This window comes from Staurois parvus, unplaced genomic scaffold (assembly GCF_062004578.1).
Source record: "Staurois parvus isolate SC_StPar_1 unplaced genomic scaffold, SC_StPar_1.0 ptg001457l, whole genome shotgun sequence".
Lineage (NCBI taxonomy): Eukaryota > Metazoa > Chordata > Amphibia > Anura > Ranidae > Staurois > Staurois parvus.
The window spans coordinates 454,239-598,417 of record NW_028319253.1 but is presented as its reverse complement, the minus strand read 5'-3'; the positions used below and the strand labels follow the sequence as shown (position 1 = coordinate 598,417).

General features: G+C 48.0%; 1 protein-coding gene across 1 annotated transcript; it reads left to right on the top strand.

Moving 5' to 3' along the window:
* Positions 1-38,786: 38,786 nt before the first annotated feature.
* On the top strand, positions 38,787-101,371 carry LOC149435878 (interferon-induced very large GTPase 1-like). The gene is made up of 3 exons (XM_089662341.1): positions 38,787-38,858; positions 75,212-75,522; positions 95,798-101,371. Exons 2-3 carry the CDS (start codon positions 75,231-75,233, stop codon positions 100,444-100,446), a joined length of 4,941 nt encoding a protein of 1,646 aa, XP_089518467.1. The 5' UTR covers positions 38,787-38,858; positions 75,212-75,230; the 3' UTR covers positions 100,447-101,371.
* Positions 101,372-144,179: the final 42,808 nt, after the last annotated feature.

Sequence of the window (144,179 nt, the reverse complement as noted above, 5' to 3'; positions counted from 1 at the left end):
GCATGGCGGAACCTATGGAAGGCCGCTAATCTGCCAGCAACCTATGACAAAATGGAAAACCGCAGGAGTGTGAGGACATTTCAAAGTGGCACATGGCAGAGTGGAAGCAATGGGAGGCCGTAAAGGGACCCAGGTCACACTGTGGGCTCAGCAGCAGCGTGACCAGGCGGTACGGGGGCCCATGGCCGATATGGGGCCTGGCGGAACCTATGGAAGGCCTGTAATCTGCCAGCAACCTATGTCAAAATGGAAAAGCACAGGAGTGTGAGGAGACCTCAAAGTGGCACATGGCAGAGTGGAAGCAATGGGAGGCCGTAAAGGGACCCAGGTCACACTGTGGGCTCAGCAGCAGCGTGACCAGGCGGTACGGGGGCCCATGGCCGATATGGGGCCTGGCGGAACCTATGGAAGGCCTGTAATCTGCCAGCAACCTATGTCAAAATGGAAAAGCACAGGAGTGTGAGGAGACCTCAAAGTGGCACATGGCAGAGTGGAAGCAATGGGAGGCCGTACAGGGACCCAGGTCACACTGTGGGACCAGCAGCAGCGTGACCAGGAGGTACGGGGGCCCATGGCCGATATGGGGCCTGGCGGCACCTATGGAAGGCCGCTAATCTGCCAGCAACCTATGACAAAATGGACAACCGCAGGAGTGTAAGGAGACCTCAAAGTGGCACATGGCAGAGTGGAAGCAATGGGAGGCCGTACAGGGACCCAGGTCACACTGTGGGACCAGCAGCAGCGTGACCAGGAGGTACGGGGGCCCATGGCCGATATGGGGCCTGGCGGAACCTATGGAAGGCCGCTAATCTGCCAGCAACCTATGACAAAATGGAAAACCGCAGGAGTGTGAGGAGACCTCAAAGTGGCAAATGGCAGAGTGGAAGCAATGGGAGGCCGTACAGGGACCCAGGTCACACTGTGGGACCAGCAGCAGCGTGACCAGGCGGTACGGGGGCCCATGGCCGATATGGGGCCTGGCGGTACCTATGGAAGGCCTGTAATCTGCCAGCAACCTATGACAAAATGGAAAACCGCAGGAGTGTGAGGACATTTCAAAGTGGCACATGGCAGAGTGGAAGCAATGGGAGGCCGTAAAGGGACCCAGGTCACACTGTGAGCTCAGCAGCAGCGTGACCAGGAGGTACGGGGGCCCATGGCCGATATGGGGCCTGGCGGAACCTATGGAAGGCCTGTAATCTGCCAGCAACCTATGTCAAAATGGAAAAGCACAGGAGTGTGAGGAGACCTCAAAGTGGCACATGGCAGAGTGGAAGCAATGGGAGGCCGTACAGGGACCCAGGTCACACTGTGGGACTAGCAGCAGCGTGACCAGGAGGTACGGGGGCCCATGGCCGATATGGGGCCTGGCGGAACCTATGGAAGGCCGCTAATCTGCCAGCAACCTATGACAAAATGGAAAACCGCAGGAGTGTAAGGAGACCTCAAAGTGGCACATGGCAGAGTGGAAGCAATGGGAGGCCGTACAGGGACCCAGGTCACACTGTGGGCCCAGCAGCAGCGTGACCAGGAGGTACGGGGGCCCCTGGCCGATATGGGGCCTGGCGGCACCTATGGAAGGACGCTAATCTGCCAGCAACCTATGACAAAATGGAAAACCGCAGGAGTGTAAGGAGATCTCAAAGTGGCACATGGCAGAGTGGGAGCAATGGGAGGCCGTACAGGGACCCAGGTCACACTGTGGGCTCAGCAGCAGCGTGACCAGGCGGTACGGGGGCCCATGGCCGATATGGGGCCTGGCGGAACCAATGGAAGGCCTGTAATCTGCCAGCAACCTATGTCAAAATGGAAAAGCACAGGAGTGTGAGGAGACCTCAAAGTGGCACATGGCAGAGTGGAAGCAATGGGAGGCCGTACAGGGACCCAGGTCACACTGTGGGACCAGCAGCAGCGTGACCAGGAGGTACGGGGGCCCATGGCCGATATGGGGCCTGGCGGCACCTATGGGAGGCCGCTGATCTGCCAGCAACCTATGACAAAATGGACAACCGCAGGAGTGTGAGGACATTTCAAAGTGGCACATGGCAGAGTGGAAGCAATGGGAGGCCGTACAGGGACCCAGGTCACACTGTGGGCCCAGCAGCAGCGTGACCAGGCGGTACGGGGGCCCATGGCCGATATGGGGCCTGGCGGCACCTATGGAAGGCCGCTAATCTGCCAGCAACCTATGACAAAATGGAAAACCGCAGGAGTGTAAGGAGACCTCAAAGTGGCACATGGCAGAGTGGAAGCAATGGGAGGCCATACAGGGACCCAGGTCACACTGTGGGACCAGCAGCAGCGTGACCAGGAGGTACGGGGGCCCATGGCCGATATGGGGCCTGGCGTAACCTATGGAAGGCCGCTAATCTGCCAGCACCCTATGACAAAATGGAACCCTGGGATGGGGCAGGCAGAACCGCCGTATCTTTATCACGTTTTTCCCAGGCCACCGAATGGCGACGCTGCATATGCTGACGCAACGCTGTAGTCCCAACATGGGCCCCCTGGCCACGCTTGACTTTCTGTACAAATAGTCGACATTAGGCTACGTTTATTTCCTCTGGCGGCTTGACGAAAACTTGCCACACCGCCGAGTAGGAAACTTTGCACCCGCTACTCCTCACTGGCTGACTGCTACTTCCTCCGTGCACACCGGCACCACTACTGGCTGTGGTGGTAGGCTGCAGTGGAGCTGCTGCTCTACTCCGTGGCCGTTTGCCTCCACTGACACAGCTGCGACCCTGCTGCCTCCTGGCAGCAGCAATGGAAGGCATGTAATCTGCCAGCAACCTATGACAAAATGGAAAACCGCAGGAGTGTAAGGAGACCTCAAAGTGGCACATGGCAGAGTGGAAGCAATGGGAGGCCGTACAGGGACCCAGGTCACACTGTGGGACCAGCAGCAGTGTGACCAGGAGGTACGGGGGCCCATGGCCGATTTGGGGCCTGGTGGCACCTATGGAAGGCCTGTAATCTGCCAGCAATCTATGACAAAATGGACAACCGCAGGAGTGTGAGGAGACCTCAAAGTGGCACATGGCAGAGTGGGAGCAATGGGAGGCCGTACAGGGACCCAGGTCACACTGTGGGCTCAGCAGCAGTGTGACCAGGCGGTACGGGGGCCCATTGGCGATTTGGGGCCTGGCAGCACCTATGGGAGGCCTTTAATCTGCCAGCAATCTATGACAAAATGGACAACCGCAGGAGTGTGAGGAGACCTCAAAGTGGCACATGGCAGAGTGGGAGCAATGGGAGGCCGTACAGTGACCCAGGTCACACTGTGGGCTCAGCAGCAGTGTGACCAGGTGGTACGGGGGCCCATTGGCGATTTGGGGCCTGGCAGCACCTATGGGAGGCCTTTAATCTGCCAGCAACCTATGACAAAATGGAAAACCGCAGGAGTGTGAGGAGACCTCAAAGTGGCACATGGCAGAGTGGAAGCAATGGGAGGCCGTACAGGGACCCAGGTCACACTGTGGGCCCAGCAGCAGCGTGACCAGGCGGTACGGGGGCCCATGGCCGATTTGGGGCCTGGCGGCACCTATGGGAGGCCCGTAATCTGCCAGCACCCTATGACAAAATGGAACCCTGGGCTGGGGCAGGCAGAACCGCCGTATCTTTATCACGTTTTTCCATGGCGACGCTGCATATGCTGACGCAACGCTGTAGTCCCAACATGGGCCCCCTGGCCACGCTTGACTTTCTGGCCACATAGTTGACATTAGGCTACGTTTACTTCCTCGGGCGGCTTGACGAAAACTTGCCACACCGCCGAGTAGGAAACTTTGCACCCGCTACTCCTCACTGGCTGACTGCTACTTCCTCCGTGCACACCGGCACCACTACTGGCTGTGGTGGTAGGCTGCAGTGGAGCTGCTGCTCTACTCCGTGGCCGTTTGCCTCCACTGACACAGCTGCGACCCTGCTGCCTCCTGGCAGCAGCAATGGGAGGCCGTACAGGAACCCAGGTCACACTGTGGGCCCAGCAGCAGCGTGACCAGGCGGTACGGGGGCCCATGGCCGATTTGGGGCCTGGCGGCACCTATGGAAGGCCTGTAATCTGCCAGCAACCTATGACAAAATGGAAAACCGCAGGAGTGTAAGGAGACCTCAAAGTGGCACATGGCAGAGTGGAAGCAATGGGAGGCCATACAGGGACCCAGGTCACACTGTGGGACCAGCAGCAGCATGACCAGGAGGTACGGGGGCCCATGGCCGATATGGGGCCTGGCGGCACCTATGGGAGGCCGCTAATCTGCCAGCAACCTATGACAAAATGGACAACCGCAGGAGTGTGAGGAGATTTCAAAGTGGCACATGGCAGAGTGGAAGCAATGGGAGGCTGTACAGGGACCCAGGTCACACTGTGGGACCAGCAGCAGCGTGACCAGGAGGTACGGGGGCCCATGGCCGATATGGGGCCTGGCGTAACCTATGGAAGGCCGCTAATCTGCCAGCAACCTATGACGAAATGGAAAACCGCAGGAGTGTAAGGAGACCTCAAAGTGGCACATGGCAGAGTGGAAGCAATGGGAGGCCGTACAGGGACCCAGGTCACACTGTGGGACCAGCAGCAGCGTGACCAGGAGGTACGGGGGCCCATGGCCGATATGGGGCCTGGCGGCACCAATGGAAGGCATGTAATCTGCCAGCAACCTATGACAAAATGGAAAACCGCAGGAGTGTAAGGAGACCTCAAAGTGGCACATGGCAGAGTGGAAGCAATGGGAGGCCGTACAGGGACCCAGGTCACACTGTGGGACCAGCAGCAGCGTGACCAGGAGGTACGGGGGCCCATGGCCGATTTGGGGCCTGGTGGCACCAATGGAAGGCATGTAATCTGCCAGCAACCTATGACAAAATGGAAAACCGCAGGAGTGTAAGGAGACCTCAAAGTGGCACATGGCAGAGTGGAAGCAATGGGAGGCCGTACAGGGACCCAGGTCACACTGTGGGACCAGCAGCAGCGTGACCAGGAGGTACGGGGGCCCATGGCCGATTTGGGGCCTGGTGGCACCTATGGAAGGCCTGTAATCTGCCAGCAACCTATGACAAAATGGAAAACCGCAGGAGTGTGAGGAGACCTCAAAGTGGCACATGGCAGAGTGGGAGCAATGGGAGGCGGTACAGGGACCCAGGTCACACTGTGGGACCAGCATCAGCGTGAACAGGCGGTACGGGGGCCCATGGCCGATTTGACCTCGTTCATCCCATAGTCCTGCCGACTCACGAATAGCGTGGCCTCCTCAAAGGGCCTGAGCAAGCGCAGGTGTCACGCATGAGCTGACAATGGCTGACATCTAAGTTACACAGGGAGTACCTTTATCCGCTTTTAACATCAGGAAATCTGTGATGGCCTTTCGCTGTTCGTAAAGGCGGTCTAACATATGTAGGGTTGAATTACACCTTGTTGCAACGTCACAGCATGAGGAGTCGGTACGGGGGCCCATGGCAGATTACGTGCCTGGCAGCAGCAATGGGAGGCCCGTAATCTGCCAGCACCCTATGTCAAAAAATTGAACACACCAGCAGTGTGAGGAGACCTCAAAGTGGCACATGGCAGAGTGGAAGCAATGGGAGGCCGTACAGGGACCCAGGTCACACTGTGGGCCCAGCGCAGCGTGACCAGGCGGTACGGGGGCCCATGGCCGATTTGGGGCCTGGCGGCACCTATGGAAGGCCTGTAATCTGCCAGCAACCTATGACAAAATGGACAACCGCAGGAGTGTGAGGAGACCTCAAAGTGGCACATGGCAGAGTGGGAGCAATGGGAGGCCGTACAGGGACCCAGGTCACACTGTGGGCTCAGCAGCAGCGTGACCAGGCGGTACGGGGGCCCATGGCCGATTTGGGGCCTGGCGGCACCTATGGGAGGCCTTTAATCTGCCAGCAACCTATGACAAAATGGACAACCGCAGGAGTGTGAGGAGATTTCAAAGTGGCACATGGCAGAGTGGAAGCAATGGGAGGCCGTACAGGGACCCAGGTCACACTGTGGGACCAGCAGCAGCGTGACCAGGAGGTACGGGGGCCCATGGCCGATATGGGGCCTGGCGGAACCTATGGAAGGCCGCTAATCTGCCAGCAACCTATGACAAAATGGAAAAGCACAGGAGTGTGAGGAGACCTCAAAGTGGCACATGGCAGAGTGGAAGCAATGGGAGGCCGTACAGGGACCCTTGTCACACTGTGGGACCAGCAGCAGCGTGACCAGGTGGTACGGGGGCCCATGGCCGATTTGGGGCCTGGCGGCACCTATGGAAGGCCTGTAATCTGCCAGCAACCTATGACAAAATGGACAACCGCAGGAGTGTGAGGAGACCTCAAAGTGGCACATGGCAGAGTGGGAGCAATGGGAGGCCGTACAGGGACCCAGGTCACACTGTGGGCTCAGCAGCAGCGTGACCAGGCGGTACGGGGGCCCATGGCAGATTTGGGGCCTGGCGGCACCTATGAGAGGCCTTTAATCTGCCAGCAACCTATGACAAAATGGAAAACCGCAGGAGTGTGAGGAGACCTCAAAGTGGCACATGGCAGAGTGGAAGCAATAGGAGGCCGTACAGGGACCCAGGTCACACTGTGGGCCCAGCAGCAGCGTGACCAGGCGGTACGGGGGCCCATGGCCGATTTGGGGCCTGGCGGCACCTATGGAAGGCCTGTAATCTGCCAGCAACCTATGACAAAATGGACAACCGCAGGAGTGTGAGGAGATTTCAAAGTGGCACATGGCAGAGTGGAAGCAATGGGAGGCCGTACAGGGACCCAGGTCACACTGTGGGACCAGCAGCAGCGTGACCAGGAGGTACGGGGGCCCATGGCCGATATGGGGCCTGGCGGCACCTATGGAAGGCCTGTAATCTGCCAGCAATCTATGACAAAATGGACAACCGCAGGAGTGTGAGGAGACCTCAAAGTGGCACATGGCAGAGTGGGAGCAATGGGAGGCCGTACAGGGACCCAGGTCACACTGTGGGCTCAGCAGCAGTGTGACCAGGCGGTACGGGGGCCCATTGGCGATTTGGGGCCTGGCGGCACCTATGGGAGGCCTTTAATCTGCCAGCAACCTATGACAAAATGGAAAACCGCAGGAGTGTGAGGAGACCTCAAAGTGGCACATGGCAGAGTGGAAGCAATGGGAGGCCGTACAGGGACCCAGGTCACACTGTGGGCCCAGCAGCAGCGTGACCAGGCGGTACGGGGGCCCATGGCCGATTTGGGGCCTGGTGGCACCTATGGAAGGCCTGTAATCTGCCAGCAACCTATGACAAAATGGAAAACCGCAGGAGTGTGAGGAGACCTCAAAGTGGCACATGGCAGAGTGGGAGCAATGGGAGGCGGTACAGGGACCCAGGTCACACTGTGGGACCAGCATCAGCGTGACCAGGCGGTACGGGGGCCCATGGCCGATTTGACCTCGTTCATCCCATAGTCCTGCCAACTCACGAATAGCGTGGCCTCCTCAAAGGGCCTGAGCAAGCGCAGGTGTCACGCATGAGCTGACAATGGCTGACATCTAAGTTACACAGGGAGTACCTTTATCCGCTTTTAACATCAGGAAATCTGTGATGGCCTTTCGCTGTTCGTAAAGGCGGTCTAACATATGTAGGGTTGAATTACACCTTGTTGCAACGTCACAGCATGAGGAGTCGGTACGGGGGCCCATGGCAGATTACGTGCCTGGCAGCAGCAATGGGAGGCCCGTAATCTGCCAGCACCCTATGTCAAAAAATTGAACACACCAGCAGTGTGAGGAGACCTCAAAGTGGCACATGGCAGAGTGGAAGCAATGGGAGGCCGTACAGGGACCCAGGTCACACTGTGGGCCCAGCAGCAGCGTGACCAGGAGGTACGGGGGCCCATGGCCGATATGGGGCCTGGCGGAACCTATGGAAGGCCTGTAATCTGCCAGCAACCTATGTCAAAATGGAAAAGCACAGGAGTGTGAGGAGACCTCAAAGTGGCACATGGCAGAGTGGAAGCAATGGGAGGCCGTACAGGGACCCAGGTCACACTGTGGGACCAGCAGCAGCGTGACCAGGAGGTACGGGGGCCCATGGCCGATATGGGGCATGGCGGAACCTATGGAAGGCCGCTAATCTGCCAGCAACCTATGACAAAATGGAAAACCGCAGGAGTGTGAGGACATTTCAAAGTGGCACATGGCAGAGTGGAAGCAATGGGAGGCCGTAAAGGGACCCAGGTCACACTGTGGGCTCAGCAGCAGCGTGACCAGGCGGTACGGGGGCCCATGGCCGATATGGGGCCTGGCGGAACCTATGGAAGGCCTGTAATCTGCCAGCAACCTATGTCAAAATGGAAAAGCACAGGAGTGTGAGGAGACCTCAAAGTGGCACATGGCAGAGTGGAAGCAATGGGAGGCCGTAAAGGGACCCAGGTCACACTGTGGGCTCAGCAGCAGCGTGACCAGGCGGTACGGGGGCCCATGGCCGATATGGGGCCTGGCGGAACCTATGGAAGGCCTGTAATCTGCCAGCAACCTATGTCAAAATGGAAAAGCACAGGAGTGTGAGGAGACCTCAAAGTGGCACATGGCAGAGTGGAAGCAATGGGAGGCCGTACAGGGACCCAGGTCACACTGTGGGACCAGCAGCAGCGTGACCAGGAGGTACGGGGGCCCATGGCCGATATGGGGCCTGGCGGCACCTATGGAAGGCCGCTAATCTGCCAGCAACCTATGACAAAATGGACAACCGCAGGAGTGTAAGGAGACCTCAAAGTGGCACATGGCAGAGTGGAAGCAATGGGAGGCCGTACAGGGACCCAGGTCACACTGTGGGACCAGCAGCAGCGTGACCAGGAGGTACGGGGGCCCATGGCCGATATGGGGCCTGGCGGAACCTATGGAAGGCCGCTAATCTGCCAGCAACCTATGACAAAATGGAAAACCGCAGGAGTGTGAGGAGACCTCAAAGTGGCAAATGGCAGAGTGGAAGCAATGGGAGGCCGTACAGGGACCCAGGTCACACTGTGGGACCAGCAGCAGCGTGACCAGGCGGTACGGGGGCCCATGGCCGATATGGGGCCTGGCGGCACCTATGGAAGGCCTGTAATCTGCCAGCAACCTATGACAAAATGGAAAACCGCAGGAGTGTGAGGACATTTCAAAGTGGCACATGGCAGAGTGGAAGCAATGGGAGGCCGTAAAGGGACCCAGGTCACACTGTGAGCTCAGCAGCAGCGTGACCAGGAGGTACGGGGGCCCATGGCCGATATGGGGCCTGGCGGAACCTATGGAAGGCCTGTAATCTGCCAGCAACCTATGTCAAAATGGAAAAGCACAGGAGTGTGAGGAGACCTCAAAGTGGCACATGGCAGAGTGGAAGCAATGGGAGGCCGTACAGGGACCCAGGTCACACTGTGGGACTAGCAGCAGCGTGACCAGGAGGTACGGGGGCCCATGGCCGATATGGGGCCTGGCGGAACCTATGGAAGGCCGCTAATCTGCCAGCAACCTATGACAAAATGGAAAACCGCAGGAGTGTAAGGAGACCTCAAAGTGGCACATGGCAGAGTGGAAGCAATGGGAGGCCGTACAGGGACCCAGGTCACACTGTGGGCCCAGCAGCAGCGTGACCAGGAGGTACGGGGGCCCCTGGCCGATATGGGGCCTGGCGGCACCTATGGAAGGACGCTAATCTGCCAGCAACCTATGACAAAATGGAAAACCGCAGGAGTGTAAGGAGATCTCAAAGTGGCACATGGCAGAGTGGGAGCAATGGGAGGCCGTACAGGGACCCAGGTCACACTGTGGGCTCAGCAGCAGCGTGACCAGGCGGTACGGGGGCCCATGGCCGATATGGGGCCTGGCGGAACCAATGGAAGGCCTGTAATCTGCCAGCAACCTATGTCAAAATGGAAAAGCACAGGAGTGTGAGGAGACCTCAAAGTGGCACATGGCAGAGTGGAAGCAATGGGAGGCCGTACAGGGACCCAGGTCACACTGTGGGACCAGCAGCAGCGTGACCAGGAGGTACGGGGGCCCATGGCCGATATGGGGCCTGGCGGCACCTATGGGAGGCCGCTGATCTGCCAGCAACCTATGACAAAATGGACAACCGCAGGAGTGTGAGGACATTTCAAAGTGGCACATGGCAGAGTGGAAGCAATGGGAGGCCGTACAGGGACCCAGGTCACACTGTGGGCCCAGCAGCAGCGTGACCAGGCGGTACGGGGGCCCATGGCCGATATGGGGCCTGGCGGCACCTATGGAAGGCCGCTAATCTGCCAGCAACCTATGACAAAATGGAAAACCGCAGGAGTGTAAGGAGACCTCAAAGTGGCACATGGCAGAGTGGAAGCAATGGGAGGCCATACAGGGACCCAGGTCACACTGTGGGACCAGCAGCAGCGTGACCAGGAGGTACGGGGGCCCATGGCCGATATGGGGCCTGGCGTAACCTATGGAAGGCCGCTAATCTGCCAGCACCCTATGACAAAATGGAACCCTGGGATGGGGCAGGCAGAACCGCCGTATCTTTATCACGTTTTTCCCAGGCCACCGAATGGCGACGCTGCATATGCTGACGCAACGCTGTAGTCCCAACATGGGCCCCCTGGCCACGCTTGACTTTCTGTACAAATAGTCGACATTAGGCTACGTTTATTTCCTCTGGCGGCTTGACGAAAACTTGCCACACCGCCGAGTAGGAAACTTTGCACCCGCTACTCCTCACTGGCTGACTGCTACTTCCTCCGTGCACACCGGCACCACTACTGGCTGTGGTGGTAGGCTGCAGTGGAGCTGCTGCTCTACTCCGTGGCCGTTTGCCTCCACTGACACAGCTGCGACCCTGCTGCCTCCTGGCAGCAGCAATGGAAGGCATGTAATCTGCCAGCAACCTATGACAAAATGGAAAACCGCAGGAGTGTAAGGAGACCTCAAAGTGGCACATGGCAGAGTGGAAGCAATGGGAGGCCGTACAGGGACCCAGGTCACACTGTGGGACCAGCAGCAGTGTGACCAGGAGGTACGGGGGCCCATGGCCGATTTGGGGCCTGGTGGCACCTATGGAAGGCCTGTAATCTGCCAGCAATCTATGACAAAATGGACAACCGCAGGAGTGTGAGGAGACCTCAAAGTGGCACATGGCAGAGTGGGAGCAATGGGAGGCCGTACAGGGACCCAGGTCACACTGTGGGCTCAGCAGCAGTGTGACCAGGCGGTACGGGGGCCCATTGGCGATTTGGGGCCTGGCAGCACCTATGGGAGGCCTTTAATCTGCCAGCAATCTATGACAAAATGGACAACCGCAGGAGTGTGAGGAGACCTCAAAGTGGCACATGGCAGAGTGGGAGCAATGGGAGGCCGTACAGTGACCCAGGTCACACTGTGGGCTCAGCAGCAGTGTGACCAGGTGGTACGGGGGCCCATTGGCGATTTGGGGCCTGGCAGCACCTATGGGAGGCCTTTAATCTGCCAGCAACCTATGACAAAATGGAAAACCGCAGGAGTGTGAGGAGACCTCAAAGTGGCACATGGCAGAGTGGAAGCAATGGGAGGCCGTACAGGGACCCAGGTCACACTGTGGGCCCAGCAGCAGCGTGACCAGGCGGTACGGGGGCCCATGGCCGATTTGGGGCCTGGCGGCACCTATGGGAGGCCCGTAATCTGCCAGCACCCTATGACAAAATGGAACCCTGGGCTGGGGCAGGCAGAACCGCCGTATCTTTATCACGTTTTTCCATGGCGACGCTGCATATGCTGACGCAACGCTGTAGTCCCAACATGGGCCCCCTGGCCACGCTTGACTTTCTGGCCACATAGTTGACATTAGGCTACGTTTACTTCCTCGGGCGGCTTGACGAAAACTTGCCACACCGCCGAGTAGGAAACTTTGCACCCGCTACTCCTCACTGGCTGACTGCTACTTCCTCCGTGCACACCGGCACCACTACTGGCTGTGGTGGTAGGCTGCAGTGGAGCTGCTGCTCTACTCCGTGGCCGTTTGCCTCCACTGACACAGCTGCGACCCTGCTGCCTCCTGGCAGCAGCAATGGGAGGCCGTACAGGAACCCAGGTCACACTGTGGGCCCAGCAGCAGCGTGACCAGGCGGTACGGGGGCCCATGGCCGATTTGGGGCCTGGCGGCACCTATGGAAGGCCTGTAATCTGCCAGCAACCTATGACAAAATGGAAAACCGCAGGAGTGTAAGGAGACCTCAAAGTGGCACATGGCAGAGTGGAAGCAATGGGAGGCCATACAGGGACCCAGGTCACACTGTGGGACCAGCAGCAGCATGACCAGGAGGTACGGGGGCCCATGGCCGATATGGGGCCTGGCGGCACCTATGGGAGGCCGCTAATCTGCCAGCAACCTATGACAAAATGGACAACCGCAGGAGTGTGAGGAGATTTCAAAGTGGCACATGGCAGAGTGGAAGCAATGGGAGGCTGTACAGGGACCCAGGTCACACTGTGGGACCAGCAGCAGCGTGACCAGGAGGTACGGGGGCCCATGGCCGATATGGGGCCTGGCGTAACCTATGGAAGGCCGCTAATCTGCCAGCAACCTATGACGAAATGGAAAACCGCAGGAGTGTAAGGAGACCTCAAAGTGGCACATGGCAGAGTGGAAGCAATGGGAGGCCGTACAGGGACCCAGGTCACACTGTGGGACCAGCAGCAGCGTGACCAGGAGGTACGGGGGCCCATGGCCGATATGGGGCCTGGCGGCACCAATGGAAGGCATGTAATCTGCCAGCAACCTATGACAAAATGGAAAACCGCAGGAGTGTAAGGAGACCTCAAAGTGGCACATGGCAGAGTGGAAGCAATGGGAGGCCGTACAGGGACCCAGGTCACACTGTGGGACCAGCAGCAGCGTGACCAGGAGGTACGGGGGCCCATGGCCGATTTGGGGCCTGGTGGCACCTATGGAAGGCCTGTAATCTGCCAGCAACCTATGACAAAATGGAAAACCGCAGGAGTGTGAGGAGACCTCAAAGTGGCACATGGCAGAGTGGGAGCAATGGGAGGCGGTACAGGGACCCAGGTCACACTGTGGGACCAGCATCAGCGTGAGCAGGCGGTACGGGGGCCCATGGCCGATTTGACCTCGTTCATCCCATAGTCCTGCCGACTCACGAATAGCGTGGCCTCCTCAAAGGGCCTGAGCAAGCGCAGGTGTCACGCATGAGCTGACAATGGCTGACATCTAAGTTACACAGGGAGTACCTTTATCCGCTTTTAACATCAGGAAATCTGTGATGGCCTTTCGCTGTTCGTAAAGGCGGTCTAACATATGTAGGGTTGAATTACACCTTGTTGCAACGTCACAGCATGAGGAGTCGGTACGGGGGCCCATGGCAGATTACGTGCCTGGCAGCAGCAATGGGAGGCCCGTAATCTGCCAGCACCCTATGTCAAAAAATTGAACACACCAGCAGTGTGAGGAGACCTCAAAGTGGCACATGGCAGAGTGGAAGCAATGGGAGGCCGTACAGGGACCCAGGTCACACTGTGGGCCCAGCGCAGCGTGACCAGGCGGTACGGGGGCCCATGGCCGATTTGGGGCCTGGCGGCACCTATGGAAGGCCTGTAATCTGCCAGCAACCTATGACAAAATGGACAACCGCAGGAGTGTGAGGAGACCTCAAAGTGGCACATGGCAGAGTGGGAGCAATGGGAGGCCGTAAAGGGACCCAGGTCACACTGTGGGCTCAGCAGCAGCGTGACCAGGCGGTACGGGGGCCCATGGCCGATTTGGGGCCTGGCGGCACCTATGGGAGGCCTTTAATCTGCCAGCAACCTATGACAAAATGGACAACCGCAGGAGTGTGAGGAGATTTCAAAGTGGCACATGGCAGAGTGGAAGCAATGGGAGGCCGTACAGGGACCCAGGTCACACTGTGGGACCAGCAGCAGCGTGACCAGGAGGTACGGGGGCCCATGGCCGATATGGGGCCTGGCGGAACCTATGGAAGGCCGCTAATCTGCCAGCAACCTATGACAAAATGGAAAAGCACAGGAGTGTGAGGAGACCTCAAAGTGGCACATGGCAGAGTGGAAGCAATGGGAGGCCGTACAGGGACCCAGGTCACACTGTGGGACCAGCAGCAGCGTGACCAGGTGGTACGGGGGCCCATGGCCGATTTGGGGCCTGGCGGCACCTATGGAAGGCCTGTAATCTGCCAGCAACCTATGACAAAATGGACAACCGCAGGAGTGTGAGGAGACCTCAAAGTGGCACATGGCAGAGTGGGAGCAATGGGAGGCCGTACAGGGACCCAGGTCACACTGTGGGCTCAGCAGCAGCGTGACCAGGCGGTACGGGGGCCCATGGCAGATTTGGGGCCTGGCGGCACCTATGAGAGGCCTTTAATCTGCCAGCAACCTATGACAAAATGGAAAACCGCAGGAGTGTGAGGAGACCTCAAAGTGGCACATGGCAGAGTGGAAGCAATAGGAGGCCGTACAGGGACCCAGGTCACACTGTGGGCCCAGCAGCAGCGTGACCAGGCGGTACGGGGGCCCATGGCCGATTTGGGGCCTGGCGGCACCTATGGAAGGCCTGTAATCTGCCAGCAACCTATGACAAAATGGACAACCGCAGGAGTGTGAGGAGATTTCAAAGTGGCACATGGCAGAGTGGAAGCAATGGGAGGCCGTACAGGGACCCAGGTCACACTGTGGGACCAGCAGCAGCGTGACCAGGAGGTACGGGGGCCCATGGCCGATATGGGGCCTGGCGGCACCTATGGAAGGCCGCTAATCTGCCAGCAACCTATGACGAAATGGAAAACCGCAGGAGTGTAAGGAGACCTCAAAGTGGCACATGGCAGAGTGGAAGCAATGGGAGGCCGTACAGGGACCCAGGTCACACTGTGGGACCAGCAGCAGCGTGACCAGGCGGTACGGGGGCCCATGGCCGATATGGGGCCTGGCGGCACCAATGGAAGGCATGTAATCTGCCAGCAACCTATGACAAAATGGAAAACCGCAGGAGTGTAAGGAGACCTCAAAGTGGCACATGGCAGAGTGGAAGCAATGGGAGGCCGTACAGGGACCCAGGTCACACTGTGGGACCAGCAGCAGCGTGACCAGGAGGTACGGGGGCCCATGGCCGATTTGGGGCCTGGTGGCACCTATGGAAGGCCTGTAATCTGCCAGCAACCTATGACAAAATGGAAAACCGCAGGAGTGTGAGGAGACCTCAAAGTGGCACATGGCAGAGTGGGAGCAATGGGAGGCGGTACAGGGACCCAGGTCACACTGTGGGACCAGCATCAGCGTGAACAGGCGGTACGGGGGCCCATGGCCGATTTGACCTCGTTCATCCCATAGTCCTGCCGACTCACGAATAGCGTGGCCTCCTCAAAGGGCCTGAGCAAGCGCAGGTGTCACGCATGAGCTGACAATGGCTGACATCTAAGTTACACAGGGAGTACCTTTATCCGCTTTTAACATCAGGAAATCTGTGATGGCCTTTCGCTGTTCGTAAAGGCGGTCTAACATATGTAGGGTTGAATTACACCTTGTTGCAACGTCACAGCATGAGGAGTCGGTACGGGGGCCCATGGCAGATTACGTGCCTGGCAGCAGCAATGGGAGGCCCGTAATCTGCCAGCACCCTATGTCAAAAAATTGAACACACCAGCAGTGTGAGGAGACCTCAAAGTGGCACATGGCAGAGTGGAAGCAATGGGAGGCCGTACAGGGACCCAGGTCACACTGTGGGCCCAGCGCAGCGTGACCAGGCGGTACGGGGGCCCATGGCCGATTTGGGGCCTGGCGGCACCTATGGAAGGCCTGTAATCTGCCAGCAACCTATGACAAAATGGACAACCGCAGGAGTGTGAGGAGACCTCAAAGTGGCACATGGCAGAGTGGGAGCAATGGGAGGCCGTACAGGGACCCAGGTCACACTGTGGGCTCAGCAGCAGCGTGACCAGGCGGTACGGGGGCCCATGGCCGATTTGGGGCCTGGCGGCACCTATGGGAGGCCTTTAATCTGCCAGCAACCTATGACAAAATGGACAACCGCAGGAGTGTGAGGAGATTTCAAAGTGGCACATGGCAGAGTGGAAGCAATGGGAGGCCGTACAGGGACCCAGGTCACACTGTGGGACCAGCAGCAGCGTGACCAGGAGGTACGGGGGCCCATGGCCGATATGGGGCCTGGCGGAACCTATGGAAGGCCGCTAATCTGCCAGCAACCTATGACAAAATGGAAAAGCACAGGAGTGTGAGGAGACCTCAAAGTGGCACATGGCAGAGTGGAAGCAATGGGAGGCCGTACAGGGACCCTTGTCACACTGTGGGACCAGCAGCAGCGTGACCAGGTGGTACGGGGGCCCATGGCCGATTTGGGGCCTGGCGGCACCTATGGAAGGCCTGTAATCTGCCAGCAACCTATGACAAAATGGACAACCGCAGGAGTGTGAGGAGACCTCAAAGTGGCACATGGCAGAGTGGGAGCAATGGGAGGCCGTACAGGGACCCAGGTCACACTGTGGGCTCAGCAGCAGCGTGACCAGGCGGTACGGGGGCCCATGGCAGATTTGGGGCCTGGCGGCACCTATGAGAGGCCTTTAATCTGCCAGCAACCTATGACAAAATGGAAAACCGCAGGAGTGTGAGGAGACCTCAAAGTGGCACATGGCAGAGTGGAAGCAATAGGAGGCCGTACAGGGACCCAGGTCACACTGTGGGCCCAGCAGCAGCGTGACCAGGCGGTACGGGGGCCCATGGCCGATTTGGGGCCTGGCGGCACCTATGGAAGGCCTGTAATCTGCCAGCAACCTATGACAAAATGGACAACCGCAGGAGTGTGAGGAGATTTCAAAGTGGCACATGGCAGAGTGGAAGCAATGGGAGGCCGTACAGGGACCCAGGTCACACTGTGGGACCAGCAGCAGCGTGACCAGGAGGTACGGGGGCCCATGGCCGATATGGGGCCTGGCGGCACCTATGGAAGGCCTGTAATCTGCCAGCAATCTATGACAAAATGGACAACCGCAGGAGTGTGAGGAGACCTCAAAGTGGCACATGGCAGAGTGGGAGCAATGGGAGGCCGTACAGGGACCCAGGTCACACTGTGGGCTCAGCAGCAGTGTGACCAGGCGGTACGGGGGCCCATTGGCGATTTGGGGCCTGGCGGCACCTATGGGAGGCCTTTAATCTGCCAGCAACCTATGACAAAATGGAAAACCGCAGGAGTGTGAGGAGACCTCAAAGTGGCACATGGCAGAGTGGAAGCAATGGGAGGCCGTACAGGGACCCAGGTCACACTGTGGGCCCAGCAGCAGCGTGACCAGGCGGTACGGGGGCCCATGGCCGATTTGGGGCCTGGCGGCACCTATGGGAGGCCCGTAATCTGCCAGCACCCTATGACAAAATGGAACCCTGGGCTGGGGCAGACAGAACCGCCGTATCTTTATCACGTTTTTCCCAGGCCACCGAATGGCGACGCTGCATATGCTGACGCAACGCTGTAGTCCCAACATGGGCCCCCTGGCCACGCTTGACTTTCTGGCCACATAGTCGACATTAGGCTACGTTTACTTCCTCGGGCGGCTTGACGAAAAATTGCCACACCGCAGAGTAGGAAACTTTGCCTCCGCTTCTTCTCACTGGCTGACTGCTACTTCCTCCGTGCACACCGGCACCACTACTGGCCATGGTGGTAGGCTGCAGTGGAGCTGGTGCTCTACTCCGTGGCCGTTTGCCTCCACTGACACTGCTGCGACCCTGCTGCCTCCTGGCAGCAGCAATGGGAGGCCGTACAGGTACCCATGAGACACTCTGGACCTGGCAGCAGCATGAAGAGGCGGTACAGGGGCCCATGGCAGATTACGGGCCTGGCAGCAGCAATGGGAGGCCCGTAATCTGCCAGCACCCTATGTCAAAAAATTCAACACACCAGCAGTGTGAAGAGACCTGAATGTGGCACATGGCAGAATGTGGCGATGGAGACAGCAGCAATGGGAGGCCGTACAGGGACCCATGAGAGACTCTGGACTTGGCAGCAGCATGAGGAGGCGGTATATAGGGGCCCATGGCAGATTAGGGGCCTGGCAGCAGCTATGGGAGGCCCGTAATCTGCCAACACCCTATGTCAAAAAATTCAACACACCAGCAGTGTGAAGAGACCTGAAAGTGGCACATGGCAGAGTGTGGCGATGGAGACAGCAGCAATGGGAGGCCGTACAGGGACCCATGAGAGACTCTGGACTTGGCAGCAGCATGAGGAGGCGGTAGATAGGGGCCCATGGCAGATTAGGGACCTGGCAGCAGCTATGGGAGGCCCGTAATCTGCCAGCACCCTATGTCAAAAAATTAAACACACCAGCAGTGTGAAGAGACCTGAAAGTGGCACATGGCAGAGTGTGGCGATGGAGACAGCAGCAATGGGAGGCCGTACAGGGACCCATGAGAGACTCTGGACTTGGCAGCAGCATGAGGAGGCGGTATATAGGGGCCCATGGCAGATTAGGGGCCTGGCAGCAGCTATGGGAGGCCCGTAATCTGCCAGCACCCTATGTCAAAAAATTCAACACACCAGCAGTGTGAAGAGACCTGAATGTGGCACATGGCAGAGTGTGGCGATGGAAACAGCAGCAATGGGAGGCCGTACAGGGACCCATGAGAGACTCTGGACTTGGCAGCAGCATGAGGAGGCGGTATATAGGGGCCCATGGCAGATTAGGGGCCTGGCAGCAGCTATGGGAGGCCCGTAATCTGCCTGCACCCTATGTCAAAAAATTCAACACACCAGCAGTGTGAAGAGACCTGAAAGTGGCACATGGCAGAGTGTGGCGATGGAGACAGCAGCAATGGGAGGCCTGTAATCTGCCAGCACCCTATGACAAAAAATGGAACACACCAGCAGTGTGTGAGGAGACCTGAAAGTGGCACATGTTTGTGGCATGATTCATGGCGGATTTAGTCAGTTGTGTCAGGAACTGGTGGTTTGAAATCCAGACTAATCCACGCCTGATTCATTTTCACAAACGTGAGTCTCTCCACACTTTGGGTGGACAGTCGTGTCCTCCGCGGAGTTACAATACCTCCTGCCGCACTAAACACGCGCTCCGATGCCACGCTACTAGCAGGGCATGACATCCTTTCAAGGGCAAATTCAGCTAGTTGGGGCCAAAGGTCAAGTTTCGTTGCCCAGTAGTCAAGGGGATTGTCTACCTCGGTTGGCAGGGTGCTGTCCAAGTAGGCCCAAGCCTGTTGTTTGAGCTCCTGCTCCAGGTCCACCTGATGCTGCTGCTGCTGCTGCGGCTGGTTAGTAGTTTCCTCACTGCGCTGGTGAAGAAAGCTACTCATCATCGACTGCAGACTGAGGCAGCCGCTGCTGGTGGTGCTGCCACTGCTCCTACCACCCCACCCCTCCCCTGCTGCCATGGCAGCGGAACGCGAGCGCACAGGGCCCACAGTGTCTGAGGATGGACGTTGGCGCAGAAAGGCAGAGACCAACTGACTACATAGGTGGTTTTTATAGTACGTAATTTTGGCCTCCCTCTCAGCAGGTGTGAAAAAGGCCACCATTTTGGAACGATAGCGAGGGTCCAACAAGGTGGACAGCCAAAAGTCATCCCTCTGTCTGATGGTTATTATTCGGCTGTCGCTACGCAAGCAACCGAGCATGCTATGGGCCATTTGCGCCAAGGAATGCGAGGGACTCCCTGCCTCCATCTCCACAGCATACTGCCACGGTGCGTCTGGGTCCTCTGTCTCCTCCTCCTCCTCCTCTACCAGATGCTCCTGCTCCTCCACTCCTGTCCGCTGAGTGGAAAAACCACCCATTTCACTCAATAATTCCTGAGCACAAATGTCCTCCTCTACCTCCTCCTCTTCTTCCTGTCCTGGCCCCACAGGGGTCATGTGGCGTTGAGATCTGTGCGCCACGTCTACCGCACCCTGACCAGCCATTGTTAACAGCATTTGTTCCAGGACGTGCAACAGAGGAATGACACAGGGGAGTACCTTTATCCGCTTGTAACATCAGGAAATCGGTGATGGCCTTTCGCTGCTCGTAAAGGCGGTCTAACATGTGTAGGGTTGAATTCCACCTTGTTGCAACGTCGCAGATCAGGCGATGCTGTGGAATTCCGTTCTGCCGCTGCAGCTCAAGGAGGGTGTTCTTTGCGGTGTAGGAATGGCTGAAATGCATGCAAAGTTTACGTGACATTTTAAGGATGTCTTGCAGTGGGATGGTGGATTTTAGGAACCGCTTGACAACCAGATTGAACACGTGAGCCATGCATGGCGCATGGCACAACCTTCCTTGACGCAGAGCAGACACCATGTTCTTTCCGTTGTCGGTCAACATGGTTCCGATTTTCAGTTTGCGCGGAGACAGCCATCTGTCGATTTCTCTGTTCATTACACTCAGAAGTTCCTCCCCTGTGTGACTACGTTCGCCAAGGCATACCAGGTGCAGCACAGCGTGACACCGTTGCGCCCTGCACATGTGATATGCCGGTCGGGTAATGGGACTTGGCACGGGGGTGGCGGCTGAGGACACGGCGGAAAAAGAGGTGGTAGAGGCGGACATGTTTGCTGGACCAAGGACGTGCAAACGTGGAGGCAAAAGCGTCGTGACCTGTCCAAGTTGCTGGTGCGGCTGTGCCGGCACCACGTTCACCCAGTGGGCCGTAAATGACATATACTGTCCCTGACCGTAGTTACAGCTCCACACGTCGGCGCTGCCGTGCACTTTGGCAGAGACCGACATGCTCAAAGACTGGCCCACCATCTCTTCTACATGTGAATGCAGGGCTAGCACTGCCTTTATGGCGAAGAAATGACGGCTTGGCACTCTCCACCGCGGCACAAGCCATCATTTCTCGGAAAGGTGCTGAGTCCACCAGTTGGAAAGGGAGGGACTGCAGCACCAGCAACTTGGACAGGAGGACGTTCAGCTTTTGCACCGTCGGGTGCGTGCTCGCAAACTGTTGTCTCTTGGAAACGGATTCCAAGAAAGACTGTTGACGGAATCCGAGAAGAGGAGTAGCAGGAGAAGGAGCATCTGAACGAGCGGAAGATGCCAACGAGCGACAACTCCCCTCAGCAGAGGTGTTGGAGCCTTGACTGGCTGATAGAGGGTGATTGACGACGTCGGGTGATGGAGCAAGTAACGGAGCGGGTGATGGAGCGGGGGCTGGGGCAGGCAGAACCGCCGTATCTTTATCACGGTTTTCCCAGGCCACCGAATTGTGACGCTGCATATGCTGACGCAACGCTGTAGTCCCAACATGGGCCCCCTGGCCACGCTTGCATTTCTGGCCACATAGTCGACAGACGGCTACGTTTACTTCCTCGGGTGGCTTGACGAAAAATTGCCACACCACCGAGTAGGAAACTTTGCCCCCGCTACTCCTCACTGGCTGACTGCTACTTCCTCCGTGCGCACCGGCACCACTACTGGCCGTGGTGGTAGGCTGCAGTGGAGCTGGTGCTCTACTCCGTGGACGTTTGGCTCCACTGACACTGATGCGACCCTGCTGCCTCCTGGGCAACCCACCGACTGTTTCGCTCGCTGCCAAGCTGGCACCCTCTTCTCCTGATGATGCGGAAGAAATTGCCTGATGACGACGAGGCAGCCAAGTGCGATCAACCTCCTCATCATCAAGTACGGTCTCCGCCTCACTACTAGCCCCCTCGGCTGCGTGTGGGTCAGGAGACAGACCTGTCTCTAGACCGGCTACCGAGCCACTCTCCTCGCCAGTACTTGTTCGCCTGGCTGCTGAAAAGGCGGATGTCTCCCCCCGTTCCTGACCGCCCTCTGTTAGCTCTTCCTCGCTGTACAGTGGTGCTGAGCCCACAGCATGCGATACTTCGCTTGGTGAGGGAACAGCAAAGGACAGGGGCAGGTAGAGGATATGTGATTTCAGTGGGCTTGCTCCCGGGCCATGCCAACTAATGGTTGTGTCTGACGTACCCACCGACCGTTGGCTGTAGGTGTCAGAGGTGACCTGGGAAGAGGAAGACGACCGAGCCAACCAATCGATGACGGCAGGGTTGTCGGTGGAGACACGACCGCTGGATGACACCGGGAGCACTGGCCTCTGGCTGCGAATAGTGCTGCCTCGACCCCTTCCTCTGCTGCCACGTCTGCTCGCTCCTAAAACATTGCCTCCTCTGCCACTCCTCTGCATGTTGTCTGACATACTCTTTAATTCAACGATTATGTGTCCCTGAGTAACAATTCTGTGTCCCTGAGTAACAATTATGTGTCTGTGCGAGTAACAATTCTGTGGCCCTAAGTAACAGTTCTGTGGCCCTCAGTAACAATTCTGTGTCCCTGAGTAACAATTCTGTGGCCCTAAGTAACGGTTCTGTGGCCCTCAGTAACAATTCTGTGTCCCTGATTAACGTTTATGTGACCCTAAGTAACGGTTCTGTGGCCCTCAGTAACAATTCTGTGTCCCTGATTAACGTTTCTGTGGCCCCAAGTAACGGTTCTGTGGCCCTCAGTAACAATTCTGTGTCCCTGATTAACGTTTATGTGGCCCTAAGTAACGGTTCTGTGGCCCTCAGTAACAATTCTGTGTCCCTGAGTAACAATTCTGTGTCTGTGCGAGTAACAATTCTGTGGCCCTAAGTAACAGTTCTGTGGCCCTCAGTAACAGTTCTGTGTCCCTGAGTAACAATTCTGTGTCTGTGCGAGTAACAATTCTGTGGCCCTAAGTAACAGTTCTGTGGCCCTCAGTAACAATTCTGTGTCTGTGCGAGTAACAATTCTTTGTCTGTGCGAGTAACAATTCTGTGGCCCTAAGTAACAGTTCTGTGGCCCTCAGTAACAGTTCTGTGTCCCTGAGTAACAATTCTGTGTCTGTGCGAGTAACAATTCTGTGGCCCTAAGTAACAGTTCTGTGGCCCTCAGTAACAGTTGTGTCCCTGAGTAACAATTCTGTGTCTGTGCGAGTAACAATTCTGTGGCCCCAAGTAACGGTTCTGTGGCCCTCAGTAACAATTCTGTGTCCCTGATTAATGTTTCTGTGGCCCCAAGTAACGGTTCTGTGGCCCTCAGTAACAATTCTGTGTCCCTGATTAACGTTTATGTGGCCCTAAGTAACGGTTCTGTGGCCCTCAGTAACAATTCTGTGTCCCTGAGTAACAATTCTGTGTCTGTGCGAGTAACAATTCTGTGGCCCTAAGTAACAGTTCTGTGGCCCTCAGTAACAGTTCTGTGTCCCTGAGTAACAATTCTGTGTCTGTGCGAGTAACAATTCTGTGGCCCTAAGTAACAGTTCTGTGGCCCTCAGTAACAGTTCTGTGGCCCTGATTAACAATTCTGTGTCTGTGCGAGTAACAATTCTGTGGCCCTAAGTAACAGTTCTGTGGCCCTCAGTAACAATTCTGTGTCTGTGCGAGTAACAATTCTTTGTCTGTGCGAGTAACAATTCTGTGGCCCTAAGTAACAGTTCTGTGGCCCTCAGTAACAGTTCTGTGGCCCTGAGTAACAATTCTGTGTCTGTGCGAGTAACAATTCTGTGGCCCTAAGTAACAGTTCTGTGGCCCTCAGTAACAATTCTGTGTCTGTGTGAGTAACAATTCTGTGTCTGTGCGAGTAACAATTCTGTGGCCCTAAGTAACAGTTCTGTGGCCCTCAGTAACAGTTGTGTCCCTGAGTAACAATTCTGTGTCTGTGCGAGTAACAATTCTGTGGCCCTAAGTAACAGTTCTGTGGCCCTCAGTAACAATTCTGTGTCCCTGATTAACGTTTCTGTGGCCCCAAGTAACGGTTCTGTGGCCCTCAGTAACAATTCTGTGTCCCTGATTAACGTTTCTGTGGCCCCAAGTAACGGTTCTGTGGAACTCAGTAACAATTCCGTGTCCCTGATTAACGTTTATGTGGCCCTAAGTAACGGTTCTGTGGCCCTCAGTAACAATTCTGTGTCCCTGAGTAACAATTCTGTGTCTGTGCGAGTAACAATTCTGTGGCCCTAAGTAACAGTTCTGTGGCCCTCAGTAACAGTTCTGTGTCTGTGCGAGTAACAATTCTGTGTCTGTGCGAGTAACAATTCTGTGGCCCTAAGTAACAGTTCTGTGGCCCTCAGTAACAGTTCTGTGTCTGTGCGAGTAACAATTCTGTGTCTGTGCGAGTAACAATTCTGTGGCCCTAAGTAACAGTTCTGTGGCCCTCAGTAACAGTTCTGTGGCCCTGAGTAACAATTCTGTGTCTGTGCGAGTAACAATTCTGTGTCTGTGCGAGTAACAATTCTGTGGCCCTAAGTAACAGTTCTGTGGCCCTCAGTAACAGTTCTGTGGCCCTGAGTAACAATTCTGTGTCTGTGCGAGTAACAATTCGGTGGCCCTAAGTAACAGTTCTGTGGCCCTCAGTAACAATTCTGTGTCTGTGCGAGTAACAATTCTGTGTCTGTGCGAGTAACAATTCTGTGGCCCTCAGTAACAGTTCTGTGGCCCTGAGTAACAATTCTGTGTCTGTGCGAGTAACAATTCTGTGGCCCTAAGTAACAGTTCTGTGGCCCTCAGTAACAATTCTGTGTCTGTGCAAGTAACAATTCTGTGTCTGTGCGAGTAACAATTCTGTGGCCCTAAGTAACAGTTCTGTGGCCCTCAGTAACAGTTCTGTGTCTGTGCGAGTAACAATTCTGTGTCTGTGCGAGTAACAATTCTGTGGCCCTCAGTAACAGTTCTGTGGCCCTCAGTAACAATTCTGTGTCTGTGCAAGTAACAATTCTGTGTCTGTGCGAGTAACAATTCTGTGGCCCTAAGTAACAGTTCTGTGGCCCTCAGTAACAGTTCTGTGTCTGTGTGAGTAACAATTCTGTGTCTGTGCGAGTAACAATTCTGTGGCCCTAAGTAACAGTTCTGTGGCCCTCAGTAACAGTTCTGTGGCCCTGAGTAACAATTCTGTGTCTGTGCGAGTAACAATTCTGTGGCCCTAAGTAACAGTTCTGTGGCCCTCAGTAACAATTCTGTGTCTGTGTGAGTAACAATTCTGTGTCTGTGCGAGTAACAATTCTGTGGCCCTAAGTAACAGTTCTGTGGCCCTCAGTAACAATTCTGTGTCTGTGTGTGTAACAATTCTGTGTCTGTGCGAGTAACAATTCTGTGGCCCTAACTAAAGTTTCTGTGGCCCTAAGTAACAATTCTCTGGCACTCAGTAACAATTCTGTCTGTCCCTGAGTAACAATTATGTGGCCCTAATAACGTTTCTGTGGCCCTAAGTAACAATTCTCTGGCACTCAGTAACAATTCTGTCTGTCCCTGAGTAACAATTCTGTGGCCCTAATAACGTTTCTGTGGCCCTAAGTAACAATTCTCTTGCACTCAGTAACAATTCTGTCTGTCCCTGAGTATGAATTCTGTGGCCCTAACTAGCGTTTCTTTGTCCCTAAGTAACGATTCTGTGGCCCTCATTAACAATTCTGTGTCCCTGAGTAATGGTTCTCTGTCCCTAAGTAACTTTTCTCTGTCCCCAAGTATCGTTTCTGTGGCCCTAACTCTGTCCCTGTCCCTAATACAGAGCGGTCTGCCTCTGTTCAATGACTGCAGGCAAATGAAGAATTCCAAAATGGCCGCTATTTATAGCTCGACCATTACACAGTGCTGGCTGCTGATTGGCTGATGCGATCACATGTCGTTGAGGAATGCATTATGAATCAGCGCGCCTTGTCTGCGCGCCTTCCCAGACATCCCCGCTCCGTCGCCGCACATGTCAGCCGCCATTTTCAGAAAAATTTCGATTTGCGCGTCCGAATTAGGCTATTTTTCGGATTCGGCGCAAATCAAAATTTTTCCGATATTCGACTCGAATTCCACTTCGGCTACTTCGATTCGCTCATCTCTAATTGTTAGTGTTAATAAATTATATTGTTTATAACATATCTGAAACCTGCGTTTCCCTGCGTCAGTTCACATACCTCTGGTCATACCCTGCAGCCTGACAAAGGAGTTCAAGGTTCAAGACAAAACAGGGCCAAGGCAGGATCATCCAAAGAATTGTCAAGGGAGCTGTCTAGCATTCCAGGTGGCTCAGTGAGAAGAAACATTGTCTCACATTACAGAAGGCCCAGGTTTGATTCCAGGCTCTGACACAATCCCCTCCCCTGCTAATAGCGAAGTCTTGGAACAATCCAGGCTAGCACTTGATCTCCTCCTTACGGATCAAGTCAAGCTCTCTCTCTGTAGATCTTGGCACAAATACTATACTAAAGCCAAAAAACAGGCACATTCCTTGCCCTCTCACTCCGTAGACTAGATTAAGCCTATACAGTTACAGACTTCTGAAAATTTCACCAGCAACCTGGAACGGATCCTGCAAATTTTTCACAAGCACCTCTCACGTCTTTATTCTACATCCTCACCCTTTGACTCCTCCCAGGCTGATGCCCTTTTTACATCTCTTTCATTCCCGAAACTCACTGATAATCACCTTACAGCACTAGAACGGCCTATTACCGCAGCTGAAACCTTAAATGCCATTAAACTCTTAAAGCCCCGCAAGCGCCCGTGGCCTGATGGCTTTTCTGCTACATACTTCAAAAAGTTTGCCCATATACTTACATCCGTTTTAACAAACGCATTTAATGCCATACTTTCGGGCCAAACTTTTAGCCCTGACACTGTACAGGCCAACATCTCCATGATCCCTAAGCCGAACTCAGATGACACAGAATGGTCTAATATAGACCAATATCCCTCCTTAACATTGTTGTCAATTTGTTAGCCAAAATCCTATCTACGCGCCTCAACACATGCATTGGATCCCTAATCCATAATGACCAGGTAGGCTTCATACCAACCCGACAAGCTGGGGATAATGTTCGACGTGCATCCCTCCTGGCACATATAGTTAGATCCCGCAATATTCCCACCTGCTTCCTGTCCCTGGACATACGGAAAGCATTCGACACTGTCCCGTGGCCATACCTGCGCTACATTCTGCGCCGATGGGGCTTTGGCCCTCATTTCTTGACTTGGATCTTCTCCCTCTACCAAGGACCCTCGGCCAGGATCAAATACTTAGGACATCGATCTGCCCACTTTCCAATTTTATGTGGCACTAGAAAAGGTTGCCCCCTGTCCTGCTTTTTCTTCTAGCGATAGAACCGCTAGCCCTATTGATTAGGGCCAATCCGGATGTCCATGGACTTGAGATAGGAGGCACCCCGCATAAATTGTGCTTATTCGTGGATGATGTCTTACGTTTCCTCACCTCCCCCTTAACATCCACACTTACCCTCCTTCGCATACTAGATTGGTTTGGCTTGCTCTCTGGCCTTCAAGTTAACCCTCAGAAGTCATTGGCGTTCAATATCTCACTCTCCCCTAATGATTTAACCCATCTAAAACAGATAATGCCATTCACATGGTTGCAAGGCTCCGTCCCTTTCTTGGGCATAAAACTCACCCCGCATATCTCAGGCCTCTATACCGCCAACTACATCCCCATGTTAGCTCATCTAACGGCACTTATGACTAAATGGTTCTCCCTCCCACTAGCTTGGCTAGGCAGGATAGCAGTTGTGAAGATGTCGATCCTCCCCAAAATTCTCTATCTCTTCAGAGTTCTCCCTATCCCAGTACCCGCTCATTACCTTTGCACTTTACAGAGCTGCATTTCCTCCTATGTCTGGGGCAAAGTTCGCCCATGAGTTCCTCGCTCTACTCTCTATCGTCCCAAACTCAGTGGCAGACTGGGTCTTCCAGAGCTCAGCATATATTATCAAGCGGCACACATAGCACAGCTTCCTAAATATCACGCTACCCATTAAACTCCGCAGTGGGTTATTCTTGAATCCATTGAGCGCGACCCCCTATCCACAGCGAACCTTCTCTGGTTAAAGCCCGATGACCGCCGTACAATTACAAATCCCATTACCTCTCACTTCTTGCTTCTCTGGGATAAATTGAAATCCCATTATCTCCTACAATCACCTCATAATCCCCTTCTTTCATATCTCCAAAACCCAGCTTTTCCCCCAGCCTAGGCTTCACCATATGCTTTTATTCGCTGGTCCATGGCTGATCTTACCCAGACCTGCCACTTCGTGCTCGGGAACAAATTTAGATCCTTTCCTTCATTACGCGAATCTCATGACCTCCCATCCTCTGAACTATTTCGGTATTTGCAATTGAAGCATTTCTACGCTCCACATACTATAGCTGCCAACCCAATATCCACTTTATCCCCTTTCGAGCGAGCATGTCACAATGACTCCCATAGACGGGGACTCATATCATACTTATACTCCTTCTTCACATCCTCGACAACAGCATCATTACCCTCATACACGTATAAATGGGAAGCGGACCTAGGCCGACAAATCGACCCTTCAGATTGGGACCTCATCTGGTCCAATACCAAGGAGTTGTCGCAAAATATAGTGGCCCTGGAGACCAATTACAAAGTCCTGACCCGCTGGTACCTAGTTCCAGCTAGAATTGCTAAATATACCCCTAATTACCCTTCGGCTTGTTTCAGAGGCTGCTGCGCTGACCTGGGCACATTTTTTCATATGTGGTGGGACTACCCAATCATCCAAGCTTTCTGGGTGGAAATCTTTAGGATGATATCTGCACTTAGTACCATAACCCTCCTACCAAACCCTTTGGTTGCACTACTCAACATGCGACCGCCGGATATCACAAAAGTACAGTTCAAACTCATCCTACAAGTTACCACGGCAGCGAAACAGGTTATCGCTAAATCTTGGAAATCCCCCTCGCTAAGCACTACTGCAGTTAAAAATAAGGTCACTCAGTCTATGATCCACGCAAAAATAGAAGCCACTATCTTAGATTCCATACCCAAATTCAAAATGATTTGGAACCCCTGGGTGGAACGTTTCCTCCCACCCAACTTTGACGACTCGCTTCTTGACCCATGACTTCCGCTCCCGGCTACACCGGTACCACTCCCCTCTAATTTTTTGTTCCCCTTTCCTCATCTAACCGTGGAGTCACCCACCCCCCCTCCCTTACCTTTCCTTCCCCCTCTCCCATCCCCCTTTTTTCTATGGAACTTCAGTTGCCAGATGTTGTTGTTGTTGTTGTTATTGTTCTTGACACCTAATCTTGTCTCTTTGGGAAATTTTCATTGTACAAATACTGTATACTTCTAATGTCCCATGCATTCCCTCCTGTTAAAAAAATAAAATATTGGAACAAGAAAATAGACAACAATCACTCAATAGGAGTAGTGCAGAGAGAGAGACCAAAATACTTTGTAATTCAGCCTCGGTGGGCAAAGTTAAAGTCTCTACAGCAGTTTGTAATCCAACAGGGAGGTAAGAGGCAGTTCATAAACAGGTACAATAACACAGGAGAAGCATACACTCATGCAGTGCTGATGTGATAGTCCCAGATAGAGCTGGCAGCTTCTCAGGCAGAGCTGGTGTGGTAAGCTCCGCCAGAACTGACGTGGCTTCTGGGGTCCCCTTCCTCCAATGGGGCTCAGGCAGGACAAGAAGGGAAATACAGTAACTGAATTTGTAGCTGTAAACAGGACAGTGAGGAGGATATTATATTTAGGCAAAAGACTGGTTGGACAGGATGGACAAGGAAAAACAATAATTTGATTTGTAGCTTTAAACAGGATAACAGTGGGGAGAATACATTAATACAAAAGTAAGGCACTAATTAGGGATGTAGGACATCTGGGCACAAGACAGGATGGACAAGGAAAAGCAATAATTGGATTTGTAGCTGTAAACAGGATAACAATGGGGAGGTTACACTAATTGAATTTGGGACCTTTTGTGGAGGGGGTGCGTTAATTACAGCTAGGGGCCTTTGGCACACAGGAGTAGAATACTAATTGGAGGATGCTCTTCCTATGGCCAGGAGGGATTAAAGGAACCAGAAATGAATAACTGGAAATTAATAACTGGGCTGGCAGAGAACTCGTGACACTCCGGATCATTAATCAGGAATTATTAATTGGCCGGGCCCCTATACCATGACACAACATATAGGATATTTGTGGTTTCTGCTCAGTCTGTCACCTGCTAAATTAGAACAACCAGGAAATGTGGGGGTAGGAGTCAGAGCTTAACTCAACTCTGCAAATTAAAACTTTACTTATTTAAGGGGAACTCTGCACTAGCTGAGTGCTACCACATTGGCCCACATTAAAGGGGAACTCTGCCATTACTGCCTCAGCTGGCTGCTGGAGAGTCTGTTGATGATGGCTTCTGAGAGATCTGTTGTTGCTACTGGGGGTCTATTGTTGCTGGAGTTATATTTTGTATATCTATTGTTTCTGGGTGAGAGTCTGTTGCCGCTGGATGTGGAGAAACTACTTTCTGTTTATCATTAACAGATTCTATACACATTACTTCTCTCCACAAAATAATTCTTAGCTCTGTATTCTCTAAAAGCAGCAGTACTGGGAGGTAGGTAGGGGGTGGAACCAAGAGACAGTGCTTGAAGGTGGGTGGGGGTAGGGGGGGTGGGGCAGAGACAAGATGTGGCTTAGAAGAGGGAGGTTCCCGTACTTATTCTCTGAGAAAAAAATCCCTGGTGACAGGTCATATTTTAGCTGAATGTTATTACAAATTGTCATGGTATAGGGGCCCGGCCAATTATTAATTCCTGGTTAATGATCCAGAGTGCCAGCCCAGTTATTAATTCCCAGTTATTAATTCCTGGTTCCTTTAACCTGTCCTGGCCATAGGAAGAGCATTCTGGTTTAAGAGGTCAGTGCTGGTCTTTTCTGTGAGCCATTCTGCTGGGCAACCACTGAGGGGTCCATCTGCAGCTGGACTCTAGTGGCGCCGAAATTCCTTTCAGTCGAATTTACACCTTATCCGAGGTCGAATTAGAAGTCCTCCGGGGGTATATAGATGAAAGTTTGGAAAAAGTGTTTATTCGGCCTTCTACATCACCAGCAGGAGCCGGCATCTTCTTTGTTGAGAAGAAGGATCACACTCTTAGACCTTGTGTGGACTACCGTGACCTAAACAAGATAACGGACAAGAATCGTTATCCCCTTCCTCTAATCCCCAAATTATTTCAAAGGCTGCGAGGAGCATGTTTCTTCTCAAAATTAGATCTGAGGGGTGCTTACAACCTAGTGAGAATTTGTGAAGGTGACGAATGGAAGACGACCTTTCGAACTCGATTTGGGCATTTTGAATATCTGGTAATGCCTTTTGGTCTCTGTAATGCCCCAGCAACCTAGTAAATGATGTATTTCAGGACTATCTGGATCTATTCCTCATCATTTATCTGGATGACATCTTCGTTTTCTCCAGTTCTATAGAAAGTCATCGGGATCACGTAAAGAAAACTCTGGATAGACTACGCCAGCATCGCCTCTATGCAAAGGCCGAGAAATGCGAATTTGAGAGGCAATCCATCCAGTTTCTTGGGCTTGTGATCACTTCTGAGGGCATCTCTATAGACCCCCAAAAGGTGTCCGCCGTCTTAGAATGGCCCCATTCCAGGAGACAGGAAAGATGTGCAGCACTAAAACTTCTCTGGAATCATCGCACCAGTGACACAGCTCACCAGGCAGCATATACCCTTCAAGTGGACTCCTGAGGCCCAAGCAGCCTTTGAACAATTAAAAATCATGTTCACCTCTGCACCTATCCTGAAGCATCCAGACCCTGCTCTAGCCTTTGTCCTTGAAGTGGACGCTTCGGAGAACGTGGTAGGAGCCATATTGTCACAAAGACAGGGACTTAAATCCCTTCTGCATCCTGTGGCATTTTTCTCCAGGAAATTAAGTGTCTCTAAAAGAAATTGTGATGTGGGAGACAGAGAGTTACTAGCCATCAAGGCAGTATTGGAAGAATGGCACTACTTACTGGAGGGAGCGTTCCACCCTATTCTCATCTTCACTGATCATAAAAACCTAGAGTACCTGAAAACGACAAAATGCCTCAGGCCACGACAAGCAAGATGGGCATTATTTTTCTCCCGCTTTGTCTTCCATCTGACATACCGTCCTGGATCAAAAAATGGTAAACCTGACGCATGCTCCCGTATGTTTTCCGATCCAATTGTGCAGTTTGAACCCGACACGATTTTTCCAGCCAAGAATTTCTTACTTCTCCAGACAGACCTTGTAACGCAAATAAGAGAAGTCGTGGATAATCATCCACCTCCCATAAATATGCATCTGCAATTAAAGTCTGTACTTCCACAAGGAACAAATCTTTGTACCCGAAGAACTCTGGACTCTTATTCTCAAGAGATGTCACGACCACCCCTTAGCAGGTCACTTTGAAATTCAAAAGACTTCAGATTTGGTCTCTCGCTCTTTCTTGTGGCCAAACGCAATAAAGGATTGCCAGAACTATGTGAAATCTTGCACAGTCTGTCTGAGGAACAAGTCTGATAAAGCCAAGACTTGGGGCCTGTTAGAATCCTTGCCCGTAACGGAAAAACTTTGGAGCATGATCTCCATGGACTTTATTGTTGAACTTCCCCCATCAGAGAGATTCACCACTATTTTTGTAGTAATTGATCACCTGTCCAAGATGGCTCACTTCATTCCCTTGAAAGGGACTCCTTCTTCCACGGAAACTGTCTCCGCGTTCATCAAGGAGATCGTAAGACTACATGGCGTTCCCCTGAATATTGTGTCTGATCGAGGAGTGCAATTTACATCCAAATTTTGGAAAGCTCTGTGTGTCATTAGAGATCGAGTTACGCTTTTCCTCTGCTTATCACCCACAAACGAATGGACAAACCATATATCCCAAGTGGGTTTCCCAACCAGAATTCGGGGGCGCCTGCTCCACTGCTGCTTGAGGGAAATGAAGAGTACGAGGTTGAGGCTATTTTGAATTGTAGGAAGAGGGGCGGACAGACCCAGTTCCTCATCAAATGGAAAGGTTATGGACCAGAGGATAACTCCTGGGAACCATCCACTAATGTCCATGCCCCACAGATAGTTCAAGCCTATCTCCGTCGTCACCCTGAAAAACGAGCCCTAGTGGGTATCCAGAGGCTGCCCCTAAGGTGGGGGGGGGGCAATGTAAGGGATTTCCGGCAAGACGAATCGTGATCGAAAATGCGCGATCACACACACGCACGTGCACACGTATGGCGAAGATTGCCACCAGACGGCCTATTTAAGGAGTGTCTGCTCATGTGCAGTGCTGACTGGTCTTCAGCTCCCTATTGTGTCCTGCTTGTTCCTGTATGATTCCTTTGTTGCTGACCCGGCTTGTTCCTCACCTGACTCTGATTGATACTGGTTCCTGACTTCAGCTTTTCCTTCTGATTCTGTACGGTGCTGCCAGACAGATGAACCTAGCTATTCAATGACATTGCTCCTGTCTCTTGTCCTCACTACCTGCCTTGCTCTGCTGCACGCCTGGCAATCTACAAAACCTGCTCTGCCTACTACTACTATGCTAAAATCAGAGGCTCATCAGCCTGCCAAGATTTTCATCAGCAAGAGCTGCAAACAACAACTACTGGCACTCTTGTTCCCCTGGGTCCTAGACTCCCTCTGTTCCTACTCCAGCGGGGTCAGGACTAGTGACACAAGTGAGGCCGACCTTGTCATTTCAGTCTCCCATCAGGTACGTGACAGTGCCCCTGGAAGCTGCCTCTGAGTGTCCCTGTACGCTGCCCGTTGTGAGTGTCCCTGGAAGCTGCCTGCTGCTGAGCACCTGCAAGACGCATGAGCTGTCCCTATTGTGCACTCAGACCACCCGTGCGCTAAACTGTCCCCATTGTGCGCACAGACCACCCGTGTCATGAACTGTCCCTATTGTGCGCCCAGGCTACCCTTACTTGAACCGCCTCATGGCGTGCCCGGAGTATAGCTACCTGTGATGCCCCCGAGTGCTTGAGCCATCGCTACCTGCTGAGTCCCCGTGAGCCTGATGTTGTCCCTAGTACACTGTGTTGAGGCCAGACTCCACAGCCAAAGTCCCATTGAATCCCTGTGAGCCTGATGTTGCCCCTAGTATGCTGTGGTGGGAGCTGTGTTGAGGGCAGCCTCCACAGCCAGAGTCCCGTTGAATCCCTGTGAGCCTGATGTTGCCCCTAGTATGCTGTGTGGGAGCTGTGTTGAGGGTAGACTCCCATTGAGTCCCCGTGAGCCAGCTCATCGTGGGTGTCCCTACGGGCTGCATGTCGTGGAGTGCCATGGATTGTCCTGGTTGAGTGTCTTTCATGGTTCAGTGAAGATTTGTGTGTTCTCCATCTTCTTTGTGCGTTCTGTCCTGCCTACGCTTCCGTCACACTGACTGGTGGCAGCAGCAGCAGAGGAGGACCAGAGCGCGGAAGAAGATGATGAAGAAGCGATAACACCCCACAGGTACCTCCAAGGAGACCTGTTGAGGTTCTCCTTATCGGCACTTGTAAAGTGGAAGGGGGAGGAGTGTCACGGTATAGGGGCCAATTATTAATTCCTGGTTAATGATCAAGAGTGTCACAAGTTCTCTGCCAGCCCAGTTATTAATTCCCAGTTATTAATTCCTGGTTCCTTTAATCCCTCCTGGCCATAGGAAGAGCATCCTGCAATTAGTATTCTACTCCTGTGTGCCAAAGGCCCCTAGCTGTAATTAAGGCGCCCCCTCCACAAAAGGTCCCAAATTCAATTAGTGTATACTCCCCATTGTTATCCTGTTTACACCTACAAATCCATTTATTGTGTTTCTTTGTCCATCCTGTCTTGTGCTCAGATGTCCTACATCCCTAATTAGTGCCTTACTTTTGTATTAATGTATTGTGTTTCCTTGTCCATCCTGTCCAACCAGTCTTTTGCCTAAATATAATATCCTCCCCACTGTCCTCCTGTTTACAGCTACAAATTAAATTACTGTAGTTCCCTTCCTGTCCATTCTCTCCATTGTCATCCAAAATGTCCCTAAACTCAATTAAGGCAGTCCCTCCATTGTCATCCTGCTAATGATCCCCCTCGACCTCTCCTCCTGCTCAGGGGGGGGGTGATTTAAGAGGTCAGTGCTGGTCTCCCCTGTTGAGCCATTCCGCTGCAGCTGGCCTCTAGTGGCCCCTGGCTCTGCCTGAGCCCGATTAGAGGAAGGGGGACCCCAGAAGTTACATCAGCCCTGTCTGAAACGCTGTTGGCTCTGCCTGAGCCCCATTGGAGGAAGGGGGACCCTAGAAGCCACATCAGCCCTGCCTGAAACGCTGTCAGCTTTGTCTGAGACTACCACATCAGCTCTGCCGGAGACTACCGCATCAGCTTTACGTGAGTGTATGCTTCCCTTGTGTTATCTGACTGCTTATGAACTGCCACTTGGATTACAAATTGCTGTAGAGACTTTAACTTTGCCCACCAGGGCTGGATTACAAGTATTTTGGACTCTCTCTCCCTGCACTACTCCCCATTGAGTGACTGTTGTCTCTTTTAATAAAGCTTTAAGTGTTTGCCGTCTGCCTTGTGTGTTCTGTCCTGCCTACCCTCTGTTACACAAATGACTTTTCCTTTTCAATCTGCAGCTCTGTAATTTTCTGTAAAATGCAATATGGTGACCTGGAGGTGTTCTGTACACAGATGGTGTAAACGCCCCCAGAAATGTCATTTCCTGCTCGTGTGATTGGCTCTCTGATTTTCCCAGAAGTCTGCACTAGGATACAAGTCAGATTTCAGACATCCCCTACAACAAAAATGTCATTTTTTGGTGAGATACTCCCAGTGAAAAAAAAAATCACATCTAAAGGGATGCAGACCCTGCCAATTTCCTCACTAGAGCCCTGCAGTGCAACAGCTGATTGATAATTATGAAACCACTTCCATTCCCATTCACTTAGCACATGGACACAGACAAACACAAGTCTTTCTTCAGAATAACAAAAGGAATCTGCTGCAAAGTTTATTACAATCCCTGCAATGTACAGAGATCACCCAGAGAGGGAAGTTACACTTTTTGATGTCTTAGTTGTTAAATGGAATTTTAAAACTATTCAGCAAAGGAAAACGTCTGAACTAAAGCCAAGTACACACAAATTGGTGAAAAAATAATCGTATGATAATCGGATTATTAGTACACAGCTTTAGCCAAAATTATCCAAAGGGACAAACACAAAAAATGTTCTCTTACAATACCAGATCGTACGATTTTCATTTAATCAGTACAGTATTAATTCCAAAAACAATTGGAGGAGTAAAACTACGCATGCCCGGATGTAAAAGAATACATTATAATACATGACATCCCTTCTGAAGGTGTATTCTGTCGTAGGAGAGTTTCCATAAGTCGAGTAACCTCTTCATTTTCAATATGATATTCTCATTCTCAGGCTGAAGAATGATCGTTCTATTGGACACAAAAGATAATAGCCTAAATCCAGGGCTTTTTCTCAGCAGGAACGTGGTGGAACTCCATTCTACCACCTCCGGCACTGGCCCTGTGCTCACAATATCTACTGTCTCCTATAAACACAGAAGCGGTTTTTGTGTTTGAAAGTAACAGTCCCTCTTGTGGGGGGGGCATCTCGTCCTGCAGCCTAATGCATGGAAGCCGATGCCCCAGGGGTGATCACCGGCCAGTGGGGAAGAGGCGGAGCTGGGGATGAGTGCGATTGGTGCAATGTGTGGGAGGATAGGAACCAACACTGGAGTTACTATAGAGGGGGGCCGGCTGGTGACACCTGTGTGTTGCAAAGCTAGCTAACCATATGAGGGCAGTGGAGGGTGCAGAGGTGAGATGCAAATCTTGACTGCAGCTTACCATTGCACATCCCCCCTCCCCCTCCTACACTGCCCTCGTATGGTTAGCTAGCTTTGCAAAACACAAATGTCATCAACCGGCCCCCCTCTATAGTAACCCTCATGCACAACTGCCTGCAGCTTACCTTTACACCCCCTGTCCACAGCTCACCTCTGCACCCCCTGTCCACAGCTCACCTCTGCACCCCCTGTCCACAGCTCATCTTTGCACCCCCTGTCCACAGCTCACCTCTACACCCTACCGTCCACAGCTCACCTCTACACTTCCGTCCATAGCTTACCTCTGAACCTCCCATCCATATCTCACCTTTGCACCCCCTGTCCACAGTTCACCTCTGCACCCTGCCATCCACAGCTCATCTATTTATTTATTTATTTCAGGTACTTATATAGCGCCATCAATTTACTTAGCATAGTACATTCACATCAGTCCCTAACCCTCAAGGGGTGTACAATCTAAAGTCCCTAACTCACATTAATATATACACATACTAGGGACAATTTAGACAGGAACCAATTCACCTTTGTCTTTGGAGTGTGGAAGAAAACCAGAGTACCCTGAGGAAACCCATGCAGGCACAGGGAGAACATGCAAACTCCAAGCAGGTGGTGCCATAGTTGGGATTTGAACAACCCTAACACTGCCAGGTGAAAGTGCTAACAATTTAGCCACTGTGCTGCTCATCTCTACACTTCCCTCCACAACTTACCCCTGCACCCTCATCCACAACTGTATGCACTTCACCTCTGCACCCCCATTCCACAGCTCACTAACGCACCCTCTGTCCACAGCTTACCTCTGAACCTCCCATCTGTAGCTCACCTCTGCATCAGGGGATTTGGGGCCAGAGGATGCAGAGGTGAGCTTAGTTGGGGCCAGGGGTGCAAAGTTGAGCTGTGAAAAGGGGGTGCAGAGGTGAGCTGTGGGCAGGAGGTGCAGAGGTGAGCTGTTGCCATGGGGTGGAGAGGTGAGCTGTGGGCAGGGGTGCAGAGGTGAGCTGCAGACAGTTGTGGATGAGGATGCAGAGTTACGTTGTAGACAGGAAATATAGAGATGAGCTGTGGACAGGGGGTGCAGAGGTGAGCTACGGGCAGAGGATGCAGAGGTGAGCTGTGGGAAGGAGGTGCAGAGGTGAGCTGTGCACAGGGGGTGCAGAGGTGAGCTGTGGACAGGGGGTGCAGAGGTGAGCTGTGGGCAGAGGATGCAGAGGTGAGCTGCAGACAGTTGTGGATGGAGATGTAGAGGTAAGTTAAGGATGGGAAATATAGAGATGAGCTGTGTACAGGGGGTGAAAAGTTGAAGTTGGAACAGGGGGTGCAGAGGTGAGCTGAGACAGTTGTCGATGGCGGTGCAGTGGTAGGTTGTGAATGGGAAGTGAAGAGATGAGCTGTGGATGGGAAAGCAGAATGAGCTGTGAATGATGTGATGTAGAGGTGAGCTTTGGACTGGAGTTTAGTGGTGGGCTTTGGACAAGGGTGCAGGGGTCACTAGTGGACAGAGGGGTGCAGAGGTGAGCTTTCGATGGTGGGGTACAGAGGTGGACGTTGGCCAGGGTGCAGAGGTGAACTTTTGGATAGGGGTGCAGACATGTGTTTTGTCCAGGGAAAGAGGTGAGTTGTGGAAAATGGGGTGGTCACTGGGGAAGATTTTTACTTGGTGGGAGGAGACATCACAACATACAGAGTTCATTGGTTTAGTCTGCAAGTGGGGGGAATTTGGGGGGAAAAGCTATTTATTGGTGGGAGGGGGATTTGGGGAGAATTTGGGAGGGAAAGTAGATTTTGGATTTCAAACTGGCCTGTTGTGAGATGTGCATTGCTGAACCCTGCACTTTGTAAAGAGTGCACTTCTAAACTCTGCATTCTGTGTTATGGAATCCTGGTTTTATTTAACAATGCCCCTTTAAAACCCTCCACTGTGCAATTTGGCCACAGCCACTCCATAAAAATTGTATGTTGGTGCAAATAAAAAAAATATCATCAACAGCACCCAACTGTTCCTGTGCCAAGTGCACTAATAGGACACATTTTTATATTTAATATGATAAAGTGTAGTATAGTAGAGCGAGAGATAATGAAAGTGAAAGCAGCATTCAGCATTCTTTTCATTTACTGTAAATTGTCTGAATCCAGGAAAACCTGTCCTGCCAAACTCCCTTTATACGTCTGGTAAAACCTGATCACATTATCAGCACCGAGGAGACACCCAAGGAACTGCTGAGAGCAAACACATTCATGGAGTATGAGGTAGGTACCCCAAAATGATACTTACTAAGACTGGAGCAGATAGGATATGGAGTAGCTGTCCATGGCAACCAATCAGCTTCCAGTTTTCAATTTTCAAAACTTAATTGAGCGGGCTGGAGATAGAGGCTGATTAGTTGCAAGTGATACATTGTAATTAATTATCAGCTCCGCCCCCTGTGAAGAATACATTGAGAGGAATTAAGACTGGAGCAGCTGTGCATGGCAACCAATTGGCTTCTATCTTCAGCTTGTCCAGTTAATCTTTGAAAATGAAATCTAGAAGTTGTTCCAGATTCAGTAAATTCTGCAATATATATTATATGATTATGTAGCGCTGTAATCCTGTAGTATGTTGCTTACATTTAGTATGTTAGGATGTGATGTAAGCCTTCATGTGCTGAGCAGAGAGATTGTTCAGCGTAACATATTGTTACAATGTATAGAATTCTCATTTTCTATAGAAATTAGCCTGACGTCTGCCCATGTGTTGTCAGGAGCACAGATCATACAAACAATCACTTTGGGGAAAAAAAATATGAAATGTATAAGAGATATAAAAAAGTATATACAGCTAGAAGATAAAATGACAAGGATACATCCTCCTGATAAATACACCATGAAATAAATACAGTATAGATGAGAAAAAATGAGTTTGTTTTTAAAAATGCACAGTGGTTTAAGGGTCAATGACTGGAGGAGGAGTACATTGTATGGGCGGCACCTACAGCTCTCTTTGACAAAGGTTGTTGGTACAAAGTTCAATAGAGGAGCTGAAAACTGCACAGGTGTGGAGAAAATGTTGTTTCATTATGGCGGCACGGGAGAAGGGCGGGGCAGAGAGGTCTTCAACTGCCGAGAAGTCAATAAACTGCCATTATGACTGTGTAGGGATTGTATTTAGTGCAGAAATCCATTTGGATTAATTTCTGGAAGAAAAAAAAAATTATATATATATATATATATATATACGCATACAGTATATCACAGAAGACAGTACATCCCTCACATTTTTGTAAATATTTTATTTTTATTATATCTTTTCATGTGACAACACTGAGGAAATGACACTTTGCTACAATGTGACGTAGTCAGTGTACAGCTTGTATAACATGTAAATTTGCTATTCCCTCAAAATAACTCAACACACCGCCATTAATGTCTAAACCGCTGGCAACAAAAGTGACTCCACCCCTAAGTGACAAGGTCCAAATTGGGCCCAATCAGCCAATTTCCCTCCCCGGTGTCATGTGACTCATTAGTGTTACAAGGTCTCAGGTGTGAATGGGGAGGGGGTGGGTTAAATTTGGTGTTATCACTCTCACTCTCTCATACTGGTCACTAGAAGTTCAACATGGCACCTCATGGCAAAGAACTCTCTGAGGATCTGAAAAAAAGAATTGTTGCTCTACATAAAGATGGCCTAGGCTATAAGAAGATTGCCAAGACCCTGAAACTGAGCTGCAGCACGGTGGCCAAGACCATACAGCGGTGTAACAGGACAGGTTCCACTCAGAACAGACCTCGCCATGGTCCACCAAAGAAGTTGAGTGCACGTGCTCAGCGTCATATCCAGAGGTTGTCTTTGGAAAATAGACGTATGAGTGCTGCCAGCATTGCTGCAGAGGGTGAAGGGGTGGGGGGGGGGGAGTCAGCCTGTCAGTGCTCAGACGATACACCGCACACTGCATCAAATTGATCTGCATGGCTGTCGTCCCAGAAGGAAGCCTCTTCTAAAGATGATGCACAGGGAAGTTTAGCAGATTATGGACATGGATTACTGGAACCATGTCCTGTGGTCTGATGAGACCAAGATAAACTTATATGGTTCAGATGGTGTCAAGCAGGTGAGGAGTACAAAGACAAGTGTGTCTTGCCTACAGTCAAGCATGGTGGTGGGTGTGTCATGGTCTGGGGCCCCATGGTGGTAGGAGTGTCATGGTCTGGGGCCCCATGGTGGTGGAGGTGTCATGGTATGGGGCCGCATGAGTGCTGCCGGCACTGGGGAGCTACAGTTCATTGAGGGAACCACGAATGCCAACATGTACTGTGACATTCTGAAGCAGAGCATGATCCCCTCCCTTCAGAGACTGGGCCGCAGGGCAGTATTCCAATATGATAACGACCCCAAACACACCTCCAAGACCACCACTGCCTTGCTAAAGAAGCTGAGGGTGAAGGTGATGGACTGCCCAAGCATGTCTCCAGACCTAAACCGTATTGAGCATCTGTGGGGCATCCTCAAACGGAAGGTGGAGGCGCGCAAGGTCTCTAACATCCACCAGCTCCGTGATGTCATGTCATGGAGGAGTGGGGGGAGGACTCCATTGGCAACCTGTAAAGCTCTGGGGAACTCCATGCCCAAGAGGGTTAAGGCAGTGCTGGAAAATAATAGCGGCCAGACAAAATATTGACACTTTGGGCCCAATTTGGACCTTGTCACTTAGGGGTGGATTCACTTTTGTTGCCAGCGGTTTAGACATTAATGGCTGTGTGTTGAGTTATTTTGAGGGGACAGCAAATTTCCATGTTATACAAGCTGTACACTGACTACGTCACATTGTAGCAAAGTGTCATTTCTTCAGTGTTGTCACATGAAAAGAGAGAATCAAATATTTACAAACATGTGAGGGGGGGACTCATTGCTGTGATATGCTGATATATATATTCCAGAGATTCATTCATGTGTGCCCCTGAGGACGTGTAATTACACAAAACGCTTTGGGTGGAGCCCTATGGCTGACGTCTAGCCGCGGCTACAGAAGAGCGGTGGCCATCTTGGTGCTCTATTTTATTGAATTTTGTTACTCCACGTGGATACTTTTATGTTACTTGCTATCATTACTATAATAAATTACTACACTATAATCACCTTTCTGGCTCCTGTGACTGAACTGATTTCCCCCCAGGACCACCAGGCCCCCACCCTGATAGATGGATGGATGACCCTGTAGCTGCCAGCATACCACTGCATCCCCAGATGTGCGATGTATTATAACCCAGGCACATTATTATTTATGGTCTGGTGAGTGTACATCCGTCCCAAGGGGGGATTTCCTTCCACAAGTTCTTGCACCTTTGTTCTTCACGGATAACTTCACGTGCCAATCATAGCCACTACTTCATTTTAGTATTCACAAATAATTTTATGAACTTTTATTGCTTTTTATATCATTTTGAATCATTTATATTGATATTGCACTTTATTCACATATACTCTTGATTCACATGCGTTTATACAGTTGTGACATGCATTGTTAGCGCTGCACTAATATTTTAGAGACAGCCCATACAATGTACTCCTCCTCCAGTCATTAACCCTTAAATCACTGTGCATTTTTAAAAAACAAACTTGTTTATTCTCATCCATACTGTACGTGATTTTGTATTAAATATATATATATAAACTGGATTTTCACCCATTTAAAATGTCTTCTGTTCTGTTTCCTCCCTTTAACACAAAAATGTTTTCTTACTATGCCTAAATGCCTTCCCTTTTCCTTCTTTTGCTTCTTGTTATTTATTTCATGGTGTATTTATCAGGAGGATGTATCCTTGTCATTCTATCTTCTAGCTGTATATACTTTTCTATATCTCTTATACATTTCAGATTTTGTTTTCCCAAAGTGATTGTTTGTATGATCTGTGTTCCTGACAACACATGGGCAGACGTCAGGCTAATTTCTATAGAAAATGAGAATTCTATACATTGTACAATATGTTACGCTGAACAATCTCTCTGCTCAGCACATGAAGGTTTGCATCAAATCCTAACATTACATTACATTACATTACATTACATCGAGTTTATATAGCGCCAAAGGGTTTGCTCAGCGCTGTACAATAGAGGGGGGGACAATACATGAAACATTACAGCAACTACAAACAGCACACGAGGGGTTAGAGGGCCCTACTCTTTCGAGCTTACAATCTAGGAGGGAGGGGGTAGTGGTACAGGAGGAAGTGGCTGTGGGGGATGGAGTGGTAGGAGGAATGAAGGAGAGCAGCAGTTAGGTCAGGGGGGGGTAGGCTTCCCTGAAGAGGTGGGTTTTCAGGGAGCGCCTGAAGGTGAGGAGGGAAGGTGACAGTCTGATGGATTGGGGTAGTGAGTTCCAGAGGATGGGGGAGGACCTGGAGAAGTCTTGCAGACGTGCGTGTGAGGAGGAGACCAGGGAGCAAGATAGAAGGAGGTCCTGTGAAGAGCGAAGGGTACGGGTAGGGTGGTACCTGAGAATCAGGTTGGTGAGGTAGTCAGGGGCAGTGTTGTGAATGGCTTTGTAGGTCAGAGTGAGTAGTTTGAATTTGATGTGTTGGGCGATAGGGAGCATACTAAATGTAAGCAATATACTACAGGATTACAACACTACATAATCATACAATATATATTGCAGAATTTACTGAATCTGGAACAACTTCTAGATTTAATTTTCAAAGATTAACTGGACAAGCTGAAGATGGAAGCCAATTGGTTGCCATGCACAGCTGCTCCAGTCTTAATTCCTCTCAATGTATCCTTCACAGGGGGCGGAGCTGATAATTAATTACAATGTGTCACTTAAAAGGGGTGTACTCACTTCTGTGAGATACTGTATATATATATATATATATTTATATATATATATAATGTCATTGCAGCAACTCAGAATGGTCCTCAGTAGTTTGTATGGCCCCCACGTGCTTGTATGCATGCCTGACAACATCAAGGGAGGCTCCTAATGAGACAACGGATGGTGTCCCAGATCTGGACCAGGGCACCACTGAGCTCCTGGACAGTCTGATGTGCAACCTAGTGGCATTGGATGGACCGAAACATGATATCCCAGAGGTGTTCTATTGGATTTAGGCCAGGAGAGCATGGGGGCCATTCAATGGTATCAATTCCTTCATCATCCAGGAACTGCCTGCAAACTCTCACCACTTGGGGCTGGGCATTCTTGTGCACCAGGAGGAACCCAGGACCCACTGCACCAGTATAGGTTCTGATAATGGGTCCAAGGATTTCATCCCGATACCTAATGGCAGTCAGGGTGCCATTGTCTAGCCTGTAGAGGTCTGTGCATCCCTCCATGGAGATGCCTCCCCAGACCATCACTGACAGACCACCAAAATGGTCATGCTGAACCATGTTACAGGCAGCAGATCTCCAGATCCTTTCACGTCTGTCACATGTGCTCAGGGTGAAGCTGCTCTCGTCTGTGAATAGCACAGGGTGCCAGTGGTGGACCTGCCAAATCTGGTGTTCAATGGCAAATGCCAATCCAGCTCTATGGTGCCGGGCAGTGAGCACAAGGTCCACTAGAGGACGTCGGGCCCTCAGGCCACCCTCATGAAGTCTGTTTCGGATTGTTTGGTCAGAGACATTCATACCAGTGGCCTGCTGGAGGTCATTTTGTAGGGCTCTGGCAGTGCTCATCCTGTTCCTCCTTGCACAAAGGAGCAGATACCAGTCCTGCTGATGGGTTAAGGACGTTCTGCAGCCCTGTCCAGCTCTCCTAGAGGAACTGCCTGTCTCCTGGAATCTCCTCCATGCTCTTGAGACTGTGCTGAGAGACATAGAAAACCTTCTGACAATGTCACGTATTGATGTGCCATCCTGTAGGAGTTGGACTGCCTGTGAAACCTCTGTAGGGTCCAGGTATTGCTTCATGCTACCAGTAGTGACACTGACCCTAGCCAAAAAAAACTAAAATCTACTGAAAAACAGTCAGAAAAGATGAGTAGGGAAAAAAATGTCAGTGGCCTCCACCTGTAAAACCATTCCTGTTTTGGGAGTCCTGTCATTGTTGCCCATCTAGTGCACCTGTTGTTAATTTCATTACCACCAAAGCAGCTGTTTCTTAATCCCAGGATTATCATATCCCAGAAATTTCATTGACTTGATGCTATACTTTGATTAAAAAGTGTTTTCTTTAATTTTTTTTAACAGTATACTATATACATTATTGCCAAAAGTATTGGGAAGTCTGCCTTTAAACACATGAACTTTAATGGCCTCCCAGTCTTAGTCCGTAGGGTTCAATATTGAGTTGGCCCCGCCCTTTGTAGCTATAACAGCTTCAACTGTTCTGGGAAGGCCGTCCACAAGGTTTAGGAGGGTGTCTATGGGAAGGTTGGACCATTCTTCCAGAAGCAGATTTGGAACAGGAAGGGGCCATCCCCAAACTCTTCCCACAAAGTTGGGAGCGTGAAATTGTCCAAAATGTCTTGGTATGCTGACACCTTAAGAGTTTCCTTAACTGGAACTAGGGGCCAAGTCCAACCCCTGAAAAACAACCCCACACCATAATCCCCCTCCACCAAACATTAGAATTGGCACAATGCAGTCAGGCAAGTACCGTTCTCCTGGCAACTGACAAACCCAGATACGCCCATCAGATTGCTAGACAGAGAAGCATGATTGGTCACTCCAGAGTACACATCTTCACTGCTCTAGAGTCCAGTGGTGGTATGCTTTACACCACGGCATCCAACACTTTGCATTGCACTTGGTGATGGAAGGCTTGGATGCAGCTGCTCGGCCATGGAAACCCATTCCATGAAGCTCTCTACGCACTGTTGTTGGGCTCATCTGAAGGCCATATGAAGTTTGGAGGTCTTTAGCTATTGACTCTGCAGACAGTTGGCAACTTCTGCACACTGTGCACTTCAGCATGTGCTGACCCCGCCCTGTCATGTGACGTGGCCTACCACTTGGTGGTGTTCCCAGTTGCTTCCACTTTGTTATAATCCCACTAACAGTTGAGCGTGGAATATTTAGTAGCCAGGAAATGTCACGGATGGACTTATTGCACAGGTGGCCACCTATCACGGGACCACGCTTGGAGTCACTGAGCTCCTGAGAGCGACCCATTCTTTCACCAATGTTTGTGGAAGCCGTCTGCATGCCTAGGGGCTTGATTGTATACACCTGTGTCCATGGAGGGGATTGGAGCACCTGAATCACATGATTGGGAGGGGATTGGAACACCTGAATCACATGATTTGGAGGGTTGGGCCAATACTTCTAGCAATATAATTTGTGTGTGTGTATATATATATATATATTTATAATTATTATATTATATTTAATTTTCACCACTGTCTCTGTTCTCCAAAACATTGTAACATTCAGGCTGTAGTTATGGAATTCCTTATCGTGTTTATACAGTGGACTCCTATCACTCCCCTTTAACATATGTCAGAAATGCTCCCTAATACGAATCCTTAGTTCTCGTTCGGTTTCTATGAATATAAATCTTTTGATAAGGTCATTGTATAGTCTAGATAATTACTATATTGTTACAAGTAAGAAATTCATTGAAGTTGTGTAAATAGCTCTCTTTTTATCATTTTTGCTTGTTGTTTTTTTTATATTTGTGTGAATAAATTTTTAACAAATATCTAACAACTCTGCCAGTTTCTCTTCACTCTGAGACCTTTTTTATCCACTTACCTACCGGGGCAATTTTTAAATATTTTGCACATATTATAATTTGCAATTTTTTGCTAGGCGTTACTGTAACTCCCCCCCCCCCCCCCCCAAAAAAAAATGTTTTCTGAAAGCAGAAATCCTAGAGAATAAACCGCAATTTTTATATGTCCCATGATACGAGGAGCATCCAAGTCAAATCGGGAATTTTGAGTTTATATTGTAACCGAACAAATTTCAAGTGGAAACTGCATTTATTTTTCGACATACTCCCCTGCTACATTTATACACTTATCCCAGCATTTAACTAATGCCTGGAAAGCTTCGGCATAGAAATATTTGTCAGGATGCCTGAACCATCCTCAGACAGCCGGCTTCACTTCATCATCAGTGCTGCAATGAAAGATACATCTCTTGTACAATTTTACTGCAGGTTATGCGTCAGTTATCCAGGATCAGGCGTTCCATGGGCTGAATGTTCATAGCAATGACTACTGTGGGCTGGGAACCATCATGGCTGGGATTGTCAATGACAGACGTACGACCATCTTTGAAACATTTACACCATTCTAGCATCTTACTGCGGCTGAGCGTCTCATCACTGTAGTGTTCTTGAAGTCTTCTGTAGATATTGGCGGGTTTTATGCCTTCAATCACAAGAAACTTCATCACCACACACTGTTCCATGTACGCACTAACACTGTTGTCTGTCATCTTGATTACTGGTCTCTGGACTGGCCCGTGACATGTGCGCCCCCTATCAGTAATAGGACACATTTGCCACTTACTACTGCATGTAGTACCGCCACGCTAGCATCCCTTTTTCATACGTGGAAAATTAAAAGTCCCGGTCTGACTTGAACGTCCCTCGTATTTGCACTGTTATTTATTTTCAGGAAAAGTACACTAAAATGAATTTTAGTGCAAACAAACACAATATTATACCTACATTTTTGATAATATAAAAGATGGAGTTGCGTCACATTATTCAGTCCTATGTAGTACAATATAAGGGGGAGTCTAGATCACCAGCCGGCCATACTGGTAAATGCAAACAGTCTTTTATTTTCAAAACAGGCCAAACAAAATGGGTTTCTTCAGCAAAACAAATCAGTCCATCAGCTTCTGCTGCAAATCAAACCTTTGGCTCACAACCAGCAAAACCTTGTCCCACAACATACTTAAAGTCCCTGCCTACCCCGGGGGGTCCATGAATGTTGCAAGAGCTCAGCAGAAATGTCTCACTAACAAGACCATCTACAATCCTCACACAACTGTGTCCTGCTCCACTCAACACCTCACAAGCATCTGCTGATTGCTTCTTGTCCCTTTCATCCCATTTTAGTGGCAGGTTAACCCATTCAGGTCCAAATTTCCAAAGTCAGGGTCGGAGGCCCTTTCCATTCCAAAAAGCTCTCTGAGCCTCTGAATTTCAGGTACTATATAAGTACCTAATCATCCTGCGAAAGATGCAAATCAGCTTTCTCTCTCTATTGGATCACCCAGGAACCCCTCATTTTGCATGGTTGAGAGTCCCTGGGTACTCAAAGGAAGCTTCTTTTCATTCCCCTTAAAGGTACCACAACCCAAACAATGGAGACACACATCTGCCTTCCAGGACTCATCCCTGGCATACAGCAGTCAGTGACCCCTACTGATTGATTGAAAGCTGTTATAGCCATTTAGCAGTTAAAGCTAACCATACACTGCTAGATATCTCTTGTTCATTATCAAGGGCAGAACAAGAGAAATCACTTGATCTCCTCCTTTCATAATAAACAACACAGATGGAGGAATCTCCTGCAGGCAATTGTACTCTGACAGCCGCACCTTCACAGCTATCTAAATACCTGAACAGTGACTGCATCTGATTGAATTTAGTCACTGCTATGTCAAGAATTTTCTGCCTGACTCCTTTTATTTTTGTCAAGGTGGAATTACCCAACAGGGCCACCCACAGCTCAAATCTTAGTTGATTTAGCAAGAATTTGCCAAAATGACAGCAGTATATGGATAGCCTTAGACAGGAGCCTCCTGTAATTATAACTGACACTTTGACTGGACTATTCGGTCTATTATAGGATGTGATAGAGTAATGGATATCCTGGCAGGATCAACAAATAATACAATGATATTACAGGCGTCAGACGGACTTTAGAAAAACAAACAGCAGTGTTAATTCTATTGACAGTCTATATAATATTTGTCTTTTTTAATTTTCTCTGGGTTCTACTTTATCACCAATAACACATGGTTTGGGGGATAGTTTGAAAATGTTTAACAGACTAATTTTAAATGGAAATCTGGCCTGGGCAAAGAATGGATGATACATGACAATAGATTCCCAAAGCATTTTGGATTGAATAAAGAAAGGACACAGAAGAATATGGTCCCTGCTTTCAGTCTGGCTTTATCTAAGTGAAACTTTTTTTTTTAATCATAGAAAACCTTTATTGGACATTTGGAAGCATACAGATTCTACAAATTCTCAATATATAGCACCCACTAGATCAAGTCACATAAAAGTAAATAATTATAATACACTGTTGAGCGATATAGCCTGAGGTAGATCTGGGGCCTTCAGTGTTAAGTCCGATGGGCCCACCAGTGGACCGAAAGAGCAGGTATGAGATTAACACAGCGTGTTAACAGCTACATATTATACCTCGACTATGGATATAAAAGCAATATTGCAAATATCAGCCTACCCCAATATCGTGTTCACAACTAGGTCAACCTGAGCCAAACCAGAAATGTGAAGCCAACCTGCCCAAACTCTATCAAATTTAGCAAAAGCATCCTCTGTGTTCATAGATAACCCGCTCATATCATAAAGTGGTTCCCATATGCGTAAGTCATTCCTTAAGGGAGGGAGGGGAAGCACTTTTCCAGTGGAGTAGTATGGCTTTACGTGCCTGGAATAATACCATAGAAACAGCTTCCCTAATACAGGAACAATATCTGCTAGAATGCCCAATATGGGGTCAGGGGGAAGATCAATTTGGAGTGCTTCATTAATTGTACTTAGAACCAATTTCCAATACCTATGCAGTTTAGGGCATCTCCACAACATATGTATTAGATCCTCATGATCTGTACTACACTTTGGACAAGCTAGTTGGCACAAAAGTCCCATCTTAAAACAATTTAACCGGGGTGTAATGAACTCACAGCAGAATATACAATTGTGTCAGTCTCTGAGATATATTTAAGGAGCTATCATGTAGTGCCTGTAAATCCATTTCCCACTTTTCTCCTGTGAATTCCCCAACATCAGGTTCCCACCTGTCCATGGTCCTACAAGGAAAGGATACGCTTCCAGGTAAATAGACAATACTGAGGCGTAGCAGCTAGAGATAAGGCCTTTCTGGGTCATACTATGTTGTAACATGCCAAAAATAGGGGTAGGGACAGAGAAAAACCAGACGGTAAGTTTTGAGCCAAAGTGAAACATTTTAAAGACTTGTTCACTTTTACAGTGAAGGAAATGCGTATTTGCTCCCCGGCTGATTTTGAATGTTCTCCCCTCACAAAGAAATGATCGGTCTAAAAATCAAATGGTAGGTGTATTGTAACACTGAGAGACAGAATAGCAACAGAGAATTCAAAAGAAATGCATGTCTAACAAATGATGACTGATTTGCATGTTCATGAGGGAAATACGGATTTGATCCCCTTCACAAAACATGACTTAGTACTTGGTGGCAAATTCCTTGTTGGAAGTTGGAGGTCAGACGTTTCCTGTAGCTGGCCCCCAGGTTTGCACACATCTCAGGAGGGATTTTGGCCCATTCCTCTTGGCAGATCCTCTCCAAGTCATTAAGGTTTGGTGGTTGACGTTTGGCAACTCGAACTTTCAGCTCCCTCCACAGATTTTCAATTTTCAATCGGATTAAGGTCTGGAGACTGGCTAGGCCACTCCAGGACATTAATGTGCTTCAAAGGCATTTTATGAGTGTGATCAAATGACTTTGATTTTTAAAAACAGTGTAATTTACAACTGGAAGTGATGTAAGGTCATTGCTTCCAGTTCCTTATATCTTAGAGACAAATAGAGCAGTTCTGGTCTTTGTTCATCTCTATGAAGCGCCGGCTGGTCAGTTGGGTGTCTGGTGAGATGGGACAGGCTGATAAAGCTGCGGAAGGCGGCTGGAGGGCGGTGTCCTCTCCCTCTAATTTTAAAAGCAGTCCAGCGGCTAGTTAGCTGTGAGGGTTGCGTTTACGAGAGAGCCGACCTTCGGCTCTAAAAAAACGGTATTGGATTGATCACAGAGGCCTCATCCCTGTATAACCATTTAAAGTCCAGCAACATACCGGTACGTCACTGGTCTGCAAGTGGCTAAACCGTGCTTTGTTATTACATAAAAAAGATATTGATCCCGCCAGAACTGCTGAATCATACATGTAGTCAAATGAAAACGCCAACAAGATGTCCAAGAGTTTAAGGTTGTTAATGATAAAATTGATTCATAGCAGAAAAAAGTCAACACGTTTTAGGGGACAAACTTCATCAAGTACAAATATAGGGAAGGTCATGAATATAAAAATGATTATACAAGTGAAAAATAATAAATATATAAGTCAAAGGGTATATCTAGAGATGAGCGAATTGAAGTATCCGAAGTGGAATTCGAGTCGAATATCTGAAAAATTTCGATTCGTGCCGAATCCGAAAAATAGCCTAATTCGGACGCGCGAATCGAAATTTTTCAGAAAATGGCGGCTGACATGTGCGGCGACGGAGCGGGGATGTCTGGGAAGGCGCGCAGACAAGGCGCGCTGACCCATAATGCATTCCTCAACGACATGTGATCGCATCAGCCAATCAGCAGCCAGCCAGCCAGCACTGTGTAATGGTCGAGCTATAAATAGCGGCCATTTTGGAATTCTGCATTTGCCTGCAGTCATTGAACAGAGGCAGACCGCTCTGTACTAGGGACAGGGCAGGGACAGAGTTAGGGCCACAGAAACGAGAATTGGGGACAGAGAAAAGTTACTTAGGGACAGAGAACCATTACTCAGGGACACAGACTTGTTAATGAGGGCCACAGAATCGTTATTTAGGGACAAAGAAACGCTAGTTAGGGCCACAGAATTCCTACTCAGGGACAGACAGAATTGTTACTCAGTGCCAGAGAATTGTTACTTAGGGCCACAGAAACGTTATTAGGGCCACAGAATTTTTACTCAGGGACAGACAGAATTGTTACTGAGTGCCAGAGAATTGTTACTCAGGGACAGACAGAATTGTTACTGAGTGCCAGAGAATTGTTACTCAGGGACAGACAGAATTGTTACTGAGTGCCAGAGAATTGTTACTCAGGGACAGACAGAATTGTTACTGAGTGCCAGAGAATTGTTACTCGCACAGACAAATAATTGTTACTCGCACAGACACAGAATTGTTACTCGCACAGACACAGAATTGTTACTCGCACAGACACAGAATTGTTACTCGCACAGACACAGAATTGTTACTCGCACAGACACAGAATTGTTACTGAAGGCCACAGAACTGTTACTTAGGGCCACAGAATTGTTACTCGCACAGACACAGAATTGTTACTCGCACAGACACAGAACTGTTACTGAGGGCCACAGAATTGTTACTCGCACAGACACAGAATTGTTACTCAGGGCCACAGAACTGTTACTTAGGGACAAAGAAACGCTAGTTAGGGCCACAGAATTCATACTCAGGGACAGACAGAATTGTTACTCAGGGACAGACAGAATTGTTACTGAGTGCCAGAGAATTGTTACTCAGGGACAGACAGAATTGTTACTGAGTGCCAGAGAATTGTTACTCAGGGACAGACAGAATTGTTACTGAGTGCCAGAGAATTGTTACTCGCACAGACACGGAATTGTTACTCGCACAGACACAGAATTGTTACTCGCACAGACAAAGAATTGTTACTCGCACAGACACAGAATTGTTACTCGCACAGACAAAGAATTGTTACTCGCACAGACACAGAATTGTTACTCGCACAGACACAGAATTGTTACTCGCACAGACACAGAATTGTTACTGAAGGCCACAGAACTGTTACTTAGGGCCACAGAATTGTTACTCGCACAGACACAGAATTGTTACTCGCACAGACACAGAACTGTTACTGAGGGCCACAGAATTGTTACTCGCACAGACACAGAATTGTTACTCAGGGCCACAGAACTGTTACTTAGGGACAAAGAAACGCTAGTTAGGGCCACAGAATTCATACTCAGGGACAGACAGAATTGTTACTCAGGGACAGACAGAATTGTTACTGAGTGCCAGAGAATTGTTACTCAGGGACAGACAGAATTGTTACTGAGTGCCAGAGAATTGTTACTCAGGGACAGACTGAATTGTTACTGAGTGCCAGAGAATTGTTACTCGCACAGACACAGAATTGTTACTCGCACAGACACAGAATTGTTACTCGCACAGACAAAGAATTGTTACTCGCACAGACACAGAATTGTTACTCGCACAGACACAGAATTGTTACTCGCACAGACACAGAATTGTTACTGAAGGCCACAGAACTGTTACTTAGGGCCACAGAATTGTTACTCGCACAGACACAGAATTGTTACTCGCACAGACACAGAACTGTTACTGAGGGCCACAGAACTGTTACTTAGGGCCACAGAATTGTTACTCGCACAGGCACAGAATTGTTACTCAGGGCCACAGAACTGTTACTTAGGGACAAAGAAACGCTAGTTAGGGCCACAGAATTCATACTCAGGGACAGACAGAATTGTTACTCAGGGACAGACAGAATTGTTACTGAGTGCCAGAGAATTGTTACTCAGGGACAGACAGAATTGTTACTGAGTGCCAGAGAATTGTTACTCAGGGACAGACAGAATTGTTACTGAGTGCCAGAGAATTGTTACTCAGGGACAGACAGAATTGTTACTGAGTGCCAGAGAATTGTTATTCAGGGACAGACAGAATTGTTACTGAGTGCCAGAGAATTGTTACTCGCACAGACACAGAATTGTTACTCGCACAGACACAGAACTGTTACTGAGGGCCACAGAACTGTTACTTAGGGCCACAGAATTGTTACTCGCACAGACACAGAATTGTTACTCAGGGCCACAGAATTGTTACTCAGGGACACATAATCGTTGAATTAAAGAGTATGTCAGACAACATGCAGAGGAGTGGCAGAGGAGGCAATGTTTTAGGAGCGAGCAGACGTGGCAGCAGAGGAAGGGGTCGAGGCAGCACTATTCGCAGCCAGAGGCCAGTGCTCCCGGTGTCATCCAGCGGTCGTGTCTCCACCGACAACCCTGCCGTCATTGATTGGTTGGCTCGGTCGTCTTCCTCTTCCCAGGTCACCTCTGACACCTACAGCCAACGGTCGGTGGGTACGTCAGACACAACCGTTAGTTGGCATGGCCCGGGAGCAAGCCCACTGAAATCACATGTCCTCTACCTGCCCCTGTCCTTTGCTGTTCCCTCACCAAGCGAAGTATCGCATGCTGTGGGCTCAGCCCCACTGTACAGTGAGGAAGAGCTAACAGAGGGCGGTCAGGAACGGGGGGAGACATCGGCCTTTTCAACAGCCAGGCGAACAAGTACTGGCGAGGAGAGTGGCTCGGTAGCCGGTCTAGAGACAGGTCTGTCTCCTGACCCAGACGCAGCCGAGGGTGCTAGTAGTGAGGCGGAGACCGTACTTGATGATGAGGAGGTTGATCGCACTTGGCTGCCTCGTCGCCATCAGGCAATTTCTTCCGCATCATCAGGAGAAGAGGGTGCCAGCTTGGCAGCGAGCGAAACAGTCGGTGGGTTGCCCAGGAGGCAGCAGGGTCGCATCAGTGTCAGTGGAGCCAAACGTCCACGGAGTAGAGCACCAGCTCCACTGCAGCCTACCACCACGGCCAGTAGTGGTGCCGGTGCACACGGAGGAAGTAGCAGTCAGCCAGTGAGGAGTAGCGGGGGCAAAGTTTCCTACTCGGTGGTGTGGCAATTTTTCGTCAAGCCGCCCGAGGAAGTAAACGTAGCCGTATGTCGACTATGTGGCCAGAAATGCAAGCATGGCCAGGGGGCCCATGTTGGGACTACAGCGTTGCGTCAGCATATGCAGCGTCACCATTCGGTGGCCTGGGAAAACCGTGATAAAGATACGGCGGTTCTGCCTGCCCCAGCCCCCGCTCCATCACCCGCTCCGTTACTTGCTCCGTCACCCGACGTCGTCAATCACCCTCTATCAACCAGTCAAGGCTCCAACACCTCTGCTGAGGGGAGTTGTCGCTCGTTGGCATCTTCCGCTCGTTCAGATGCTCCTTCTCCTGCTACTCCTCTTCTCGGATTCCGTCAACAGTCTTTCTTGGAATCCGTATCCAAGAGACAACAGTTTGCGAGCACGCACCCGACGGTGCAAAAGCTGAACGTCCTCCTGTCCAAGTTGCTGGTGCTGCAGTCCCTCCCTTTCCAACTGGTGGACTCAGCACCTTTCCGAGAAATGATGGCTTGAGCCGCGCCGCGGTGGAGAGTGCCAAGCCGTCATTTCTTTGCCCAAAAGGCAGTGCCAGCCCTGCATTCACATGTAGAAGAGATGGTGGGCCAGTCTTTGAGCATGTCGGTCTCTGCCAAAGTGCACGGCAGCGCCGACGTGTGGAGCTGTAACTACGGTCAGGGACAGTACATGTCATTTACGGCCCACTGGGTGAACGTGGTGCCGGCACAGCCGCACCAGCAACTTGGACAGGTCATGACGCTTTTGCCTCCACGTTTGCACGTCTTTGGTCCAGCAAACATGTCCGCCTCTACCACCTCTTTTTCCGCCGTGTCCTCAGCCGCCACCCCCGTGCCAAGTCCCATTACCCGACCGGCATATCACATGTGTAGGGCGCAACGGTGTCACGCTGTGCTGCACCTGGTATGCCTTGGCGAACGTAGTCACACAGGGGAGGAACTTCTCAGTGTAATGAACAGAGAAATCGACAGATGGCTGTCTCCGCGCAAACTGAAAATCGGAACCATGTTGACCGACAACGGAAAGAACATGGTGTCTGCTCTGCGTCAAGGAAGGTTGTGCCATGCGCCATGCATGGCTCACGTGTTCAATCTGGTTGTCAAGCGGTTCCTAAAATCCACCATCCCACTGCAAGACATCCTTAAAATGTCACGTAAACTGTGCATGCATTTCAGCCATTCCTACACCGCAAAGAACACCCTCATTGAGCTGCAGCGGCAGAACGGAATTCCACAGCATCGCCTGATCTGCGACGTTGCAACAAGGTGGAATTCAACCCTACACATGTTAGACCGCCTTTACGAGCAGCGAAAGGCCATCACCGATTTCCTGATGTTACAAGCGGATAAAGGTACTCCCCTGTGTAACTTCGATGTCAGCCATTGGCAGCTCATGCGTGACACCTGCCGCTTGCTCAGGCCCTTTGAGGAGGCCACGCTATTCGTGAGTCGGCAGGACTATGGGATGAACGACGTCATTCCTCTGTTGCACGTCCTGGAACAAATGCTGTTAACAATGGCTGGTCAGGGTGCGGTAGACGTGGCGCACAGATCTCAACGCCACATGACCCCTGTGGGGGCAGGACAGGAAGAAGAGGAGGAGGTAGAGGAGGACATTTGTGCTCAGGAATTATTGAGTGAAATGGGTGGTTTTTCCACTCAGCGGACAGGAGTGGAGGAGCAGGAGCATCTGGTAGAGGAGGAGGAGGAGGAGACAGAGGACCCAGACGCACCGTGGCAGTATGCTGTGGAGATGGAGGCAGGGAGTCCCTCGCATTCCTTGGCCCAAATGGCCCATAGCATGCTCGGTTGCTTGCGTAGCGACAGCCGAATAATAACCATCAGACAGAGGGATGACTTTTGGCTGTCCACCTTGTTGGACCCTCGCTACCGGTCCAAAATGGTGGCCTTTTTCACACCTGCTGAGAGGGAGGCCAAAATTACGTACTATAAAAACCACCTATGTAGTCAGTTGGTCTCTGCCTTTGTGCGCCAATGTCCATCCTCAGACACTGTGGGCCCTGTGCGCTCGCGTTCCGCTGGCATGGCAGCAGGGGAGGGGTGGGGTGGTAGGAGCAGTGGCAGCTCAACCAGCAGCGGCTGCCTCAGTCTGCAGTCGATGATGAGTAGCTTTCTTCACCAGCGCAGTGAGGAAACTACTAACCAGCCACAGCAGCAGCAGCAGCATCAGGTGGACCTGGAGCAGGAGCTCAAACAACAGGCTTGGGCCTACTTGGACAGCACCCTGCCAACCGAGGTAGACAATCCCCTTGACTACTGGGCAACGAAACTTGACCTTTGGCCCCAACTTGCTGAATTTGCCCTTGAAAGGCTGTCATGCCCGGCCAGTAGCGTGGCATCTGAGCGCGTGTTTAGTGCGGCAGGAGGTATTGTAACTCCGCGGAGGACACGACTGTCCACCCAAAGTGTGGAGAGACTCACGTTTGTGAAAATGAATCAGGCGTGGATTAGTCTGGATTTCAAACCACCAGTTCCTGACACAACTCACTAAATCCGCCATGAATCATGCCTCAAACATGTGCCACTTTCAGGTCTCCTCACACTGCTGGTGTGTTGAATTTTTTGACATAGGGTGCTGCAAGATAACGGGCCTCCTATAGCTGCTGCCAGGCCTCTTATCTGCCATGGGCCCCTATATACCGCCTCCTCATGCTGCTGCTAGGTCCAGAGTCTCTCATGGGTCCCTGTACGGCCTCCCATTGCTGCTGTCTCCATCGCCACACTCTGCCATGTGCCACTTTCAGGTCTCCTCACACTGCTGTTGTGTTGAATTTTTTGACATAGGGTGCTGCCAGATAACGGGCCTCCTATAGCTGCTGCCAGGCCCCTTATCTGCCATGGGCCCCTATATACCGCCTCCTCATGCTGCTGCCAGGTCCAGAGTCTCTTATGGGTCCCTGTACGGTCTCCCATTGCTGCTGTCTCCATCGCCACACTCTGCCATGTGCCACTTTCAGGTCTCCTCACACTGCTGGTGTGTTGAATTTTTTGACATAGGGTGCTGGCAGATTACGGGCCTCCTATAGCTGCTGCCAGGCCCCTAATCTGCCATAGGCCCCTATATACCGCCTCCTCCTGCTGCTGCCAGGTCCAGAGTCTCTCATGGGTCCCTGTACGGTCTCCCATTGCTGCTGTCTCCATCGCCACACTCTGCCATGTGCCACTTTCAGGTCTCCTCACACTGCTGGTGTGTTGAATTTTTTGACATAGGGTGCTGCCAGATAACGGGCCTCCTATAGCTGCTGCCAGGCCCCTTATCTGCCATGGGCCCCTATATACCGCCTCCTCATGCTGCTGCTAGGTCCAGAGTCTCTCATGGGTCCCTGTACGGCCTCCCATTGCTGCTGTCTCCATCGCCACACTGTGCCATGTGCCACTTTCAGGTCTCCTCACACTGCTGGTGTGTTGAATTTTTTGACATAGGGTGCTGCCAGATAACGGGCCTCCTATAGCTGCTGCCAGGCCCCTTATCTGCCATGGGCCCCTATATACCGCCTCCTCATGCTGCTGCTAGGTCCAGAGTCTCTCATGGGTCCCTGTACGGCCTCCCATTGCTGCTGTCTCCATCGCCACACTGTGCCATGTGCCACTTTCAGGTCTCCTCACACTGCTGGTGTGTTGAATTTTTTGACATAGGGTGCTGGCAGATTACGGGCCTCCCATTGCTGCTGCCAGGCACGTAATCTGCCATGGGCCCCCGTACCGACTCCTCATGCTGTGACGTTGCAACAAGGTGTAATTCAACCCTACATATGTTAGACCACCTTTACGAACAGCTAAAGGCCATCACAGATTTCCAGATGTTAAAAGCGGATAAAGGTACTCCCTGTGTAACTTAGATGTCAGCCATTGTCAGCTCATGCGTGACACTTGCGCTTGCTCAGGCCCTTTGAGGAGGCCACGCTATTCGTGAGTCGGCAGGACTATGGGATGAATGAGGTCAAATCGGCCATGGGCCCCCGTACCGCCTGGTCACGCTGCTGCTGGTCCCACAGTGAGACCTGGGTCTCTGTACGGCCTCCCATTGCTTCCACTCTGCCATGTGCCACTTTGAAATCTCCTCACACTCCTGCGTTTGTCCATTTTGTCATAGGTTGCTGGCAGATTAGCGGCCTTCCATAGGTGAGGCCAGTCCCCATATCGGCCATGGGCCCCCGTACCTCCTGGTCACGCTGCTGCTGAGCCCACAGTGTGACCTGGGTCCCTGTACGGCCTCCCATTGCTTCCACTCTGCCATGTGCCACTTTGAGGTCTCCTCACACTCCTGCGGTTTTCCATTTTGTCATAGGTTGCTGGCAGATTAGCGGCCTCCCATAGGTGCCGCCAGGCCCCATATCGGCCATGGGCCCCCGTACCTCCTGGTCACGCTGCTGCTGAGCCCACAGTGTGACCTGGGTCCCTGTACGGCCTCCCATTGCTTCCACTCTGCCATGTGCCACTTTGAGGTCTCCTCACACTCCTGCGGTTTTCCATTTTGTCATAGGTTGCTGGCAGATTAGCGGCCTCCCATAGGTGCCGCCAGGCCCCATATCGGCCATGGGCCCCCGTACCTCCTGGTCACGCTGCTGCTGAGCCCACAGTGTGACCTGGGTCCCTGTACGGCCTCCCATTGCTTCCACTCTGCCATGTGCCACTTTGAGGTCTCCGTACACTCCTGCGGTTTTCCATTTTGTCATAGGTTGCTGGCAGATTAGCAGCCTCCCATAGGTGCCGCCAGGCCATATATCGGCCATGGGCCCCCGTACCTCCTGGTCACGCTGCTGCTGAGCCCACAGTGTGACCTGGGTCCCTGTACGGCCTCCCATTGCTTCCACTCTGCCATGTGCCACTTTGAGGTCTCCTTACACTCCTGCGGTTTTCCATTTTGTCATAGGTTGCTGGCAGATTAGCGGCCTTCCATAGGTGCCGCCAGTCCCCATATCGGCCATGGGCCCCCGTACCGCCTGGTCACGCTGCTGCTGGGCCCACAGTGTGACCTGGGTCCCTGTACGGCCTCCCATTGCTTCCACTCTGCCATGTGCCACTTTGAAATCTCCTCACACTCCTGCGTTTGTCCATTTTGTCATAGGTTGCTGGCAGATTACAGGCCTTCCATTGGTGCCGCCAGGCCCCATATCGGCCATAGGCCCCCGTACCTCCTGGTCACGCTGCTGCTGAGCCCACAGTGTGACCTGGGTCCCTGTACGGCCTCCCATTGCTTCCACTCTGCCATGTGCCACTTTGAGGTCTCCTTACACTCCTGCGTTTGTCCATTTTGTCATAGGTTGCTGGCAGATTACAGGCCTTCCATTGGTGCCGCCAGGCCCCATATCGGCCATGGCCCCCCGTACTTCCTGGTCACGCTGCTACTGAGCCCACAGTGTGACCTGGGTCCCTGTACGGCCTCCCATTGCTTCCACTCTGCCATGTGCCACTTTGAGGTCTCCTCACACTCCTGCGGTTTTCCATTTTGTCATAGGTTGCTGGCAGATTAGCGGCCTCCCATAGGTGCCGCCAGGCCCCATATCGGCCATGGGCCCCCGTACCTCCTGGTCACGCTGCTGCTGGTCCCACAGTGTGACCTGGGTCCCTGTACGGCCTCCCATTGCTTCCACTCTGCCATGTGCCACTTTGAGGTCTCCTTACACTCCTGCGGTTTTCCATTTTGTCATAGGTTGCTGGCAGATTAGCGGCCTTCCATAGGTGCCGCCAGTCCCCATATCGGCCATGGGCCCCCGTACCGCCTGGTCACGCTGCTGCTGGGCCCACAGTGTGACCTGGGTCCCTGTACGGCCTCCCATTGCTTCCACTCTGCCATGTGCCACTTTGAAATCTCCTCACACTCCTGCGTTTGTCCATTTTGTCATAGGTTGCTGGCAGATTACAGGCCTTCCATTGGTGCCGCCAGGCCCCATATCGGCCATGGGCCCCCGTACCTCCTGGTCACGCTGCTGCTGAGCCCACAGTGTGACCTGGGTCCCTGTACGGCCTCCCATTGCTTCCACTCTGCCATGTGCCACTTTGAGGTCTCCTTACACTCCTGCGGTTTTCCATTTTGTCATAGGTTGCTGGCAGATTAGCGGCCTTCCATAGGTGCCGCCAGTCCCCGTATCGGCCATGGGCCCCCGTACCTCCTGGTCACGCTGCTGCTGAGCCCACAGTGTGACCTGGGTCCCTGTACGGCCTCCCATTGCTTCCACTCTGCCATGTGCCACTTTGAAGTCTCCTTACACTCCTGCGGTTTTCCATTTTGTCATAGGTTGCTGGCAGATTAGCGGCCTCCCATAGGTGCCACCAGGCCCCATATCGGCCATGGGCCCCCGTACCGCCTGGTCACGCTGCTGCTGGTCCCACAGTGTGACCTGGGTCCCTGTACGGCCTCCCATTGCTGCTGCCAGGAGGCAGCAGGGTCGCAGCTTTGTCAGTGGAGGCAAACGGCCACGGAGTAGAGCAGCAGCTCCACTGCAGCCTACCACCACAGCCAGTAGTGGTGCCGGTGTGCACGGAGGAAGTAGCAGTCAGCCAGTGAGGAGTAGCGGGTGCAAAGTTTCCTACTCGGCGGTGTGGCAAGTTTTCGTCAAGCCGCCCGAGGAAGTAAACGTAGCCTAATGTCGACTATGTGGCCAGAAAGTCAAGCGTGGCCAGGGGGCCCATGTTGGGACTACAGCGTTGCGTCAGCATATGCAGCGTCGCCATTCGGTGGCCTGTGAAAAACGTGATAAAGATACGGCGGTTCTGCCTGCCCCAGCCCAGGGTTCCATTTTGTCATAGGGTGCTGGCAGATTAGCGGCCTTCCATAGGTGCCGCCAGTCCCCATATCGGCCATGGGCCCCCGTACCTCCTGGTCACGCTGCTGCTGAGCCCACAGTGTGACCTGGGTCCCTGTACGGCCTCCCATTGCTTCCACTCTGCCATGTGCCACTTTGAGGTCTCCTTACACTCCTGCGGTTTTCCATTTTGTCATAGGTTGCTGGCAGATTAGCGGCCTTCCATAGGTGCCGCCAGTCCCCATATCGGCCATGGGCCCCCGTACCTCCTGGTCACGCTGCTGCTGAGCCCACAGTGTGACCTGGGTCCCTGTACGGCCTCCCATTGCTTCCACTCTGCCATGTGCCACTTTGAGGTCTCCTTACACTCCTGCGGTTTTCCATTTTGTCATAGGTTGCTGGCAGATTAGCGGCCTTCCATAGGTGCCGCCAGTCCCCATATCGGCCATGGGCCCCCGTACCGCCTGGTCACGCTGCTGCTGGGCCCACAGTGTGACCTGGGTCCCTGTACGGCCTCCCATTGCTTCCACTCTGCCATGTGCCACTTTGAAATCTCCTCACACTCCTGCGTTTGTCCATTTTGTCATAGGTTGCTGGCAGATTACAGGCCTTCCATTGGTGCCGCCAGGCCCCATATCGGCCATGGGCCCCCGTACCTCCTGGTCACGCTGCTGCTGAGCCCACAGTGTGACCTGGGTCCCTGTACGGCCTCCCATTGCTTCCACTCTGCCATGTGCCACTTTGAGGTCTCCTTACACTCCTGCGGTTTTCCATTTTGTCATAGGTTGCTGGCAAATTAGCGGCCTTCCATAGGTGCCGCCAGGCCCCATATCGGCCATGGGCCCCCGTACCGCCTGGTCACGCTGCTGCTGGGCCCACAGTGTGACCTGGGTCCCTGTACGGCCTCCCATTGCTGCTGCCAGGAGGCAGCAGGGTCGCAGCTTTGTCAGTGGAGGCAAACGGCCACGGAGTAGAGCAGCAGCTCCACTGCAGCCTACCACCACAGCCAGTAGTGGTGCCGGTGTGCACGGAGGAAGTAGCAGTCAGCCAGTGAGGAGTAGCGGGTGCAAAGTTTCCTACTCGGCGGTGTGGCAAGTTTTCGTCAAGCCGCCCGAGGAAGTAAACGTAGCCTAATGTCGACTATGTGGCCAGAAAGTCAAGCGTGGCCAGGGGGCCCATGTTGGGACTACAACGTTGCGTCAGCATATGCAGCGTCGCCATTCGGTGGCCTGTGAAAAACGTGATAAAGATACGGCGGTTCTGCCTGCCCCAGCCCAGGGTTCCATTTTGTCAAAGGGTGCTGGCAGATTAGCGGCCTTCCATAGGTGCCGCCAGTCCCCATATCGGCCATGGGCCCCCGTACCTCCTGGTCACGCTGCTGCTGAGCCCACAGTGTGACCTGGGTCCCTGTACGGCCTCCCATTGCTTCCACTCTGCCATGTGCCACTTTGAGGTCTCCTTACACTCCTGCGGTTTTCCATTTTGTCATAGGTTGCTGGCAGATTAGCGGCCTTCCATAGGTGCCGCCAGTCCCCATATCGGCCATGGGCCCCCGTACCTCCTGGTCACGCTGCTGCTGAGCCCACAGTGTGACCTGGGTCCCTGTACGGCCTCCCATTGCTTCCACTCTGCCATGTGCCACTTTGAGGTCTCCTTACACTCCTGCGGTTTTCCATTTTGTCATAGGTTGCTGGCAGATTAGCGGCCTTCCATAGGTGCCGCCAGTCCCCATATCGGCCATGGGCCCCCGTACCGCCTGGTCACGCTGCTGCTGGGCCCACAGTGTGACCTGGGTCCCTGTACGGCCTCCCATTGCTTCCACTCTGCCATGTGCCACTTTGAAATCTCCTCACACTCCTGCGTTTGTCCATTTTGTCATAGGTTGCTGGCAGATTACAGGCCTTCCATTGGTGCCGCCAGGCCCCATATCGGCCATGGGCCCCCGTACCTCCTGGTCACGCTGCTGCTGAGCCCACAGTGTGACCTGGGTCCCTGTACGGCCTCCCATTGCTTCCACTCTGCCATGTGCCACTTTGAAATCTCCTCACACTCCTGCGTTTGTCCATTTTGTCATAGGTTGCTGGCAGATTTCAGGCCTTCCATTGGTGCCGCCAGGCCCCATATCGGCCATGAGCCCCCGTACCTCCTGGTCACGCTGCTGCTGAGCCCACAGTGTGACCTGGGTCCCTGTACGGCCTCCCATTGCTTCCACTCTGCCATGTGCCACTTTGAGGTCTCCTTACACTCCTGCGGTTTTCCATTTTGTCATAGGTTGCTGGCAGATTAGCGGCCTTCCATAGGTGCCGCCAGGCCCCATATCGGCCATGGGCCCCCGTACTGCCTGGTCACGCTGCTGCTGGGCCCACAGTGTGACCTGGGTCCCTGTACGGCCTCCCATTGCTTCCACTCTGCCATGTGCCACTTTGAAATCTCCTCACACTCCTGCGTTTGTCCATTTTGTCATAGGTTGCTGGCAGATTACAGGCCTTCCATTGGTGCCGCCAGGCCCCATATCGGCCATGGGCCCCCGTACCTCCTGGTCACGCTGCTGCTGAGCCCACAGTGTGACCTGGGTCCCTGTACGGCCTCCCATTGCTTCCACTCTGCCATGTGCCACTTTGAGGTCTCCTTACACTCCTGCGGTTTTCCATTTTGTCATAGGTTGCTGGCAGATTAGCGGCCTTCCATAGGTGCCGCCAGGCCCCATATTGGCCATGGGCCCCCGTACTGCCTGGTCACGCTGCTGCTGGGCCCACAGTGTGACCTGGGTCCCTGTACGGCCTCCCATTGCTTCCACTCTGCCATGTGCCACTTTGAAATCTCCTCACACTCCTGCGTTTGTCCATTTTGTCATAGGTTGCTGGCAGATTACAGGCCTTCCATTGGTGCCGCCAGGCCCCATATCGGCCATGGGCCCCCGTACCTCCTGGTCACGCTGCTGCTGAGCCCACAGTGTGACCTTGGTCCCTGTACGGCCTCCCATTGCTTCCACTCTGCCATGTGCCACTTTGAGGTCTCCTTACACTCCTGCGGTTTTCCATTTTGTCATAGGTTGCTGGCAGATTAGCGGCCTCCCATAGGTGCCGCCAGGCCCCATATCGGCCATGGGCCCCCGTACCGCCTGGTCACGCTGCTGCTGGGCCCACAGTGTGACCTGGGTCCCTGTACGGCCTCCCATTGCTTCCACTCTGCCATTTGCCACTTTGAAATCTCCTCACACTCCTGCGGTTTTCCATTTTGTCATAGGTTGCTGGCAGATTAGCGGCCTCCCATAGGTTCCGCCAGGCCCCATATCGGCCATGGGCCCCCGTACCTCCTGGTCACGCTGCTGCTGGTCCCACAGTGTGACCTGGGTCCCTGTACGGCCTCCCATTGCTTCCACTCTGCCATGTGCCACTTTGAAATCTCCTCACACTCCTGCGGTTGTCCATTTTGTCATAGGTTGCTGGCAGATTACAGGCCTTCCATAGGTGCCACCAAGCCCCAAATCGGCCATGGGCCCCCGTAACGCCTGGTCACGCTGCTGCTGGGCCCACAGTGTGACCTGGGTCCCTGTACCGCCTCCCATTGCTCCCACTCTGCCATGTGCCACTTTCAGGTCTCCTCACGCTCCTGCTGGTTTCCATTTTGTCATAGGTTGCTGTATGGCCTCCCATTGCTGCTGGCTCCACCGCCACACTGTGGCTCCAAACACTGGTTTTGGCCCCGTGACTGGCCAAATGAGTGAAGTGTGCAGTGATTCTAAGATCGACGGCACTCATCTGCATGTCATACTGACTGACAGTATTATTTCTCTTCCCCAGCAGACTCCAAGGGCATTTAAATTAAAGGTACAGTGTTCTGCACTAATATTAAGTCTCTCTGAAGCCTAGAAACACCCTTTTTTAAGTTAAATTCACAGCGAATTTATTCGACTCGAATCGAATATTGTCCACGAATTCGCCGAATCAGTCGAATCAAATTTTTCATTTCTTCGCTCATCTCTAGGTATATCATATCTGATTCCAGTGAATAGCAGACTTAAAGAAAATGTTTTACATACAGACACCAAAGGCCACAACACTTCAGTACAACTAATAAAATGTTAGGCAACATCTCAATGAACAACCAAAACCCCTTACACCGAATACGTGCTTAAAAAAAATTACTTCAATAGTTAACAAATAATTAGCAAATAATGATCACTGCTGCCACTTTAAAAAAAAAAGCTGTACATAAATAAAGATAAATAATCCAGTAGCGCTGTGATCAGCTATTAAGTGAAACACATTTTCCAGTGATAGAATGTGAAATAAATAGAATAAAGTGGAACTCAAACAATCGTGTGATATAAATCAATCAATTAATGTGAAAATAAAGTCCATCATAGCATGTAAATGTCACTTTCAGTGTTACAATCTTCTGATATTCCTAAACCAAAATCACCTCATGAAACTGCCTGCCCTTTTGGGTATGCACCCACCAGACCCACATGTCATCCACTCTCATGGTTGGCAAGTATCGCTTGTGAAATCTCCAATTGTGGTATCAGCATGTAAACGTCATAATCTCCATAAATCTCCTTACTCCTCTCCACCAGATATCATGGTCATGTAAAAGCAAGAGATGAACTCCAATGGTACAGTAACCAATATCATCTATTTTATTAACCACTTCATGTCCGGACACTTTCCCCCCCTTCCAGTTCGGACACTTTCACCCCCTTCCAGTCCAGGCCAATTTTCAGCTTTCAGCGCTATCACATGTTGAATGACAATTGCGCGGTCATGCAACACTGTACCCATATGAATTTGTTAGAATTTTTTTGAGACAGATAAAGCTTTATTTTGGTGGTATTTATACACCGCTGGATTTTTATTTTTTGCTATATAAATAAAAAAGTCCAAACATTTTGAAAAAAAGTGTTTTTCTTATAAAATTTTGCAAATAAATAATATTTCATCATAAATCTTGGCCAAAATGTATTCAGTCATCTTTTTTTTTTCCAAAAAGAAAGCCTTTATTAAGAAAGAACATAATGGTACAAAAGACATGTACAGGGTGCCTAAGCGAAACAGCAGGCACAACCTACAGCAATACAGCAGTAACTCAAACAAGAAAATACAGATAATGATAATGCAATAATACAAAACCCGACTACAATAAGGTTATGCTTGCAACAAACCGGAGCCAATATAGTATAGTATGGGGTGTAATTGCATCTTATAATATCCCCTGCGCTCGTGCTTCGCCAAGCAGGGCTGTAGCGATAGGAAGAGTGATCATGGCATCTGAACGTAGGAATTGGACAAAAAACTTATGGCAAGGTGGAGAGTTACAAAATCGGCACATATTGCGGTAGGAGCCGTTGATGGAAGTGGGGAGAGTGATAGGATGGCATGTCTAGTGTTCCAGGTAGCATAGCAAAGCGAGAGGCGAGAAGAAAAGAGAAAGGAGAAAAGAGAGAAAGGGAAATAGAGAGAAAAGTGATAGAAACAGAAAGAGGGGGATGGAGGTGGAAGGTGAAGAAAAAAAAAAAAAAAAAAAAAAAAAAATTCAAAATAAATTAATAGGGGGGGGGGGGAACATATGGGGTGAGTAATGACAGGAATATCTGGGGTTACTCATGCATGGGGATAGGAGTTAAGCTAACGCCAGAGTCACGTGGGAAGGGATACATTGTCGAAAAGAGTCTCAGTGCCTATCACAAAAACTACTGTAAAGAAGTAACAGCAGCAGGAAAGCCGGACCAAGTCAGACCTGATGGTCCATAAGAGACCTGTACGTAGGAGTAGTTGTGAAGTAGATCCAGCAGGCCCAAATGTGGGAAAATTTAGTGGGAGTGTCAAGGGCCGACGCAATTAGTTCCTCCATGTCTGCCATTTTACCCACACGGACAAGCCAATCACGAACAGAGGGGGGGCGAGAAGAGCCCCAAAGGACGGGAAGGCAGAGTCTGGCCGCGTTGACCATGTGCATGGCCAAAGATCTATGATATTGTCTCTCCGGAAGGGAGGAATGATGGAGGAGAAACTGGGCCGGAGACAGATCCAGAGGCACGGTCGTCACCGATACTACAATCCTATGGACCTCTTTCCAAAACGGTTGAATGCTCGAACAGGACCACCAGATGTGTAAAAATGATCCGTCCGCAGCCCCACACCTCCAACAGGTATTGGGATAAGAAGGATTGAAATGAGAAATTCGTGAAGGGGTGCGATACCACCTCGACACCAATTTGTAACCGTTTTCCTGCGTCGAGACATTAAGGGAGCATTTATGAGAATATTTGAATACACGTGCCCAGTCGGAATCCACCAAATTATCATCCAAATCTCTATTCCAGGCCTGACAGGAGGGCAGGGAGTTATAGGCCCTATTCTCAATTAAGAGAGGGTAAATTTCTGAAATCAAATGCTTACGCGGTTCTCCTTTCGAGCAAATATCCTCAAAAGGGGTAAGAGGACGGGTCCAATCACGGAAAGGTTTATGCGAGAGCAGATAATGCCGTATTTGCAAATAAACCCAGAGAGGAAAATCGCGGGTACCCAAGCTGTCCCGTAGTTCGTGGAGTGATTTCATCTTGCCTTCGTGGAGAAAGTGTTTGGCCAAAATTTGATCATGCGGCCAATGGTCAGATAGAAAGTTCTTGTGCATTCCAGGGGGGAAGTCAGGATTGAGTCGGATGGAAGTGAGACAATTCGGAGACGCAGAAATAGATGCTGAATTGCAGGTATAGCGGAAGGCTTTCAGGGTAGGGCCTACCAAAGGATGACTAAGAAGGACCTGAGGCGTATGCTTCAGCGGCAGCCAAGGGATCGAAATCAGGGGTGCGGACGAGAAGGCGTGTTCTAGTTGCACCCAGTCTTTAGAAGCAGAGTGGACATGCCAATCCACTACACGGCAGAGCTGGCACGCCAAATAGTAACGGTGAAGGTCAGGAAGGCTAATACCACCACTAAGTTTAGGGAGAATCAGTTGGGAATAAGCAATGCGCGGGCGTTTATGGTTCCATAGGAATAGAGAACAGAGCCTCCTACAGGATGTGAAGAAGGCAAGCGGTATGTGGATGGGCAGAGTTTGAAAGAGGTAGAGAAGGCGAGGAAGGATGTTCATTTTAATTATCGCAGCTCTTCCGAACCACGAAAAGCAAGGACGGTGCCATTTATTCAGATCCCCTTGGAGAGAACGAAGAGTGGGTAAAAAGTTCTTAGCATATAAATCGTCAGGGTTGCGGGTAAGCTGTACACCTAAATAAGAAAGTGAGTCCCTTTCCCAATGAAACGGGAAACGCGACTCACAATCAGAAACTACTTCCGAAGGCAAGGTGATGTTGAGAGCGAAAGACTTGGAAAAGTTAATCTTAAAGTTCGACAAATAACGAAAAAATGCAAAGTCCTTTAGTAAATTTGGCAGAGTAATATGCGGTTCGGCAAGGAAAAGAAGAATATCGTCCGCGTAAGCCGCAAGCTTATATTCCTTATCCGAGACCGCAATTCCTTTGATGTCGGGGTTAGAGCGCAACTTCCGTAGAAGGGGCTCTAAGGAAAGGACGAACAAGAGTGGAGAAAGGGGGCAACCCTGACGCGTACCGTTGCCCAAAGGAAAAGAGTTTGACAAATGGCCATTGACCCGGACACGCGCAGTAGGGCCGGAATACAGGGTCATTATAAAATTGAGCATCTTCTCACCCAGACCCAATTGCACCAAAGACTCGCGCAGTAGGGCCGGAATACAGGGTCATTATAAAATTGAGCATCTTCTCACCCAGACCCAATTGCACCAAAGACTCCTGCAGATAGTCCCAGGCGATCCTATCAAAGGCCTTCTCCGCATCCAGGGAAAGGAAGAAACCGGGAAAGTTAGATTTACAGAGCCAATGTTGGAGGTTGAGGGCCTTAATGGTATTATCCCTGGCCTCCCTACCCGGGATAAATCCAACTTGGTCCAAATGGATCAAGGAGGGGAGCAGAGGAAGAAGTCGATTGGCAAGGATTTTCGCAAAGATTTTAATGTCCACATTCAGCAGGGAGATGGGTCTATAATTAGAAACCTGTGTGGCATCTTTGTCACCTTTAGGAATAACTGTGATATGGGCTTCCAGAAGGCGATTTTGAGGTGGAGGGTCTTGAGAGAAAGTGTTGAATGCCGATAGGAAAGGGGTACCCAGGATGTCAAGGAAAGATTTGTAATAGGCCGCCGAAAAGCCGTCCGGGCCCGGACTCTTACCCGGTTTCATCCGTTGCAAAGCACACTGCACCTCATTCAGTGTCAGGTCTGTTTCCAATGATGCAGCCAAGTCCTCCGAGAGGGCCGCCGGGCCGTGACAGCGGAGAAACTCGGAAATCAGGGAGGCCCTGGAATTGTCAGTGGGCAGAGGGGGATGTTCCGGAGGGAGATTATATAAGGAAGTGTAAAATTGTTCGAAGTGGGTGGCAATGTCAGGGTTAGATGTGGCCATAGTGCCATCAGAACCCCTAATTCTGTGCACCGTCATGCTGGATCTTTGTTCACGGAGAGCTCTGGCGAGAAACTTCCCACTCTTATTAGAAAATTCATAATACAGCTTTTGTGAAAGAATGAATCGTTTCTTAACCACCCTACCCAGTTCAGTAAGAAGTTGTGAGCGTAGACTCGTTAGTTCAGATAAGGTCGACGCGGCCAGAGACCGTTTATGCGCCCTCTCCAAGGAGTGTATCCTGCCCGTGAGGAATTTCAAATGTTCTTGTCGATCTCTTTTGCGCTTTGCCGCCGCTGCAATGAGGAAGCCACGGATAACACACTTGTGGGCTTCCCACAGCGTAAGGGGGGAGATATCAGGAGAGGAATTTAGGGAAAAATATTCCGTCAGATTGGAGCGTATCTCCTGTAAAATAGCGGGATCTGCAAGAAGGGAAGCATCCAGGCGCCAAAATTTCGAGCGAATGAACACATCAGGGAACCGCAAGATCATGGTGATGGGGTGATGGTCTGAAAGAACCATAGGTTCTATCGAAGCAGCATGGAGGAGTGGGAGATCCGATTGCGACAGGAAGAAATAATCTATCCTGGAGTATTTATTATGGGGAGCAGAGTAAAATGTGTAGTCTTTCACCGAAGGGTGAAGGGTTCTCCAGGAGTCATGCAATTGTAGATGTTGTAGTTGTGTGCGTATTTGCTTAAGGGCCTTGAACGGCAGAAAGGAGCTACCTGAAGAGGAGTCTAACAGCGGGCTAAGTGGGACATTCAAGTCGCCCCCTAAAATCAACATTCCGGATTGGAACCCAGCCAGGGCGGTGGTAATTGAGCGCATGAAAGAAACCTGCTTGGTGTTAGGAGCATATACATTGGCCAGTGTAACAGGTCGCTTAGCACAAAAACCCTTTACAAACAAGTATCTGCCTTCCGGATCAACAAGGGAGTCCGACACTGAGAAAGGACAATGTTTAGCGAATAAGATGGCAACACCCTTTGATTTGGCTAGAGGGTTAGCAGCATGGATAACTGTAGGGAAATGGAAATTGAAAAGTTTGGGTATAGAATCCTGGCGAAAGTGCGTCTCTTGGAGAAAGACCACATCCGCTTTTTGCTTACGCACATAGGAGAGCAACATGGAACGCTTCTCGGGCACGTTCAGGCCCTTGGCATTGAGTGAAAGGCATTTCAAGGACAATGATCCTGAGACTGAAGTGGAGGCCGACATGGTAACCCGTCAGTAAAATGCACTAGGGATGAGGGGAAAGGGAAGGGAAAAAAAAAAAAAAAAAGAAAAGAAAAAAAAGGGGGGGGGGAGAAAAAGAAAAAAAAGTGGAAAAACTAAACGGCTTGGGGAAGAGACCCGCTGTTCCCTATGAGAAGAAAAAAAAAAAAAGGGGGAGGGGGGAAGATAACTAGGAAAGAAAGTAAGCAGGAGGTGGAAAGAGAAAGAGAAGAAAGAGAAGCAAGAAATGGAAACAAGCTATATAGTGAAACGCGCCGTATAGACGATCAGTAGGAGCTCACAGAGCCCACTGTGTGGGGAACGAGGAGGACGCCGAAACGAGAAGAAACGCCACCGCCGGCCGGTGGTCACGCCAAAATATGAAATCAGGTGAGAAAATATGTGAAGAGGCGGGAGGAGGTCGGTAGTGACAGAAGGTTTAGGAGGTTCTAGAAAAAACGCGCGTAGGAAGGGTCGCATACCAACTCCATGAGGTAGCAAAGTGTAAGTCAAGTGTGGGGCACTAAAGCGCAGGCTGGCACAGGAATAAATTCGGAGAGGCATAAATCAGGTCAAGAAACCGTCTCCACGCTGTCCAAGCCCGAGTGTCTGGTTAACTCCAGAACCCATAGATAAGGGAAGGGTTGGAGAATGTGGAGACGGTCGCAAGGCCCGAAACGAGGGAAGACAAATGTAGAAGAGTGTAGGGCCAAGACGAGTATTGCAAGCATCTCCTTAACAAAAAACAAAGTTATCAACGGGTTAGCAGAGGCAAAACAAACGAAAATCAGGCATTAACAATGAGAAACACAATGGAACCCCACATGGTTAGCAAATACAGACTAAACATCCCAGGGTCAACACCAGTGAAGCCGATACTAAACAAAACAATGATCCTATACTGCAAATGTTTATAAGTAATATAATCAATGCCCCCATCATCACAAAAGGGACGAGCATCACCTCCCCCACAACCGCACGGCCACTAAGATCCTTAGAGCAAAGGGGAAATGAACCTCAAGGGGATCCCGCCCAAGCTATTATCCCTAGAAGCCGCTTGACGGCAAGAGCAGGAAACAAGAATAACCCAATGAGAAGAAGGCAAGGCCAGGCGGGACAACCCTATAGGAAGCAGGGAAGGGGATGCTCAGTCATCCAACCACAGGGAAGAAGCATTAACCCCAGGAACCACCCCACAAACTCCCCCCACCACACCCAACCACAAACCCACCCCCCATCCCGCCACCCACCCACCTCCACAGACCCAAATACAGTGCATAAAATACTCAGCCCTCTTGCGCCAGCACTGAAGAAATCAACTGGGCATAGCCGATCACAGAACGCCAGGGAGAGGCTGAGTTCAGCTGGGAGCTTCTTCAAAGATAACAGAGCGTCAGACGTTGAGGCAGGATGAGGACCCTTGGGTACGAAGAGGATGCGGCAAAAGGTGGGCGGACAATCCGGAAGCTGACCACTAAGGCGGATACTTGAGCGAACAGTTCACTGGGCGGGTTCCAGGTGAGGAGGGGACAAAAGTTCAGCTGGGGGATCCAGGGAGCCAAATCTCAGCAATAGCGGGCGATCAAGAAATCCACACTGGAGCAACCGATTATCACTCGCAGCAGGTTCTAGAACCAATGAGGCAGGGGTACAGTGGAGACACCCGCAGGGCGTCTTTCCCTTAGTGGGTGCTGGTCAGAGTCCAGAGGCGTAGATTCCCCAAAGAGCTAAAAAATGACGTGTCAACTGGGAAGGGAGTCCAGCGCAAAACAGGTTGTGAGAGAGGAGGCATTCGGAGTTCCTTAGGGAAGGCCATGGGAACAACAGAAGAAATATAATGAACCACAGGCAGCTGAAAAAAATTACACAGAAGTGGCCCGATGGAAGGGGAGCGGGAGCCGTTTAAGGCTCGTGCCGTTGCTTTCTGTGCGCGGGGGAGGCCGATGGACTAGAAGCGGCCACCGCGCCTCCAATGGGAGGTCTTGGAGGAGTCGAAGGGACAGTCCGTCTTCTACGAAGGGAGTGGCCCTGCCAGTCCATTGCACCATCTGCTGAATCTGGGGTCAGGGTCGGAAGCCCTCTCAGAGACCCCTGCCAATCAGGCAGGTCGATCAATGGGATATTCAGTGACGAGCAAAAAGATGGTAGATCTTCCGGAATTCGCAAGTCATATGTGTGGTCACCAACCCGAGCTGAAAGGCAAAACGGAAATCTCCATCTGTATAGAATATTATGGGAACGGAGCGACTCCAGTAGTGGCCTCAAAGCTCGCCTTTGTTGTAGGGTCATGCTGGATAAATCCTGGTACAGTTGTATATCCGCTCCTTCGTATGACAGATGCCTTCTGATCCTAGCGCATCGAAGTATATCTTCCTTGAGCGGGAAGTTAACAATGCAGCAAATGATATCTCTGGGTGGATCCACATCGCTCCCCCTGGGCCGACTTGCTCTGTGTGCACGCTCAAGCTCAATGGGGGTCGCTGGCGGGCGACCCAGAAGGTCGTTAAAGATGGTTGTCACCGCCTTAGGTATATCAGGGTTTTCCACGGATTCTGGTACACCGCGGAGTCTAATGTTATGTCTACGGCCACGGTTATCCAAGTCTTCAATCTGCCTGTAGAACTCTCTGATAGTCACAGTGTGGGCCCCTGACTGTCTCTGTAAGTGGAGTATAGCATTCTTGTTGCTACTGGAGACCGTTTCTACCTGAGCCAGTCTTGAGCCCATTGCGCGGATGTCTTCCCTTAAATCATGTAGGGCAGTGGTCAGGGTAGTAGCCAGAGATGCCTTTATATCAGTAGCCACAGCATGTAAATCTTTTAGGGACAATGACTGTGTGGCAGGAGAGAGATCATGCTGTGGCACTGTGTCACTGCCAGCCTGCATAGCCATGCAGGAAGAGCAGCCTGTGTCAGAGGCTGAGGCTGAGGCTGCAGAGGGAGGGGGAGAGGGGGATTGAGAGAGAGAGGGAGGTGGCTGCGGCCCTGCTCTCTGAGCCTGGGAGCTAAAGAGCTCCTTAATGTGTCTCCCAGCTGGCTTGTGGCCCCTTGGGGATCGCGATCGGGTGCCGGAGAGCGTCCGGTCGTGTTTCCCCATGATGAGAGGGGACTATCTTACCCCTCCCAACCGCGCTGTCTGGCAAACCGATCCGGCCGGCGGGAGCTCCTGTACTATGCGGCCATTCCGCTCGGCGCCAAGCCACGCCCCCATTCAGTCATCTTTTTAGTAAAAAAAAAATAACCCAAAATTAGTTTATAACCAAAAATTATAATTAAAAATGTTTTTTAATATTTTTATTTTATTTTCTTTTATATTATTTATGTTTTGTTTTTTTACATACTGTCACCCTAGCAGTACAGTGTCACCATGGTGACACTGTACTACTTGTGGGGGGTGATTAAGATTTTTTTTTTTTTACACTGATTGCTTTTACACCCATAAAGGCTGTAAAAGCAATAATTTCTCCTTCTCTCTGGCTGCATTCTTGCAGCCATTGAGAAATACTGTGTGAGCTGTGATTGGTCACAGCATGTCACATGGTACAAGGCTGTTGTGAATGGCCCTGTACCATGTGATCTCTGTAATCATTCACAGATTTCACACGTAGTAAGCAATGATGTCAGAAGTGACTTCTTGCTTACTAGCCTGCATGTGATCACTGATTGGCCAATCTGTTATCACATGATTGAGCCTCGCACAGAGGTCCCGTATGACGATTGGTGTTCCATTGTGTTAGGAGGACACAGTGGGCACCGGATCGCGGTGCTGCACGCTCCCAGGAAGTGCGCACAGTCCAAAATGGTGGGCGCCGTTTATGAACGGCAACCCGCCCCTGGACTGCCACCGTTCGGCTGTTTATATACAGCCGCCTGCCGGGAAGTGGTTAAATGAGTAAAAATCCACTCACAAAATGAACTAATAAAAACCTAGATGTACTTCTGGCCTATGGGGTGTAAAAGAACCATCTGAATGGCTCCGCCCACTGCCCTCAAACGAGGAATAATGCCTTCTGTCTGTATGAGAAGACTTTACTGAGCTATGCACTGATTAGAACGAATGTAAAAGTGTGAAAATTACACCACAGATTTAAAATCCATGTATTGGCCAAACTTTTTTTTATCTCTTGGATAGAGAAAGGGAGGATTAAAATAAACTCAGATGATTTTTTTTTTGTATTTCTGCTCTTTCGGGTAGATATCCCTTAAATTCCTGTCCCCGGAGCCACAACAGGAAGTGAGTGAAAATTCCTACAAAGTGACAGGAATTCCCCTTTTATAGAGTTTTCACCTGAAGAGATGACCCTCACTGGAAGATTAATTCTCACCTCTTGTTCCTGTGATAATTTGAAAATCTTTTGACAGATAGCAATAAAAACCGAGCAAAGGGCCCAACCCTTCCTTACACCATCCAAAATTGTTTTGCATTTACATACACTTTACAGGTAAAATAGGGTAAATTGTGTGATCATCAAAAAATACACTATATTTTCAGTTAAAAATTAATAGTCGCAGAATAATTGTCTATGTTATTTATTTTTAGATTCTGAAACCAAGAAATCATGACTTCTGCCACAGATGCCACAAAGATGATAAAACGTCTTACATGGAAATTATTAGAAGTGTTTGAGGAGGACGCAGACGGTTTCTGTGATGAGCTGCGATCTCAAGGCCTCATAACCGCGGATGAGATGATTCAACTTCAACATGATGAAGATCCAAGAGGGAGAGTTGAAAAAATGATGAGCATTATAGTTCAGAAAGAAGAACTCTGTCAGAAATTCCTGTGTCATCTTGAGAACATGATCCCCAGATTTCCAGCACTGAGTGACCTGTCCCACCACTTTCCAGAAAGTAAGTCATCTGAGCTATATGAGTATTTTAGGCTGGGGGATCTCATCCTACCTATCCCACCGCACCTTCAGTGTCACGTACAATTCTCTTCTTCTCTTCTTTTCTGTGTTGGGGTCCCCCAAGGTCCTGTTCTTGGCCCTCTCCTATTGTCGATCTACTCCTCCTCCCTGGGTCAGCCTCCCATGGCTTTCAATAACATTTCTACGCTGATGAAACCCAAATCTATCCCTCTACCCCTCAGCTCACAACATCAGTCTCCTCACGCATCACTAAATTACTGACCAACATATTAGACTGGATGTCACATCACTTCCTCAAACTCAATCTATCCAAAACCAAGATCATAATATTTCCTCCCCTGTGTGCCTCTTCCCCTGATTTTTTTTTGTCAAGATCAAGGACCCAGCTTTTAATCTGTCCCTGCAAGCCAGGGTACAAGGTGTCATCCTGGACTCTGAATTCTCCTTTCAGTCCCCCCATTCAATCACTTTCCAAAGCTTGTTGTCTGAACCCTCGTAACATTTCCAAAATACACCCCTTCCTAACCAATGACACCACAAAGCTCCTAATCCACTCCCTGGACATCTCTTGCCTTGACTACTGCAACTTCCTCCTCATTGAATTACCTTTACATAGGAGTGCCCCCCTTCAGTCCATCATGAATGCTGCTGCCAGACTCATCCAACTTACCAACCATTCAGTGTCTGCCATCCCTCTCTGCCAATCCCTCCACTGGCTTTCGCTCACCCAAAAAATTAAATTCAAAATACTAACAACAGCTTATAAAGCCATCCACAACTCGGCCCCCAGCTACATCACCACCCTATCCTCAAAATACCAACCAAATCATTCTCTTCATTCCTCCCAACACCTCCTGCTCTCTAGCTCCCTTGTCACCTTCTCCCATGCTTGTCTCCAGGACTTCTCCTGAGCCTCTCCCATCCTATGGAATTCCCTACCCCAATCTGTCCAACTATCTCCTACTGTGACTACGTTTAGACGATCCCTGAAAACTTTTTCTTCAGAGCCTATCCTGCCTCCACCTAACAACTGCACTTTTATTTTTTCCATCAGGTAATCCCCCACAGTTATTACCTTTTGTATCACTTGACCCTCCCCTTTTAGATTGTGAGCTCTAACAAGCAGGGCCCTCTGATTCCTACTGCATGAAATTGCATTGTAACTGTCAGGGCTTTTTTTTCCCACAGGGGAACGCTGACACCTCCAGCACTAAATGTATGTGATGGCAAGGAGTGGTGTGCTGGAAGGTCTATTGATATTGGCTGCTGGGGGATCTATTGTTGCTAAGGGGGGGGGGGGCTATTGCTGCTGTCTTTGGGGGAACTATTGTATTACTTTTATTGTTATCATTAATAAATTGCAAACTACTTAGCACCACAAAATGATACTTGGCTCTGTATTCTCTAAAAGGAGCGGTACTGGGAGGCGGGTAGGAGGTGGAACCAAGGGACCAAGGGATGGTGCTCGGAGGTGGGGGAGGGCGGAGACAAGAAGTGACTCAGAAGGAGGGCGTTTCTGAACCTATTTTCTGAGAAAAAAAGCCCCGGTAACTGTACTGTCTGCCCTCATGTTGTAAAGTGCTGCACAGACTGTTGGCGCAATATAAATCCTGTATAATAATAATTCACTAAGAATTAAGCACTTCAAAAACGAGATTATAACTTGCGAACCACCTACTATTGATCAAAAAGGTGCGCTAACATACAACACATCCTCCTTATATGTGTAAATATTGTGAAACAAATATACATTTAAATTATGCTGCGCTCCTCCTCAAAGTGAAAAATAATAAACTAAAAATCAATTCATATTTCCAAAGAAACCATATCATAAACCAAAAATATATCAATATAAAAACATGTGATCAACAAAATAAGATGTGACATCCCGTGCTTAACATTTGCAAATAATGAGTCTCTGTGAATAAGTAGTGACAATTCCCAGTGATTCAAATCAATAACTAATTCCAGGTGACTTCCTTAGTGAGATGAAGATGTGCGCTCCCCTCCAAGATAGCCTATACTAGGCTAATAACGCTTGTGTTCACTATATGGAACTGTAGTGTGTTGCACCATATGAGGAATGGTGGATCCCTCTCAGCCGGCTCTCCGTTTCCTATCCCTGCTGGGATCTTACTCTCTCACTGCTTCTCCCCTGCTTTCCTCTCCTCTGCATATGCCCTCAGTGGAAAGAAAACATTCCAGAGATAGTGCTTTATCCTTTGTAAAAAACTTTAATAAGGCACCCAATTGCACTCACATATAAAAAAGTAAAAAAACGCTTTTGTGTATACAGAGCTGCGTCCTCAGCATGCCAAACACCGCATGCCTGATGTCATCCTCGAATAGCCAGTGACGTCGTAGCCCCTCCCCTACACGTTACGCCGCTGGTCACGCGGCTTCATCAGTGGGTTGTGATTGGACTTTACTCTTCCATTCGATCTATATATACTGACTATCCTCCATTTTGTTGTAGTTTACATGGGCACGGCCATCTTTTTGGGGCCGTAATTCAACTGATTACATTCTTCCCTGCCGATGTTTATACTAAGGATACAATGTTGCTGTTCGACTCTATACTACATGTCAGTCCCATTCTTGGACTAACAGTGCACAATTACAATGGTACAACAAAGATGAATACATAACGATACTAAAATATATATTATTGTATAATCCATTAGTCTCCATTATACAGCCTAATCAAATGTAAATATATCAATCAATAAAACAATAGTTTAATAAGTATCACAAAGATGAAATGTATTAATATATCAAATGAAAATTAAAATAAAATAAATATAAATAAAAAATATTGAAAAATAAAAACTATATAAAATAATAACTAAAAAAAATATATAAATATATAAAAAATATATATATTGTGGGAACTCGCTTAAACGTGGTAGAGCTTTCAAACGCAAACAGCTACTCGCTTATTTTTAAGGGCCTTTTTAGCCCACTTTTATTTAAATGAAAGTTCAATCATAATGCTTCCCACGCAGGGGTATCCACCAACAAAACAAAGATTCAGCCTCCTGGCTTACACACAGTTCAATGTCTGTCTCCTGCAGACTCTTCCCAAATTATAGCCCCTAGCACACAGCTAGTCTGGCTTCCACCTCCCCTAGGTGAAGCCCACCTGACTTCAAGGCAGTGACCTCCTGTCTTCCAAGTGGAGCCCTCCTGACTCCTAGCTGCCGGGGTGGAGCCCAGAACCCTGGTCCTGACTCTCTGAAAAGGCCTGCACACACCTGTGCAATCAGTCTCCTGGCCATTCCCAAAACCTGGTCCCAGGATTGGAGATTTCATCCCTCCCAGATCTCTTTGAAATCTCCAGGCTCCAGATCCCAAAACAGACCTTACAAACAAAGGAGGAAAGTGAAAAGCCACTTTCCTCCATATTAAACACTTACCCTGGAGCCCCTCAACCTGCCTTGTTGAGAATCCAGGGTGACAGATCGCCACACTGTCACAATATATATATACAGTCATGGCCGAAATTGTTGGCACCCTTGATATTTTTCCTGAAAATCAAGTATTTCACACAAAAAAGGTATTGCATTAACACATGTTTTGCTATACACATGTTTATTCCCTTTGTATGTATTGGAACAAATATAAAACAGAGGCAGAAAAGCAAATATGACATAATGTCACACAAAACCCCAAAAATGGGCTGGACAAAAGTATTGGCACCCTTAACTTAATATTTGGTTGCACACCCTTTGGAAAACATAACTGAAATCAGTCGCTTCCTATAACCATCAATAAGCTTCTGACACCTCTCACCCGGAATTTTGGACCACTCTTCCTTTGCAAACAGCTCCAGGTCTCTCTTATTGGAAGGACACCTTTTCCCAACAGCAATTTTAAGATCTCTCCACAGGTGTTCAATGGGATTTAGATCTGGGCTCATTGCTGGCCACTTCAGAACTCTCCAGCGCTTCTTTGCCATCCATTTCTGAGTGCTTTTTGACGTATGTTTGGGGTCATTGTCCTGCTGGAAGACCCAGGATCTTGGACGCAAACCCAGCTTTCTGACACTGGGCCCTACAGTGCGACCCAAAATCCTTTGGTAATCCTCAGATTTCATGATGCCTTGCACACAGTCAAGGCACCCAGTGCCAGAGGCAGCAAAACAACCCCAAAACATCATTGAACCTCCACCATATTTTACCGTAGGTACTGTGTTTTGTTCTTTGTAGGCCTCATTCCGTTTTCGGTAAACAGTAGAATGATGTGCTTTACCAAAAAGCTCTATCTTGGTCTCATCTGTCCACAAGACGTTTTCCCAGAAGGCTTTTGGCTTACTCAAGTACATTTTGGCAAACTGTAGTCTTGCTTTTTTATGTCTCTGTGTCAGCAGTGGGGTCCTCCTGGGTCTCCTGCCATAGCGTTTCATTTCATTTAAATGTCGACGGATAGTTCGCGCTGACACTGATGCTCCCTGAGCCTGCAGGACAGCTTGAATGTCTTTGGAACATGTTTGGGGCTGCTTATCCACCATCCGGACTATTCTGCGTTGCAATCTTTCATCAATTTTCCTCATCCGTCCACGACCAGGGAGATTAGCTACAGTGCCATGGGTTGCAAACTTCTTGATAATGTTGCGCACTGTGGACAAAGGCAAATCTAGTTCTCTGGAGATGGACTTGTAACCTTGAGATTGTTGATATTTTGCCACAATTTTGGTTCTCAGGTCCTCAGACAGTTCTCGTCTCCTCTTTCTGTTGTCCATGCTTAGTGTGGCACAGACAGACACACAATGCAAAGGTTAAGTGAACGTCTCTCCTTTTTATCTGCTTTCAGGTGTGATTTCTATATTGCCCACACCTGTTACTTGCCCCAGGTGAGTTTACAGGAGCATCACATGCTTGTAACATTCTTATTTATCCGCAGTTGTGAAAGGGTGCCAATACTTTTGTCCAGCCCATTTTTGGAGGTTTGTGTGACATTATGTTGAATTTGCTTTCTTTCCTCCCTTTTTTTGTTTTGTCCCAATACACACAAAGGGAATAAACATGTGTATAGCAAAACATGTGTTAATGCAATACGTTTCGTGAGAAATACATGATTTCCTGGAGAAATATCAAGGGTGCCAACAATTTCGGCCATGACTGTATATATATACATAAAAATAGATAGACCACCAAAGACTATACTGAATATATTTCCCATTATCTTTAAATAAAACTAAATATCACTAATAAAGCATGCTAAATCAAACTCCTTATTCAGACCACCTGGTGCCAGACTCCCTAACTCATAAATCCATAATGATCCCTTCTTACTAATTTCCCTGACCAGATTATCGCCCCTCCAGTGGGGATTGTGTTTTTCCATTCCCCAATATTCCACTTTATCTGCCTTACTGTTGTGAATAATTCCCCAAAAGTGCATAGTCAAATGATAATACTTAAAACCTATATTGATGTTGTGAATGTGCTCTTTCATGCGTTCTTTCAAACTGCATTTTGTTCGTCCAATATATAAAAAATTACATGGGCATTTCAGCGCGTAAACAACACCTTTAGTATCGCATATATAAACTGTTTTATTTTGTATTGTTTATCTTTACTAGGATTGGTAAATATAAACCTACGTTTTGGATTCTGTGGAGTTCTTTTATAACTGGTTTTAAGTATCATCATAAGGAGATAACCACTCCACACTCCACCATTAAAATCTATAATCTATCCAGTGTGGTGTTCACAGACACGGAACTGAATTTATTACGGATAGGCCTCAATTTCGCTCCTAAAAATCCTCCTAATCTATTTGAAATATTTATAGATCTCAACAAATATGTCAGAAACCTCACTGTCAAGAGGTATTTCGCCCTCAAAAAAGAACCTTTAATGACTGCAGGTCCTCAGGTAGGGCAGTTACCTAATACCAGCTCCATTAGCAATGATCCCGCACTTCCCTTGCTGGAAAGTTTACTACAGGAAGGTGAATGTGATGGGTTTGCACTGGCCCTTGATGATCACGTGTCAACAGGTAAAGACAGGATCATTCATACGACCTTCAAACCTGCCTCCACCTTTTATCCACATTGGGTTAAAGGGAATTTCATCCCAACCTTTTATGACATGATGTTTGAGGATATCAAGAGGATCTGCGAACATAAACATCATAGGATTCCAAAAAACATCTCACACTGTTTCGGGGGCGAGAACCTTGACTTCACTTTGACTCACATCAAAAACAGAGATGATATTATCATAAGACAAGCTGACAAAGGGGGTGGTCTGGTCATCCAGGACAAAGATGTATATCTTTTGGAAGCCTTTAGACTGATAGGAGATTGTAACACCTATGAACAGCTTCGTAGAGACCCCCTACCGGAATACAAAGATGCTTAAAAAGGTTTGCTGGATGAGGCTCTGACCAATAAAGTACTATCAAAAAATGAATATCAATTCCTGCTCAAACAACACCCACTGACCCCTTATTTTTACCATATACCAAAAATTCACAAAGACCTGACTAATCCCCCTGGTAGACCCATCATAGCTGGCATTGATAGCATCTCCAGCAATTTGGGATGCTACATTGATTATTTCCTCCAAGAACTAGTCATGAGTCTACCATCCTACGTCCGAGACTCTGGGCATATGTTGGAGATCCTATCTTCCTCGAAGTGGTGTCCAGAATATAAATGGTTATCCTTGGATGTCACTTCGCTTTACACATCCATCGAACATCAATATGACATGTTTGCCATCAAACTCTTTTTGGACAAAAGTGACATACCTCCCATTCAAGTAGCTTTCCTACAAAAAGCCATCCACTATACCCTCACACATAATTATTTCTCCTTTCAAGGGAACTTCTACAGACAAATTAGAGGCACGGCTATGAGAGTTAGATTTGCCCCTAGCTATGCCAACCTCTTCATGGGGTATTGGGAGGAGGAATCAATATGGAATAAAAAACCCATATCGGGCAATCTGGCCCTGTACGCCAGATATATAGACGATATCTTAATCATCTGGCAAGGGTCAGACGATGATCTGGATGGGTTTCTTGCACACTGCCAAAATAACCCCTTTGGAATCGGCTTCACACATGTGGTAGATGCCAACAGTCTGGTATTCCTAGATCTTGAATTACAGACAGACTCTGATGGCAACATCTGCTCTAAAAAGCATTTTAAGCCTAGCAGGCAATTCTTACTTGCACACTAGTAGCCATCACCACCCCAAATGGATCCGTAATGTCCCTTTTGGTCAGTATTGCAGGTTGAGGAGAACATGCACCACCAGAGGTGACTATGAGGAACAGAGCGCCATCTTGAGGACCAAGTTTCTAGAAAAAAGCTACAGTGAGGCCCACATCGAGGAAGCAAAGCAGAAGTATTGGGGCCAATATGAAGAGAGTCCACTGCATATACCACACACAGCTGCCAAGAAAGTCACTAAAGATCCCAACAATAGATTTAATAACCAGGTCAGGTTTTGCACCAGATTCAATACTAAAGCCTTCGACATACAGCGAAGCATTCAAAAGCATTGGAAAATTCTTAAGCAGGACCCAGTCCTTGGTCAGAGCCTTGCCCCCAGACCCGAAATTGTGTTCAGGAAACCTAGGGATCTCAGGAGTCACATAGCACCCAGTAGAATTAAGAAGCCTCTTGCTGGTGCCAGTAATACGGTCAATCCTTGGTCTGCCCTGTTTGATCAAAGGGGCAGTTTCAAATGCGGTGTGAGCAATTGTGGAACCTGCAAATACATGTGCCACAGAAAGAAAGAGGTGGCTGCCACCAATGGCCGTACATAGAAGATTAAGCAGTTCATCAACTGTGCACTTCCTTTGTGATCTATGGGCTCATCTGCCCCTGTGGCCTCCTATATGTTGGCAGAACCATGCGTCCCTTGAGGGTCAGGTTTGGCGAACACAAATGTAACATCATTAATCACAAGGAGAGCAATAAAGGCAAATACAAATATTCAGTACCACGGCACTTTCCGGAGGCACATGGTGGTGACCCATCAGGCATGAAAGTATTTGGGATTGAATCCATTACAGGAGATTCAGATGGTGGAAGAAAATTCCAGAGACTATGCAAGAGGGAGACCTATTGGATCTTTACTCTGGGTTCCCTCTCACCCACTGGGCTTTATGAAGATCTTGAGATACATGGGGTCATTCACTGACCCCCGTTATGCATAGGTACCTTCTGCTGAGCTGTACATGTTCCTTAAAGTCCTACTCTCATCCTTTTTGTCTCTCCCCCTTTTTTTTTCTCTCTCTCTCCCCCCCTTTAGTGCTAGTTCCATTATTTCCCTTGTGACCTATGGTGGGTACACCATCCACTACAGATGTATGCCTTAGATATATTCATTTTCATCAGCTATGATTACTATAGTATCATCAGTATAGCTACCATTACCCTGCATCCTTACACATTAGGTTGCTCACTTCACATTTATCACCCTTAGGCTCATGCGCTCAACCGCATTCCCAGGCGCTTGTGTCTATGGGTCATTCATTGGTCACCCATTTTTTCATTCAGTTTCCATATACATATGTGTGTGTATGTTTATGTATGTATGTATGTATGTATGTATGTATATACATTTTTTTGTTTTTACAAGAAAGCAGTTACTCATATGGACGTGTTACACACACATGTGCGCACGCATGTGGTCCAGTGAGCTCTCTCCGAGCACTGCTTTCTCATTATGCAAGTGTTTGTTCCATACACCTTTGACATCTATATTCTTATAACACACATATATTTTTTACAAAAACATTTTTTTTTTATATAATTAATTTTTTAATTTTTTTTTCCTATATATTTATATTTCCTATGCTTCTATGTTTATGCGTACACACGTATACCATACACTATACCAATTGTACCAGATATTATACTATATTGTAACAATACTTATTTCATTTTATTTTATTTATACTTTGTAAACCATATTAAGAAGTTTTTGGTAATATTTTATATTAACATTTCTGTTTATACCAGTGATTTATCTCCTTTGCCCCTGTGACTCCTCCACCTGCATAGGGGAGTGTCCAGGACGGCCCATGTGACCTTTGGTTCTACCATTCTTGAGCATATAAAAGAGGGAGCAGACATTTGGTTAGTTGGCTCTGAGGAAGAGGCAAGTCCTCAAAACGTGTCAGCCTATTGGATGTCTACACTCCCTATTGCGGACTGTTACTCAGTGCGGTGTTGGCCCAGCTGTTCTTTTATGATGTGCCTTGACTTTATTGTCGTTTGTGAGTACAACACCTATTTTATTTTTTATTAAACATTTTTTATGGTAATGCACTAGGCCTGTGCTCTTTGTTCTTTCCTCATAGAATAATATATATTTTTTAGTATCGTTATGTATTCATCTTTGTTGTACCATTGTAATTGTGCACTGTTAGTCCAAGAATGGGACTGACATGTAGTATAGAGTCGAACAGCAACATTGTATCCTTAGTATAAACATCGGCAGGGAAGAATGTAATCAGTTGAATTACGGCCCCAAAAAGATGGCCACGCCCATGTTAACTAGAACAAAATGGAGGATAGTCAGTATATATAGATCGAATGGAAGAGTGAAGTCCAATCACAACCCCCCTGATGAAGCCGCGTGACCAGCGGCGTAACGCGTAGGGGAGGGGCTACGACGTCACTGGCCATTTGAGGACGACAGGTTCACATCAGGCATGCAGTGTTTGGCATGCTGAGGATGCAGCTCTGTATACACAGAAGCGATTTTTTACTTTTTATATGTGAGTGCAGTTGGGTGCCTTATTAAAGTTTTTTTATAAAGGATAAAGCACTATCTCTGGAATGTTTTCTTTCCACTGAGGGCATATGCATAGGAGAGGAAAGCAGGAGAGAAGCAGTGAGAGAGTAAGATCCCAGCAGGGATAGGAAATGGAGAGCCGGCTGAGAGGGATCCACCATTCCTCATATGGTGCAACACACTACAGTTCCATATAGTGAACACAAGCGTTATTAGCCTAGTATAGGCTATCTTGGAGGGGAGCGCACATCTTCATCTCACTAAGGAAGTCACCTGGAATTAGTTATTGATTTGAATCATTGGGAATTGTCACTACTTATTCACAGAGACTCATTATTTGCAAATGTTAAGCACGGGATGTCACAGCTTATTTTGTTGATCGCATGTTTTTATATTGATATATTTTTGGTTTATGATATGGTTTCTTTGGAAATATGAATTGATTTTTAGTTTATTATTTTTCACTTTGAGGAGGAGCGCAGCATAATTTAAATATATTTTTGTCTCACAAGAATTAAGCATTTCATGCATTTTTGCCTTAGAATAACTCATGAGGTATATATCTCACAAGCAGTCAATTCACTAAAACATGATATATTTTAAGAAGGAGTTATATGTTTCTATTTTGCAATATTTAGCAATTCATTTAGTATTATTTTTTGTTGCTTTATCTAAATTTTTGTAACATTGTACAACAGGGAGTAGAATGAAGACAAACTAAGATTTGTGAAACAAATTGCTGACATTCCTGAGCCAACAGCATTGTATTCCCACACTGATACATTGTTATCTTAATGGTAAGGTACAAGACACAGGATGGATATCATAGACCCCGGCTATAGGCTGCTACCTTCGGGTGAATGGACACTGGCCAAGCTTTGCTGGACATGCCCCCTGGGTGTCCCCCTGTAACCCTAACCCACTCCATGAGTCCTCAGTTGTTCACTAGTGTCCGTAGGTGATGGACCTCTTCTTCTCCTTTACTGAGAAATTATTCTAAGGTTAACTAGTTTATTACTGTACTTCAGATTCTTTATTCAACTTCTCACTGTCTTCTACCACAACAGTAGGAGCAATGCATCTGGATTTGTACCACCTCGGTAAAACCTTGGAAGCCATACCTAGACCCCATACTATGGGGATGGCCTGAAATGTTTCTTTAGGTACTGGATCCTGCTTGGGTGTTCTCCTTGGCACTTTGTGCAATGCATGTAGTCAGAGTTCTGTACAGACCCCTCTCAGGGTATGCCCCCCATGACAGGCAAAGCCTGGGCTCAAAAAGACCAGCAGCATGGTCCGGTAAGTCAGAGTCACATTGTTTATTGGATTGATACTGAAGCCCCACAGCAAGTAGGAGACACAATGAGGTTGATTTACTAAAACTAGAGAGTGCAAAATCTGGCGCAGCTGTGCATGGGAGTATTTAGTAAGAGGCATGGTGAGTTTTTTGAAGTTGTATTTTTTTCCCTCAATTCTTTGGATACTTAATATTTTTAATAATCTTTCCTCATAGCTGATCTCCTCCATGCCTCTTATCAGTTTGGTTGCCCTTCTCTGTACTTTCTCCAGTTCCCCAATGTTCTTTTTGTGAATTGGAGCCCAAAATTGAACTGCATATTCCAGATGAGGTGTTCCTAATGATTTGTACTGGGGGGGGGGGAGGTGATACCTCTCTCTCTGGAGTCTATACATCTCCTAATACAAGAGAGGATTTTGCTTGCTTTAGAAACCGCAGCTTGGCATTGCTGCCATTATTATGCTTGTGATCTACCAGAACCCCCAGATCCTTCTCCACCATTGACCCCCCCAGTTGTACCCCTCCTAGTATGTATGATGCATATTCTTAGCCCCCAATTGCAGAACCTTACATTTATCAACATTAAACCTCATTGGCCCCATAGTCCCCCAATTACACAGAGCATTGAGGTCGGCTTGTAAGTTGGAGACTTCCTGTAAGGACGTTATTCCCCGGCACAGCTTGGTGTCATCTGCAAAGACTGAAATGGGATTTATAATCTCAGACCCTATATTGTTTATAAATATATTAAAAAGTAAGGGTCCCAACACTGAACCTTGGGGTACACCACTAATAACACTGAACCTTGGGGTACACCACTAATAACACTGAACCTTGGGGTACACCACTGATAACACTGAACCTTGGGGTACCCCACTGATGACCCCAGACCATTCAGAGTATGAATCATTAACCACTACTCTCTGAATACCATCTTTTAGCCAGTTTTCTATCCATTTACATTCAGATTTTTCCAGCCTGTAGACTTTACCTTACACATTAGCCGTGTGTGGGGAACTGTGTCCAAGTATACCACGTCCACCGTCACCCCTCTGTCCAAGTATACCACGTACCTCGCCACCCCTCTGTCCAAGTATACCACGTCCACCGCCACCCCTCTGTCCAAGTATACCACATCCACCGCCACCCCTCTGTCCAAGTATACCACATCCACCGCCACCCCTCTGTCCAAGTATACCACATCCACCGCCACCCCTCTGTCCAAGTATACCACATCCACCACCACCCCTCTGTCCAAGTATACCACGTCCACCACCACCCCTCTGTCCAAGTATACCACGTCCACCACCACCTCTCTGTCCAAGTATACCACATCCACCGCCACTCCTCTGTCCATGTATACCACGTCCACAGTCACCCCTTTGTCCAAGTATACCACGTCCATAGTCACCCCTCTGTTCAAGTATACCACGTCCATAGTCACCCCTCTGCTCAAGTATATCACGTCCGTAGTCACCCCTCTGTTCAAGTATACCACGTCCATAGTCATCCCTCTGTCCAAGTATACCACGTCCACAGTCACCCCTCTGTCCAAGTATACCATGTCCACCGCCACCCCTCTGTCCAAGTATACCATGTCCACAGTCACCCCTCTGTCCAAGTATACCATGTCCACCGCCATCCCTCTGTCCAAGTATACCACATCCACTGCCACCCCTCTGTCCAAGTATACCACATCCACTGCCACCCCTCTGTCCAAGTATACCAGGTCCACCACCACCCCTCTGTCCAAGTATACCACGTCCACAGTCACCCCTCTGTCCAAGTATACCATGTCCACAGTCACCCCTCTGTCCAAGTATACCACATCCACTGCCACCCCTCTGTCCAAGTATACCAGGTCCACCACCACCCCTCTGTCCAAGTATACCACATCCACCGCCACTCCTCTGTCCAAATATACCACGTCTACAGCCACCCCTCTGTTCAAGGTTTTGCTCACCTCCTCATAAAAAGAAATCAGATTAGTTTGACAACTTCTGTCTTTCATGACTCCATGCTGTCTGTTGCTTAAAATATTTTTTTCCAGCAAGAACTCCTCTCTGTGGTCTTTTATTAAACTCTCCAGTACACAGTGCGCAGTGGCTAAATGGTTAGCACTTCCACCTGCCAGTACTAGAGTCATTGGTTCGAATCCCAGCCATGACACCACCTGCCTGGAGTTTGCATGTTGTGCCTATGTGGGTTTCCTCTGGGTACTCCGGTTTCCTCCCACTCTCCAAAGACATGCTGGTAGGTTAATTGGCTCCTGTCTAAATTGTCCCTAGTATGTGTATGAATGTGAGTTAGGGACCTTAGATTGTACACCCCTTGAGGGTTAGGGACTGATGTGAATGTACAATATATATGTAAAGTGTGGTGTACATTGATGGTGCTATATAAGTAACTGAAATAAATAATAATAAATAGTATCTTCCCAACTATAGAAGTTACACTAACAGGTCTATAATTACTTGGTAAAGATTTTGACCCCTTTTTAAATATTGGCACCACATTGGCCTTACACCAATCCAGTGTTACTATGCCCGTCATTAAAGAGTCCCTAAAAATGAGAAACAATGGCTTTGAAATCACAGAGCTCAATTCTTTAACGACCCATCCGGTCCAGGGGCTTTATTCACCTGCTGTCTAAATATTTTTGGATCAGATACTTTTCCACAGCCTGGCCATATACAGAGGCCCAACATCTAAGTAGCACCTTTAACCATTTCCATACCGGGCACTTTTACCCCTTCCTGCCCAGGCCATTTTTCAGGTTTCAGCGCTCTCACACTTTGAATGACAATTGTGCGGTCATACAACATTGTACCCAAACTGAAATATTATCATTTTATTCACACAACTAGAGCTTTCTTATGGTGGTATTTAATCACCTCTGGGGTTTTTATTTTTTGCTAAATTAACAAAAAAGACCAAAAATTTTGGAAATTTTTTTTTTTGTTATAAAAGTTTGCAAATAAATAATTGTTCTTCATAAATTTAGGCCGAGATGTATTCTGCTACATGTCTTTGGTGAAAATAACCCAAATTAGGATGTATTTTTTAGTTTGTAGGAAAGTTATAGAGTTCACAAACTATGGTATAGATCTGAATATTGATCAATCCTGAAGTACTGACAGCCAATCTAATTTTTTGAGGTCCAAGAATGTCAGAACAGTACAGATATCCCCCAAATGTCAGAACAGTACAGATATCCCCCGAATGTCAGAACGGTACAGATATCCCCCGAATGTCAGAACAGTACAGATATCCCCCAAATGTCAGAACAGTACAGATATCCCCCAAATGACCCCTTTTTGCAGAGTAGACAGTCCGACATACTTCATAAGAGGCATGGCGAGTTTTTTGAAGTTGTATTTTTTTTGTCATAATTTTTTGGAAAATGAAAAAATTAAAAAAATTATTTTCACTATTTTTTTTTTACATACTGTCACCAGTGCAGTACAGCGTCATCATATAACTGGCATGGCGGTGATCAGGGACACTGACTGGTGCCAGTATGAAAAAAATATATATTTTTTTTTTTTCCTTTTTTTATTATTTTAAATTTTTTATTACTTTTTTTTTCTTTTTTTTCATTTCATATTTCACTATGACCAAAGTAGTACAATGTTACCATAGTAACATTGTACTACTTTGGGGAAGTGATCAGTATTTTGTTTTTTTTACACAATTTGCTTATAGCAAAGAATTACTTTGCTATAAGCAAGCATTTACCTGAATGAAATCGATTCATTCAGGGGTTTTTTTTTGTTTTTGTTTTTGTGCTTAGCTGTGATTTGGTCACAGCTAATCACATGACATGTGCATGTGATCGCTGTGACCATTCACAGCTAGACACTAATATACAATGGATGGCATGAATGAAGCCATCCATTGTATACAACTGTCATGTGACCTGCTGTGATTGGTCACATGGTACCGGCAACGGGGGACGGTACTCAGATCTGTCATCGGCTATGTCTGAGGTACACGGCCGGTGACAGATTAACCCGCTGTGCGGCTCTGCAAGTGTGCAGACTGCACTTGCCCAGGAGTACGCCATATGGCGTCCACCCGGAAATCTAAAGCATTTTTCCGGCCGCCAAACGGCTATTGGCCGGGCGGCTAATGGTTAAGCGTTCTAGGGGCAAAAATTACACATCTAATTTCCTGACACCCTATCACACTTTTGAAGGCCTTGGAGCACCAGGACAAAGGAAACACTCACAAAATGACCAAGTTTTGGAAAGCAAACACTTCAACATATTTTTTATGAGGCATAATGAGTTTTTTCAACATGTTTTCAGAAAAAGTGGAAAAAAAATGAAAACTTATTTTTAAGTTATCCGTTTATAAGATATTTATAACACATAACATGTAAATACCACAAAATACACCACAAAATACATTCTGCTACTCTTCCTGACTATAGTAATACCACATATGTGAGACTTTTCCACAGCCCGACCTCATACAAAAGCCAAACATGCAAGGAGCACTATCAGGTGTTCTGGGGACATAAATTACACATCTAATATCTTGACTACCTATTACACTTTTGAAGGCCCTGAAGCACCAGGACAATGGAATTACCCACAAATGACCCCATTTTGAGAAGAAAACACCCCAATGTATATTCTATGAGGCATAATTAATTCTATTGAACATGTCTTTTTTTCCCACAAGTTTTCGGAATATGTGGAAAGAGGTTTTCCATTTCTGGTGGAAGCCACTGCTCTACTAGTGGATGCCACTGCACTACTTGTGGTAGCCTGCTCCTCACCAGAACACCTTCGTTTGGTGGGCACACTTTCCTCCTCCTCCGATTCTGTAGCAGACCCACTGCTTAAAACGGGCTCATAATCCAAATCAGAATCAGAGCTCCCCGCTGCTCCCGTCGGTCATGGTTAAGATTTGGTAGGAATCCTTACAGGAAAATAATTTTTTAGACATACTGGGACAGATGAGGCTGCACTGCTGGGTGCTGATCAGGCTGCTGCAGGGTGCTAATAAGGCTGCACTTGTGGGTGCTGATGGGGGTGCACTGCTGGGTGCTGATGAGGGTGCGCTGATGGGGGTGCACTGATGAGTGCTGATGAGGCTGCGCTGATGGGGGTGCACTGATGAGTGCTGATGAGGGTCCGCTGATGGGGGTGCACTGATGAGTGCTGATGGGGGTACACTGATGAGTGCTGATGAGGGTGAGCTGATGGGGGTGCACTGATGAGTGCTGATGAGGGTGCGCTGATGGGGGTGCACTGATGAGTGCTGATGAGGGTGCGCTGATGGGGGTGCACTGATGGGTGCTGATGAGGGTGCACTGATGGGGATGCATTGATGATGCTGATGAGGGTGCACTGATGGGTGCTGATGTGAAGTGACGAGGCTGCACTAATGGGTACTGATGAGGTTGCACTGATGTGCAATAATGCACTGCACTGAGGCTGCACTGATAAACTGCCACTGATGTGCACTGATGGGTGCTAATGAAGATCCACTGATAGGGTGACACTAATGTGTACAAATAAGTGGCACTGATGTACACTGGTAAGCTGCAGTAATTAGGTAGCACTGATGGTAATTGATGAGCACCGAAAAGTTGCAGTGATGAGGCAACACTGGGGGACACTGATGAGCCCTTACTAATGGGCACTGATGTGCACAGATGGGCACTCACTGGTGGGCACTGATGGTAACAGATGGGAACTGATGGGCACAGATTTGCACTCACTGATGGCCATTGATGAGCACACTCATCGTTTAGGAACCGATTTTCTCTCCTTTCCTCACACTCGGTATTGGTGTGAGGAAAGGAGAGGAAAAACCCAGCCATGACCCTGCTGTGTTTACATTTGTGAGGACTCTGCCCAATGACAAGCAATCACAAATGTAAACAACTGCTGTAATTGGCCGTTCACCCCCCTCTTTGTGATGTGCTGTGTCCAAGGGACACGGCCATCACTTACAGTTCCCGATGCACGCCGCCGGGGGCGCTCGGGAAGCACGATCATGGGAGGACGTCATATGACACCCTCCCAGAACTGGCCAGCCCGCGGTGAAGCCGTCATTCATCTATCACCGGTCAGTAAGTGGTCAACCACTTCAATACTGAGCACTTTCACCCCCTTCCCCCCCAGGCCAATTTTCAGCTTTCAGCACCGTCACACTTTGAATGACAGTTGTGCAGTCATGCAACACTGTACGCATACGGAATTTTTATCATTTTGTTCCCACAACTAGGGCTTTCTTTTGGTGGTATTTAATCACCTCTGGGGTTTTTTTGCTAAATAAACTAAACAAAGAAGAGCAATTTAAAAAAAAGTTTTTATAAAGTTTTGCAAATAAATAATCTTTCTTCAAAAATTTGGCCAAAATTTATTCTCCTGCATTTCTTTGGTGAAAATAACCCAAATCAGTGTTTACTATTTAGTCTGTAGGAAAGTTATAAATCCATAAACTATTGGATATATATCTGAAAATTATTTTATTATTATTATACAAGATTTATATAACAGTTTGCTCAGCACTTTACAATATAACGGGAGACAATACAGCAACAATACAGTTCAATACAAGAGGGATAGGAGGGCCTGATCCTGGGAGCTTACAATCTAGGAGGGAAATCGATCAATCCTGATGTACTGATGGCTGATTTCATGAGGCCCCAAAATATCAGAACAGTACAAATACATCACACATGTCAAGACAGTAAAAATACATCACACATGTAGGAAAGTACAAATGCCCCCCCCCCAAATGTCAGGATAGTACAAATGCCCCCCAAATGTCAGGACAATACAAACTCCCCCAAATGTCAGGATAGTACAAACACCCCCCACGTGTCAGGACGGTACAAATCCCCCCAAATGTCAGGACGGTACAAATCCCCCCAAATGTCAGGACGGTACAAATCCCCCCCAAATGTCAGGACAGTACAAATAACCCCCAAATGACCCCTTTTTGGAAAATAGACAGTCCAAGGTATTTAGTAAGAGGCATGGAGAGTTTTTTGAAGTTGTGATTTTTTCACAATTTTTTGGAAAATGAAATTAATAAACACATTTTCACATTTTTTTTTACATCCTGTCACCAGTGCAGTACAGCATCATCATATAACTGGTGTGGCAATTATTAGTGACACTGACTGGTGACAATACAAAAAAAAAAATTAATACTTTTTTTAATTGTTTTTCTTTTTGATTACATATTTTAAAATTGTGACCAGAGCACTGTAATGTTACCATAGTAACACTGTACTACTCTGGGGAGGTGATCAGAATTTTTTTATACATTATGATTGCTTATAGCCTAACTCTGTCCTGGCATCCCTACTGTGATAAGGACAGAATGGGGGTGAGACACAGAACACACCGTTACCCTGAGAGACAGTACAAGAGAAACCTAAGTGCATCTCAAGGAAAATACTTTTTTTCAAATTTTGGATGCGAGGGGTTAGAACTTCTGTCATGTTTTTATTGCTGTCCCATACACAAACATTTAGCCCTCATGCACACTTGACGTTTTTATAACGCTGATAATGTTAGCTGTGTAACGTCATGTTAAAAACACAAGTTTTTCAGATTTTTTAGCGTTTTTGCATTAGTGTTTAGCAGTGTTTTGCCGTGATTAGCGGCATTTTTTCCGTGTCTGCGTTTTTTTGCATTTTTTAAAACAAAAAAAAATTTTTTTTATTGAATAACATCCAAAAACGTTGGTTTATGGCATTTTACCACGTTTTACTGCGTTTTACCATGTTTTACTGTGTTTTGCCCCATTTTTCAGTGTTGGAGCGTTCTTACAGCTGAAAGGCTCCTCTAGAAACTCACTAGTTTTGTGTTTTATCCAGCCAAAAAAACGTTGATTCCAATCTATCTGTGTATGGACACATAGGATAACATGCTGGGGAGTTTATCAACTATAGAAAAAAATGTTAAACGCCAAAAACAGCCGCTGTAAAAACATCAAATGTGCATGACGGCTAAGGGTAAAGCCAACATTTTGGAGGTGTCCTCAGAACAAGAGGTAGGAAGAACTCTTCCAATTAGGACACCTGTTCTGGGAAAAGCTGGCTAAGCAAAATTCCTCAAACTTTGGGAGATATTACCCAATTTTACACTGGCAGCAAAAAATACCTGACAGGGTTTATATAAGTTCCTGATTCTATAAAAAAAAAGTTTTAGTTATAGATACAATTTAGGAATGGAGATTCAGATTACAAATGTGCTCCTGATGTGTAGTTTGTGTGGTTTTTATGAAAAAATAGATGGGGGAGGTGTCTCAGTCCTGCATTTTATACCTTTTTTTTAATCAGGACAGACAGCACTTCCATTTCAGATTCAAATGTATTTACCCCAAAATGTAAAAAAACTAAATTGTCTGATCATAAGGATATCACATAAGTGGGATTTGTATGTAAAGGAGCAGAATGTAAAGGATCAAAGTGAAAATGTATACTTTAATTTGAGGAGCTTTTTCCCCTTTTGAACTACATTAGAGGTAGCAATAATCTGCTGGAGGAAGTGGCTGTGGAAGGGGTGGAGTCTATCAGCAGGATATACAGAGGGTCACATGATACAAAGCAACAACCAATCCCAGAGTATCAGGTGATCTGCAGACAACAGAGCAACATGGTACAGGGGTATGATCTGTGCTGGGATTGATCATTCCATTCACTTCTAGTGAAAAGAAAGTTGGAATTCAGCTTTAGGCTAGGTTCACACCTATACAGTTTACATGTGATCTGTCTCTGCAATGCTTTATGCGGTGCATTTAGCGTTTTTGCCCAAGTGTTTTTAATGCGTTTTGCAGGGGTTTTTTTCCAACTTGTTGCTGGGCAGATAAAAATGCAAAACACATCCAAATAGTGTAAAAAACGCATCAAAAACACATCACGTGCATTTTTGCAGTGTCTCCATTGAATTCTATTGAGACAAAATGCAACGCTTTGCATTTAAAAAAGTCCCCAACCCTTTAAAAAAACCGCACCGGATGAAAACGTGGAGATGTCCCATAGGAAATCATGTTAAACGGCCTGCAGTGTGTTTCTGCAAAATGCGAAACGCACCGCAAAACGCTTAGGTGTGAACCTAGACTTAAGGTAGAAAACCGTTCATATTTATTGTTTTAAACTATTTATACCAGTAATGCTTAACATAAGGATATATATTAAAAATATTTTGTTCTTTTTACAGATAAATTGAAGATTTTCCAGGAACTTCTTGTCAGATTAAATATGAAGCATTTAAATGATTCCAAACTGACATTGAGTAACATCCTAGAAATCGGAGCAGAGACTCTGAGTGATGTCCATCCCCAGACCATTCAAGATGTTCCGTGGCATTTTTTGAGAAAGCTGATGGCCTTGAACAGAACTGCATTTAATACTCAGTATGGACAAGATACACAAATAATCAATTCCACTGAAAACATGTTGGAGTCAATGATTGAAGGGGAAAGTAGTTCAATGGAATCTATTCACCCCCTGGATGTCCTCTGTGCTCTCCTCCATTGTTCAGACAGTTTTCTCCAACAAGAGATTGTATCTAGATTGTCCATGTGCCAGTTTGCTGTCCCTCTCCTTCTCCCTGCTGGTGACGGGTCACACTGCACCTTCATGCTTTGGGCAATGAGGGACATTGTGAAGAAGTGGAGACCTCAGTCACTAGCTGACAGTAAAGGGTTCAATGAGGAAAATGTGGTGAATATTTCTATGCCTATTTTCTCCTTCATCAGACTGGGTAACAACAAACTATCCAAATCTAAAATCCTAAATCAAGTTCTTAATCCAGCCCAACAACAACAAAACTTCTTCATATATGATGAGATGGATGGAAGACATATGGAGAGGAAAATATCTGATGGCCTTGTGGAAATGTCCTGGTATTTTCCCTGTGGTAATTCTCATGTTTTCCCAGAACCCATTGCAGTGACCAACCTACGAGGAGACCTGGAGACCAACATGAACCAATTCACATTTCTGACTCGAGTCTCATCAGCTGTATTTATATTCATTGAAAGTATTTCTGAAATACAATTCAGACTTTTATCATCCTTCAGTAACACTGACACCCAGATTTATTTTATTGTTACTCTAGAAAAGGGGATAAAAATAAGTGAAGTGACATCAAAGCACATAAGAAATCTAATGACAATGTTAAAGATGAGTAAAACAAATATTATTCCCAAAAACAGCACAGAACATTATGAGGCACTGGTGACAAAAATTCAGAATGGCATTGCGAGTGCTTTAAAAAACAGTCAGAAAGAAAGACAAAACCTGTGTAGTGCTACAAATATAACTGAAGGACTTCATATCTTTGTTGATGAGAATTCTGTTGAATGTCAGAAAGCAAAAGTAAATGCAAATAAAATTACTTCAGTGATAAAAGATGTGGAAGGGTATAAAAAGGAAACATTGAAATTACAGGGAGATCTGTGGAAGGAATTGTCTAAAAAAGAAAAAGAAATTTGCAGAATGACGAGACAAGGGGGAAAATATGCACAAGAATATCAATCTGAGCTCAAACAACAGATCAGATCACTTCACGAGATACAATACAAACATGACATTCCTGAAGGCATAGTGCATTTTACTGAAGCAATTACTGACCTCTCCAAGGCTGAAAAACATTATTTCTTGAAATGGATGAAATTTGAACTGGATTCAGTTGCAAAAAATAACATTTCATTGTTGCAGTCTGAATACAATGCAAAATCTTTAGGAATAGAACATTTCCTACGTGAGCTGGGACAGTTTTATGAGGCTGAGTATTCCACAGTTGTTAACAAACAGAATAATAAAACCACAAGACAATTCACCAAATTTCCAGGAATTGCTGCTGATCTCCTACTAGATGGGTTCCCGTTAGAGTTGATTGATGGGGACGCCTCTAATATTCCTTTACAGTGGATAACTGATGTTCTGACTGAGCTAGACAATAAGACAGGAGGACAATGCAAAATGAAAGTAATCACAGTGCTGGGAGTGCAGAGTACGGGAAAGTCCACACTTCTGAACACCATGTTTGGTCTGCAGTTACCAGTGGCCAGTGGAACATGTACACGAGGAGCCTTCATGACTCTTCTGAAAGTAAAAGAGAACTTTCAAGAGGAGCTGGACTGTCACTTCATCTTGGTGATTGACACTGAGCCGCTGAAAGCTCCAGAGTTGGCCCCTTTGGAGGACAGCTATGAACATGACTATGAACTGGCTACACTGGTGGTGGGGCTGAGTGATATCACCATCATCAACATGGCCATGGAGAACCCATCAGAAATGAAGGATATTTTACAGATTGTGGTCCATGCTTTTCTTCGGATGAAAGACATTGGGAAGAAGCCCAGCTGCCAGTTTGTACATCAGAATGTCAGTGATGTATCTGCTCATGAAAAGCACAAGAGAGACAGGAAGACATTTCTAAAACAACTTGATGAAATGACAAAAGTAGCTGCAAATATGGAGAATAAACATGGAATTACCCGTTTCAGCGATGTGATGGATTATGATCCTGAGAAACACAACTGGTACATTCCTGGACTGTGGCAAGGGGTTCCACCAATGGCTCCGGTAAACTTTGGCTACAGTAAAAATGTTTATGAATTAAAGAAATATTTGCTGGAATTTTTAAAATCTCCAAATTCTAATAGAATTCAATGCAAAATCCCTAAATTCATCACATGGATTAAAAGCTTATGGAGCTCAGTGAAACATGAGAAATTCATCTTCAGTTTCAGAAACAGTCTGGTGGAAGCTTATACCAAGCTGTCTATGCAATACTCTCTGTGGGAATGGGACTTCACCAAAAAGATCCACAGCTGGATGATCACCAAAGAAACTTACATCAGAAATCAATCTGCAGCCAGTCTCAGTGCTGAGATGTTCATGCAGTTTAAAGATGATCTTCAGAGATTACTGTCAGAAGAGGAATATACAATGCTGGAGCTACTAGAAAAATACTTTGACAGCAAATGTGAGAATGTTCATCTCATTGAAGGATACAAAGTGGATTTCTTCATAAGTGTGAGATTCCTGAAGAAAGAACTGGAAAGGAATGCGATTAATAAACTCAATGAGGCCATTTCAATCCAGAAAGGCAAATTCAAGATTCTGAATATTCAGAAGACATCTCAGGAACTGATTGAGAAAGAAATAACAAATCTCCTAAAAAACTGCAGAGAAAGGAATTGTGAACTTGGTGACATGGAGGCAAAGCAAGAATTTGAAGAGATGTGGAAGAAAACCCTCTCTGATTTACAAATAGAGGAACTGACAAGACGTAACATCGGACAAATGATTCTTCAGCGGCTTAAGAATGAAATGGGTGTAAAGGGAGGCGGTATTAATGAAAACCTAACCAGTGTGATGAGCTTGGATGACTATGGGAACAGTCCATTTGTTCCTGACAAAAGCTACATTGACTCAACATTCTTTTCCCTAGGTCGCAATCTGCTCTATGGAGATAAGGCACAACTAGAAAAAATAAAAGATATTGCAGTGACTTTGATAGACATGTGTGACACATACATCAAAGAGAAGGCAGGCACCACAGGGGATTATGATGATACTTACTTTCAGGAATTGCTACACATGATCAATGATAAACTCAAAGATAAAACTACTACAAAGCTTCATTTTTCTTCCAAGTTTGAGCTAGATATAAAACTTTTTATTTTTGGAAAATCATCTAGAGCATTTCAGGAGTTACATGATAGGTTCATTCAAGAAAATTATCCCAAAATGTGCCTTGAAAAATTAAAACCTCAATACTTGGACACATTTGAGAGCATATTCCATGAGAAAGATGAATGTCAGAGCAGGGCCAAAAAATTCTGTGAGCTCTGCCTGAAGCCGGCACTAACTGATTATATTCTGCAACATCTCGGCAAGGAAGTCATTGATGACATTTTACAAAGTTCTGAAAGTCATATATTTAGCAACAGAAGCGCTTTTCAGTTAACTGTGCTTGAGGACCTGCTGAAGAAAGAGGAATTTGAACGCTTTTTGTTGTACATTAATCATTATAAGGCCTTTATGAAAGGCTGGATCCGTCATTACATTATTGGAAAATATCAGAGTCCATCAACTCTAAACTCCTTAGCAGAAAAGCTTTTATCTCCAATCATTGAAAAAATTGAAGAAGTCCTGAAGAGTGAGGAATGTCTGAAAAAAGAAAGCGTTGTGAAATTTCTGGAAAGTTTCTGCAAGTCACTAGACAAAGAAATAGTGATCTCACAGAATGAAATGACAATGATCACTTTCCACAATACAGCAAATGTCACCCAGTTCTCTGAGGACATTCTTTTCTATCTTCCCAACATAAAGCAGGAAATTTTTTCAGACACAGAATTGTTGAACATTGAACGCCTTCTCTCCAGAGTCACACTGAAGCCTCATGAGGAATTGTTGAAGAAAGTGATTGGTTGCGGTAAGCAGTGTCCATTCTGTATGGTCCCCTGTGAGAATGCCGGTGATGATCACCAGGAGCACGCTGCATCTCTCCATAGACCTCAGGGACTGGGAGGATGCAAATGGAATACAGATAAGACTTTAGTCACTGACATCTGCTCCACTGCTGTGGTATCTGACAATACATTTAGAATTTATGACACAGAAGAAAAAGATCACCCATACAAAGACTATCATAAATACTATCCAGATTGGACAATTCAACCCGACACCAGCCTCAAATCCTCAGATTACTGGAAGTATATTTTTGTACTCTTTAATGATGACTTTGCAGATGAATATTCTGTAAATCCAGCAGAACTTCCAAAGGACTGGAAGAAAATCACAGAAGATCAGGCTCTTGCAAGTTTACAGGAATCTTTTAAAATCATATAAAAATCACATGGCTGTATTTGTGTCATCACTCACATATACAATACATGTTTTGGGTCTAAATGGTAAAGATATATTTTTCTAAATATAATTTTTAGTGTAACGATTTTCATTATTCTAAAATTCTCATTTGCATACTCTCACGCTTGTCTTGCTGCACCAAAGGTCTCCGGAACTTAGAAAGTGTTGATGCCAGTAAACAAATTCACAATCAGACGTGGGAATACGGCTGGATGTAATATATTCTTTTAAAATAGGTCCTAAAGTGTGCATTAAGGCTGGGTGTGTGATGCATCAACTCATGTGTGTTGGTGTGCCTAATGCCATGTGGTAATGAGTGTCACAATCATGCCCACTGGGAGAGGCGCACTTCTCCATGTTGCTCCAGGTTTCTGCATTGTGGTATTTCTCTTAAACTCCTATGCAAACACCTGAGGGGGGGAGGTGGGTACAGAAGAGCAGATGTTATCTCCTCATTTCCCCTCCCTCAGGAATGCAACCAGCTTATGATGCTGAGTCCTTGCCTAACCATTCTTTACCAAATAAAGCTTGGCTTGGCGTTGTGAGAAAAGGTTTTGAGTAGAAGAAAGAAGTGTTTCTTTTGTGTTCAGTCAGACAAGTGAGGACCATTCGATATAAGATCTATCGGACAGAAAGCAAAGGAGAATCTTGCGGCAACAACGAAACCCAATGCAAGACCAGAAATCCTTTCTTTTAGCTCATCAGACTTGAAACTGCTTAACCCCAGGCATTTATTTGGCAAGTACTTATTTGCCTAAACTTCTTTCTGTTAGCTGTTTGCTGTGCTGTTGTGCTCTGATTATTTATAAATATATTGGTTACATGATGTAACTTACATCTTCTTTCTGTAAATATTTGTACTGCACCCTTTTAACCTTTTGGTAATAAATCTTACTTTCTAAAAGTGTTGAACTGTTTCTATAGCTCTGTATTGCAATTTACGAATCCCTGCCTCTAAAGAGAACGCTACTATGAGTATTTAACCCTCTGTATAACCGGTCTGTAGAGATAGCGAAATACTGACGGTTAACCAATCATCCTAGTGTATTGCTGAGTTTTCTCTTTCTCTATACAAAAAGGAGGTGGTGGCAGTGTGAAGGGTTAATTGCGTAATTAACCCAAACCAGTAACAATAGCGTCCAGGCTGCAGGTACATAGATTGTAGTCCATTAGCTGGAAAATCTTTGTGCAGGGTGCAACTGGGCGTGGAATTGTTACGCACGTGACAGCGCGGTTTATATTGGCTAGCCCTTCGGTCATGAGTTTGGTGAGAAGATCTGGGGTCTGACACCGCGATCGTCACAACGGGCACTATGCTGAGGCAGTCCAATCAGTTGAATGAGTTGCCTAAAGCACCAAAAATGTGCATGAGATTTTTTTGTAATGCAGCACACCACAACACATGGTAGTGAATTACTGTGTATTGCCGTCATTAAAGTGTTACTAAACTTAGGACCTGCATTCACTATATCCGCTCTCCTTGGACCCTGCATTCACTATATCTGCTCTCCTTGGACCCTGCATTCACTATATCCACTCTCCCCGGACCCTGCATTCACTATATCCGCTCTCCCCTGACCCCGCGTTCACTATATCCGCTCTCCCCGGACCCCGCATTCACTATATCCGCTCTCCCCTGACCCCGCATTCACTATATCTGCTCTCCCTGGACCCCGCATTCAATATATCCGTTCTCCCCGGGCCCTGCATTCACTATATCCGCTCTCCCCAGACCCTGCATTCACTATATCCACTCTCCCTGGACCCCGCATTCACTATATCCTCTCTCCCCAGACCCTGCATTCACTATATCCACTCTCCCCGGACCCTGCATTCACTGTATCCAGGCTCTCTAGACCCTGCATTTGCTGTATCCAGTCTCCTTGGACCCGGCATTCACTATATCCGCTCTCCCCGGACCCCGTATTCACTGTATCCGGTCTCCCCGGACCCCGTATTCACTATATCTGCTCTCCCCGGACCATGCATTCACTATATCTGCTCTCCCTGGACTCTGCATTCACTATATCCGCTCTCCCCAGACCCTGTATTCACTATATCCACTCTCCCCGGACCCTGCATTCACTATATCTGGTCTCCTTGGACTCTGCATTCACTATATCTGCTCTCCCCGGACCCTGCATTCACTATATCCGGTCTCCTTGGACTCTGCATTCACTATATCCGCTCTCCCCGGACCCTGCATTCACTATATCCGCTCTCCCTGGACCCTGCATTCACTATATCCGCTCTCCCTGGACCCTGCATTCACTATATCCACTCTCCCCGGACCCCGCATTCACTATATCCAGGCTCCCTAGACCCTGCATTCGCTGTATCCGGTCTCCTTGGACCCGGCATTTGCTGTATCCAGTCTCCCCGGACCACGCATTCACTATATCCGCTCTCCCCGAACCCCGTATTCACTGTATCCGGTCTCCCCGGACCCCGTATTCACTATATCCGCTCTCCCCAAACCCCGCATTCACTATATCCATTCTCCCCAGACCCCACATTTACTATATCCGTTCTCCCCGGACCCCTCATTTCTATATCCTCTCTCCCTGGACCCCGTATTCACTGTATCCACTCTTCCCGGACCCCGCATTCACTATATCCTCTCTCCCCGGACCCTGCATTCACTATATCCTCTCTCCCCGGACCCTGCATTCACTATATCTGCTCTCCCCAGACCCTGCATTCACTATATCCGCTCTCCCCGGACCCCGCATTCACTATGTCCGCTCTCCCCGGACCCCGCATTCACTATATCCGCTCTCCCCGGACCCTGCATTCACTATATCTGCTCTCCCCGGCCCCCACATTCACTATATCTGCTCTCCCCGGACCCCACATTCACTATATCCACTCTCCCCGGACCCTGTAGTCACTATTTCTTGTCTCCCACAGTACACACAACATGGAAATGCAATTATTTTATTAAATATAAACTGCTAAATACCTTTTCTCATCAGCAGTTAGAGCAGTCTTGTGACTTCTATCAGTGTCCAGCAGAGACCTGGTTAAAGCTTGTAGGATGAGTTTTCTTTCTTCTCTAGGAGGATGCAGAACCCCTTACCTCTGTCTGGACAGTGCTGATTGGCCCTGTGCTGATCACATGCACTCTCCATAGAAAAAAAGCCTCTCTAGCAATAAACACTAAAATGAGCATGTGCAGAGTGTCTCCACACAATTACCCTGATTTACTATTGTGCCTAGGCACATTTCCATGGGCAAACGTCTACTTTTTACTAGCGACCGTCTACTTTTACCCTGCTAAGAGATATACTAAAGAGAAGCGTCAACAAGTAGACGCCCAATCGAATTTACTAACCAGACACACGCCCGGAATCAGACTCACAAGGCACGTCTAACACCATGAAAAATCACTGCAGAGACGTTCACTTTGAAATTTGCTTTGCCAAATATCAGGACTTCACTATAAACAATATCTGCCATTTCCAAAAAAATTTTAAATGTGCCGCCGTGACATCGTGATTGACGTTGGATCTACTTCGGGGGACATTGTTTTATTAAAGGACTTGTCAAAGACCCTGTACTGTGGTTTTTTACACTATACTTTTGCTTTTTTTGTGAATTAGTAGCGATACCAAGTACCGCAGACTCATTCACATAGGGGGGAGCCGGGATCTGGGAGCCCCCTTGTTGTGGGGAAGAGGCCCTTGTCCTCATCAACATGGGGACAAGGTGTTTTGGGGGGGAGCCCCCCTGCCCCAAAGCGCCCCCAATGTTGAGGGCATGTGGCCTGGTATGGTTAAGGGGGGGGGGTGCTCGCTCTTCCCCCCCTTTCCTGACCTGTCGGGCTGCATGCTTGGATAAGGGTCTGGTATGGATTTTAGGGGGGACTCCACGCCATTGTTTTTTACATTTTGGCGTGGAGTTACCCCTTAATATCCATACCAGACCCGAAGGGCTTGGTATGGATGGGAGGGGGGACCCACGCTGTTTTTAAAAATTATTTATTTAATTGACGGAAATTATTTAAAATTCAGCTGTCAGTGGGGTACCCCGTTGACAGCTGAAACATTCCTTCTGTCCCTGCAGAGAGCTGCACTATTATATTTGACATTAAAAAGTATAGAAATTGCAACATTGTATCTATTTGTATCCATTTCGGATATAGATGTTTTTATTCGGATACAAAATAGATACAATGTTGCAATTTCTATACTTTTTAATGTCAAATATAATAGCGCAGCTCTCTGCAGGGACAGAAGTAATTACTTCGCTATTATATTTACCGGCCATAGACAGGGCGAAAATCGGCCAAATATTTTTTTCTTTTTTTTACCATTGGTGGTAACGTCGGCCGATTGAACAACCAATTTTTTTTTTTTTTTAAATGGCCAGTTTTCGCCTCGTCTATGGCCTGCATTTTTCTTTTTCTAATTATTCTTATTCTCTTTCTTATTCTTCTTTTTCATTTTATTCTTCTTCTCTTTCTTTTTCTTGCAGGTCACGGCTCATTTTTTATCGGTAAAAAGATTGGCTGATTTTTATCCAAATTTACCGATATAAGTGCCAAAATCCTCAAAAATGGTCGACCAATTGACCCACTAACGGACTGAAAATCAGCCCATTTTTTTTTGGCCGAAAAATCAGATGATTTTAGTCCCATCTAAAGCAGGCCATAGATGGGTGTAAAATCAGCCGAAAAAAAATTTGGCCGATTTTCGGGCCGTTAGTGGGTTAATTGATTGGCCGTTTTTCGGGATTTTGGCACATTTTTTTATCAGCAAATCTGGAAAAAAATTGGCCGATTTTGGCGATCATTGCCGCGGAAATTGGCCGATCAGCAAAATCGGCCGATTTTTTTCCAAATTTACTGATAGACAAAATGTGCCAAAATCCCGAAAAACGGCCGACGAATTATCCCACTAACGGAAGAAGCCCATATCTCCATCAACATGGGGACAAGGTGCTTTGGGGGGGGGAGCCCTCCTGCCCCAAAGCACTCCCTCATGTTGAGGGCATGTGGTCTGGTATGGTTCTCAGGAGGGGGGGCGCTCACTCGCGTCCCCCCCCTTTCCTGACCTGCCAGGCTGCATGCTCGGATAAGGATCTGGTAAGGATTTTGGGGGGGACCCCACGCTGTTTTTTCTTTAATTTCAGCATGGAGTTACCCCTTAACCTCCTTGGCGGTATTCCCGAGTGTAGCTCGGGGTAACATTTCAGTACCAAAAGCGGTAACCCCGAGCTACACTCGGGCTTACCATGAGGCACTGCTCCGGCATGTGTTCTTCACTTACCTTACCCTGCGCTCCCACAATGTGTCCCCTGCAGCGTCCCCGGCCATCTCCTTCGGCCGATGCCGGCATCCGGCTTCTGTGTCCTGTCCCTGTGACGTCGGGACGTACGGGCGCCGGCGGCGGCGGGAAATTTAAAAATTTTAAATAATGTCATTTTTTTTTTTTTACATTTTACATAGTAAAACATTGCTGTCTCAACCAATTTCACATACATATTGTCCCGAGTGCTTTGTCCGGCGCCCCGCCTGCATTTTGTCTGTTCTTTCTGCCTTGAAACTGAGAAACGTCCATGGCGTCCAAAAAGTGTCCCTTTAGGTCAAAAGCGGTTTAGATCAGCTAGAGAACAGCGATAGTAAATCAGAACCACTTGCAGAATTGAGTGATAATGATTGGTGGGGGAAATTCATCATCAGACACTGAAAACGATTTTGCGACTTTGCTCAGCAATGTGCGAACTTATTATGGCGCAATATTTCAAATTTCAGTGTTTTTGGTTTGATTATATTATTGAATTAAATGTATTATTATTATATTATTATTTTTTATGATTATTTATTAAATTATAATTTATGATTTTGTGTTTCAAATTTTATCATACCCGGGATGTTTACTAGACTCTTGTTCGGACAGATTTCAGTGAGTTATTCCTAAAAATTACAGCCTACAATAAAAAACTACATATTTCCATGCAAAATAATGGTACCGCTTTCAGCACAAAAAATCTGAAATAATCATACCGCCAGGGAGGTTAAGATACATACCAGACCCGAACAGCTTGGTATGGATGGGAGGGGGGACCCCATGCTGGTTTTTTTACATTTTGGTGTGGAGTTACCCCATCCATACCAGACCCGAAGGACTTGGTGTGGATGGGAGGGGGGACCCCATGCCATTTTTTATTTATTATGGTGCTGGTTTTTTAATGTAATTCTCCCTTTTTTTTCCTTCACTATAGCTCAGAAATTCACCTGTCACTTCCCCCAGCTAAAAGAGAAAGTTTTATTGGAATTTATATCCCTAAAGGAAACAATGTTTACTTTGAGTTTATTAAAAGATACAAAGTTTTCTGTAACTTCGGGGAAAGTGACTTCTAAGCTTGTGAATAGAGATGAGCGAAGAATTCAAAAATTCGATTCGACTGATTCGGCGAATTCGTGGACAATATTCGATTCGAGTCGAATAAATTCGCTGTGAATTTAACTTAAAAAAGGGTGTTTCTAGGCTTCAGAGAGCCTTTATATTAGTGCAGAACACTGTACCTTTAATTTAAATGCCCTTGGAGTCTGCTGGGGAAGAGAAATAATACTGTCAGTCAGTATGACATGCAGATGAGTGCCGTCGATCTTAGAATCACCGCACATTTCACTCATTTGGCCAGTCACGGGGCCAAAACCAGTGTTTGGAGCCACAGTGTGGCGGTGGAGGCAGCAGCAATGGGAGGCCATACAGCAACCTATGACAAAATGGAAACCAGCAGGAGTGTGAGGAGACCTGAAAGTGGCACATGGCAGAGTGGGAGCAATGGGAGGCGGTACAGGGACCCAGGTCACACTGTGGGCCCAGCAGCAGCGTGACCAGGCTGTACGGGGGCCCATGGCAGATTTGGGGCCTGGCAGCACCTATGGGAGGCCTGTAATCTGCCAGCAACCTATGACAAAATGGAAAACCGCAGGAGTGTGAGGAGACCTCAAAGTGGCACATGGCAGAGTGGGAGCAATGGGAGGCGGTACAGGGACCCAGGTCACACTGTGGGACCAGCATCAGCGTGACCAGGCGGTACGGGGGCCCATGGCCGATTTGACCTCGTTCATCCCATAGTCCTGCCGACTCACGAATAGCGTGGCCTCCTCAAAGGGCCTGAGCAAGCGCAGGTGTCACGCATGAGCTGCCAATGGCTGACATCTAAGTTACACAGGGAGTACCTTTATCCGCTTTTAACATCAGGAAATCTGTGATGGCCTTTCGCTGTTCGTAAAGGCGGTCTAACATATGTAGTGTTGAATTCCACCTTGTTGCAACGTCACAGCATAAGGAGTCGGTACAGGGGCCCATGGCAGATTACGTGCCTGGCAGCAGCAATGGGAGGCCCGTAATCTGCCAGCACTCTATGTCAAAAAATTGAACACACCAGCAGTGTGAGGAGACCTCAAAGTGGCACATGGCAGAGTGGGAGCAATGGGAGGCGGTACAGGGACCCAGGTCACACTGTGGGCTCAACAGCAGCGTGACCAGGCGGTACGGGGGCCCATGGCCGATTTGGGGCCTGGCGGCACCTATGGGAGGCCTTTAATCTGCCAGCAATCTATGACAAAATGGAAAACCGCAGGAGTGTGAGGAGACCTCAAAGTGGCACATGGCAGAGTGGAAGCAATGGGAGGCCGTACAGGGACCCAGGTCACACTGTGGGCCCAGCAGCAGCGTGACCAGGCGGTACGGGGGCCCATGGCCGATTTGGGGCCTGGTGGCACCTATGGGAGGCCTGTAATCTGCCAGCAACCTATGACAAAATGGAAAACCGCAGGAGTGTGAGGAGACCTCAAAGTGGCACATGGCAGAGTGGAAGCAATGGGAGGCCGTACAGGGACCCAGGTCACACTGTGGGCCCAGCAGCAGCGTGACCAGGCGGTTCGGGGGGCCCATGGCTGATTTGGGGCCTGGCGGCACCTATGGGAGGCCTTTAATCTGCCAGCAACCTATGACAAAATGGAAAACCGCAGGAGTGTGAGGAGACCTCAAAGTGGCACATGGTAGAGTGGGAGCAATGGGAGGCCGTACAGGGACCCAGGTCACACTGTGGGCCCAGCAGCAGCGTGACCAGGCGGTACGGGGGCCCATGGCCGATTTGGGGCCTGGTGGCACCTATGGGAGGCCTGTAATCTGCCAGCAACCTATGACAAAATGGAAAACCGCAGGAGTGTGAGGAGACCTCAAAGTGGCACATGGCAGAGTGGAAGCAATGGGAGGCCGTACAGGGACCCAGGTCACACTGTGGGCCCAGCAGCAGCGGGACCAGGCGGTACGGGGGCCCATGGCCGATTTGGGGCCTGGCGGCACCTATGGGAGGCCTGTAATCTGCCAGCACCCTATGACAAAATGGAACCCTGGGCTGGGGCAGGCAGAACCGCCGTATCTTTATCACGGTTTTCCCAGGCCACCGAATGGCGACGCTGCATATGCTGACGCAACGCTGTAGTCCCAACATGAGCCCCCTGGCCACGCTTGACTTTCTGGCCACATAGTCGACATACGGCTACGTTTACTTCCTCGGGCGGCTTGACGAAAAATTGCCACACCGCCGAGTAGGAAACTTTGCACCCGCTACTCCTCACTGGCTGACTGCTACTTCCTCCGTGCACACCGGCACCACTACTGGCCGTGGTGGTAGGCTGCAGTGGAGCTGGTGCTCTACTCCGTGGCCGTTTGCCTCCACTGACACTGCTGCGACCCTGCTGCCTCCTGGCAGCAGCAATGGGAGGCCGTAAAGGGACCCATGACACACTCTGGACCTGGCAGCAGCATGAAGAGGCGGTACAGGGGCCCATGGCAGATTACGGGCCTGGCAGCAGCAATGGGAGGCCCGTAATCTGCCAGCACCCTATGTCAAAAAATTGAACACACCAGCAGTGTGAGGAGACCTCAAAGTGGCACATGGCAGAGTGGAAGCAATGGGAGGCCGTACAGGGACCCAGGTCACACTGTGGGACCAGCAGCAGCGTGACCAGGCGGTACGGGGGCCCATGGCCGATTTGGGGCCTGGCGGCACCTATGGAGGCCTGTAATCTGCCAGCAACCTATGACAAAATGGAAAACTGCAGGAGTGTGAGGAGACCTCAAAGTGGCACATGGCAGAGTGGAAGCAATGGGAGGCCGTACAGGGACCCAGGTCACACTGTGGGCCCAGCAGCAGCGTGACCAGGCGGTACGGGGGCCCATGGCCGATTTGGGGCCTGGCGGCACCTATGGGAGGCCTGTAATCTGCCAGCAACCTATGACAAAATGGAAAACCGCAGGAGTGTGAGGAGACCTCAAAGTGGCACATGGTAGAGTGGGAGCAATGGGAGGCCGTACAGGGACCCAGGTCACACTGTGGGCCCAGCAGCAGCGTGACCAGGCGGTACGGGGGCCCATGGCCGATTTGGGGCCTGGTGGCACCTATGGGAGGCCTGTAATCTGCCAGCAACCTATGACAAAATGTAAAACCGCAGGAGTGTGAGGAGACCTCAAAGTGGCACATGGCAGAGTGGGAGCAATGGGAGGCGGTACAGGGACCCAGGTCACACTGTGGGCTCAGCAGCAGCGTGACCAGGCGGTACGGGGGCCCATGGCCGATTTGGGGCCTGGCGGCACCTATGGGAGGCCTGTAATCTGCCAGCAACCTATGACAAAATGGAAAACCGCAGGAGTGTGAGGAGACCTCAAATTGACACATGGCAGAGTGGAAGCAATGGGAGGCCGTACAGGGACCCAGGTCACACTGTGGGCCCAGCAGCAGCGTGACCAGGCAGTACAGGGGCCCATGGCCGATTTGGGGCCTGGCGGCACCTATGGGAGGCCTGTAATCTGCCAGCAACCTATGACAAAATGGAAAACCGCAGGAGTGTGAGGAGACCTCAAAGTGGCACATGGTAGAGTGGGAGCAATGGGAGGCCGTACAGGGACCCAGGTCACACTGTGGGCCCAGCAGCAGCGTGACCAGGCGGTAAGGGGGCCCATGGCCGATTTGGGGCCTGGTGGCACCTATGGGAGGCCTGTAATCTGCCAGCAACCTATGACAAAATGGAAAACCGCAGGAGTGTGAGGAGACCTCAAAGTGGCACATGGCAGAGTGGAAGCAATGGGAGGCCGTACAGGGGCCCAGGTCACACTGTGGGACCAGCAGCAGCGTGACCAGGCGGTACGGGGGCTCATGGCCGATTTGGGGCCTGGCGGCACCTATGGGAGGCCTTTAATCTGCCAGCAACCTATGACAAAATGGAAAACCGCAGGAGTGTGAGGACACCTTAAAGTGGCACATGGTAGAGTGGGAGCAATGGGAGGCCGTACAGGGACCCAGGTCACACTGTGGGCTCAGCAGCAGCGTGACCAGGCAGTACAGGGGCCCATGGCCGATTTGGGGCCTGGCGGCACCTATGGGAGGCCTGTAATCTGCCAGCAACCTATGACAAAATGGAAAACCGCAGGAGTGTGAGGAGACCTCAAAGTGGCACATGGTAGAGTGGGAGCAATGGGAGGCCGTACAGGGACCCAGGTCACACTGTGGGCCCAGCAGCAGCGTGACCAGGCGGTACGGGGGCCCATGGCCGATTTGGGGCCTGGCGGCACCTATGGGAGGCCTGTAATCTGCCAGCAACCTATGACAAAATGGAAAACCGCAGGAGTCTGAGGAGACCTCAAAGTGGCACATGGTAGAGTGGGAGCAATGGGAGGCCGTACAGGGACCCAGGTCACACTGTGGGCCCAGCAGCAGCGTGACCAGGCGGTACGGGGGCCCATGGCCGATTTGGGGCCTGGCGGCACCTATGGGAGGCCTGTAATCTGCCAGCAACCTATGACAAAATGGAAAACCGCAGGAGTGTGAGGAGACCTCAAAGTGGCACATGGTAGAGTGGGAGCAATGGGAGGCCGTACAGGGACCCAGGTCACACTGTGGGCCCAGCAGCAGCGTGACCAGGCGGTACGGGGGCCCATGGCCGATTTGGGGCCTGGCGGCACCTATGGAAGGCCTGTAATCTGCCAGCAACCTATGACAAAATGGAAAACCGCAGGAGTGTGAGTAGACCTCAAAGTGGCACATGGTAGAGTGGGAGCAAAGGGAGGCCGTACAGGGACACAGGTCACACTGTGGGACCAGCATCAGCGTGACCAGGCAGTACGGGGGCCCATGGCCGATTTGACCTCGTTCATCCCATAGTCCTGCCGACTCACGAATAGCGTGGCCTCCTCAAAGGGCCTGAGCAATCGCAGGTGTCACGCATGAGCTGCCAATGGCTGACATCTAAGTTACACAGGGAGTACCTTTATCCGCTTTTAACATCAGGAAATCTGTGATGGCCTTTCGCTGTTCGTAAAGGCGGTCTAACATATGTAGTGTTGAATTCCACCTTGTTGCAACGTCACAGCATGAGGAGTCGGTACGGGGGCCCATGGCAGATTACGTGCCTGGCAGCAGCAATGGGAGGCCCGTAATCTGCCAGCACCCTATGTCAAAAAATTGAACACACCAGCAGTGTGAGGAGACCTCAAAGTGGCACATGGCAGAGTGGGAGCAATGGGAGGCGGTACAGGGACCCAGGTCACACTGTGGGCTCAGCAGCAGCGTGACCAGGCGGTACGGGGGCCCATGGCCGATTTGGGGCCTGGCGGCACCTATGGGAGGCCTTTAATCTGCCAGCAACCTATGACAAAATGGAAAACCGCAGGAGTGTGAGGAGACCTCAAAGTGGCACATGGCAGAGTGGAAGCAATGGGAGGCCGTACAGGGACCCAGGTCACACTGTGGGCCCAGCAGCAGCGTGACCAGGCGGTACGGGGGCCCATGGCCGATTTGGGGCCTGGCGGCACCTATGGGAGGCCTTTAATCTGCCAGCAACCTATGACAAAATGGAAAACCGCAGGAGTGTGAGGAGACCTCAAAGTGGCACATGGTAGAGTGGGAGCAATGGGAGGCCGTACAGGGACCCAGGTCACACTGTGGGCCCAGCAGCAGCGTGACCAGGCGGTACGGGGGCCCATGGCCGATTTGGGGCCTGGTGGCACCTATGGGAGGCCTGTAATCTGCCAGCAACCTATGACAAAATGGAAAACCGCAGGAGTGTGAGGAGACCTCAAAGTGGCACATGGCAGAGTGGAAGCAATGGGAGGCCGTACAGGGACCCAGGTCACACTGTGGGCCCAGCAGCAGCGTGACCAGGCGGTACGGGGGCCCATGGCCGATTTGGGGCCTGGCGGCACCTATGGGAGGCCTGTAATCTGCCAGCACCCTATGACAAAATGGAACCCTGGGCTGGGGCAGGCAGAACCGCCGTATCTTTATCACGGTTTTCCCAGGCCACCGAATGGCAACGCTGCATATGCTGACGCAACACTGTAGTCCCAACATGGGCCCCCTGGCCACGCTTGACTTTCTGGCCACATAGTCGACATACGGCTACGTTTACTTCCTCGGGCGGCTTGACGAAAAATTGCCACACCGCCGAGTAGGAAACTTTGCACCCGCTACTCCTCACTGGCTGACTGCTACTTCCTCCGTGCACACCGGCACCACTACTGGCCGTGGTGGTAGGCTGCAGTGGAGCTGGTGCTCTACTCCGTGGCCGTTTGCCTCCACTGACACTGCTGCGACCCTGCTGCCTCCTGGCAGCAGCAATGGGAGGCCGTACAGGGACCCATGACACACTCTGGACCTGGCAGCAGCATGAAGAGGTGGTACAGGGGCCCATGGCAGATTACGGGCCTGGCAGCAGCAATGGGAGGCCCGTAATCTGCCAGCACCCTATGTCAAAAAATTCAACACACCAGCAGTGTGAAGAGACCTGAATGTGGCACATGGCAGAGTGTGGCGATAGAGACAGCAGCAATGGGAGGCCGTACAGGGACCCATGAGAGACTCTGGACTTGGCAGCAGCATGAGGAGGCGGTATATAGGGGCCCATGGCAGATTAGGGGCCTGGCAGCAGCTATGGGAGGCCCGTAATCTGCCAGCACCCTATGTCAAAAAATTCAACACACCAGCAGTGTGAGGAGACCTGAAAGTGGCACATGGCATGAGAGACTGTGGACCTGGCAGCAGCATGAGGAGGCGGTACAGGGGCCCATGGCAGATTAGGGGCCTGGCAGAAGCTATGGGAGGCCCGTAATCTGCCAGCACCCTATGTCAAAAAATTGAACACAACACCAGTGTGTGAGGAGACCTGAAAGTGGCACATGGCAGAGTGTGGCGATGGAGACAGCAGCAATGGGAGGCCGTACAGGGACCCATGAGAGACTCTGGACTTGGCAGCAGCATGAGGAGGCGGTATATAGGGGCCCATGGCAGATTAGGGGCCTGGCAGCAGCTATGGGAGGCCCGTAATCTGCCAGCACCCTATGACAAAAAATTCAACACACCAGCAGTGTGAAGAGACCTGAATGTGGCACATGGCAGAGTGTGGCGATGGAGACAGCAGCAATGGGAGGCCGTACAGGGACCCATGAGAGACTCTGGACTTGGCAGCAGCATGAGGAGGTGGTATAGGGGCCCATGGCAGATTAGGGGCCTGGCAGCAGCTATGGGAGGCCCGTAATCTGCCAGCACCCTATGTCAAAAAATTGAACACAACAGCAGTGTGTGAGGAGACCTGAAAGTGGCACATGGCAGAGTGTGGCGATGGAGACAGCAGCAATGGGAGGCCGTACAGGGACCCATGAGAGACTCTGGACTTGGCAGCAGCATGAGGAGGCAGTATATAGGGGCCCATGGCAGATTAGGGGCCTGGCAGCAGCTATGGGTGGCCCGTAATCTGCCAGCACCCTATGTCAAAAAATTCAACACACCAGCAGTGTGAGGAGACCTGAAAGTGGCACATGGCATGAGAGACTGTGGACCTGGCAGCAGCATGAGGAGGCGGTACAGGGGCCCATGGCAGATTAGGGGCCTGGCAGCAGCTATGGGAGGCCCGTAATCTGCCAGCACCCTATGTCAAAAAATTCAACACACCAGCAGTGTGAAGAGACCTGAATGTGGCACATGGCAGAGTGTGGCGATGGAGACAGCAGCAATGGGAGGCCCGTAATCTGCCAGCACCCTATGACAAAAAATGGAACACACCAGCAGTGTGTGAGGAGACCTGAAAGTGGCACATGTTTGTGGCATGATTCATGGCGGATTTAGTCAGTTGTGTCAGGAACTGGTGGTTTGAAATCCAGACTAATCCACGCCTGATTCATTTTCACAAACGTGAGTCTCTCCACACTTTGGGTGGACAGTCGTGTCCTCCGCGGAGTTACAATACCCCCTGCCGCACTAAACACGCGCTCCGATGCCATGCTACTGGCCGGGCATGACAGCCTTTGAAGGGCAAATTCAGCTAGTTGGGGCCAAAGGTCAAGTTTCGTTGCCCAGTAGTCAAGGGGATTGTCTACCTCGGTTGGCAGGGTGCTGTCCAAGTAGGCCCAAGCCTGTTGTTTGAGCTCCTGCTCCAGGTCCACCTGATGCTGCTGCTGCTGCGGCTGGTTAGTAGTTTCCTCACTGCGCTGGTGAAGAAAGCTACTCATCATCGACTGCAGACTGAGGCAGCCGCTGCTGGTGGAGCTGCCACTGCTCCTACCACCCCACCCCTCCCCTGCTGCCATGGCAGCAGAACGCGAGCGCACAGGGCCCACAGTGTCTGAGGATGGACGTTGGCGCACAAAGGCAGAGACCAACTGACTACATAGGTGGTTTTTATAGTACGTAATTTTGGCCTCCCTCTCAGCAGGTGTGAAAAAGGCCACCATTTTGGAACGATAGCGAGGGTCCAACAAGGTGGACAGCCAAAAGTCATCCCTCTGTCTGATGGTTATTATTCGGCTGTCGCTACGCAAGCAACCGAGCATGCTATGGGCCATTTGCGCCAAGGAATGCGAGGGGCTCCCTGCCTCCATCTCCACAGCATACTGCCACGGTGCGTCTGGGTCCTCTGTCTCCTCCTCCTCCTCCTCTCCCAGATGCTCCTGCTCCTCCACTCCTGTCCGCTGAGTGGAAAAACCACCCATTTCACTCAATAATTCCTGAGCACAAATGTCCTCCTCTACCTCCTCCTCTTCTTCCTGTCCTGGCCCCACAGGGGTCATGTGGCGTTGAGATCTGTGCGCCACGTCTACCGCACCCTGACCAGCCATTGTTAACAGCATTTGTTCCAGGACGTGCAACAGAGGAATGATGTCGTTCATCCCATAGTCCTGCCGACTCACGAATAGCGTGGCCTCCTCAAAGGGCCTGAGCAAGCGGCAGGTGTCACGCATGAGCTGCCAATGGCTGACATCGAAGTTACACAGGGGACCTTTATCCGCTTGTAACATCAGGAAATCGGTGATGGCCTTTCGCTGCTCGTAAAGGCGGTCTAACATGTGTAGGGTTGAATTCCACCTTGTTGCAACGTCGCAGATCAGGCGATGCTGTGGAATTCCGTTCTGCCGCTGCAGCTCAAGGAGGGTGTTCTTTGCCGTGTAGGAATGGCTGAAATGCATGCAAAGTTTACGTGACATTTTAAGGATGTCTTGCAGTGGGATGGTGGATTTTAGGAACCGCTTGACAACCAGATTGAACACGTGAGCCATGCATGGCGCATGGCACAACCTTCCTTGACGCAGAGCAGACACCATGTTCTTTCCGTTGTCGGTCAACATGGTTCCGATTTTCAGTTTGCGCGGAGACAGCCATCTGTCGATTTCTCTGTTCATTACACTCAGAAGTTCCTCCCCTGTGTGACTACGTTCGCCAAGGCATACCAGGTGCAGCACAGCGTGACACCGTTGCGCCCTGCACATGTGATATGCAGGTCGGGTAATGGGACTTGGCACGGGGGTGGCGGCTGAGGACACGGCGGAAAAAGAGGTGGTAGAGGCGGACATGTTTGCTGGACCAAGGACGTGCAAACGTGGAGGCAAAAGCGTCGTGACCTGTCCAAGTTGCTGGTGCGGCTGTGCCGGCACCACGTTCACCCAGTGGGCCGTAAATGACATATACTGTCCCTGACCGTAGTTACAGCTCCACACGTCGGCGCTGCCGTGCACTTTGGCAGAGACCGACATGCTCAAAGACTGGCCCACCATCTCTTCTACATGTGAATGCAGGGCTGGCACTGCCTTTATGGCGAAGAAATGACGGCTTGGCACTCTCCACCGCGGCGCGGCACAAGCCATCATTTCTCGGAAAGGTGCTGAGTCCACCAGTTGGAAAGGGAGGGACTGCAGCACCAGCAACTTGGACAGGAGGACGTTCAGCTTTTGCACCGTCGGGTGCGTGCTCGCAAACTGTTGTCTCTTGGAAACGAATTCCAAGAAAGACTGTTGACGGAATCCGAGAAGAGGAGTAGCAGGAGAAGGAGCATCTGAACGAGCGGAAGATGCCAACGAGCGACAACTCCCCTCAGCAGAGGTGTTGGAGCCTTGACTGGCTGATAGAGGGCGATTGACGACGTCGGGTGACGGAGCAAGTAACGGAGCGGGTGATGGAGCGGGGGCTGGGGCAGGCAGAACCGCCGTATCTTTATCACGGTTTTCCCAGGCCACCGAATGGTGACGCTGCATATGCTGACGCAACGCTGTAGTCCCAACATGGGCCCCCTGGCCACGTTTGCATTTCTGGCCACATAGTCGACATACGGCTACGTTTACTTCCTCGGGCGGCTTGACGAAAAATTGCCACACCACCGAGTAGGAAACTTTGCCCCCGCTACTCCTCACTGGCTGACTGCTACTTCCTCCGTGCGCACCGGCACCACTACTGGCCGTGGTGGTAGGCTGCAGTGGAGCTGGTGCTCTACTCCGTGGACGTTTGGCTCCACTGACACTGATGCGACCCTGCTGCCTCCTGGGCAACCCACCGACTGTTTCGCTCGCTGCCAAGCTGGCACCCTCTTCTCCTGATGATGCGGAAGAAATTGCCTGATGACGACGAGGCAGCCAAGTGCGATCAACCTCCTCATCATCAAGTAGGGTCTCCGCCTCACTACTAGCCCCCTCGGCTGCGTCTGGCTCAGGAGACAGACCTGTCTCTAGACTGGCTACCGAGCCACTCTCCTCGCCAGTACTTGTTCGCCTGGCTGCTGAAAAGGCGGATGTCTCCCCCCGTTCCTGACCGCCCTCTGTTAGCTCTTCCTCACTGTACAGTGGGGCTGAGCCCACAGCATGCGATACTTCGCTTGGTGAGGGAACAGCAAAGGACAGGGGCAGGTAGAGGACATGTGATTTCAGTGGGCTTGCTCCCGGGCCATGCCAACTAACGGTTGTGTCTGACGTACCCACCGACCGTTGGCTGTAGGTGTCAGAGGTGACCTGGGAAGAGGAAGACGACCGAGCCAACCAATCGATGACGGCAGGGTTGTCGGTAGAGACACGACCGCTGGATGACACCGGGAGCACTGGCCTCTGGCTGCGAATAGTGCTGCCTCGACCCCTTCCTCTGCTGCCACGTCTGCTCGCTCCTAAAACATTGCCTCCTCTGCCACTCCTCTGCATGTTGTCTGACATACTCTTTAATTCAACGATTCTGTGTCCCTGAGTAACAATTCTGTGTCCCTGAGTAACAATTCTGTGTCTGTCCCTGAGTAACAATTTTGTGGCCCTAAGTAACGGTTCTGTGGCCCTCAGTAACAATTCTGTGTCCCTGAGTAACAATTCTGTGGCCCTAAGTAACGGTTCTGTGGCCCTCAGTAACAATTCTGTGTCTGTCCCTGAGTAACAATTCTGTGGCCCTAAGTAACGGTTATGTGGCCCTCAGTAACAATTCTGTGTCCCTGATTAACGTTTCTGTGGCACTAAGTAACGGTTCTGTGGCCCTCAGTAACAATTCTGTGTCCCTCAAGAAACAATTCTGTGTCTGTCCCTGAGTAACAATTCTGTGGCCCTAAGTAACGGTTCTGTGGCCCTCAGTAACAATTCTATGTCCCTGATTAACGTTTCTGTGGCCCTAAGTAACGGTTCTGTGGCCCTCAGTAACAATTCTGTGTCCCTGATTAACGTTTCTGTGGCCCTAAGTAACGGTTCTGTGGCCCTCAGTAACAATTCTGTGTCTGTCCCTGAGTAACAATTCTGTGGCCCTAAGTAACGGTTATGTGGCCCTCAGTAACAATTCTGTGTCCCTGATTAACGTTTCTGTGGCACTAAGTAACGGTTCTGTGGCCCTCAGTAACAATTCTGTGTCCCTCAAGAAACAATTCTGTGTCTGTCCCTGAGTAACAATTCTGTGGCCCTAAGTAACGGTTCTGTGGCCCTCAGTAACAATTCTGTGTCCCTGATTAATGTTTCTGTGGCCCTAAGTAACGGTTCTGTGGCCCTCAGTAACAATTCTGTGTCCCTCAAGAAACAATTCTGTGTCTGTCCCTGAGTAACAATTCTGTGGCCCTAAGTAACGGTTCTGTGGCCCTCAGTAACAATTCTGTGTCCCTGATTAACGTTTATGTGGCACTAAGTAACGGTTCTGTGGCCCTCAGTAACAATTCTGTGTCCCTCAAGAAACAATTCTGTGTCTGTCCCTGAGTAACAATTCTGTGGCCCTAAGTAACGGTTCTGTGGCCCTCAGTAACAATTCTGTGTCCCTGATTAACGTTTATGTGGCCCTAAATAACGGTTCTGTGGCCCTCAGTAACAATTCTGTGTCCCTGATTAACGTTTCTGTGGCCCTAAGTAACGGTTCTGTGGCCCTCAGTAACAATTCTGTGTCCCTCAAGAAACAATTCTGTGTCTGTCCCTGAGTAACAATTCTGTGGCCCTAAGTAACGGTTCTGTGGCCCTCAGTAACAATTCTGTGTCCCTGATTAACGTTTATGTGGCCCTAAGTAACGGTTCTGTGGCCCTCAGTAACAATTCTGTGTCCCTCAAGAAACAATTCTGTGTCTGTCCCTGAGTAACAATTCTGTGGCCCTAAGTAACGGTTCTGTGGCCCTCAGTAACAATTCTGTGTCCCTGATTAACGTTTATGTGGCCCTAAGTAACGGTTCTGTGGCCCTCAGTAACAATTCTGTGTCCCTCAAGAAACAATTCTGTGTCTGTCCCTGAGTAACAATTCTGTGGCCCTAAGTAACGGTTCTGTGGCCCTCAGTAACAATTCTGTGTCCCTGATTAACGTTTATGTGGCCCTAAGTAACATTTCTGTGGCCCTCAGTAACAATTCTGTGTCCCTGATTAACGTTTCTGTGGCCCTAAGTAACGGTTCTGTGGCCCTCAGTAATAATTCTGTGTCCCTCAAGAAACAATTCTGTGTCTGTCCCTGAGTAACAATTATGTGGCCCTAAGTAACGGTTCTGTGGCCCTCAGTAACAATTCTGTGTCCCTGATTAACGTTTATGTTGCTCTAAGTAACGGTTCTGTGGCCCTCAGTAACAATTCTGTGTCCCTGAGTAACAATTCTGTGTCTGTCCGAGTAACAATTCTGTGGCCCTAAGTAACAGTTCTGTGTCCCTCAGTAACAATTCTGTGTCCCTGAGTAACAATTCTGTGGCCCTAAGTAACGGTTCTGTGGCCCTCAGTAACAATTCTGTGTCTGTCCCTGAGTAACAATTCTGTGGCCCTAAGTAACGGTTATGTGGCCCTCAGTAACAATTCTGTGTCCCTGAGTAACGTTTCTGTGGCCCTAAGTAATGGTTATGTGGCCCTCAGTAACAATTCTGTGTCCCTGAGTAACGTTTCTGTGGCCCTAAGTAACGGTTCTGTGGCCCTCAGTAACAATTCTGTGTCTGTCCCTGAGTAACAATTCTGTGGCCCTAAGTAACGGTTCTGTGGCCTTCAGTAACAATTCTGTGTCCCTGAGTAACGTTTCTGTGGCCCTAAGTAACAATTCTGTGGCCCTCAGTAACAATTCTGTGTCTTTTCCTGAGTAACAATTCTGTGGCCCTAACTAACGTTTCTGTGGCCCTAAGTAACAGTTCTGTGTCCCTCAGTAACAATTCTGTGTCTGTCCCTGAGTAACAATTCTGTGGCCCTAACTAACATTTCTGTGGCCCTAAGTAACAGTTCTGTGGCCCTCAGTAACAATTCTGTGTCTGTCCCTGAGTAACAATTCTGTGGCCCTAAGTAAAGTTTCTGTGGCCCTAAGTAACAATTCTCTGGCACTCAGTAACAATTCTGTCTGTCCCTGAGTAACAATTCTGTGGCCCTAAGTAAAGTTTCTGTGGCCCTAAGTAACAATTCTCTGGCACTCAGTAACAATTCTGTCTGTCCCTGAGCAACAATTCTGTGGCCCTAATAACGTTTCTGTGGCCCTAAGTAACAGTTCTGTGGCCCTCAGTAACAATTCTGTGTCTGTCCCTGAGTAACAATTCTGTGGCCCTAACTAACGTTTCTGTGGCCCTAAGTAACAGTTCTGTGGCCCTCTGTAACAATTCTGTGTCTGTCCCTGAGTAACAATTCTGTGGCCCTAAGTAAAGTTTCTGTGGCCCTAAGTAACAATTCTCTGGCACTCAGTAACAATTCTGTCTGTCCCTGAGTAACAATTCTGTGGCCCTAATAACGTTTCTGTGGCCCTAAGTAACAGTTCTGTGGCCCTCAGTAACAATTCTGTGTCTGTCCCTGAGTAACAATTCTGTGGCCCTAACTAACGTTTCTGTGGCCCTAAGTAACAGTTCTGTGGCCCTCAGTAACAATTCTGTGTCTGTCCCTGAGTAACAATTCTGTGGCCCTAAGTAAAGTTTCTGTGGCCCTAAGTAACAATTCTCTGGCACTCAGTAACAATTCTGTCTGTCCCTGAGTAACAATTCTGTGGCCCTAATAACGTTTCTGTGGCCCTAAGTAACAGTTCTGTGGCCCTCAGTAACAATTTTGTGTCTGTCCCTGAGTAACAATTCTGTGGCCCTAACTAACGTTTATGTGGCCCTAAGTAACAGTTCTGTGGCCCTCTGTAACAATTCTGTGTCTGTCCCTGAGTAACAATTCTGTGGCCCTAACTAACGTTTCTGTGGCCCTAAGTAACAATTCTCTGGCACTCAGTAACAATTCTGTCTGTCCCTGAGTAACAATTCTGTGGCCCTAATAACGTTTCTGTGGCCCTAAGTAACAGTTCTGTGGCCCTCTGTAACAATTCTGTGTCTGTCCCTGAGTAACAATTCTGTGGCCCTAACTAACGTTTCTGTGGCCCTAAGTAACAATTCTATGGCACTCAGTAACAATTCTGTCTGTCCCTGAGTAACAATTCTGTGGCCCTAATAACGTTTCTGTGGCCCTAAGTAACAGTTCTGTGGCCCTCAGTAACAATTCTGTGTCTGTCCCTGAGTAACAATTCTGTGGCCCTAACTAACGTTTCTGTGGCCCTAAGTAACAGTTCTGTGGCCCTCAGTAACAATTCTGTGTCTGTCCCTGAGTAACAATTCTGTGGCCCTAAGTAAAGTTTCTGTGGCCCTAAGTAACAATTCTCTGGTACTCAGTAACAATTCTGTCTGTCCCTGAGTAACAATTCTGTGGCCCTAATAACGTTTCTGTGGCCCTAAGTAACAGTTCTGTGGCCCTCAGTAACAATTCTGTGTCTGTCCCTGAGTAACAATTCTGTGGCCCTAACTAACGTTTCTGTGGCCCTAAGTAACAGTTCTGTGGCCCTCTGTAACAATTCTGTGTCTGTCCCTGAGTAACAATTCTGTGGCCCTAACTAACGTTTCTGTGGCCCTAAGTAACAATTCTCTGGCACTCAGTAACAATTCTGTCTGTCCCTGAGTAACAATTCTGTGGCCCTAACTAAAGTTTTTGTGGCCCTAAGTAACAATTCTCTGGCACTCAGTAACAATTCTGTCTGTCCCTGAGTAACAATTCTGTGGCCCTAATAACGTTTCTGTGGCCCTAAGTAACAGTTCTGTGGCCCTCAGTAACAATTCTGTGTCTGTCCCTGAGTAACAATTCTGTGGCCCTAACTAACGTTTCTGTGGCCCTAAGTAACAGTTCTGTGGCCCTCAGTAACAATTCTGTGTCTGTCCCTGAGTAACAATTCTGTGGCCCTAAGTAAATTTTCTGTGGCCCTAAGTAACAATTCTCTAGCACTCAGTAACAATTCTGTCTGTCCCTGAGTAACAATTCTGTGGCCCTAACTAACGTTTCTGTGGCCCTAAGTAACAGTTCTGTGGCCCTCTGTAACAATTCTGTGTCTGTCCCTGAGTAACAATTCTGTGGCCCTAACTAACGTTTCTGTGGCCCTAAGTAACAATTCTCTGGCACTCAGTAACAATTCTGTCTGTCCCTGAGTAACAATTCTGTGGCCCTAACTAGCGTTTCTTTGGCCCTAAGTAACGATTCTGTGGCCCTCATTAACAATTCTGTGTCCCTGAGTAATGGTTCTCTGTCCCTAAGTAACGTTTCTCTGTCCCCAAGTAACGTTTCTGTGGCCCTAACTCTGTCCCTAATACAGAGCGGTCTGCCTCTGTTGAATGACTGGAGGCAAATGAAGAATTCTAAAATGGCCGCCATTTATAGCTCGACCATTACACAGTGCTGGCTGGCTGGCTGCTGATTGGCTAATGCGATCACATGTCATTAAGGAATGCATTATGGGTCAGCGCGCCTTGTCTGCGCGCCTTCCCAGACATCCCTGCTCCGTCGCCGCACATGTCCGCCGCCATTTTAGGAAAAATTTTGATTCGCGCGTTCGAAGTAGGCTATTTTTCGGATTCGGCGCGAATCGAAAATTTTCCAATATTCGACTCGAATTCCACTTCGCCTACTTCGATTCGCTCATCTCTACTTGTGAACTATAGTGAAGAAAAAAAAAAGGCGGCATTTTCATTTGAAATCAGCGCCGACATACACTTTGTATTACGAAAAAATTGATTAACAATTGTGTAAACCGAGGAATTATTTTCAATAGATTTTACATTTGTAAACTGAAAATTACGTTAACCGAGGCGTTGGTAAACCGAGGTACGCCTGTATTAGTATTGCAATCCTTTGTATTGGGATACATAGAACCAACATACATCTGAATTGGCAACATAGCACAACATTTGTGTCACATTGGAGATATCTGGCTAGTTACACTGACCTTGCCCAGGGACCTAGGGTTGATTCACACCACAGAAATACAGGCAGGATTAGTGTTCAACAGCTCTGTGGATTAGTTGTTAGCACTGCTGTCTTACAACGCTAGGGTTGTTGGTTTGAATCCCAACCACAGCAATGAATTTGCATGATCTCCGTGTGACTACCCTAACATACATGTGCTGGTGGCAGCATCTTTGCTTTATGTCTAAATGATCCCTAGAATGTGAATTAGCATGAGGCCTTGTCTGTTCAAACACCTTTAACCTCCCTGGCGGTATTCCCGAGTGTAGCTCGGGGTAAAATTTCAGTACCAAAAGCGGTAACCCCGAGCTACACTCAGGCTTGCCATGCGGCGCTGCATAGGGAGTCCCTGCAGAGCTTACCTTGTCCTGCGCTCCCGCGATGTGTCCCCTGCAGCATCTCCGGCCGATGCCGGCATCCGGTCCCTGTGATGTCGGGACGTAAGGGTGGGAAATTTGAAAATTTAAAAAAATGTCATTTTTTTCTAAACAAAGTTTACATAGTAAAACATTGCTGTTTCAACCCATTTCACATACATTTTGTCCTGAGTGCTTTGTCCGGCGCCTTGACTGCATTTTGACTGTTCTTTCTGCCTGGAAACTGAGAAACGTCCATGGCGTCCAAAAAGCGTCCCTTTAGGTCAAAAGCGGTTTTAGACCAGCTAGAGAACAGCGATAGTAAATTAGAACCACTTGCAGAATTGAGTGATAATGATTCGTGGGGGAAATTCGTCATCAGACACTGAAAACGATTCTGCGACTGAGCTCAGCAATGTGCGAACTTGGCGCTCTATTTCACATTTCAGTGTTTTTGGTTTATTATATTATTGAATTAACTGTATTATTATTATATTATTATTTTTATGATTATTTATTAAATTATAATTTATGATTTCGTGTTTCAAATTTTATCCTACCCTGGATGTTTACTAGACTCTTGTTCAGACAGATTTCAGTGAGTTATTCCTAAAAATTACAGGCCTACAATAAAAAAACTACATATTTCCATGTAAAAAAATGGTACCGCTTTCAGCACCAAAAATCTGAAATAATCATACAGCTAGGGAGGTTAAAGGTGTACCTTATGTGAATGTCAAATGATGGGATGAGATAAGGGCCTGGACTAATGATTGATTGGATAATGCTGGTTTGCACTCTACCCACTTTTGGGAAGGTTTGTCAAACCAAGAGAAGAGTGAGCAAGAGAAAGAAAAGGATTAAAAAAATAATAATAATAAAATAATGGCATGGAGTCCCCCCCCCCAAATCCATAACAGACCCTGAGCATGCAGATACCGCATCCCTTCAAAGATTTATTTCCTTTGTTGAATTAGCTGCTTGGTTCACACTAGATGCGATTTAAAATTGTGCTATTTGTTGGCAATTTCATCATATTTTCTGTAGATTTACCAATGAGTTATTGCGTTTTCAATTGTGTTTTGCACTGCGGTTTCCATTGTAGTCTATATGTACAATCGCTACAAAATGCTGAAAAAGTTAGACAAGAACTACTTTTGAAATTGTGCTGCAGAAAAACAATTACGTTAAGACACTCACATCCACATTCATTAGATCCGATATCAGGTACAATTTCAATCCCCAAATTGCACCTGAAATCGTGCACCCTGGATGCGACTTGGCATGCGATTTGCATGGCATGCGACTTGCAAATCATATGCCAAGTCACACCCTATTGTCTGCTATTAGAGGAGTCACATGGGTGCGTTTCCAACACTGATTTCTAAAGTAGTACATGTAAATCGCAAGGAAATCAGCATCTTCACTGTATGTGGCACAATTTCTAAAACGGCTTTGATGTGACCGCGGTGTAATTTTTATGTTTGATTTCCTGAGTGTTTTTCCGATTTATGGGAAATGCCGCATACTAGCAAAAGTGAATTGACATGTTCAGTATTGCATGCGAGATGTGGTCATGTGACTGCCTTAACTTATGCGATAATCTGGAGTGAATTGTGCCCATAGGGCCAAGAAATATTGCCAATAGGGTTCCCTTTTACATCCCTGTTCAATGTTCTGTTGTATGCTGCACAGGTACTCTTCACTGTGGCTTTCTTTCTGACTCTGATTTGTGGGGCCTGTATACCAAGGGTTAACGCAGGTGGGAAGAGGATTCATCAGGTGCAAACACTTTCTCTGACCAAATGAATGACAGTGGTGGGTGTGGCCTACCTTATATAAAGAGATGCAGTAGTGGCTGATTTTTGCCTTGTACAGGCACATTATTTTCTGCAAGGCCTTATCTGTGGTGGTTTGGGGAGGAAAAAAAATTGTGGTGAATTGCCCCCAGGCCACACTCACGCTGTGTTTTGATGTGGGCTGTAAATGTTTTGCATGTTCTTCCTTCTAAGGTGTTTGTGTGTTATTGTACAATGATTGTGTTTATTATCTTTGCATTGTAATCCTAACACATGTCAATTGCTCTGCTCTTCCAAGTTTGCTTTATTTAGACTGAAATGCAGTTTTCAGACAAACATGATGAGAAATGTATGTGTGGGGGATTTGGGGAGGTGGGAGGTGTTTTTATTTTGGCACGTATGTATTTTTATATTGATATTTTGATCTGCAGCTTGTTTTCTGGATAAGCCTAAGTGATTAATATTAACCGTTTGTTTCCTGCTGTAACCTGTGAAAGTACAGTTCATTAGAAGTATAATCTTTTAGATTGTAAGCTCTTATGAGCAGGACTTCTATTTTAGCAACATCAATACTGCTTTTTTTTTTTTTTTTAGTTTCACCAAGATATTGAATGTACCTACTTGTTGTTGCTGTCCAAATAAATGTGGAATGTGTATTTGATCAATAAACATTTTGACTATATTTTTGGGGGGATTATGTTCTAGTTGAATGTAGCACAGTGGCTAAATGGTTAGCACTTCCACCTGGCAGTACTAGGGTTGTTGGTTTGAATCCATGGCACTTCCTGCCTGAAGTTTGCATGTTCTCCCTGTGCCTGTGTGTTGACTTTGGGCCTTTACCGGCAAATATATATTCGGCAATGTCATATACATAGTATAGCTGCAAACATACATTCACCAATGCCAAATCCACACTAGAGCAAACATATATTTGTGAATGTCATATATACAATGGAGCCGCATGTAAAATTGCTATGGTGCACAAATAAGTGCTGTTGGAGGAGGCGCTAGAGCAGCTGTCATACCGGAAATACGTCATGATGTTGGCGGAAGGACGTTTGCACACACCCGGAAGTGTTAGTGGATGGGAGTGTAGTTATGAGAGTTTAGTGGTAATTTGCAAGTCTATTTTTTAGTTTTGTGAATTGTTCTTTTGTGGAATTCCAGACCACATCTGGACATGGCGAGATCGCTGTTCTCCACAGAGGAGCTGATCCTCATTTGCCGGGGAAACATTACTAATAATTGTTGTATTTTCAATTGAAAACATGTCCAATTCCAAGATCCATTGAGGTACATAGCAGAGGTTCAAGGTTCTTCGTAACTACACAGGTGGCATAGACACAAGCATACACCCAGGGCCACTGTTAGATATCATGGGGCCCCATACAGCATACCTGACAGCCCCCCCCACTGCCAGAGAAAATATCCAAATTATATTTATGGTAAAAATACACTAAAAACATTATTAATGGACATAATCCCAACCATATTCTTGTGAAATCTAAATGATAAAACTGTACTGAGTTCATAAATAAAGCTGTGTGTGTAATTGAGGTTTTGGGACTCATGGGTGCTGTGGCCTGTAGAGTGGGAATCATTCGTTTGTTTTTGTGGCTATAAATAATCAGAAATCCTCCTGCGCTATAAATGGTGAAAGATCAACCTTAAGCTGCCAACACTCCCCTGCTGATACCTAGTACAGTGTAAACTCCATAAATAAATAGTGTGGCGCTCAAAATAAATGAATAAATAAATGAATAGATAAATATGAAAATATAAATATGTGACCAATTCATATAATGCAATCCATGAAATACTCCCAAAAAATTGACATAAAATAAGATACAAAACTAATATCAATATATGATGAATAACTGTGTATCATACAGACCTCAAGTGATCACATTTAAAATTAATCTAGTGTCTGAAATAAATGATCAAAATCATGCTTATACATAAAAAATAATATATTTAGTGACCAAGTAATATTGCACCCTATACAAAGTGAAAAAAAGTGCTAAAGTAGGTGCAAAAAACTTTTGTCCAAACTTTCAGACAATCAATTGAAAACACAGTCCATCAGGTGATAAGCATAACCATGCGATGTGTAGTGATAAAAAATTAGTGATTTGTGCCACAATCCTCTCCTAACGGTTTATTTATGTTGTTTTTGTGGCTATCGCCATTTGCAGGCAACCTATGTTACACTATGGAAATGCTGCAGATCATAATTTGACAAGCATATGGGTGCAGGTATACAGCCCTGAACACAGACAGTGAGCATTCAGGGCCACTTCCCCACGCCTTCACACCTGTCAGATGACAACCTGTGTTCATACAGCTGCTGTGTCCCCATAGTGTAACAGGTGGCTCCAGCCACATGAACAACCCCCTCATTCATGCTGTACAGGACAGGTCAGCTCATTAATTTCAATGGGCTGCCTGACGTGTGGGAACATGAAATACTGCAGGCATATTATTGTAAAAGTGTGTTGCACCTAACTGCACAGTAGTGTGGTGCCATGCATTTTGGTGGCTGTGAATGGGTCTGTTTTTAATAGACGTGTGTAGGTGCAATTACGTTTTCATCATGGTACCTGCGCACATCTGCAAAGGGCATTGCATTTCTTTGCTGTGCTGGAAAATGTGTGTTCTTGCATGCGTTTCTGCACCACCAATGGTGAGAACAAGTCCTAAGGGCCAGTTTACACTATAGAAACAGTCTAGATGTGTTCCTGATGCATTTTTGCATGCCCTTTTGGCATGCATGTTTAGTGTGTTCCAGTACATTTTGGATGCGTTTTGGACACGTTGCATTGCATTTTTGTATCCCTTCCGGTTAGTTTTTTCTACTTTCTTTTTATTCAATTTAATTAGAGACATGTGCGTTTTTAGTACATTCAAGGGCGTTTCAAAGCTTCCAGTACAGTTCTGTGAATAAACAATGCAGCGTGGTCAACTTTGTTTACAGCACCTGCAATGCACTGAAAATGCAAGCGCTGATGTGAACTATGACATTGACAACCATATAACCTTCTTTGTGATGCTGAAAAAGCAACTGAAACACATGTAGTGTGAACTGGTCCTAAAGATTATTAGAGGTAAGGGAACGGGACTGACCAGGAATTGTGAATTCAATCAGACTAGTGGTGATATACAATCAGGAATCCTATAATAATGTGAGATCTGAGCTGTAGATGATAGAAAATGAGACACATTCACTTGACCAGTAAATAAATAGTTAAAAAGAGTGGGGCGTGATTCATAGATTTGCATATGGGACAGGTGAGATGGGGTGGGGGAGGGGGTCAAGTTGTATAAGGAGACAGGTTTAAAAGAAGTCAAAAAAAGTTACAATGAAATATACACAGCATGAAACTTGCACATTTCCAACTTGTCAGAAGAACAGGACGCAGGTAACATTCATCCACTTTCCACTTTCTAGTCATTAGGCAAAATCTTAATTGATTGATCAATATTCCTGTCACAACCCAGAAAATTTATCTCCATTTTTTTAACCACTTCCAGACCGGACACTTTTACCCGCTTCCTGACCAGGGCAATTTTCAGCTTTTAGCGCTATCACACTTTGAATGACAATTGCGCAGTCATGCAATACTGTACCCAAATGAATTTTTTACCATTTTTTTGAGACAGATAAAGCTTTATTTTGGTGGTATTTATTCACCACTGGGATTTGTATTTTTTTGCTATGTAAATGAAATGTCCAAAAATTTTGAAAAAAAGTGTTTTTTTTTATAAAATTTTGAAAATAAATAATATTTCATCATAAATCTTAGCCAAAATTTATTCTGTTATCTTTTTAGTAAAAAAAAAAAAATCCAAATTAGTTTATAAGCAAAAATTATAATTTTTAAACTTTTTTTTACATTTTTATTTTATTTTTTTATATTATTATTTTTTATTTTTATTTTTACATACTGTCACCCTAGCAGTACAGTGTCACCATGGTGACACTGTACTACTTGTGGGGGGTGATGAAGATTTTTTTTTTTTTTTTACACTGATTGCTTTTACACCCATATAGGATGTAAAAGCAATCATTTCTCTTTCTCTCTGTCTGCATTCTTGCACTCATTGAGAAATACTGAGTGAGCTGTGATTGGTCACAGCTTGTCACATGGTACAAGGCTGTTGTGAATAGCCTTGTACCATGTGACCTCTGTGATCATTCACACATAGTAAGCAATGATGTCACAAGTGACATCTTGCTTACTACTTTGCATGTGATCACTGATTGGTCAATCAGTGATCACATGATCAGGACCTCATACAGAGGTCCCATCCAAAGATCAGTGTTTCACTGTGTCCAGAGGACACAGCAGGCACCGGATTACAGTGCTGCACGCTCCCAGGGAGCGCACACAAGCAGGGTGCAGGGAGGCCGTTTATAGACGGCCACCCGACCCTGCAGTGCCACTGTCCAGCCGTTTATATGCAACAGCCAGATGGGAGGTGGTTAACATTCATAACTGTCAAGGCGCTTATAATCTAAGGGCAGACACTCAGCCATGTAACTAGGTCCAATTAACCTAATAGCATGTTTTTGGAGTATTGGCAGAAACACATCCATACAGGGAAAGCATGCAAACTGGGATGCAGCCATGACCAGGATTAGAACCCATGACTCAAGTGCTGTAAATTCTGAGTTCTAACCACTAAGCCACCATGGGAGACAGAGTTTGAGCTCCAATGTAGAATAGTTACATTGTTTAAAAATGATAAAGCGAGTGCTGGTAAAATTATATAGACTACTAAAATGGTATTACACAAGATAAATATAAATCTAGGTATAGATATGAAGGTTGCAGCTAGCACTCAGGGTATTGGCAACAGTCCCAGAATAGAAATATGTTAAAGTAATAGTGCAGCGCTATAAATGCATGTTATTAATCATAAATGCATGTAAAATCCAAAAAGTGCAATAATTTATTTCAGGTACTTATATAGCACTGTCAATTTACGCAGTGCTTTACACATATATTGTACATTCACAGCGGTCCCTAACCCTTAAGGGGTGTACAATCTAAGGTCCCTACCTCACATATACTAGGGACAATTTGGACAGGAATCAATTCACCTATCAGCATCTCTTTGGAGTGTGGGAGGAAACTGGAGTACTCGGAGGAAATCCAAGCAAGCACAGGGAGAACATACAAACTCCATGCAGGAGGTGCCATGGTCAGGAATCAAACCCATGACCCATTTACTGCAAGGCAGACGTGCTAACCATTAAGCCACTGTGCCGCCCATTAATGATGATGTAAACTGGTAAATGGTGCTAAAAAAAGTTCATATAATCATTCCTGAATAATGGAATGTCCTTCGTGTTTACCTTTCTCGAGTTCATGCACTACTGTCCATCACGGATAAACCGCACGTGCCATTCACAGGCACTCTCTGAGTTGGTACTCTCACACGAAGGACATTCCATTATTCAGGAATGATTATATGAACTTATTTTAGCACCATTTACCATTTTACATCATTATTGCAATTATTTGCACTTTTTGGTTTTTAAATGCGTTATTGATCACATGCATTTATAGCGCTGCACTATGACTTTAACATAGAATAGTAACATGATTAAAGAGAAGGAAGCTATATCATTATATTGGGAACTTAGAACTAGACATTCCAAATTATTTGAGATATAAGTGTGAAAATGTTTAACATTTGAACATAGAATGTATGACATTCATTAGTAAATGCATTAGTTGTCTGATCATTTTGGAGAAACAGCAAAAAAAAAAAAATTATAATATAGGTGTACTTTTTATTTTACATTCTAAGTATTCTCTTATGCAAACAGTAAATCGCCAATGGGACAAAGCCCGCGCTTGTGCGCCACCTAGCGAACATATCCGGTATTGTACCTAAAAATGTGCCAGATGCGATTCCACATTTACTAACAGGAAAGTAGACGCTTTTCAATTAGATTGCTAGACGCCTCTCAGAAGACTGACAGGTCTTGATTGATTTAATTGAGTCTGCCTGAATGCAGAGTCTGCTGGTAAACTCAATTCTTAGTAAATCATGGCCAATATGTCTTATCAAGGGGACACTGGAATAAGAGGAGGATCAGAGAAGTCAGGATCAAACAGCCTTCTTACACAATGCAGAGGATTAACCCCTTAGGCTCCACAGTGAGTATAACAAGCATGCTTTACTGCATCTACAGACTGATTGTACTCTTGTGGGTTTAGTAACACTTGAAGCATTAATCGCTCTGAATTGCACTTATATTATTATTATTATACAGGATTTATATAGTGCCAACAGTTTACGCAGTGCTTTACAACATGAGGGCAGACAGTACAAATACAATACAAATAATATAGGAGGATTCAGGGGCCAGCTCGTTAGAGCTGACAATCTAAGAGATGCATAATATGCCTTTCTGTGCATTGTGACAATGTATGCCGTAACTGTCGTATTACCGCAGGGCACCAGTGTGGACGGGACCTGACTTCTATGAGCCTTGTGAGCACAGGCTGCTTTGTGGAGGAGAGAATTAGGATCTAAGGAGTTGTTTTACCTATCATAACAACTACCCCAAACGTTTGTTCATAGTTACTGTACAAAAATGAGAAAGGGAAATGGCCAGGGAAGCAATGACCAAGGAATGACTTCTTAATGAAAAGAAAGCTCACATACAGTATGAACCCCATCACCAAACACTGCCTATCCAAAGCCATAACACAGGGCCAGTGTGGGGTCCCTTTCTAATTTCAAGCAATAAAAAGTGATCACGATTGATGAAATAATTCATATGATCTGCTGAAGAGTCATTTCTTTTGTACAAGCAGGTCAGTTTAGTATGTAATATTCTATTATCTTTGATTATTTAAACGTTACATAATTAGGCTGAAAAAGTGATGTAGAAAAAAAACGCGCAAAGAAGATCCGTTCCTGATCCCTAAGTAAGCAATCTTTTATACTTTTTAATTTCAGGATGACACATAACCCTTTTTTTTTAAACTACTGATTTTGGAAAACTCATCTCCTGGGGGAACCGTTCCATACAGTAAGGGACACTGTATAGCTTGAAATTAAACTTTTCCTCCAATCAAAAGGGAGGATAATTCATGGCCATTTAAAGTGCATCTAAGATCTAATGCCAAAACGTTTTTTTTAGTTAGCAACTTCATCATTATTTATTTATTTAGCTGTATGTTTCCCTGCAAGGAGATTATTTGTCCTAGTGACAACTGTCATTGGGCCTGAAATTGAGGAAAAATCCAAAATCAATGTAACAAAATAGAAAGTAAGTCATTCAAGTTCACACTTGTTGCAGCAACAGCCATCTCATTTTGCAGTGAATTCCATCATTCTTATTATTATACAGTATTTATATACAGTGAGGAACAGAAGTATTTGAACACCCTGCAATTTTGCAAGTTCTCCCACTTAAAAATCATGGAGGGGTCTGAAATTCACATTATAGGTGCATTCCCACTCTGAGAGACAGAATTTAAAAAAAAATTCAGGAAATCACATTGTATGATTTTTAAAGAATTTATTTGTCTTGCACTGCTGAACATAAGTATTTGAACACCTAAGAAACAGCAAGAATTCTGGCTCTCAAAGACCTGTTACTGCGCCTTTAAAAAGTCCACCTCTACTCCACTCATTAATCTAACTAGTATCACCTGTCTGAGCTCTTTAAAGACACCTGTCCACCCCACAGTCAGTCAGACGCCAACTACTACCATGGGCAAGACCAAAGAGCTGTCAAAAGACACCAGAGACAAAATTGTGGACCTCCACAAGGCTGGAAAGGGCTACGGGGCAATTGCCAAGCAGCTTGGTGAAAATAGATTAACTGTTGGAGCAATTGTTAGAAAATGGAAGAGGCTAAAGACGACTGTCAGTCTCCCTCGTACTGTGGCTCCATGCAAGATCTCACCTCGTGGGGTATCACTGATGATAAGAAAGGTGAGGAATCAGCCCAGAGCTACAAGGGAGGAGCTGGTCAATGACATGAAGAGAGCTGGGACCACAGTTTCAAAGGTCACTGTCGGTAGAACACTACGCCGTCATGGTTTCAAATCATGCATTGCACGGAAGGTTTCCCTGCTCAAGTCATCACATGTCCAGGCCCATCTGAGGTTTGCCAATGACCATCTGGATGATCCAGAGGAGGCATGGGAGAAAGTCATGTGGTCAGATGAGACCAAAGTAGAACTAAAACTCACTCGTCGTGTTTAGAGGAAAAAGAAGGATGAGTTGCATCCCAAGAACACCATCCCTACTGTGAAGCATGGGGGTGGTAACATCATGCTTTGGGGTGCTTTTTTGCAAAGGGGACAGGACGACTGCACTGTATTAAGGAGAGGATGAATGGGGCCATTTATTGTGAGATTTTGAGCATCAACCTTCTTCCCTCAGTCAGAGCATTGAAGATGGGTCATGCCTGGGTCTTCCAACATGACAACGACTCCAAGCACACAGCCAGGAGAACCAAGGAGTGGCTCCGTAAGAAGCATATCAAGGTTCTGGAGTGGCCTAGCCAGTCTCCAGACCTAAATCCAATAGAACATCTTTGGAGGGAGCTGAAACTCTGTGTTGCTCAGCGAGAGCCCCGAAACCTGACAGATCTAGAGGAGATCTGTGTGGAGGAGTCGGCCAAAATCCCTGTTGCAGTGCAAACCTGGTCAGGAACTACAGGAAACGTCTGACCTCTGTAATTGCAAACAAAGGCTTCTGTACCAAATATTAACACTGATTTTCTCAGGTGTTCAAATACTTCTGTTCAGCAGTGCAAGACAAATACATTCTTTAAAAATCATACAATGTGATTTCCTGAATTTTTTTTTAATTCTGTCTCTCAGAGTGGGAATGCACCTACAATGTGAATTTTAGACCCCTCCATGATTTCTAAGTGGGAGAACTTGCAAAATCGCAGGGGGTTCAAATACTTCTGTTCCTCACTGTAGCGCTAAAAGATTTGCTCAGCGCTGTACATTATAGTGGGGTACAGAACATGAGACAATACAGTAACAATACAATACATGAGGGGATTGAGGGCCCTGCTCTTTTGAGCTTACAATCTAGGAGGGAGGGGATAGTGGTACAGGAGGAAGTGGCTGTAGGGGATGGAGTGGTAGGAGAAGTGGAGGAGAGCGGCTGTTAGGTGAGGGTGGGGTAGGCTTCCCTGAAGAGATGGGTTTTCAGGATGCGCCTAATGGTGAGGAGGGAAGGTGACAGTCTGATGGATTGGGGTAGTGAGTTCCAGAGGATGGAGGAAGTCCTGGAGAAGTCCTGCAGTCGGGCGTGGGAGGTGGAGACCAGGGAGCTAGAAAGTAGGAGGTCTTGTGAGGAGCGAACATTACGGGTAGGGTGGTATTTGGGTATCAGGTCGGTGAGGTAGTTTGCGGCAGAGTTGTGAATAGCTTTGTATGTCAGTATTAGTAGTTTGAATTTAATGCGTTGGGCAATCGGGAGCCAGTGGAGGGAATGACAGAGGGGGGTGGCAGATGCGGAGTGGTTGGTAAGGTGGATGAGTCTGGCCGCTGAGTTCAGGATAGTCTGAAGCGGGGATAGTCTGCGACGAGGTAGGCCGGTGAGAAGGGAGTTGCAGTAGTCCAGACGTGAGATAATAAGGGAGTGAACGAGTAGTGTAGTAGTGTCTGGGGTTAGGAACAAACGTATTTTGGAGATGTTGTGGAGGTGGAGCCTGCATGAGTTTGCCAACGATTGGACATGGGGTTGGAAGGACTGGTTGAGTCTAGAGTGACACCTAGGACTTTGGCTTGTGGGGTGGGACTGATGGTGGCATTGTTGGTCATGATGGAGAGAGTGGGGGAGATGGGGGTATGGGCTGGGGAGAAAATCAGGAGCTCGGTTTTGTAAAGGTTCAATTTGAGGAAATGGAGCGACATCCAGTCTGATATGTCGTTCGGTAGGTGGGTGATACGGGTGGAGACTGAAGGGGTGAGGCGAGGGGTGGAGAGGTAAATTTGCGTGTCATCGGCGTAGAGGTGATAGTTGAAGCCGTGGGAGTGTATCAGTTTGCCGAGGCCAACAGAGAGGGGGAAAGAGGAGGAGGTGGTAGCGTTATAGGTAACGCTGAAGGAGCGTTGGGATAGATAGGAGGAGAGTCAGGAGAGAGTGGAGTCTCTGATGCCGAGGGAGTGTAGTTTGTTAAGGAGGAGGGGGTGGTCGACTGTGTCGAAAGCCGCGGAAAGGTCGAGGAGTAAGAGGACTGAGTAGTGGCCATTAGCTTTGGCGGTTAGCAGGTCCTTAGTGATTTTGAGTAGGGCGGTTTCAGTGGAGTGTAGCGGACGGAAGCCAGACTGTAGTGGATCGAGGAGGTTGTTGTCAGTGAGGTGGGCGCATAGGCGATTGTAGACTAAGCGCTCAAGGAGCTTGGAAGTAAATGGCAGCAGGGAGATGGGTCTAAGGTTGTTCAGGTCGGTGGGGTCCAGGGAGGGTTTTTTGAGTATGGGGGTGATGTGCGCGTGCTTTAGGGGGGAGGAGAATGCGCCAGTAGAGAGAGAGATTGAAGATGTGGGTGAGGGAGCATAGGATGGAGGAGGAGGGTGACCGGAGGAGTTGTGTGGGAACAGGGTCAAGGGGGCAAGTGGTGAGGTGGGCTTCTGAGAAGACCTTAGTGACCTCCTCAGTGGTAGCAAGGCTGAAGGAGCGGAGTGTTGGGGAGGTTATAGTGTGCGGGATGTTAGGTGTGGTGGGGGGTAGGGCGGTTGCGAGTTCAGAGGAGGGGAGAGTTGGTGGGGTTATGGTGGGAGGGAGGCTAGGTGGGAAGGTAGGTTGAGCATTGGTGATGTCCTTACGGATTGCGTCGATCTTATTTTGGAAGTGATTGGCAATCTCGTGGGCAGTGGGTGAGGTAGTGGGTGGGGGTGGGGGGGGAGAGTAGGGAGTTGAAAGTGGAGAAGAGCCGGCGAGGACAGGTGGAGAGGGTGTTGATGAGGGTTACGAAGTAGGCTTGTTTGGCGGCATGGAGGGAGGAGGTGTAGGTGAGGAAGGCGGATTTGTAGAGGGAGAAAGCTCGAGGCGATCTGGTTTTGAGTTATAATCACTCCAGCGCACGACTGCGTCGTGTAACATTTTTAGTACCACACCTAAAAATAGTGAAGCGCTGAAATAAATACCCTATGTACACATATTAAGGTACCATCAAAACCTATAGTAGTTATAAAATACCATCTAATAAAGCTTTAGTCTATCGGTGAAATATCATAAATAATAAATATAATAAAAAAGTGACATATATAACTCATAATAATATAAACCCGTGATAAAAAATTAATATGTGACAAAATTAATATTCCCTTAATTATTTCATCCTTCAGATTAATCAGTGATATGTAATCAAAATCCGTGATTATGATAATCAATAATACAAAAAATATATATATATATCCGTGATAAATAGTGGCAAACCTATATAATTATAATTAATAAAAACGGTGATTATTAATCAAAATAAGTGATTATTAATTTCTGTGACGAACCATATATCAAAATATTCCATAAAAAATTAGTTATATATTAAATCCACTGCTTCTTGTGATATATACATAAAAAACAATACTGTGCCTAAAATAAACAAAGAAAAATCCATGCAATAATGTGAAAAAACACTCAGTGATCTTCACTTCTAGTGCTCAAAGGGAATCCTCCAATGGCAGCAATGCCTGCTCACCTCCCCACCTCAACCCACACAGGGCCACAAGGCTATAGCTCTCCTCAAAGGCAATCCTTTAATCCAGGCAGCTCAGCAAGATATCACAGGACTTCCACTCCACCTCCTCTCAAACGTCATATAGGACACAAACAGAACTTCCCATAGTGTAATACTGTTTAATTAGACACTTAGTACAACATATTGTTTCCACTCACATTTGTTTCCTGTTACAAAACGCTTTCCACCTCATTCCATGGGTGTATTCACATACAGGAAGGAAAACCAATATGGCCGCTGCGTCCGGACATCAAGTCTATATAGGTTTGTATATAGGTTTGCCACTATTTATCACGGATATATATATATATTTTTTGTATTATTGATTATCATAATCACGGATTTTGATTACATATCACTGATTAATCTGAAGGATGAAATAATTAAGGGAATATTAATTTTGTCACATATTAATTTTTTATCACGGGTTTATATTATTATGAGTTATATATGTCACTTTTTTATTATATTTATTATTTATGATATTTCACCGATAGACTAAAGCTTTATTAGATGGTATTTTATAATTGCTATAGGTTTTGATGGTACCTTAATATGTGTACATAGGGTATTTATTTCAGCGCTTCACTATTTTTAGGTGTGGTACTACATGATTTAAAGGTTAAGGCAGAGTGATAGCAGCTGTTAGTATAGGGATTTTATTCATATTAAGCGCAGGAGGATATTCCCATTTTTTTAAGATTTTTAGTTTGGTCATTCTGCCAGGGTTGAAGCGGTCGGGGTCTAATGCTACGTGTGGTTAGGGGTGCTAAGGAGTCTAAGGCAGCTGACAGCGAGTCGTTGTACGCAATAGTGGCCAGGTCAGGGCATGACAGTGGAAGGATACTGTCATACAGACGGTCAGCTGCAGAGTGGGGAGGGGCTGGGTTCAGGTTGCGGAGGTTATGGCTGGTGATGGTTTGACGTTTGGGGGAGGAGGCGTTATAGGATGGCGAGGCGGAGAACGTAATGAGGTTGTGGTCAGAGAGAGGGAAAGGGGTGTTTGTGAGGTTGTGGAGGGTGCAGAGATGGGAGAAAACGAGGTCCAGGGTGTTTCCATTGGTGTGGGTGGAGGACTGTGTGCACTGTGTGAGTGCAAAAGAAGAGGTTAAATGGAGGAGTTGGGATGTAGCCGGATTGTTGACATTGATAGGGATATTGAAGTCTCCAAGGATGATGGTGGGTAGCTCAGAGGAGAGGAAGAAGGGCAGCCAGGCGGAAAAGTCGTCAAGGAAGCTGGATACTGATCCAAGAGGCCGATAGATTACTGCAATCCTCAGAGGGGTGGGAGAGAAGAGTCGGATGCAGTGGGCCTCGAAGGAGGAGAAGGATAGAGAGGGGGGGTTTGGGAGGACCTGGAAGGTGGTCGGCGGTGACAAGAGCTCACCAACCCCACCACCTCTACGGCCGCTCGGTCTGGGTGAATGGAACCAGACAAGACCTCCAAAGGAGAGTGCCGCAAGGGAGGCGGAGTCAGTGGCTTGGATCCAGGTTTCAGTGACCGCTAGGAGGTTGAGGGAGTGGGAGATAAAGAGATCATGGATGGCAGTGGCTTGTTGCAAACCATGAGGAAGGAAGTAAAATTCTCCCTAACAGGATATAAATGGCCAAAAAATAAATATGGCAGGTTTGAACCCTTTCCTACTCTATACAAAACTCAGAAGTGGCTTTACATATACTTAAAAGTAAACGTTTTCCACTTGATTTTGTGCGAAATTTTTATATTTAGGTGTTTAATTATTCAACATCAGTCTTTCATAAATCCATACTATCATTTGTGATATTCAGTTCTAGCTAGCCTCCATATATGAAATGATTTTCTACCACATATTGTACTGTTTATTATGACCATTACCAACTCCTCACATATCTCTCCAACACTGGGAGTAAAATCTATAGCTCTATACTTACAGCACCTTCCCAGTATCTATACCTCCATTTGTAAACACTATAACTTTCATGTAAACCAATTAATTTACACGTATTGGGATTTTTTTTTTAGCAAAGACATGGAGCAGAATACATTGTGGCATAAATTTATGCCGAAATTTGATTTTTAATTTTTTTTACTGGACATGTTTTATAGCAAAAAGTCAAAAATATTGACAAAGGGGGAATAGGCCTACCTGACATCCATAACTATCTCCATGCATGCCATCTCTCTAGGATAGTAGACTGGAACGCTCATGACACTGTCAAAGACTGGGTCTCTCTCGAGGCATCTTTTCTACCCACGCCTCTACGCCTTGGTTACATGCTCACCATACCCCTCCAGAAGCAAAAGTTCACCCTTTAATTTACCATACCCTTCGCATCTTTAGTACTATCTGCAAATCTTCCAAGTCTATTTCTTCAGTCCCAGGGCATCTTACCCTACTGTGTCTAAAGCTCGAAAGAGCAGGGCTGTCAAGGTCCTACCTTTTCCCAGAGGTTATGTTACTCCATGTGCTGGCATCCATCTTGGATTTCTGCAGAGCATGGTGGGAATCTTTTATGCCTTCAGGTCTCTGAGGTCCATCCCCCAGAGGGTTGTGGCTGATTGCATATAAGCCTGTGGTCCGCACATGCTCTTTGCACTTGTGTCTTGTGTCTTGGTGTTGCTACAATTCTGTTCTGACTCTCGTGACTCTCCTGGAATCTGACTCGGCTTGTGACTAGACCATTCTTTGTGTTCTCCTTTGATCTGACCCTCCGTTGCTGAACCCGGCCCGTGACCTGTGGTTCTCGTCTGCTGTCCTGTACCGTTTTGTCCCATTGTTGTCGACCCGGCCTGCCCGACTACTCTATTGTCTTTTCCACCAGCTACACGCCATTGGCGGTGGCCATTACCGCAACTGGGGTGTCTCGGGGGCCGCGACCTGGTTCCTGGCTGCGTCAAGTCCATCCCCACCATCAGGGGCCCTGGTGAAGGGCAGCTTGGTACTTAGACTCCGCGCCCTGAGGGACTTCGGTCTGTGGGTGGTGGCTGTCGTCAGCCAGTGCGTTACATTGTTATTAGGCCTGCCTGTCCATTCCTCAGCTCCTGCCCTGACAAGGGCCCTCAATCCCCTCATGTTTTGCATTGTATTGGTATTGTTCTGTCACATGTTCTGTTCCCCTTTGTAATGTACAGCGCTGAGCGAACTATTGGCGCTTTATAAATACTGTATAATAATAATAATAAAGCACCATTTTCCACTGGGCCTACACCCGAGATTCCTCCAGGACCATTGGCCTTTCAAAAGGATCTTAGTCCACCAATTCTTTAACAGAAACACAATTCTCTCTAGGGTACAGCTCTCCTCTGACTTAGGAACAACTCCTACTCCATCGTGGTCATCTGCTTTTAAATCATTACCTAATCTCACTTGATAAAAACCAATAGGTGTCTAGACCTCTGACCCCATTTGAGAAATTGTGCTCTAAACAATCGCCTTAAAGTCATTTAATCTCCACTATCCACTCCCGACTGATCTCCAATCACCCTTCTAACAGTGGCACAGCTTCTGTGGCATGGGAGAGAGATCTCTCAATTGTGCAGCGGCTATCTTTATGACGCAACCAGGTGAGTTTTATGAAACCAGTGGGCCTGTGTACAAGATCATGACTTGGGCCCTAATACTAGATAAAAAGGTGTGGCGCACGCAGCGCACTGCTACAAAAATTGGGTGTGGTTTTCAGGGGTCTGTAGGTAGTACCTGCTGGCTACGTAGTACAGTTAAGATTCCTGATGATTGAGGGGTTAAAGTGGTTGTAAAGGCTCAAGGTTTGTTACCTTTATGTATTCTATGTATGAAAGTAAAAAACCCTCTGTGTGCGCAGCAGTGCTCACAGCCCCCGCAATACTTACCTGCGCTCCATCTCAATCCAGCGATGTGCACAAGAGCAGTGCTTGTCCCAGGTCTCTTCCTCCTCATTGGCTGAAACAGCAGCGGGAGCCATTGGCTCCCACTACTGTCAGTCACATACAGTCAGGTCCATAAATATTGGGACATCGACACAATTCTAACATTTTTGGCTCTATACACCACCACAATGGATTTGAAATGAAACAAACAAGATGTGCTTTAACTGCATACTGTCAGCTTTAATGTGAGGGTATGTACATCCAAATCAGGTGAACGGTGTAGGAATTACAACAGTTTGCATATGTGCCTCCTACTTGTTAAGGGACCAAAAGTAATGGGACCGAATAATAATCATAAATCAAACTTTCACTTTTTAATACTTGGTTGCAAATCCTTTGCAGTCAATTACAGCCTGAAGTGTGGAACGCATAGACATCACCAGACGCTGGGTTTCATCCCTGGTGATGCTCTGCCAGGCCTCTACTGCAACTGTCTTCAGTTCCTGCTTGTTCTTGGGGCATTTTCCCTTCAGTTTTGTCCTCAGCAAGTGAAATGCATGCTCAATCGGATTCAGGTCAGGTGATTGACTTGGCCATTGCATAACATTCCACTTCTTTCCCTTAAAAAACTCTTTGGTTGCTTTTGCAGTATGCGTTGGGTCATTGTCCATCTGCACTGTGAAGCGGCGTCTAATGAGTTCTGAAGCATTTGGCTGAATATGAGCAGATAATATTCCCGAAACACTTCAGAATTCATCCTGCTGCTTTTGTCAGCAGTCACATCATCAATAAATACAAGAGAAGCAGTTCCATTGGCAGCCATACATGCCCACGCCATGACACTACCACCACCATGCCTCACTGATGAGGTGGTATGCTTAGGATCATGAGCAGTTCCTTCTCCATCCTCTTCTCTTCCCATCACTCTGGTACAAGTTGATCTTGGTCTCATCTGTCCATAGGATGTTGTTCCAGAACTGTGAAGGCTTTTTTACATGTCGTTTGGCAAACTCCACTCTGGCCTTCCTGTTTTTGAGGCTCACCAATGGTTTCCATCTTGTGGTGAACCCTCTGTATTCACTCTGGTGAAGCCTTCTCTTGATTGGTGACTTTGACACACATACACCTACCTCCTGGAGAGTGTTCTTGATCTGGCCAACTGTTGTGAAGGGTGTTTTCTTCACCAGGGAAAGAATTCTTCGGTCATCCACCACAGTTGTTTTCCGTGGTCTTCCGGGTCTTTTGGTGTTGCTGAGCTCACCGGTGCGTTCCTTCTTTTTAAGAATGTTCCAAACAGTTGTTTTGGCCACGCCTAATGTTTTTGCTATCTCTCTGATGGGTTTGTTTTGTTTTTTCATCCTAATGATGGCTTCACTGATAGTGACAGCTCTTTGGATCTCATCTTGAGAGTTGACAACAACAGAATCCAAATGCAAATAGCACACTTGAAATGAACTCTGGACCTTTTATCTGCTCATTGTAATTGGGATAATGAGGGAATAACAGACACCTGGCCATGGAACAGCTGAGAAGCCAATTGTCCCATTACTTTTGGTCCCTTAGCAAGTGGGAGGCACATAAGCAAACTGTTGTAATTCCTACACCGTTCACCTGATTTGGATGTAAATACCCTCAAATTAAAGCTGACAGTCTGCAGTTAAAGCACATCTTGTTCGTTTCATTTCAAATCCATTGTGGTGGTGTATAGAGCCAAAAGTGTTAGAATTGTGTCGATGTCCCAATATTTATGGACCTGACTGTATATAAGTATAGAACCAGCACCACGGAAATTGTATAAGACAACAGTAAGCTGCAAAACCTAGCCTATAAACTTATAGGATATACAAAACTTCAAAAAAAAATAGGTTGCGCTTAAATACATACAAAAGTGTAACAAAAAATGTGACAAAACAATAAAAAACAATATATTAAATCAAAATAAAATCCAGCAAAAAAGAAAAAGTCCAAAAGTTCAAATAATCAATAATGTCCAAAATAATTAATCACCAAGTGAGTCCACCACCAAAAATGGTTAAATAAAACTCACCAGAGTAATATGCTGATTGTAAAAAAACAACATATAGTGGGGAGTGCGCATGCGCGGCCGGCGGGACATGTCTCCCTGAGGCTCCTCCGTGCCGCGGGTAAGACAGCCTCACCGCCGCGCGATCCGGGCTCACACTGCTCCACGAGCGGCCCCGATCATCAGTATAACCCCCCGGCCACCTGCAATAATGGTCAGGGGGGGTCATAAACACCATGTGACACCGCCAGACAAGCCCATAAAGGAGGCCCTAGCTCGAGCCTCATCCAAGATGGCCGCCGCGTCGGGGAACTACAATGCCCAGCCAGCATCCTCCAGGCTTGCAGTCCTACAGCCAGAGCAACCGAGCCAGCCATGCTCTTCGGAGGGTGAGTCTGCAGATGAATCTGAGACCCCCATGACTACCACGACGCCTGACCTTACTGCCTCTGACCTTCTGGCCCGCTTTGAAAAAATGTTGCATAAGGCCCTGAAACAGACCTCTGACCGCATTACTGACCAGCTGTCCAGGGAAATCTGCGAGCTGGGGCAACGCACTGCAGACCTGGAGCAGAGGGTGGATGACTTTGACGCAACACTTCAAACGCAGGGGGACGAAATTGACCTGCTGCGGGACGAAAACCTTACACTTCAGACGCGTCTAGAGGACTTTGAGAACCGGGCCAGACGCTCCAATGTACGTATTCGCGGCCTCCCTGAGTCGATCATTGATGTCCACTCTACAGTTACTGCGCTATTCCAAGAGCTCGCCCCTGCTATTCCAGTAGAACGCCTTGAGATGGACAGGGTTCACAGGGCACTAGCTCCTAAACGCACTGATGGCCCGCCGCGAGATATCATAGCTAAACTCCATTTTTTCCGCACAAGAGAGCAACTACTTCAAGCCGCCCGCAATTCGGAGTCCCTCCTGTTTCAAGGTCATGCTTATCAACTATTTCAGGACCTCTGCCCCACTGCTATCACCAAGCGCA

What these genes read in the sequence shown, in the direction of transcription:
- LOC149435878 (XM_089662341.1), top strand. Translation starts at nt 75,231, where the DNA reads ATGACTTCTGCCACAGATGCCACAAAGATGATAAAACGTCTTACATGG. An exon ending in GTCCCACCACTTTCCAGAAA is followed by an intron (nt 75,523 to 95,797) that starts GTAAGTCATCTG and finishes TTCTTTTTACAG; the next exon opens with ATAAATTGAAGATTTTCCAG.